The following is a 144,179-nucleotide window of genomic DNA, read 5'->3' on the forward strand; positions in this document are numbered from 1 at the left end:
GATGTAGATGTAGTATACAACCGAGGTTACATTGACAAGTTGGTCCATGATGCTCCCAGGAAAAAGAAAATATGATATATTGTTTCACACTATCATCCATAGTGAAACTTGTATTTAATATTTCTTTGTTTTGCAATGCTGAATATTTTGGGAACACACAGTAAGATGTAATCTACGGATTCACCAAATCAGCTTGAACATTGTTATCATGCTTCGTATGATTTGGTAATGATTTCAGAACATGGAATGGGGCAAATAAAGTTGAAACCATGTACTGTCCCTCACAAAAAAACAGTTACTGTCGAGAGGTTTCATACTGACATTATTTCTTACCAACTAATGGTGCATTACTCCTGCCATGATAACAGCAGCTAACTACTCCATGATTACAGCAGTAAACATTGATAAGAGTACAAGCATTGGAGGAGTACTCACCACGTTCGAGGAAGTCGTCATCATGGTGGTGGTGGTCGAGGAAGTCGTAGGTGCTGGTGTCATCATCACAGAGCAGGCACCATCTTCTCCTCGACTTAAAATGTAGTACTCCATGTACTCCCACTTGTTAACTTTCTGAAATGCAGATCCACTCCAAGAATGTGCTCTGAAATGGAAGTAACATGGAGTATACTCTAAAAATCAGTATGGTTTGAGCCCACTAGATCAATCACTCCAGCATGATAAAAAGAATACTACAGCATGAGTATTACAGCAGAATCAGTTTGGTTTGAGCCAAGCAAGAGTACTAAAATCCTGACAAAAAGAATACTACAGCATGACAAACATGATTTCAGAGATGTTGATTTCAGTACTTACAACCCATTGATAAACATGATTTTCAGAAATGTTGATTTCAGTTAAACTACAACATTTACTCCAAGCAAATACTCTAAGAAACAATACAAGTACTCCTACAGTACTGAAAGTACTCCTGTTACAAATACTCTAGGGGGAATGTACTCCTACAGTACTGAAAGTGTACTCCTGTGAGTACTGAATTTACTAAATTCAGAGGCATCAAAATGCTCACACCCAAGTTCAGTCATCTACACATGGAGTAGTGCAACCGAGTGGTCTTTACCATGCCCGAATCGGCTGGTAGTGGCAGCAGCAGCAGCCTTTCCAATATACTCCCGCGGCAGAGAGCAGTTCTTGACCACAGTACATCTACATCCATATTCCATCCACATCAACAATCACAATCACAATCAGCTCCAGAATCTCCCCTTGCCTTTCCCCAAATCCTAGGCTCCAGAGATTGGAAAGGTGTGGGGAAAATTAAGGATGATAACCTTGCAGGTCAAGCATGGGGAGCTCGACTTCGCGGCTGACCTGGGCGCAGGTGACGGGGCACTCGTAGCGGCGGAGGAGTACCAGCAGCATCGGAGATGGAAGCGTCCAACAAGGCACTCCTCCTTGCAGGTCGATGGCGGCGAGGAGCGCTAGCATCCGTCGCCGCCTTCCTCGAGCAGGACAAGGCCGCCGTGCCCGCGCTTCTCACGCTCCTACTCGACCTCGCTAAAATATCCAACTTTGGCTCGACTGTGGCGCAGAGGATGCGGGCGAGAGGGAGAGGCGACGCAGACGAGAAGGCCCGGCGGCGACGCCTGAGGAGAAGGGCGGCGACGCGGTTGATTCGCCGACGCGAGTGAGGGGGAGGTGCGTCGCCGCCGCGGCCTAGGGATTTGGTGGAGTGGGTGAGCGAGGGGAATGAGCGTGAAGAGGCTAACTGAGTTTTTATTATACTTACTCAAATATCATGGGAATCAAGCTAAAAACAACATTCCTGATATTTTGCAGGAATTATTATTTTTTTGAACCTTGAAAACAACAGGAGTCTCCTACTGTTATATATTACTCAAAATAAAGTACTGGGTAATTACATGGCCAAGAAGCAAATAAAAAGAAAGCAACTATGATTTACAGAGATAGGTTTGGGATGAAGCTATCAAGAAAGGAGACCAATTCAGGATTAACTCTGAATTTGAGATTTTTCAAGTCAGCTTTGAGTGCTCTTTTCCAATCATACAAGGATGCAACAATCTTGTCAAAGTAGCATCTGTTCCTTTGTTTCCAAATGTTCCCGGCGGCCGGGACTTTGATTGCATTGAACAATGGGTGTGGCCATGAAGACTTCACTGCATCAAACATCTCCTGAAGCTCCAAGTAGGTATCCCATTGAATATTGATGGAGTTCCAATAGACTGCACCGAAGGTGCACTCAAAAAATGGGTGTTTGTTCGTTTCCAGTGGTGTGGTGTTGCATAAAAGACAGGAGTGACTCCAATATCAAAATGTCTCTGGTGGAGCATGTCCCTTATGTTGACTCTGTCCATTAACATCAGCCAGGTGAACACTTTAAGTTTCATGATACACTTTGTCTTCCAGATCATTGTGATGTATGCGGGTGGCTGCAGTTCTCTGAAGAAGAAGTTGGTGAATTTCCTGGGCCGAAACTGAACATCTCCCCAACAAGTAATCCATTCATCAGTCATCATTGGTTCCAAGTAGAGATCATTCATATGATTCTGCAGATATGTTAATTCATGTAGCGCCTCGATTGATAGAGTGAGGTAAAAGTTTTTAAAAGCCTGTGGTCTGTCTTGGAATTGCACTATAGAAATATCCTCCTCCCTTGTGAAAGAGAACATGTGTGGCAGCTTGTTGGAAAGGGGTTCGTCATCGATCGGAATATCTTTCCATAGAAGAATTGTGTCGCCAGCTCTAGGAATGCAAGTTGTAACCCCTCTGTATATGTCCATCAACGAGAACACATCGTTCTGTATATCTTTCCATAAAAGAATTGTGTGAAAATTTCTTAAGCGCAACAACTAGATATTAATTTGTAATAGAATTTTAGTTGGATCATCACTCTATATGTATACATCGTTAATTTATCATTTTTTTATCAATTTACATTGCAAGTGAATTGGACTACGATAAACACCCGATTGTGCCCGTGCTATCTTATTTCTATATGTGAAATTTGACATGCATTATGTTTACATAATTCCAGCAAAATATTTTCGTGGCACGTGACAAGGCACCGACATTTCCATGCTATATTATCTCTACATGTGAAATTAAACAGTCATTATGTTTATACAACTCAACAAAAATATTTCAAAAGCCCGTGGCAACGCACGGGCACTCTACTAGTATATATATATATATATATATATATATATATATATATATATATATATATATATACAGTACTCCTGTGGGAAGTTCGGGACCGCCTATGAGTCAGGTGCCTGAATTATTATTTTTGCGTCAGCCGAATTTCTAGAGCGTTAGATCTCTTCATCCAACGGCCGCAACCAACTGTGCACAATTCATCTTCTTCCTCCCCACACCCGCCAATCGACGCCGGGCTAGCCACGTGCTCCTACCTCGCACTACCGCGCTCGTCTCGCCAACCCCGCCCTGCCTTGGACCGCTGTCGGCCCGGTCAACGGGCCGCCTCGTCAGCTCCTGCTCATTCACGGCTCCAAGGACTGCCCGTCTCACGCTTGGGTCAAAGTGGAAATCGACCAACACGATGAACTTTTGTATGAAACAGGCTCTCGCCCGACATTATAGAGCCAAAAATAATTGTACGTATCATGCTCTCGCATCGAAATTTTTCAGGCGCGTGATGTTTAGGAAAAGTGGGAAAGGTAAGATTATTTGAAGTTGTTGGTCGAGAGAGATGGATCGATTGATTAAACGTATAGTGCGCAGTCCAATTATACTTGGACTCCACTTCTTGCTTCCACACTTTTGTGTTCATAGTTACTAATAAATTTTTGGTCCACGCTAAGGCTAAGTGGCCGGGTTGCCGTCGTCACGCTGCCATCAAACGTTCTCTTCCAAGTCTACTCATGTATGACTTGTCGCAGTCGGTCGGGTCCAAAGACGAAAGTAATGGCGCGCCTCCATTGTTGTGGGTCGTTGGCCAACCCCCATTCCACTCTACTCTACGCCATCGCAAGAAAAATACTAGAGCCCTCCCAAGAAAACCAGTATTTTCACACCCCTTTCGGCCGTCCGACCGGGCCTACTTGCCCTCACGCCTCCACTCCGGCGGGCCTATAAAACCGCACCGGCAACTCCATTGCCAACCACCACCGCACCTCCCTTTCAACGTTTCTCCTCTCAACCTGCCTCTCCTCGTACCTGCTGGCTTGATCGGTAGCTGCTAACCTAGCTAGCAATGGCAGCGCAGGGAAGAGGCAGTGCCAACGTGGCCGTGGTCCTCGGGGTGCTTCTTCTCTGCACGCTCGTGGCGGAGGCGGCGGTGTTCAACGTGGGCGACCGCGGCGGCTGGTCCTTCAACACCAACTCCTGGCCCACCGGCAAGCGCTTCAAGGCCGGAGACGTCCTAGGTATTACACCCGTCCCTGCAAGTGCATGCATGCATGATGCACTATCCAGCATGCAAACTGATAGACCTTTCATGCGTGCAGTGTTCAAGTACGACGCAACGGCGCACGACGTGGTGGCGGTGAGCGCGGCGGGGTACAAGGCCTGCGCCAAGCCGGCCAATGGCGCCAAGGTCTACAAGTCCGGCGCCGACCGCGTCACGCTCGCCCGCGGCACAAACTACTTCATCTGCAGCATCCCCGGACACTGCCAGTCCGGCATGAAGATCGCCGTCACGGCCGCCTAGCCTCATCTATCGCGTCGTCCATCGTCGAGCAGGGTCTTTACGTGACACAACGACCGCAGCTTGATTACTAATAACCAAATAAACGGCCGAGCGTACATACTTCGGTACTATCGATATCAGGTGCCCGGTCAATGTAGTCGTATTGATTGTTGTACGGTGTGTACTGTTTGATTTCTCACTCCTCGTAATTGCTATTTTATGGCCCTCTTTGATGATTTTGTACTCATATATACATATGAATAAACCCCGCAAAAAACTATACATGAATAAAAGGCATGCGACAATTGTTCTTCAGGTTTTGCCATTTATAGTTTGTGGATCGCTTGAAATTATAAATGCGTAAGAGTATCTCTAGCAGATCCCGCAACCGCACGTCCCACAAAACGCGTATAAGGGCTCCCGTGAACGAATTTGATGGGACAAAACACACGGAGACTGAACAGATCCCGCATCAGGATCAGAATTCACCACGATTTTGAAAGCTAGCAATTCACACCTTTAATTAAACATAGTCACATAGCCGGAGTTCGCCGGGATTTCCACACTGAGTTCATCATACAACTTAATTTAACATACTACAACTGGAAATTTAACAAAAACACTAACGCCCACACGTGTGGGCGTTAGCCAACTCTCCCACAAGATTTCTGCACGAATCTTGGCACATTTTGGCTGATTTTGTGTGCCACGTAGGACAACTCGCGTGTATGGTGTGTGAGAGAGTTCGCCCACACGCCGGTTTCCTCTCCGCGGTCAATAGTTGCCACTCGGGGGCGTGTGGTGGAACTGCTTGGCGCCCGCATGCCTCGCCTGACTGCGGTTGCCGTCAACCACGTCTCGCACTTCGCCCCCCTCCCCTCACGGTTCCATTTACTCGCCCCATTTCATTACTCACCCAACCCACCCCGCAGTTCATTCGATTGGAAGAGAAGCCGAGAGGAGAAGGCGGCGGCGGAGGCGGAAGAGTCGACGGCATTCGCAGCCGTCGGTGGGACTCGTCGGACCAGAGCGTCTTCGCCGGAGTGCCTGCAGATTGAAGGTAACGCTCCTTCCCACACGCTCACATTCCTTGCCTGCATTCCCCCCTCTCCTCCGTGGACAATGTTCCACTCGAGATTCATCGAGATTCCGGCGGATTCGCGGTGCTCCGGCGTTCCCGTCGGCGATAGAGTCATGTGCTTGCCGTTTTGGGTGGCATTGCGCAGTTTCGTCGCCGCCGCGGCGCCACTCATGCCGGTGTGGCTCGGCCTGTCCGCAGCCACATCCTGGTTCTGCTTTGCGATTGAGCAAGCGTTTTTCTAGTTGTTAGTCATGTATTGCCTCGGAATGCTATTTGCGATCAGTGGGGGAAGTTTTTCGTTGTTGAATTTGAGGTTATGATAGTTACCAATGAACCCTAGATCTAGGTAGTTGAATTTTAAAGTGAAGTATAAAGGCAGCCATGGCAGTTTCAGCAACTATCTGCAATGGATGGCAACTAATTTCTTGATCAACTGTGTCAGTTGCCACAAATATGCTTTTGCATGTGGTAACTATTTTTGTGAACACACTATGGCTATTGCCATGCTGTAAGTAGGATAAAGTGTAGTATAAAGGCAGCCATGGCAGTTTCAGCAACTATCCGCACTGGATGGCAACTAATTTCCTGGTTAACTGTGTCAGTTGCCACAAATATGCTTTTCATGTGGCAACTATTTTTGTGAACACACTATAGCTGTTGCCATGCTGTAGGCAGGATAATGTGGCAACTTCGCTGTACTATAGACTCAATTTGTGTTTTTGCCATGATGATTAGTGATATCTGAACATATTTGGTTGTATTAGATGGCAACTCATTTTTAATATTAGTCCAGTGTGTGAATTGCCACATTACAGGTTGTTCAATGGATGTTTTCAGCACTTTTTGAATTGTCTTCCATTTTAACATGGCAATTTCAACCTAGTACATCTGTCTTTGAACATATGGCAACTCATTTTTATACGAGGACAGCGTGTGAGTTGCCACATTATATGTTTGTGCAGTGGAAGATGTGTGCCTTCCTTTCCACTATCTTGTGCTAACATGGCAACTTCAACATTTGTTTTAAGTGCCTTATGATCTGTACATTTTTCAAATGAAGCCAATGTGTTTAGTTGCCACATTTCTTGTTGGACAATCATAGGGGATGTGGGTGTTCCTATGATATTGCCTAATCTTTTTGCCACTTTCAATTGAGCCCATGTGGCAAGTACATTCTGTTAGGTGGCAACTGCTTACTTCATAATTTCATTTTCACCCTGACATTTTGTTTTGTTCTTACCTCAGCACAATGGCTCGCGGCGATCATCAAGACGATGATGATGATTTCATGGAGTTACCGCAACAGAATCGCGCAACTGGACGGACAAAAGATGGCGATGAGGTAACTGTCCACCCCCCCCATAAGTTTGAATGTCACATTGAGTTTGCAATCGTCTTTTAGGAACTAAATTTTCATGATACTGAAACATGGCAACAAATGATCATTTGTCTGTTTTGCAGAAGAAGAAACATTATCGCAATAGGGCTTCACAGGAACACCTGACTATATTGACCGAGGGGTTTACCGACGAGCAGAAGGGAGCTGATGCTGAGATGGGGATGCAGGCTCTGATGGATGTTCGGTGCAAGAACCTAGTGAACCCTGTATGCGACTGGCTCGGTGAGATTTACGACACCGCCTCCAGGGAATTTGTGATCCCGGGACGTGGAAGACTGCCGTTGGACGAGGAATCCGTGTTCTGCACTTTGGGTGTGCCTCGTGGAGAAATCAAAGTCCCGTATGAGGTCAATAACAAGATTGAGGAAACGTTGTTTGCCCGTTTGATTCCTGGGATGGCATCCATGCCTAACACGACTGTGCTGGCAACTTCGCTCGAGGGCATGACAACCCATGGCGAGGTTTTTAAGATGAAGCTACTCATGTACCTGATCTCAGCTGTTTTCGCGCCGACCACATCTCTTCGCCCAAGCAACAAATGCTTCCCCATCCCGGTGAATGATCTATCTCTACTCCTTTATTCCTTCAATCTTTTGACTCAGATGTCATCTGTAAGCTAGTGACTGCCAGTTATTTGATGTCTTTTCATTTGATTTTCTGATGCGGCAACTTCTTGTCCTAAAATTTGTGTCGTGCAGGCGAAGCTGAAAGATGTGAAGAACATGAATTGGTGTAAGTTCATCGCGGACTTCCTGCATGATGCATTATCAAATAAGATGTATCAGAAGGGTTGTCGACTCCATTTAATGGTATTTTTTCCCTACTCCTTTGCAAACACTCTTACCACGTGGAATGTTTTCCCAAATCAACATGTCAGCTGTTGATACGTGTGAACCGTACAAGATCATGCATGGCAACCCGTTTTGTTTTCATTTGTTTTTATATTTTTTTGTTTACGTGTGAAGGCGACTTCTGTTCGATCCATGCCATCCGTGGTTGTTGCCTACAAGGCAATATCATTTGTCAACAACATACAAAAAAATATCATTTCATACATCCACTCTCTGTTTTACACACTATGCATGGCAACCATGATGTTGACCTTGTGGCAACTATCATCACAACAAGATGGCAACTGCCATCACATCATGATGGCAACTAACACAGACTGAAGGACTCTACATTAGCTTCTTTTTCAACATAGCATGATGGCAAGTGACATTTTTTTCTTTCAAATTGTGTATATCAGCTCATGTACGTTGATCGTCTTGATCTGTCCACCATCGACTTTACTGGGATAGGAGGCCCGCCGCCTCCACATAAGTTTGCTGTCTCTGCGTGGACGTACGATGCTGTCAAGGTTGTGCTTGCCGCAGACAAGATAACCGATAGAAATATGGCAAACTGCAGTTTAGTTCTGCCTCCTTTCTTGCACGGCATTCTTCAATTTTGATGCTGCATAACACAGGAAAAAAATCCCCATACGGCAACCATATGTGGCTAACCAGAGATGAATATCTTGTTAGCCATGGCTGTCTACGCATGGCACCCATGTCTGACGCCACAAGGCAACTCCGCCATCCGTGTTGAAACTTCTACTTTCTCCCTCTCTTTTTTGCAATACATGAATTGATAGTCACTGTTCCTTATTTTCTCTCTTACATCATAGTTGTTTTTAATGTTTTCCAGCTGATGGCCAAGCATTCTACTACAGCGTGTTTGGTGGGCCTCAAAACTTTGGAAAGTGGATGGACGTGCACTCAGCTCCGTCTTGTCCTGCTGAGGTAACCAAGGATATTTATTTTGTTTTTTGAATTTGTTTTTCTCTTCTTTTTTTTTGATATATCTCTATGGTTGTTTTGGTTTATTTGATCTTGTGCACATGACTCTAATACGGTTGGTTATTGTTGCTTCTTGTTTCTGCACAGGCGAGGGCACCTGTTGAGCATCTAATTGGGCAGTTTGCATCCGGAATGACCAGCTTGCTCGGGAAGTTGGTTGAGGGTTGGACGTCCCTTAATGGCTCTGACAGCGATGCAGTTACAAGGCAGTTCACTCCATTTGTTGCAGAACGGACACATCGGCCAACTGGTTGCCGTGGCCGGTATGACTACAACAGCTCCCAGGAGCTTCTTGACACGCAAGATGAACTATATGGAGATGCTGCTCTCGACAAGGACGATGATGATGACATGGAGAACGTGCAACATGACACCGACGATGATGAACATGTTGAAGTTCGTGCAGGTGGTAAGAAGGGCAAGGCTGCACCAGATGCCCCCCCCCACCGGAGAAAGTCAAAGAACAGACAGCTGCGAGAGACAAGGGGGTGTCGCCTTCAAAGAGGGGGAGGGCTCCAAATGATGTTGGGCAGGGCTCTCCTGGCAAGAGGTCTAGGACCGATCCCTTAGCTGCTAGGAGGAGGTTCGACATCTATTTTAGTGTCTTGTTTGTCTCTCCTTTTGAATAGACTGGCCCTTTTTTCCATTTGTTTGCTAAGCGCGGCAATGATTTTCGTGTCTAACACTTGGTACCTTTTTTGCCATTTTTCTTATACGTGCAGTGAGGTGACAGCTGGTGGACGAGCAGTTATGAAGAAACAAGCACCAACGCTAACCCGTGTTTTTGCTCGATTGAACAAGGGTGCCCCCATTGCTGGTGACACCCCTTCCACTAGGTCATCTCCTCGTACGTCGACGTCCAACACCGGGGATCCTGTCGTGTTGGTAGACTTGAGGAAGACAGTCAAGAAGTAGGTTATCCCTGTTCTTTTCATTGTCATAGTGCTATATTTTTGCTTTTCAATGCAGCTGTCCAGCTTGCCACATGGGCTACTGCCATCAGTCCCACATGGCAATTGTTGTTTTCCCATGATCTCTTTTTTTTACTGCATGGCAACTCCTGCTTGTCTTGCATGGCAACTACTAACTAGGCCACATGGCAATTCTTATTCCACCTATATGGCAACTACCAACTTTCCACTGGCTTCCACCCCCTACATTGTCTTGTGTGCTCACCCATACCTAGTTCTGAAATGGCAGCTCTGGCACATCACAAATTTTTTCATTTTTCAAGATGGCTACCATGGCATCTATTTTGTTTAATTTTTAACACTATTCATGTGCTTTTTTGCAGGGTGAAGAATACTACCACACGCGTGACCAAGCAGAACCCCACAGACCTACTTGAACACATACACTCAAAGCTGTCGATAGGTGGCAACTCAGATTCTCATGAGGCGCGAGTCGACAAAGCTGCTGCTGCACCGTCCACTGTTCCCACTAGCTCTGATGCAAGCGGCCGACCATCTCCGCCAGTTGCAGATGTGCAGGCTACAACAACAGGCATCCGTACATCTGGGAGTGATGAGTCGGTATCTGCCAGGACTGCTGAGATATTGCCCACTCTGCTAGCAATGAAGGATGCTGCTGTGAGCTATGCCACCCGATCAGCAAGTGTTGAAGTGGACGCCCCCGAGAACAACCTAAGCAAGGAAGATTCCCGCTCATCTGATACGGATTCCAAGCGCGTGGGTGGTGGCACTTCTGCCTCCACTAAAGAAGGGGCTGAGGCGACAGTTCAGACTGATATGCCATCCACAGGTGAGAGTCTTGGCACAAGAGCTCCAGCTTCTGGTGGTCCAGAGGTTGCTAAGGTGACCATTTCACGAGCTGGTCTTCCACCTAGGCGTCGTAGCCCCCGCAAGCAATCAGCAGACACAGCCAACGCACCAGCTGTAGCTAGGAGCAGCAGAGATGACTCTGGTTACGTGTCTGCGTCCACACTGTTCCCACCACCTGCCAAAAGCAATGTTATGGAGAAAACGGAAGACCGGAGTTCAACTGGCCTAGGTGGCAAGCCGGGAACGACTGACGGAGGTGAACGTCCGGAGCAGACTGCGTCTTTACCCGCCGTGGAGAACCCCCAGCATAAATCTGCGCACTTCTAAGCTCCCAGTCAACATTGGTGTCCCCTATAGCCCAAACAAGAAGATTGGCAAGAAAGCTGCGACTGATAGCGCTGACAACACGCCCCGCCCTACGAATAAGCCCGGTGATTCTGCAGCAGACGAGGCAGAAATGTTTGTTGATCTTTTACCCTTGGATTCTGTCCAGCAAGTTGTTCGCGGTCCGGCTAGTAGGCAATAGAGGCACCCAATGGCCTTCACCCCACTGAGCTTCAGCCTTGGCATCAGTCAAGATCAACAAGTGGTGCAAGATCCTATGCTAGTTGCCTTTGCTTTCCCGGCAGGCATGACCCCAATGATGGCGCAGCCAATGGTCGAGGGCAGGAAGGATGTGAAGTTCGCAGAGCCGATTGTGCAAGGTACATTTCTTCTGCGTTTATCATTTTGTTGTATACATCTTTTAGTCTGACTTTTGTCCCAAGCATTTTTTTGGTTTCTCACTTGTGATGGCAAATGTTATCTGATGGACATGGCAACTGGATTTGCTGCACAATGTCACCTACATTTTTGTTGCCACGCTGCATTTCCATTCGGCAAGCACATAGCAACTGGAGTGGATACAACATGGCAACTGCAGTTCAACCCACGTGGCAACTGTAGTTGTTGCCACGTGGCAACTACAGTGCACTACACATGGCAACTAGAGTTGCCTCCACATGGCAACTCCCTAATTTTTTACACATACATTTCACATTCTACACCATTTCTTTGCGCACTAAACTTGTTTTATTTCCCAGGTATCCTAACCCACTTTTTTTATCATTGCAGCCACCCCTGAGGAGATTACGCCGTCACTTGATGAAGCTTACCGTAGGATTGAGGAGGCAGCATTGCAGAGGAGGTCCTCACGAGGTCAGGGGCAATCAAGTTCTACCATGCCTGCTGAGTCGGTATCCGAGGATACCATTAGAAGTGCCACTCCTGGTTCTGTGAGGTAGCATAGTTTAGTTCACGCACCACCCGCGGATGACTATGAGCCAGAAGTCAAGGCCACAAAGGATCAGAACCAGCTATACGATATTGTCAAGCGCTTTGGAAATGCGAGGTCCAACAACAAGCACATGAAGGAGCTGAAAGCGTAATAACCACACTATATAACCTCTCACTTGCTTTCCTCTTTTTTACTTTTCTTCCTTTTGCTATTCTAGATATGCTCGGTTTATGTTTTATTTCTTTTTTTACTTAGTAGACATGATTCTTTCATGTTATATCATTTTCATACAGCTCATGTTTGGACAGAACCAAGATCATACAACGCGATGCGACGTACGTTGACCTGGGTGATCTTGCCGAGTCTGTGAGGCCACTCGGTAAAATGTCGAAGAATGTAGTTGCATGCGGGATTGACTTCATCAACAGGCACATGGATATGTCTCCCGACAAAACAATCATGCAGTACAGTGTGACTTGCAAAATATGGGATGGTGACTTCCACCACAAAATCCTGAGGGAGCACTTTGCTGTGCATGGTGAATTCAAGCTCACAATGAAGAAATGTGTGAGTATTCCTTCCTTTTTTGCACATTTTTCCTCCCATGGTATGTTTTGCCAGTAGCTATGCTTCACATGTGGCCTACACCCTGTTTTGTGACAGCTGTTTTCATGTGGCAACGGCTGCCATGTAAAATGAGTTTGATTTGCTTCTTAATACAACTTATGTGGAAACTTCAACTAAAATACAGGGCAACTTTGTTCATACATGGATGGCAACTTCTTTTAATTACACATTGCAATTAAACATTCTATGTGGGTTTACTTTTTGGACACTTGCTGATTTATGTCATTCATGTGCCTCTTAGTGTAACCTGTGATATCTTTACACATCATTCTTCCAACTACATTATTTCTGTTCTTGATGTGAACTCTGCTTTTTTCTATCCTTCATTTTACTTGGAGGTCTTGTTCCCCATGTTCCAGGAGCTTGCACCACAGGACCCATATGACAAGTGTGGTCACCACTACGCGATTTGCCTTGACCTGAAGAACCAATGCTTTGAGGTGCTTGATTCAATGCGTTCAGAAGCTGATGCAGACCTTACTACAAATGCTGAATACTTCATCAACAATCTCAAACAGACATGGAACCGTCACTACGAAAACTCAAAGGTCCAGATCAGACATTTTCCAATCGAGTACGTGGCGACTACGAAGCAAGGAAACCGATAATTACTATCTTTTCTTCATGTGTCCTCTATACCAATGCTAACCCTCTTGTCACCTCTGAATTGAAGTTTATGATTTTTCTCTGTTCTCGTGAGTTCACCTGATTCTTTTCTTGTATAGGCACGACTGTGGCTTTCACACGTTGGAATACCTTGCAAAGTGGGAAGGTCGACGGGTCCCTGTCGTCATAGCTGTGTTGGAAATATGCCCCAGAGGCAATAATAAATGGTTATTATTATATTTCTTTGTTCATGATAATTGTCTATTGTTCATGCTATAATTGTGTTATCCGGAAATCGTAATACATGTGTGAATACATAGACCACAATGTGTCCCTAGTAAGCCTCTAGTTGACTAGCTCGTTGATCAACAGATAGTCATGGTTTCCTGACTATGAACATTGGATGTCATTGATAACGGGATCACATCATTAGGAGAATGATGTGATGGACAAGATCCAATCCTAAGCATAGCTCAAAGATCGTGTAGTTCGTTTGCTAGAGCTTTTCCAATTTCAACTATCTTTTCCTTAGACCATGAGATCGTGTAACTCCCGGATACCGTAGGAGTGCTTTGGGTGTGCCAAACGTCACAACGTAACTGGGTGACTATAAAGGTGCACTACGGGTATCTCCGAAAGTGTCTGTTGGGTTGGCACAGATCGAGACTGGGATTTGTCACTCCGTATGACGGAGAGGTATCTCTGGGCCCACTCGGTAATGCATCATCATAATGAGCTCAATGTGACTAAGGAGTTAGTCACGGGATCATGCATTACGGTACGAGTAAAGTGACTTGCCGGTAACGAGATTGAACAAGGTATTGGGATACCGACGATCGAATCTCGGGCAAGTAACGTACCGATTGACAAAGGGAATTGTATACGGGATTGATTGAATCCTCGACATCGTGGTTCATCCGATGAGATCATCGTGGAACATGTAGGAGCCAACATGGGTATCCAGATCCCGCTGTTGGTTATTGACCGGAGAGGCGTCTCGGTCATGTTTGCATGTCTCCCGAACCCGTAGGGTCTACACACTTAAGGTTCGGTGACGCTAGGGTTGTAGAGATATTAGTATGCGGAAATCCGAAAGTTGTTCGGAGTCCCGGATGAGATCCCGGACATCAGGAGGAGTTCCGGAATGGTCCGGAGGTGAAGAATTATATATAGGAAGTCAAGTTTCGGCCACCGGGAAAGTTTCGGGGGTCACCAATATTGTACCGGGACCACCGGAAGGGTCCCGGGGGTCCACCGGGTGGGGCCACCTATCCCGGAGGGCCCCATGGGCTGAAGTGGGAAGGGAACCAGCCCCTAGTGGGCTGGGGCGCCCCCCATGGGCCTTCCCCTGCGCCTAGGGTTGGAAACCCTAGGGGTGGGGGGCGCCCCACCTGACTTGGGGGGTAAGTTTCCCCCCTGGCCGCCGCCCCCCTTTGTAGATGGGATCCAGGGCTGGCCCCCCCCCAGGGGGCCTATAAATAGTGGGGGGGAGGGAGGGCAGCAGCACAACAGCCCCTGGCGCCTCCCTCTCCCCCTGCAACACCTCTCCCTCTCGCAGAAGCTTGGCGAAGCCCTGCCGAGATCCCCGCTACTTCCACCACCACGCCGTCGTGCTGCTGGATCTCCATCAACCTCTCCTTCCCCCTTGCTGGATCAAGAAGGAGGAGACGTCGCTGCTCTGTACGTGTGTTGAACGCGGAGGTGCCGTCCGTTCGGCACTCGGTCATCGGTGATTTGGATCACGGCGAGTACGACTCCATCAACCCCGTTCACTTGAACGCTTCCGCTCGCGATCTACAAGGGTATGTAGATGCACTCCTTTCCCCTTGTTGCTAGTATACTCCATAGATGGATCTTGGTGATGCGTAGAAAATTTTAAAATTCTGCTACGATCCCCATCAGTGGCATCATGAGCCAGGCTTATGCATAGTTACTATGCACGAGTAGAACACAAAGCAGTTGTGGGCGTAGATGTTGTCAATTTTCTTGCCACTACTAGTCTTATCTTGTTTCGGCGGCATTGTGGGATGAAGCGGCCCGGACCGACCTTACACGTACGCTTACGTGAGACAGGTTCCACCGACTGACATGCACTAGTTGCATAAGGTGGCTAGCGGGTGTCTGTCTCTCCCACTTTAGTCGGAACGGATTCGATGAAAAGGGTCCTATGAAGGGTAAATAGAAATTGGCATATCACGTTGTGGTTTTACGTAGGTAAGAAACGTTCTTGCTAGAAACCTATAGAAGCCACGTAAAAACTTGCAACAACAATTAGAGGACGTCTAACTTGTTTTTGCAGCATGTGCCTTGTGATGTGATATGGCCAGAAGATGTGATGAATGATATATGTGATGTATGAGATTGATCATATTCTTGTAATAGGAATCACGACTTGCATGTCGATGAGTATGACAACCGGCAGGAGCCATAGGAGTTATCTTTATTTTTTTGTATGACCTGCGTGTCATTGAATAACGCCATGTAAATTACTTTACTTTATTGCTAAACGCGTTAGCCATAGAAGTAGAAGTAATCATTGGCGTGACAACTTCATGAAGACACAATGATGGAGATCATGATGATGGAGATCATGGTGTCATGCCGGCGACGAAGATGATCATGGCGCCCTGAAGATGGAGATCAAAGGAGCAAAATGATATTGGCCATATCATGTCACTATTTGATTACATGTGATGTTTATCATGTTTTGCATCTTATTTGCTTAGAACGACGGTAGTAAGTAAGATGATCCCTTATAATAATTTCAAGAAAGTGTTCCCCCTAACTGTGCACCGTTGCGAAGGTTCGTTGTTTCGAAGCACCACGTGATGATCGGGTGTGATAGATTCTAACGTTCGCATACAACGGGTGTTGACGAGCCTAGCATGTACAGACATGGCCTCGGAACACACGCAATACACTTAGGTTGACTTGACGAGCCTAGCATGTACAGACATGGCCTCGGAACACGGAGGACCGAAAGGTCGAGCATGAGTCGTATAGAAGATACGATCAACATGGAGATGTTCACCGATCTTGACTAGTCCGTCTCACGTGATGATCGGACACGGCCTAGTTAACTCGGATCATGTTTCACTTAGATGACTAGAGGGGTGTCTATCTGAGTGGGAGTTCATTGAATAATTTGATTAGATGAACTTAATTATCATGAACTTAGTCTAAAAACTTTACAATATGTCTTGTAGATCAAATGGCCCACGTTGTCCTCAACTTCAACGCGTTCCTAGAGAAAACCAAGATGAAAGATGATGGCAGCAACTATACGGACTGGGTCCGGAACCTGAGGATCATCCTCATAGCTGCCAAGAAAGATTATGTCCTAGAAGCTCCGCTAGGTGAAGCACCCATCCCAGAAAACCAAGACGTTATGAACGCTTGGCAATCACGTGCTGATGATTACTCCCTCGTTCAGTGCGGCATGCTTTACAGCTTAGAACCGGGTCTCCAAAAGCATTTTGAGAAACATGGAGCATATGAGATGTTCGAAGAGCTGAAAATGGTTTTCCAAGCTCATGCCCGGGTCGAGAGATATGAAGTCTCCGACAAGTTCTTCAGCTGTAAACTGGAGGAAAATAGTTCTGTCAGTGAGCACATACTCAGAATGTCTGGGTTACACAACCGCTTGTCTCAGCTGGGAGTTAATCTCCCAGATGACGCGGTCATTGACAGAATCCTTCAGTCGCTTCCACCAAGCTACAAGAGCTTTGTGATGAACTTCAATATGCAGGGGATGGAAAAGACCATTCCCGAGGTATATTCAATGCTGAAATCAGCGAAGGTGGAGATCAAAAAGGAACATCAAGTGTTGATGGTGAATAAAACCACTAAGTTCAAGAAAGGCAAGGGTAAGAAGAACTTCAAGAAGGACGGCAAGGGAGTTGCCGCGCCTGGTAAGCCAGTTGCCAGGAAGAAGTCAAAGAATGGACCCAAGCCTGAGACTGAGTGCTTTTATTGCAAGGGAAGTGGTCACTGGAAGCGGAACTGCCCCAAATACTTAGCGGACAAGAAGGCCGGCAACACCAAAGGTATATGTGATATACATGTAATTGATGTGTACCTTACCAGTACTCGTAGTAGCTCCTGGGTATTTGATACCGGTGCGGTTGCTCATATTTGTAACTCAAAATAGGAACTGCGGAATAAGCGGAGACTGGCAAAGGACGAGGTGACGATGCGCGTCGGGAATGGTTCCAAGGTCGATGTGATCGCCGTCGGCACGCTGCCTCTGCATTTACCTACGGGATTAGTTTTAAACCTCAATAATTGTTATTTAGTGCCAGCTTTGAGCATGAACATTGTATCTGGATCTCGTTTAATTCAAGATGGCTACTCATTTAAATCCGAGAATAATGGTTGTTCTATTTATATGAGAGATATGTTTTATGGTCATGCCCCGCTGGTCAATGGTTTATTCTTAATGAATCTCGAACGTGATGTTACACATATTCATAGTGTGAATACCAAAAGATGTAAAGTTGATAACGATAGTCCCACATACTTGTGGCACTGCCGCCTTGGTCATATTGGTGTCAAACGCATGAAGAAGCTCCATGCAGATGGACTTTTGGATTCTCTTGATTACGAATCATTTGACACGTGTGAACCATGCCTCATGGGTAAGATGACCAAGACTCCGTTCTCCGGAACAATGGAGCGAGCAACCAACTTATTGGAAATCATACATACCGATGTGTGCGGTCCAATGAGTGTTGAGGCTCGCGGAGGATATCGTTATGTTCTCACTCTCACTGATGACTTAAGTAGATATGGGTATGTCTACCTAATGAAACACAAGTCTGAAACCTTTGAAAAGTTCAAGGAATTTCAGAGTGAGGTTGAGAATCAACGTGACAGGAAAATAAAGTTCTTACGATCAGATCGTGGTGGAGAATATTTAAGTCACGAATTTGGTACGCACTTAAGGAAATGTGGAATCGTTTCACAACTCATGCCGCCTGGAACACCTCAGCGAAACGGTGTGTCCGAACGTCGTAATCGCACTCTATTGGATATGGTGCGATCTATGATGTCTCTTACCGATCTACCGCTCTCATTTTGGGGCCATGCTTTAGAGACTGCCGCATTCACTTTAAATAGGGCTCCGTCGAAATCCGTTGAGACGACACCGTATGAATTATGGTTTGGGAAGAAACCTAAGCTGTCGTTTCTAAAAGTTTGGGGATGCGATGCTTATGTCAAGAAACTTCAACCTGAAAAGCTCGAACCCAAGTCGGAGAAATGCGTCTTCATAGGATACCCCAAGGAAACTATTGGGTATACCTTCTACCTCAGATCCGAAGGCAAGATCTTTGTTGCCAAGAACGGGTCCTTTCTGGAGAAAGAGTTTCTCTCGAAAGAATTGAGTGGGAGGAAAGTGGAACTTGATGAGGTGATAGTCACCCCTTCCGAACCGGAAAGTAGCACAGCGCGGGAAGATGTTCCTGTGGTGCCTACACCGACTGGGGACGAAGTTAATGATGATGATCATGAAGCTTCGGATCAAGTTACTGCTGAACTTCGTAGGTCCACAGGGACACGTTCCGCACCAGAGTGGTACGGCAACCCTGTCCTGGAAATCATGTTGTTGGACAACGGTGAACCTTCGAACTATGAAGAAGCGATGGCGGGCCCGGATTCTGACAAATGGCTAGAAGCCATGAAATCCGAGATAGGATCCATGTATGAAAACAAAGTATGGACTTTGACTGACTTGCCCGATGATCGGCGAGCCATAGAAAATAAATGAATCTTTAAGAAGAAGACAGACGCGGATGGTAACGTGACCATCTATAAGGCTCGACTTGTCGCTAAGGGTTATCGACAAGTTCAGGGGGTTGACTACGATGAGACTTTCTCACCCGTAGCGAAGCTAAAGTCCGTCCGAATCATGTTAGCAATTGCCGCATTCTATGATTATGAGATATGGCAAATGGACGTCAAAACGGCATTCCTTAACGGTTTTCTTAAGGAAGAATTGTATATGATGCAGCCAGAAGGTTTTGTCGATCCTAAGAATGCTAACAAGGTATGCAAGCTCCAGCGCTCCATCTATGGACTGGTGCAAGCATCTCGGAGTTGGAACATTCGTTTTGATGAGATGATCAAAGCATTTGGGTTTACACAGACTTATGGAGAAGCCTGTGTTTACAAGAAAGTGAGTGGGAGCTCTGTAGCATTTCTCTTATTATATGTGGATGACATACTATTGATGGGAAATGATATAGAATTCTTGGAAAGTATAAAGGCCTATTTGCATAAGTGTTTTTCAATGAAGGACCTTGGAGAAGCTGCTTATATATTAGGCATCAAGATCTATAGAGATAGATCAAGACGCCTCATTGGTCTTTCACAGAGTACGTACCTTGACAAGATATTGAAGAAGTTCAATATGGATCAGTCCAAGAAGGGGTTCTTGCCTGTATTGCAAGGTGTGCAATTGAGCACGGCTCAATGCCCGACCACGGCAGAAGATAGAGAAAAGATGAGTGTCATCCCCTATGCCTCGGCCATAGGGTCTATTATGTATGCCATGCTGTGTACCAGACCTGATGTAAACCTTGCCGTAAGTTTGGTAGGAAGGTACCAAAGTAATCCCGGCATGGAACACTGGACAGCGGTCAAGAATATCCTGAAGTACCTGAAGAGGACTAAGGATATGTTTCTCATTTATGGAGGTGACGAAGAGCTCGTCGTAAGGGGTTACGTCGACGCTAGCTTCGACACAGATCTGGATGACTCGAAGTCACAAACCGGATATGTGTATATTTTGAATGGAGGAGCAGTAAGCTGGTGCAGTTGCAAGCAAAGCGTCGTGGCGGGATCTACATGTGAAGCGGAGTACATGGCAGCCTCAGAGGCAGCGCAAGAAGCAGTCTGGATGAAGGAGTTCATTACCGACCTAGGGGTGATTCCCAATGCGTCGGGCCCGATGACTCTCTTCTGTGACAACCATGGAGCTATTGCCCTTGCCAAGGAGCCCAGGTTTCACAGGAAGACCAGGCATATCAAGCGTCGCTTCAACTCCATTCGTGAAAGTGTTCAAAATGGAGACATAGATATTTGTAAAGTACATACGGACCTGAATGTAGCAGATCCGTTGACTAAACCTCTCCCTAGAGCAAAACATGATCAACACCAGAACGCTATGGGTGTTCGATTCATCACAATGTAACTAGATTATTGACTCTAGTGCAAGTGGGAGGCTGTTGGAAATATGCCCTAGAGGCAATAATAAATGGTTATTATTATATTTCTTTGTTCATGATAATTGTCTATTGTTCATGCTATAATTGTGTTATCCGGAAATCGTAATACATGTGTGAATACATAGACCACAACGTGTCCCTAGTAAGCCTCTAGTTGACTAGCTCGTTGATCAACAGATAGTCATGGTTTCCTGACTATGGACATTGGATGTCATTGATAACGGGATCACATCATTAGGAGAATGATGTGATGGACAAGACCCAATCCTAAGCATAGCTCAAAGATCGTGTAGTTCGTTTGCTAGAGCTTTTCCAATGTCAAGTATCTTTTCCTTAGACCATGAGATCGTGTAACTCCCAGATACCGTAGGAGTGCTTTGGGTGTGCCAAACGTCACAACGTAACTGGGTGACTATAAAGGTGCACTACGGGTATCTCCGAAAGTGTCTGTTGGGTTGGCACGGATCGAGACTAGGATTTGTCACTCCGTATGACGGAGAGGTATCTCTGGGCCCACTCGGTAATGCATCATCATAATGAGCTCAATGTGACTAAGGAGTTAGTCACGGGATCATGCATTACGGTACGAGTAAAGTGACTTGCCGGTAACGAGATTGAACAAGGTATTGGGATACCGACGATCGAATCTCGGGCAAGTAACGTACCGATTGACAAAGGGAATTGTATACGGGATTGATTGAATCCTCGACATCGTGGTTCATCCGATGAGATCATCGTGGGACATGTAGGAGCCAACATGGGTATCCAGATCCCGCTGTTGGTTATTGACCGAAGAGGCGTCTCGGTCATGTCTGCATGTCTCCCGAACCCGTAGGGTCTACACACTTAAGGTTCGGTGACGCTAGGGTTGTAGAGATATTAGTATGCGGAAACCCGAAAGTTGTTCGGAGTCCCGGATGAGATCCCGGATGTCACGAGGAGTTCAGGAATGGTCCGGAGGTGAAGAATTATATATAGGAAGTCAAGTTTCGGGGGTCACCGGTATTGTACCGGGACCACCGGAAGGGTCCCGGGGGTCCACCGGGTGGGGCCACCTATCCCGAAGGGCCCCATGGGCTGAAGTGGGAAGGGAACCAGCCCCTAGTGGGCTGGGGCGCCCCCCATGGGCCTTCCCCTGCGCCTAGGGTTGGAAACCCTAGGGGTGTGGGGCGCCCCACCTGACTTGGGGGGTAAGTTTCCCCCCTGGCCGCCGCCCCCCTTTGTAGATGGGATCCAAGGCCGGCGCCCCCCCCCCAGGGGGCCTATAAATAGTGGGGGGATGGAGGGCAGCAGCACAACAGCCCCTGGCGCCTCCCTCTCCCCCTGCAACACCTCTCCCTCTCGCAGAAGCTTGGCGAAGCCCTGCCGAGATCCCCGCTACTTCCACCACCACGCCGTCGTGCTGCTGGATCTCCATCAACCTCTCCTTCCCCCTTGCTGGATCAAGAAGGAGGAGACGTCGCTGCTCCGTACGTGTGTTTAACGCGGAGGTGCCGTCCGTTCGGCACTCGGTCATCGGTGATTTGGATCACGACGAGTACGACTCCATCAACCCCGTTCACTTGAACGCTTCCGCTCGCGATCTACAAGGGTATGTAGATGCACTCCTTTCCCCTCGTTGCTAGTATACTCCATAGATGGATCTTGGTGATGCGTAGAAAATTTTGAAATTCTGCTACGATCCCCATCAAGCTGCAATGGTCGTCAAGCTCCGCAAAATTTACACATGGAACTGGTTGATGAATGAAGATTCAACACGCGGTCCAACGCACAAGAGTTTATAGAGGAAGCTGTCAAGAAAGCCACCAAGAAGTACAAGTGATCACGTGGTGCTCCACACCGAACGCCTACCTTACATTCTGTTGCCGAGGAATGTAAGGTATTACCTTGTTCTTTCAAAACTATGTCCGTGTAATATGCTATGACTGCATCTCCCCGTAGCCTAGTATATAGTGGTGGCGTGTGAGCGACATTTGAATAGTTTGTAATATATGTGTGGATGTGAACCTACTTAGGTGTGACAGCAGATACATTTATGTGTTTTCAGTATTATTATGCGTTTGTGGGTTGGTAGTACCAGTTTGGTGTTTTAAATGCGTCCTTGATGTCTGAAAACATGGCAAATGTAGTTGATCAGTCATGGTTAGTGAACGTTATCGTTCTTTCTCGTTTGCCTTTTTGAGTTTTTTGCACTGTTAACTGTATCGGCTAGCATGGTAGTTTGTACGCAGCCGTAACCTTACGGTTTTTGCACGTTATCGTTTCAACTTGTTTTCCATAGTTTGCACACAATACAATATATGTGGACTAAAATGTGTTGACTGAACATGGAAATCTACACTATGGCAGACTCAGTAGAACTAACATGGCATATTCAATAGAACTAACATGACAGATTCAGTACAAAAGGCATGGCAGATTCAGTAGAACAGGCATGGCAGATTCAGTTCAAATAACATGGCAGATTCAGTAGAAAAGGCACAGCAGATTCATATGAAATAACATGGCAAATTCAGTACCACACACGTGGCGACTGCATTCATTGATTCATGGCATTTCCTTTTAGATTCTGATTCCCCTCAATAGTCATTCTCCCATTTTAACAAATTTAGACCGTCTAGCTTGCAAAAAATGTCAGCAACAACCAAGTCACAGTGCTCCAATGTTGCTTACAGATAGCCCGTGCCTTTCTTTGTTTTCTTGTGCTTTGCTTGAATCTCCAATCCCAATTTGTATCTTATCTCTTTTGGACGCCCCTTTGTGATGGAACGGGGCAGATTCCTGACCTGGATTTGTGTGCTTGCTGTTCCAGATCCTACCTCCGAGTTTTCAAATGATGGCCCCGTGGACGAAGGCACACTTGAGGTGCGGGGGAACCTGTGTAAGGCTTCCTCAGCTTTCCTCTTCTTGATCTCATCAAGCTCTCTTTTCAGGGCCTTCCTGTGTTTTTCTGCAACCCTCGCTGTCTCATCACTCTTGCACGCTTCATCTATTAGCTTAGCATAGTTCTTTGTCAACACAACGTGCCTCACGGCTTCCATGGTTGACTCTGGTCTCTCGTCATGCACAACCAAAACTGCATTTGATGTTCGCGGCCCCAATGTGTCGTCAGCGTCCCAAGTCCATCGCCGCCGTATGAAATGGCGGGGCGTTCGTGTCACCGTGTTCATGTCCATTACTTTTAGTATGTGACAGCACACAATCCCGTCCCGTTCGAATTTGCAGCATTGGCAATAGTATTCGCCTTCGCTTATCAAGGCCTTCACAAAGTACTTCCTTCCTTTGTCTGGGTCTTCAAGTTCTGAATCCGACATGCCCAAGAGAGAACATGCCTTGAACGTATGTTCGTCCACCTGGTAAGCCGTGTACATGTTGGCACGCTTTATTTCTTCCTGGAATCTGCAAGTTTTTGTGTGGTTTTATTAAACTCTTATATGATGTTTTTGTAGCTCCTTATGTTGATGTAGGCTGTAACGTAGGAAAGGCATCTAAAATGAATGATGGCTATGGCAACTGCATGATATTTTTCACATGGCAAACGCATAACATTTTAATTGGCAAGTGCATTCCATACCATCATGTCAAATGGAACTACAGTTCGTTAAACATGGCAATTATAGTTGATTTCACACGGCAACTACAGTTCATTAAACATGGCAACTACAGTTCATTAAACATGGCAACTACAGTTCATTAAACATGGCAACTGTAGTTCACTAAACAAGGAAACTGTAGTTGACTTCACATGGCAACTGCAGTTCATTAAGCATGGCAACTACACATCATGGTTACCTGTACTCAATGGCCACTTTCAACATACCAGCATTTCCAAAAAAAGCTGGCAACTGCCTTGCATTTCTATATGGCACCTATTACCTTCATGCTTGCGCAAATAAGACTGTAACACACACTGACTTACTTGTTAAAAATCTTGTTGGTATATGTCTTGCTCATCTGCCTCTCCATTGGTAAATATGTTAACAATTTAGGCTGCTTGAGCGCGGTGTTTGCTTCTTGCTGTAGCTCAGATCCCAGTATTTTTTGTTGCAAAGCCGTGTATTGCTTGGGAAACTGCAGCAATGAGTTGCCAGGGCTCATGTACCGCTTCAGAACAGCATTGAATCCCTCGCTGCACTGCGTAGTCTGCAGAAATGGGAAGAAGCAGTGCATGAAGTAGGCCGGCACCCAGTACATTCGCTTATCCCACAGGCTAGCAAGCGGCTCGTTGTCTTGGACTTGATATGTTTCAGTCATAGCCATCCAGCTCCGTTCAAACTCCTCCACCGTCAAGCTGTGGTCCACGCACAGCTCGAATGCCTTGTGCAGCTTTGGACGGTCAGCAAATAACGGTCCTAGCATCTCCTCGGCCTTCTTTATAATGTGCCACCTGCAGTGCCTGTGCACTGCCAACGGAAAGACCTCCTCTATGCCTTCACGCATGCTAAAATCCTGGTTTGTTATTATGTTCATCGGAGCAAGTCCACCCATGCACTCCAAGAAGGTCTTGAACAACCAAGTGTACCCATCCGTGTCTTCGTTCCGAACGAGCCCGCACCCGAACTGCAATGACTGATTGTGGTTATTTATTCCTATGAATGGAGCGCATGGCATCTTGTACATATTAGTGAGATATGTCGCGTCGAATGAAATGCAATCTCGGAAATGTTTGTAGGCTCTTCTTGCAGCACCATCCACCCAATACATGTTCCTGACATGGTCCTCATCGTCCAATCTTATCCTATAGAAGAAATCTGGATCTTCTTTCGCTTTCTCATCGAAGTAGGCTATCGTGTCTTCTATGTCAGCCAACCTGCTCTCTCTACGGTACTTTGCCTTTAGGTTTGTGATGTCTGCTAGTATGTAGGGCATGCTACTCAGAGTCCCATTTTTGCTGTGGATGAGGGACAGTATCTGGACCATTCTTGATGGACCGACGTTACAATCATGTAGCAGCTCTATGAATTTCTTCTCGAGGGGGGTGAATCCTTTGTGGGCGGTCAGAAATTTTACCAGGTCAAACTTCTTTATGAGTTCGTGGTTGTGCTCGTCAAAATATTCAGTGACCACCCACCGTGCTCCATCTACGTTCAGCTTACACCGGACAGGGCATTCCATCTTGACAATGATACCTCTCTTTCGTTCCGAAACGACAGGCGCAACACCTTTTCCCTTCTTGTTCCTTCATGCCTTGTAGCACCTCATCTCACCTCTGTTGTACTCGTTAGTTTTTTAATTTTCCTATGGTATTCGGTGTTGACCGCAAACCCATGGAACTTTGCATATGTCTGGTAGAATTCCTTTGCATCTTCAAAAGAATCAAATCTCTGCCCAACATACGGTGGCTGAGGTACCATGATTTCTGATTGCCCATCTTCTGCATCCTCTTGTGCTTCGTCATCAGTTTCATCATTCACTTCATTATCGGCGGCTGTTTCATCTGCTTGAGTGTTGCTTGTGCTGGTGTGCAAAGGTGTGCTTGTCGGCATTGCTGGAACGATTGCCATTTCTGACACTGACTCGGCATTGTTTGTGGCATGATTGTTCGCTGGCTGGTGGAACGCTTCTTCCGTGTGCTCAGAGCTTCCCGTAGTAGATGTCCCCGCGCCGCTATTCATTGTAGTTGAAGGTCCTGCAATAAAAAAACAGGGACGAGCGTAAGCATTTTCTTGGATGGCATGTTTATCGTAACGAAATACAACTACTGCATGTGATTTGGCATGACATCATTCACACAACAACCCGTGGAATCTACATATGGCCATGCATGGCAACTGTAGTTCTCCAGTCATGGCAGCTACAGTCCAACAAACATGGCAACTACTGTTGCCAAGACATGGCAATCAGCATCTTTTAGCATCAAAACTTGGATTCTATAGCCATGGCAGCTACGGTCCAACATAGATGGCAACTACTGCTGCCAATACATGGCATCCAGTATCTTCTAGCATCAAAACTTGTATTCTAGGTTCGAGCTCACTAGGCAAATGCGATAAATCATGAATGTTGCACACACTCTTATATCAATTGGAAAATCCAGAAGACAATAGCTGACTCTTTTGCACACGACCACTTGGTAGGATTTTTTGTTTGTTTTTTCCACCACCACCGTTACAAATCTACTTTTCCTCACATGCTATTCCCAAAAAAGCAAATGCAGTACTGTTTTCTGGTTCACATTTTTTACCTTGTTGTGCCGCATGTGCTGATCTTATGTGGCCTGTCATTCCAATTTGAGTGCTCTATCTGCAATAGCGCTATCCTGCAACTGTGAAGCTTGCCATGAGATGTTTCCCGATGTGGTTCCACCGTAACAACCTGTGATCATGTTAGCAGTTGGTCAATGCATGGCAACTGTAGTTTGTTCAACATGGCACATGTAGCGGTGCATCCATGCCACACATTGTTTGTTCACACATGGCAATCACATTTTATGACACATGGCAACTGCAGCTGTCCAGGCGTGGCAACTACAGCTGTCCAAGCGTGGCAATTGCAGCTGTCCAGGCATGGCAACTGCAGCTGTCAACTATGTTCCTTCTCCTAATTCACTGTCCACAACTTCACTTCATGGACTCACCTGCGTATGACGTCGATGGCAGGTACATGGTTGCTGCCTGATGCCACGTGCTGCATGAAGGTCCTACATTTTTCCTATATAACTCGTGAGTCTTTTGCCATCCTTGCAAGTTTAATTTTCATGTCCACACCAGTATGTTTCTTTTTCGTACGCGTTACCTTGATTTGGCACATTAGCTACTTGAAGTTGGTTGCCCGTACAGTTTTCAGTGTTAGCGTCCTGTGACTGAACTTGCCATGGTTCCCCCCTGAATGTTTTTTGGTCATGAGAACCTGCGAAAAATGACATTGTAGGACATAAGTACAATGACATCTTCATCGTCGCGAACATGGCAACTGTTCTTTTTTTATCATGCATCGTACCTATGCCCGCGTACTGCTCTAGTAGTGGCAGCAACGGCCCTGCAGAAATGAGTTGATTGTACTCTGCTGCATCCCACGGGGGCGTTTCCGGCCTTTGAGAAAACCAAGGATCAATGCCGTCGTCGTGATTCATTCTTCTGCTTTTTTCTGCCACTGTGTTTTCAGTCACTGCATGAACCAGAACGCATCAACAATTTGCAAAATGCATTCTTGTTGTTTGCACGTAGAAGATGACACGGCAATCCTATCACATTTCCTGCGTAGGCAACCAACACATCATGGAAAGTAGGACATGCACATTCATTCTCTTTTCTAAATTCTGGATTCCAGCTATCATTTTGAAGCGATGGCAACAGCCAATAAAATAGGATGGCAAGCAACAAGATAACATGGTGGCAATTACCGACAACGATAGGTGGCAACTGATGTTAGATACAAGTGGCAATTATTTTTCCTCCCTCCCTATGCCAAATTTCTCCTTTCTCTCCCTATTTTTAGTGATTCCTACGCATCCTTCATTACCAACTACTCGCACCTAGCCAACCTAGAAGCTTAGCTCAACTCTAGCATAGTACATGGCAGATCTGGCGTATGTTGGTGGGCAAATGCGAATACACACAAATCCGTGGGTGTTTGCCCTGATAGCGTGGATCCAGTGGCCATCTTCGTGGGCAAATTTGCAATTTCAAATTTCTTGACATAAGAAGGACGAGAAACAGAAGGAGATCGGAGATCCACCTGTTTCTAGCTCGTCGTCTTGGGAGGGTGGGGTTGGGGGCGGGGGGTGGGTGGTTAGCGATGGGAAGGCGCTAGGGATCTACTATGGTTGCCATGGCAACCAGAGAAGGAAGGCGATGGAGGTAGGGGATCGAGAGGTAGGAGACGACGGCGGCACGTCGGTCTGGGGATCGAAAGGAGGCCGGGACGACTGGCGTGCGGGGTCGTGCGGGCAGCGCGATCGTTTGCTCGGACGTGTGGGCAATTTTGCCACACACCAGACGTGCGGGCTGTGGCGCGCGCCCGGACACGGTCGTGTGGGCGGGTTCGTTTCCGTGCCACACAGGGCGTGCGGCACAACCACCCGATACACCACACGTGTGGCAGAGTAGTTCATACGCGGGGGTCTATGTCTAATTACTAAACTTTACCGAGGATCTACTCGCCGGAGTCGCTATCGTCGCCCTCGTCGTCGAAGTCACTGGAGATGACCTCGGCGGGCAGCGGCTTCCCTCCATGCATCATGTCATGGATGAGCCACCGGGGAGCCGGGTTTGGAGCTGGTACTCCGCCCAGAGCGCCAGCAACTGCACAGCCGCGGCCGCATCTCCGGCGTCGGCGGCGGTCCTTGCCGCCCACCATGCCCGCTCGGCCGCGCGCTGCCGCTGGATGGCCGGGTCGAACAGCCGGCCGCAGCGCCAGAAGGTCTTCCACGCACGAGACTTTGATCCGACGCTGGGGGACTTGGCGTCATGCTTCCGCACCGCCTCTTGTTGCCTGTCAGACACGAGAGGGTGGAGGCCAGAGCTGCCGGCCTCGTCGTCGTTCCAGCGCTTGCGGGCAACGACTTTGATTTAACTTATCTGGACAATGTTAAAGTTGGTTGGCAAAATTTTCTTCATATGGCATTTAACTTAAAAGATTTTCTTTAAACAAAAAAAAAGAAAAAATAAGGAGCCTATTACATTTTTGTAAAAAACATATTTTTTAGAATATTATCGATTTTGAAATTCATGGAAGCTTTGTTAACTTCTCCGGGGTATGCATTTACATTAATTGTTTGTTCACTCTTTTTATTATCCCTTTTCTATCTATAAGAAACCTAATTTAGAAAGCTTAGATGGTGGTGGGGAAAGAGATAATAAATTAGGGGTTCACCATTGTTTTATATTGCGCTGGCTACTGGGCCTCAATGGGTCGTCGGTTTTTGGTGACAACTACACATAGACAGCAGGATCAGAAATTGAAAAAAAAAAACGAATTCAGATCACTAGATATACACAACGGTTGTGGGCAATCCCTATTCGGCGCCTTCTGCGCCATTTAACGTGCATTTCGTTAACCGAAGCTTCAGAACTAGGCCGGACCATCTAGGTTCCAGCCGGAGGGAGCTAATTCCGGTTTTGAGAAGCTTCCAGACTGGTTTTTCTGTTCAGGTTTTTTTCTGGACTGGTTTTTGTTCAGCTGTTCTCTTTTTCTTTTTCTTTTCTTTTTCTATTTCTTTTCTTTACTCTTTTTTTATTGTTACTTTTTACTTATTTTCTATTTATTTATCCTTGTTGAAAATGCTCAACCTGTTTTCAAATTTGATGAACTGTTTTTCAAAAAAAAAGTCAAATCAATGAAGTTTTTTCAATTTTGATGAACCTTTTTCAAATTTTGATTAAAAAATTCAAACTTGAAGAACTTTTTTCGAATTCTATGAACATTTTTTAGAAAATAGATAAAAAAATTCAAAATTGTTGAACTGTTTCAAAATTGGTGAACTTTTTCAAAATCGATGAACTTTTAATTTGTGAGTTTTTTTAAGTTCAATGATCTTTTTTCAAAATCGATGAACCTTTTTTTCAAAAATCATTGATTTTTTTCCGAATACATGAACTTTACTCTGAAATTTTGTGAATTTTTAATTCGTTTTTCTATCGAAATTCATGAACCTTTTGAATTTGTGAACTGTTTTCAAATCTGTGATTTTCTTTATTCGTGAACTTTTTTTAATTTTTAGCATTTTTTTTGGAAGTCAACTGTCAGCTATCAATAGGGGGTCAACTTTTGACCGAGCCAACGAGTCAGGTTTGTGTTTCATCGAACGAGAAGCTGGGTTTTTTTATCGAGCGAAAGCAACATAGATGGGCCGGCCCACGGTAGCGAGCTCATGAGCGCCGGTTTCGTTGGGCGGCGCTTAAAGCGCCAGTTAGGAGCTCCCGCGGTTGTGCCAGTGCCTTGGATGTTCGTACTGCAAGAACAAATACGGCATTGGATATGCCTAATTTTCATACAGCATCACTGAAAATATACATGTTGTACAAATTAGTTTAGTGTTGACTCAAACGGTGGAGAGACGGTAGAGTTTCTCGATGCTCTAACATGATTCCAACATGCTACCAAGGTAATAATGTACATGTCAAACCATATATTTATGCAACTTCACTGCTTGAAACTGTTTATTTAAAATGAAAAAAAAATCGATTTGTTGTTCCTTGACTACTGCTGGAGTTTGACTTTCATCTCTAAACCCTAAAACGTCCAAATTTCACCACTCAAGTGTCAGTCACAAAACAAAAGGTGCCAGGTACATATAACACTGCAGCTAAAGCGATTTTATGATGAAAGGTGAAGAGAACCGAAAAAATAGTTAATGAAATATCATTTTTGAGAGCTCAACTCACACCGGACTAAATGTAATTCCAGATATTTACGAAGAGTATATTTAAAATCAGGTTGACTGAGTGTTGAAGTTTAAGCATTTCAAGCAAAACAACAAAAACTAGGGAACACAAAACTTCAGTTTGGTTTTTAGAAATTACAAATATATATCAGATTTTTTTGAAATTGTTTTTGTAGAATGTTAAGGATTTGAAAATTCATATAAGCCAATTAACATGCCTGAAATATTTATTTTCCCTATTTTTTTCATTTGTTTGAAATTATGGTCGACAAAATCCTCATGTAGAGAAGAAAACTGAGCGACAGCAGGAGCAACCTAATCTCACTGCCACTCTGGCCCCACCTGTCGGATGCTGCCCATGCGTTCCTGGTTGAACCGAACCGAACCGAACCGTCCGCTAAACCTTTTCTCCCCAGGCTCAACCCTTTCCTCTCACCTCTCACGATCCAAATTTCCAAACCCTCGCCCCCAAAGATACCATGCTGCCGCCGCCGACGCCGATGCCACCGCCGGTACCATGGCTGCCAGACGGCCTCCTCGAGGAGGTCTTCCTCCGCCTCCCGCCAGATGAGCCGGCGTGCCTCGTACGCGCCTCCCTCGCCAATAAGCACTGGTTTGGCCTTCTCTCCGGCGCTCGATTCCGCAGCCGCTACCGTGAGTTCCATGGAGATGCCCCCATGCTGGGCTTCCTTTATAACACGCTATCACACTCTGGCTCGGCGCAGGAAGATGACGTCCCACTCTTCTTCTCCACCACGAAATTCGGCGCGCGCATTCCCTTCAACCACTGGAAGGACTACACGGCGTGTGACTGTCGTCATGGCCGTGCCCTCCTTTGTGATGAGTACGCGGGACACGAGGAGCTCGTCGTTTGGGACCCCGTGACGGGCTGCCGGACGGACCTGGACGCGCCCTACGATGTGTTCGACAGCTATGGGGCGGCGGTGCTCTGCGCCGTGAGCGGTTGTGACCATCGAGCATGTCAAGAGGGCCCCTTCCGGGTGGCCTTCGTCGGCACGAAAGATACTGAAGTTGGTTGTGTTATACACTCGTTCGTGAGTAATCCGTCGTGTGTGTGTGGGGGGGTGTGGGGGGGGGGGGGGCATTTAGTGTTTAATCAGATAAAAATATATTTGATGTTTCTAATTTGTTTAGAGAGATAGATATGTGTGCTCAAGCAAACTTTGGGTGATATGTAGCACTCCAATGTTAGACCCAGTTATGTTTATGCCTAGCAATTTTATGTAGTATCATGTCAGCTCCTTTTTGGAATCTCAATAACAAATATATCGTATGCAGAAAAGGTGAGCCCCGGTGATGCGGTTCATTGAAAATGCATGGTCGAGTATGCTTAAGGGCAGGATGACCAACTTGGAGGTGACTGGCGATGAATTATGTCACTGTTCAGTAGATGATTTGGTGCAGTGGTGCTTGTTTTCTCATTATGTTTTTGGGTTTTGTCGGCAAACTTTATTTGAAGATTTTGAGACACCATTGAATGTAATTCCTGAACTTGAAGACATGGCATTTAATTTGTTTGGAAAACATTGAAGTTCATTGGCAGTACTCACTCCATTGGTAAATCCTTACAATGAGTAGCATTGAACTGAAACTATTCTGCCGAAAAAAGAGAGGAGATGTTTTTTTATTTGAATCATGTGCACGTACATCTATTATAACGAGTATTGTAACAGCCCTGGGTTTTCCTCTGATTAAAAAATTGATTGCAGAGGGGGATTCACCCTCCTCTAAAGTTTATCATTTTCAAACTTCCACAGTTTGCTCTCCCAGCTCTGATCCATTCTTTAAATTCATCTCGTATCATTGCTGAGCAGGTGATGAAAGTATATCTAGAGATAGTGGTTTGGTCATCCAAGAATTGATATAATGATGGTTTCTGCATGATGGCCTGCTGATGTATCCTAATTAATCTTGTGGGTTTAATTAGTGCTACCTGTCACCCTAAAAAAGGTTAGTGCTGATGTTACTGTAGTTGTTGTTTTAGCAAGCAATGTTACTGAAGAGCATAGCATGGAAACTGAATCTTTAGCCATAAGTTTAGGGAACTACAGGATATGCAAACTACATGTCTGCTTGATGATCTCATATTCGCATACATGCATGTTTTTATTGCTTCAGCAGGTCCACAAAACTGTCAGGTACTTGTTGAATACTTTTGGCCTACAGTGGACATAATAGTAGATTGCAATGTCCATGTAGTGGGATGGAGATATTCATATGTTACTATGCAGTGATCTGCAATTCAGCGTCGGAGGCAGGTGCCACTGGGCAGCAAGATCAACTGCGAGGAGCAACAATAGATGTTGATGATCAACTGCCATGAACATTGCAGGTTTAAGTTTTTTACAGATGCCTGTCTGAATCAACAACATGATCATGGCAAAAGCTGTCTTGTGCCAGCTCTCCTCTTAATGCACTAGTTCACTTCAGTTGTCCATTGTGATTAGCTGACTTGAACATAATTTTGCTAGAGACTTTGGAAAAGCTGTCTATTAACCCCCTCTGCATGCTGTACTAGTTCACTTCAGCTCAAAGGGCTATGCAGTGCCCAATGTTGCCCAGGCTGAGCAACTTTTTTCACAAGCACTTCAAAGTCTTAGATGTTAAATTTGTTTGAATTTGCAATAAATGGCTCCTTCTATTAAAAAAAATGTTTGGTCAGAGATGGCAAGGGTACACTGAAGTGGATAAGAGTCACTCACATCCACGTAATTGGCTCTCAAGCCTCAAAATCTGTAACTTCAGTATCAATTTTTGAGATTTTTTTGCCAAATGTTTTTCTACAATGTTATGAATTGTAATATCATAGAAGCTTATTAGCATTTTTTGGAATATTTATTTCTCCCTGCTATATTTTTTTCCTTCTTCTCTCAATTCATATGAAGTGTCACCATCCGAAATCCAGATGGTTTTTGATCTTGGATGAACCCAACTAAACCCATAAAAAGTTGGGGACCAAGCTTAGATTTTGACAATTGTCCATGGAAAAAATATACAGTGACCAATAATCAATTATATTGGAGTTTCTTTGTTTTTATTAGTTATATTTTTTGTAGAACTTGTGAGATTATGATATAAATGAATGTTTTGTTGATTTTTGGACAAATTTAAATGAACGTACAAATGTTGTTGTCATACCGCCATGACAAAATTGAAAAAGGGATCGTGATACTGAAGCTATCATGACTCTCTCATTTTTTTGGCAAATCAAAGAGGGTGGCCTTGCCACCTGTAAAACAGCGTGCATTCAGTTGAATCTGTGCAGATTGTTGGATGTAAATCCTAGGGCTCATCTTCTTCCTCTAGCCTCAGAGAACCTCCACCAACCGTGGCCGGCGGCGGTGCCCCACCTCATCATCCCTCCCGCCAAGCCGCCTCCTTTGCCCTATCCCTCTAAACCCAACCTTTCATCGGCGCCGACAACCCTCCATGCCCCCACACTGTCTCGCTCTCAACAACTGTGGTCATCCGCAATGCCCCATCTCCCGCTCATTCCAGACTCGGGCTCGCCGCGGCTAGCCCTGATGTCCCCATCTCACTCTCAGGGTTGCGCCTTGGTCTTACACAGATAACACGGTGAAAATTTTAAATTGCTTGAATAATTGCAAAACAACAATTCAAATCATTTCGAGTTGCGGGCAAGTGGAATAACCGTGTAGTCAATGCATAGACCTTGTATTGTAGCCCCGACGAGAGCAACAAACTCGCCCAGGCCCCACCTGTCGAACTCCCCGCACAGAGCCTACCAAAAGCCGATCGCAAACCACATCAGCTCTAACTTCTCTCCTCTCAGTTGAAACGCTCTCCTCCACCCACCACCAACCATGTCGGTGCAACCGCCACAGGCAACAACATTGCACATGTGTGTGGGTTGTAGTGGCGCTTTTCCCCTAGTTTTCTTGGCATGGTAAGCATGGGATGGAGACTATGAAGCTTGAACGAAATTGGAACATGATGAATTGACTGGGTTGTTGGTGACAATTTTGATTGATGATTGATTTGTTACATTTTTTGATTGATGATTGCTTTGTATTTTATGACAGTGGGTCCGCTGTGAGACACGTGAGTACATCCTAAGAAAGGAAGGAAATGTGATTGAATCGGCACTTGACAAATTCGATGGGGTTGCCGTCGGTAAAAGAAAATGCAAAATCATGGGAAAATCTTTCGATCTGTGGGGCTAGGAGGAAGGGGGCGACGTACAACTCCCTTAGAGATTTTCTTTTTCAAAATGGCAGGATTCCAGCATTCATTAAAGGGAAAGAGTTGCCCTGTTAATTAAAAGAGAATATTTTATTTCTCTTCACCCAAGCTCCCACACCGCCTTAGTCGCACATCATCCCGCACCGGTGCTGACAAGACCACCAACAACCACCGCCATCAAAAGTGCACATCGAAGAAGAAGCGCCGACAACCACCACCACCTTGCGGAGACCACTGACGGCCAACCTCTAACACGAGGCGCCAAATCCATCAATGGTCGTTCGGACATAGCGTGAGCCGCTATGCCGTGACTAGCACCATAATGACACTTTACAAAGGAGGACCGCCCAACGTTAAGAATCACCATTGTTCCGAGCTGCAACTAAGCATCAGATGCGTCGACGCTGCCTACACATGCCACCACGCCCACTGGAGACCAGATCTGTTGTAGCGTAGCCGGAGGCGCCCTTGCTTGAATCTCGGGCGTCCGAGCAGCGTGCCAGCACCACCAGGGGAGCCCTCACCATGCCAGATCACACAAACACGCACCTGTTGCACCCCTCGCGGCCGAAGCGCCGCCCGTGGCATCGCACAGGGCTGCCCGAGCCCCTCCACCACGCGCCATGCCATGCAGCGTGGATACTTCTGGTCAGATCCTCGCCCAGGGCCTCTACCCCGACGCCGCTCGAAGCCACTCCCAGCCATGCCCGCCCATGCATCATGCGTCGTCAGATCTGAGCCGCACGTGCCGCAACCCCTGGCCGCCCCAGGTAAGGATGGCAATGGATAGGGCATGGTGCCGATACAATAATCGCATACCCATACACATGTTGGTTAAATATCCATGCCCATGCTCATACTATATGGTATACATGCCTGATGGGTACCCATCAGGAAGATCAACGTAACATCGAAGGATGGTGGCGTAATTGATAGTTTCATGTGTTGTAGAGGCATCGACCACTAGGAGATTTCTATTGTTGCGGAATTTATTATTGGGAGGATGGGGGTGGGGCACGGAGCTTACATACAAAGACCCGATAGTTTTAGGGCTTATAACACATGTTACCCATCAGTAATATAATTAGGTAGGGTCTGGGTATACTCATGGGCACAAAATCATACCCATCACATACACACGACTAGTTGAGTATGGTTCGGTTACTGCCCATGGGCACGAAAATGTGGACGTACTCTACCCATGTGGGTCGGGTACCCATGCTCATGGGTAAAATTGTCATCATTAGCCCCATGCCCTCTGCCTGATGCCGCGGCACCACTCTCGGCAACGTCCTCCCGCGCTCCATGCGTCGCTGCCCTACGCTACCTCACTGCGCCGCTCCAAGCACCCGCACGCCCGAGCTCCCTTCGATCTGACCGACCCACGCTGCTCGACCCGGAGCGGGAGGAGGAAAGGGCCCTGCCGCCGCCGAGCCACGCGGGCTTTGCCCGGCGATGCCTGCCGGCTGCGGCTAGGGGAGGGGAACGGCGGGGTGTGGAGCTGGCGGCGGCTAGGTTCTGCTCCCTAGTCGTGGTCTAGAAATTGACTTCTGAGTGATGCTTAAAAGTAGAGATTTGTTGTTGATTGTTCGACGGCATAAAATAAAAATACAAATGTTGTTGTCGTGCTGCCACGAAAAAATGAGAAAGAATTTTTTTTGACACTCTCATGCTTTGGCAAATCAAACCATTTCAAGTTGCTGATAGCCTACGTCGTATGTGGCTGAAAAATGTCGTCAAAATCTGAAAATTTTAACACAGCCCACACAGAGCCCATGCCCCACGCCTGTTGGACACCCCACAAGCAGAGCCCACACCAGCTCAAACTTTTCCCCATCCGATTGAAACCCTCGCTCCACCCACCACTAACCATGCCGCCGCCGCCGCCGCCGCCGACGCGGCCTGCACCGGCGCTGCCGGACGAGCTTCTAGAGGAGATCTTCCTCCGCCTCCCTCCGGACGAGCCGGAGCACCTCGTGCGCACCTCCCTCGCCTGCAAGCTCTGGCTCGGCCTCCTCTCCGGCGCTCGCTTCCGCGGCCTCTACGGCGAGTTCCATGGAGCTCCCCCCATGCTGGGATTCCTCTACAACTGGTTCTTTTGCAGCGGCCCCAAGGAGGATGACCCCGTGGCAAACTTCGTCTCCACCACGAAATTCGGTGCGCTCGTTCCCGACGGCGATGGCTGGGACCGTCAGTACACTCCCTGGGACTGCCGCCACGGCCGAGTCCTCCTCGGGGACTACACTGGGCTCATCGTTTGGGACCCCATGACAGGCCGCCGGATGAAGCTGGAACCGCCCGTCGGGTATGTTGGCGCTGCCGTGCTCTGCGCTGCGAGGGGCTGTGACCACCGTGCCTGTCATGAGGGCCCCTTCCGAGTTGTCGTCATCGGCCTGGACATGAATGAGGATGATGGCGATTGTGTTGCGCACGCCTGCGCGTCCTCGCCGGTGACGCCCGAGTGGAGCAGGCTATGCTCGGATTCTCATTTTGATGGGTGGAGCAGGGCGTGCTCTGATTCTCGTTTTGATGGGTGGAGCAAGCAGTGCTCTGGTCTTTATCTTCTTGCAGGCGATCCAAAAATCGATGCACTGCCTCCTGTCCTCGTTGATGACGCACTTCACTTCAGGCTTACAGATGACGATGAGCGTGTAGGAATTCTCAAGTACGACTTGAGCTCTAATTGCTTATCAATGATTGATGTGCCGCTTACGAGGTTGGCCATTGTCTGGCCCGCTATCCTCATGGCATTGGAGGATGGCAGCTTGGGGTTAGCACACTTGGACGGGTTAACCCTCTATCTATGGTCAAGACAGATAGATTCCAACGGAGTTGCGTCATGGACTCAGCATAAAGTCATCGATCTAAAGGAACCTCTCCCCATTCAAAATCCCAAGAAAAGAATTAGTGTTATTGGATCTGTCGAGGGCCATGATATCATTTTCGTGAACATAGATCTTGGCATCTACGAGATTGATTTGAAGACACTACGGTGGAAGAAGCTATGGAAGAGAGAAAAATTCCGTTCTTTGATTCCATACATGAGCTTCTACAATCGACAAGGTATATCTATATGTCCTTTTCTTTTCTGATGATTTGGAATAGTTCTTATAAATAGTTAATATACCAGTTGGTGGAACAATTTAAAACATTGAATGATTAGCCAAACTTTGAGTGCTCTGTACACTCAAATGTTACATCTAATTATGCTCATGCCTACCTATGAGTGCAATTTTATATAGTAGCATATCAACTACTTTTTGGAATCACGCTTATAAATCCATGTTTGCAGAAAGGGTGAGGCCCTGCAAGGCATTGACAACAGATGATTGAATATGCTTAAGGGCAGGAGGCAACATGAGAAATGTTTATTTGAAGGCGACATGGGTCTTGCGACCAGTGTCAGTATTTGGAAGCCGTTTTAATGCAGTGGTGATTATTTTCTCATAGTGTTGTTGGATTTTGTCTGCAAGCTCGAGGTTTTCCGCACGTTAACGGTGTGTGTAAGCAGGCTAATGAGTTATCTCGTAATGAACCTCCAATTTCTTGCAGCATCAGTTATGTTCTTAGTTTTTTAATTGGCTTGAAAATGTACCACGGACACTAGCTTTGTCTTGCCATTGTAAAAGCTCTACAGTCTGCTCTCATAGCTTTGAGCCAAAACAGAGAACATTGATGATGCTTTAGAGCTGGTGATTTCTGTCGCCAAGAGATGATGATGGTTTCCTCATAATGGCTCACTGGTATGCCTTAATTAATTTTGTGAATTTGATTAGTGCTGGAGGTCAAGTGCTGATGTTACTGAAGAGTAAAGAGTATAGCATGCAGTTACTTTTTTATCCAGCAAGCAATGTTACTGAAGAGTATAGCATGTAAACTGAAATATTGAGCTGTAAGTTGAGGTAACTGACAGTATGGCAGGATCTGAGTTGCATGAAGATCTTATAGAGGTTTTACTGCTACAGTGCCTCCACAAATCTGTTAGGTATTAGGTTGCTATTTGTTGCATATTTTTGGTCTGCAGTGGAGATAATAGTAGACTGCAATGTCCTTGTAGTGAGATGAAGATGTATATGTTTTGTCACATACTGCTAGGCTACAGTGTTCATTGTAACTGTTTTGGTTTATTATATTCCAGACTGGTTCACAGATTTTCCTTATTTCTTAGACAAGATCTTTCACTCAAAAGCATCAACACACATTTCTATGTGCATTCTTGACCTATATTTATGGAAGAGCTCTGTTCCAAATGCCTGATGGCTAATTAACTTTGTTCATTTCATGGGCAAAATGAATTCCCTTCTGAGTTGGCTGTATTTTTTTTTTGCATGTCATGTATAGCTCGGATCTATATGACCCTCTCTTCTCTCTTTTCTATTTTCTTCATATGCGGTTGGTAATTTGTTTTCTTTACGGCGGAGTAATATATTTGGATCTGATAATTTTCACATTGCTGGAGAATTGCTTGTTATGTTGGTAGAGTAAATGTTGTAGAGCAATATGCCAAGATGGTGATGATTGATCCCGCCCCACCATGGTGACGCATATTATGTGGCCATTGTTCTTCCGCAGTCTCTTGTTCCCCATATCAAATTGTGTGACTTGATGGGATATGTGTTGTTAGTAATTGTAATGGTTTGTCAAGAATTCAGAGGCTACTTTATAATCGACAGAGGGGAGGGACACCAGCATTTAAAAAATCAAAATCTTTCCCTAATAATAATAATAATAATAATAATAATAATAATAATAATAATAATAATAATAATAATATATTATATATATATAATAATAATAATATAATAATAATTAATAATAAAGCACGGATTGACTTTGTCGGGTTCACCGTCACAATACGCTTTTCTTTTCGTGAATTTACGCTTTCAGTTTTTTCACCTATATTATTTTCTATATCCGAAGTGGTACTGATATTACAGTTCGTTTCCTACGTTTGATCATCAAACGATCGTCTGATTCCACCTATCGATCGCTCGTCATGGGCCTTCATAGGTCGGTGTGCTTGATTTCCACCGATCAATTGCTAGGTATGGCCGGCCCATTTAATTAGGAGCCAGCGCTGATCGTTACGTTTTTTTTCTGCCTGTAAGTATAGGCTAAATGTGTCGTAGGTTGTTCGTAGCTACGTTGCTGAGCCTGGGCCGCAAGTCATGTTTCCAGTTCTCGCGCAAGCCACCAAAAAAAAGGATGCCTGAGGTGAAGATCGAACCTGTAACCTCAGGTGTTGTGTGCTAAGTCAGTAGCCAATGGGGAAAGCATACCGATGCGATGATGCGTGGATATTTTTGTTTGAATAGTCCCACCTCGCCAATTTAAACTAATTCTCACCAATTCATATACGTTCTCAAGTTGTCTGGAACATCACCTATATAGCTGGCGGCTAGCTAGGTGCCGGGATACGAGATTAGCATAATATAAACGTTGCCTTGAGAGAATATGGAAGCAGCCAGTGATGTGATATATACTGCATCGACCATGAATTCATAAATCAAATCTTGGAAAAAGAACAAGTACGTATTGCATTCTCTTTACTAGCTCTTTTTTCTGTAACAAGATTTTCGTCCAACTTAAATCTTCAGTATTTTATCTTTACAGTCTTTCTCGTGGCACCTTTTGTTTCAACTTGACCTACAATATATGGGCATGTGATTTATTTCCTCCCGTTGCAACGCACGGGGCCTTTTGCTAGTCTTTCCCTAATAATAAAGCACGGATTGACTTTGTTGGGTTCACCGTCACAATACGCTTCTTCCCGTGATTTTACGCTTTCAGTTTGAATTTAAAATATATTCGAGGTGGTACTAAATTTTATAATTTCCGTCCGTCTTGACTTGTCCGTACGTCAGCTTTCATCTCGCGTCCTCAAATATTAGATTCAACCTAGGCAGCCCATTATTCTGGTCCACGACCCATTATTCTGGTCCACCTAGCCCAACAAACAAATAGAAATCAGAGAGCTAAGACGAGGGCGGACTCTCGATCAGTTTGGAGTTTTCCCTTGACCCTCCCATAAATATGGGCTCAAGATTCAGGAAAGAGAGAAGGGGAGGAGGTGGATCCCCTGGAGGCGGAAGGAGCCGGTTGACGGCCGATCTGACGGGGCACTTCATCTCGACCATGAGACCGCGGTAGTATACGGTCGCACACATCAGCCATCTCATCAAGCGAGGACGCGGGGGGCGCTGCCATCGCTGCTTTTGAGAACCCACCGGTCCAGCGGACAGCCATGGTCGATTGGAGCTGCTAAGACAGCGGCGGCGCAGGCGCGCAACCCCACTTTGAGGTGTGGTGGCTCGTGTCAAGGAGCCAACCATGATTCAGAAGGAACGATTTGATTATCTTCTCATGTACGTGAATAATACAGTCTGATCAGCACACAATTGAGACTTTGAGATCGATCAAACGCCATTGGCCGAAGTTGCTCGTTCAGCTGGTTCGTCAATTGGTCCTTCTGACCGCCAACAATACGGCCATATGGGAACTAGAAAACCAATGCATACAACCACGAGATCATGATCCAGAAAAACCTGATCCACCACTGATCCGCTGCTCTGGCTACCGTTCGTCGTTGAGCGCCTGGACCGTTCCCGCGCCGCCCTCTGCCCATACTGTACTCACAAATCACCATGTCGTCTTCCTTGACTGGAAACTCCAGGAAAGATGGCTTTATCACATTGAAGCACCGCGGCGGCCGCCGCTATAACCAATGCCACAAGTAATATCTGGGTGATCAGGGCACCGGATGACGATTAGCTGGATGCATGCTTATCAACTGAGGGCAAGCAGCTAGATGCATGTACGGATGATTACTGCAGGCGGACCGAGATAAAAACACTAACAACTTCAAGCACGTCACGTCCTCAGGTGCGTTCCTATGCATATGTCATTATGTGCATGAAGCAAATAGCTAGATGCAGTATTGACATTAACTAAACTGAATTAGACTTCAAGATACTTTTTATTTTCTATTAGTGCCACATCTGTCACAATTTATATCCACAATTACTCACGCTTGTCGTCGTCTCCATAAAAAACTCAAGGTCTATCCGAAGTAAATATATTTGTCGCTGCATTACTTAGCTAGAGCCAATAATATATGTACATGTGTTTTTCAACTATTTAGAGATCTAGATAGAGATACTATGTGATAGTATATCATTATTGCTAAAAGGTTTGCTTCCACTGAGCATGTATGAGTATGCGCAGATAATTTCACACTTTGAAGGAAGTTTGTTCAGTTTTCAGACCTAAGTTAAGTTTATTTCAATCCAAATCCAACAATAAAATTTGGATAATTTCTCAATGTTATCTACAATGAGTGGCATGTATTTATACCATGACTAATCAGCTTGATCAATAATGTATTTTTGTATTTTTGCAGTTCCTTTTTTTTTGCGGAAGAAGGAACTTTCATTAATCAAACGAGATGATTATATTTAGACTTAACTATGCTACTATCTCTTCGGGGAAGTTTCAAAGCCAACACACAGTTCGCTATTGCGCCCGTCCCATACAAGCAAGGGTGTGGCTAGTAGCATTAGCATGTCGAGTGATCTTAAGTAGACTAATGTTCCTCCTGCATATGTATTTTTGTGGTTCATATATGGTGAAAATTTTATATGTCAGCTTTCACATACACATATCTGAGTAATACCACCTCCGATCCATAATAAGTATCGCAGTCTTGAACTAAACCCAGTTTAAAACTGCGACACTTATTTTATTTTAGATAGGAGGGGGTATCATTTTTATTTGTTTTTCAAGGATGAGTGTTGCATCTCAATAGTAGCATGGCTGCCGAATGCCCAGCAATTTTACACCAAACGAAAGATAAGTCGAGGCAGAAGCCGACTGATTGGGTGCTATAGTTCACCATGGGAGGTAAACAGTCAAATACCATATGAATTGTCAAATTCATTTTGTACCCGTTGCAACGCACGGGCTCTTTTGCTATTTTTTTTCTCTCCCTAATAATAATAATAATAATTTAATAATAAAGCACGGATTGACTTTGTCGGGTTCACCGTCACAATACGCTTCTTCTCGTGAATTTACGCTTTCAATTCGAATTTAAAACATATACATGAGGTGGTACTAAATTTCGTCCGTCTGGACCTAGGCGCCGCACGCACAGGGTTGGCCATCGCCCGTGGCATCACCCAGCCTCTTTGGTATGTGATCGATATCGTAAAAGTTTATAATCTTCCAAAAATCAATATCAATAAATAGTCCTGATTAGATGCACTTTCGTCAGAAATTATCCGTGTAGAACATGAGTTGGAGTCAAACTTCACCTTCCTCGCCGCCTTTGCTACCCTCCAATAAATATCGGTTCCCAGAAAGAGGGGAGTAGAGGAGAAGCGGACGAGGATGCGTACACCGAGATCGATCCCAGTGTAAATTTTATCAAACGTCGGTGCCCCTCCTGCCTAGCGGAGCTCTGAGCCGAGCGTGCCGTGCGTGACGGCACCCTTCTTCCCAACTGTCTCGGCACACCACAGGCCGCCGCCGCGTACCTCATGCCTCCTCCTCTCTTGACTGCGCTGCCGCCCCGGCTACTCGCGCACCGGTTGCCTCTTGCTCTTGCGCGCCACCGTCAGAGCTCGATCCGGACGGAGAGGACCAGCCATGGCGAGGTGGCAGTAACCATGGCGTCAGCTGCGGGTCCTAATCAGAGGGGGAAACAAAGGGAAAAGCAACGGGGACTCACGGTGAACCCGACGGCGAGGTCGGTGAGGCCGGGGAAGCAGCAACGGCAAGGTAATCGACGACGAACGACGATACTCGGACTTGGAGTTGGAGGATGATGGCGAGGGCTTCAGGGTGAATTCGGCCGAGTCCTTGCGTGGGGAAGGAGATCTCAAGGTTGCGGACCTCCTGGACAAGGTTGTTCGTGGCGGGGAAGCCGGCGGCCGTGTGTGCTGCGCGCCGGTGGCCATGCATGCTCTGCTTGTGCCTGCCTGCACCCAGCCATGCGTGCGCTGGTCCTCCCGTGGGCTACGATTTGCACCATGACTCGTTGAGCTTGACCCGTCGGTCCTAGCTCCAGCTGCACCGTGGCCCGTGGAGTTCAGCGCCACCGCATCAGCCATCACATGGAGCTGCTACTGCTGCTCTTGTGCTCTAATTTTCTTGGATGCTTAAGCAAAACTAATGAGAAGAGAGAGAGAGAGAGTATCGGTGATTACAGGAGCATAGGAATCAGAGGATAGGATAGGCACGTGTGTGGTGGAAAAAAATCAAAGATTTTTAGTGTAAAATATAATTGCTTTCCTATTGCAGCACGGCGTTGGAGCATGGCAGGAGCGGCGCGGCACGGTGCAATGCTGGAGACGGGCTCGGGTCGGGGAGAGAGATGAGAGAGATACAGATTTTTGTGACAACTAACTGTTCGTGCATCTCCGATGTAGTCAGATGGAGACACAAAGAGAGATGAGATGATATTCTTTTGTACTATGCTATTGTTCGATGAGATGAGATGGAGCAGGTTGTTTGATGCTGCTTATAAGATGGATCAATGGGGTTGAGAGAGATCAGAGTGAGAAGAGAGAGTTGTGGTGATTTTTTTAATTTTATGATGATCTTCGGTGTTAGTGCTGCTACTATTGGAGCTGAACCAGAGGCGCACTATATTGAGTACTTTGCACATGAAAAAGAGAGAGGAAGATCGTGTTGCATAGTACTTTGACGAAGACACTCAATTCAAGTAATTCAAACCTTCTTAGTTCATAACATTTGATGCATGAATTCTTGTTCGTACTTCAATTTTGTTTTACTATTTTTAGGGTAATCGCTACTTTATTTTTTCTTTAGTTCACGACCATTTCGTCCAATATACGTCGTGGATAGAAAATGGGGATACATTAAACCAAGTTTTTCACTACTTATTAACACAACCTTCGCTCACAAGATACCAGTCGCTTTGTTTGCCGGTCGCCTCGACCAGATCACCCGGTGCTCATTCACACCAGCAAGCAACTCCTTGATCTCTTCTATAAGAGGGCTAAACCTCGAACGGTGTTGATCTCTTGATTGGAAAGCAGGTGCCACATCTTGATTGTTTGTCTTGAGACAAACTTTTTCAATACCCAATTCCATCGCCAAGTGAACACCTGTTGTAACATTTGAGTGGTAATAAATTACTTTTTTGTTTTCTAAACATTTGATATTAAAACATATACGTGAGGTGGTACTAAAAAACCGTTTCGTTCGTTGGTGACAATTTAGGGCAATCAACCCGCAATCCATGAATAAGTGAAAAACAATTCGCGATTTGTATCGGGCTCGGGCCTCGGCCTGCTGTAAAAAAATACGCACGGGCGATCCTGTCTCCTCCTCTTCTCGAGACCGACGACCCCTGTTCCTCCTCTCCTGTGCTCGATCTCAATCCCCGCGCATCTTCTTTCGGCATGGGCAACCTCTCCACACATCCGCCCCCGCCCCAGCTGCAGGTCTTCCTCCAGACGACGACGGCGGTGCCAAAGGGCCCCACATCCCAACTGTAAGGCAGATCCCTAGATCCATATCCCCTCCCTTTGCAGTCCAGGATGAGGCCCTGGATTCCGTCGCCCAGGAGGATCCGGCGGTTGAGGTGGAGTAGGAGGTCGCGGTGGTGTGGAGGAGGTCTGGGAATACGTGGAGCCGTCAGAGGAGGCCATGGTGTACGTGTGCGACCTTCCCTACGACATCAGCAGCAAGCGCCTTGCAGCTCTTCGATCTGGTCGGCGTCGTCAAGGTTGCCGAGGTGAGCAGTTGTTCCTCTTAGACTATCTTCAACGTTGGATGCAAGCAAAAGGTGCTGGGATTTGTTGACCATCTTCAACGCTGGATGGTAGCAAAAGGTTCTGGGATTTGTTTCCCAGTCGATCGGCAGTTGAGCCTCATCGGTGGATGCATCAACCGCAGGTAGAATACCGAAGGTATTTGCAGTCTGTAATTAGCGCCCTACTTAGCATCAAGTATTGACAGAGAGGGCAGTTAGATGATTTTTAATTTATGACATTGCATCTATTTTCTTAATCTCTAAGCGTACGTCTACACAGGCGACCTGCATTTGTCAGTATTCAATTTTTTTAAAAGTCATGTGTCCTCACCGCAATGGAATTTAAGAATATCATTGGAACACACAGACCACAACAAGTCGATGTATACTAATGTCAACGAAGAGTCGATGTACTTAGCATGAGAATATTATTTGGTCGATGCATACAGACCACAGCAAGTCGATGTGTTTTTTGACCCTGATGCTATCTTCGAGCAGGCCAGCGTCGTTGAGGTTACTGTGCTGAGCAGCTCTTCCTCTTAGACCATCTTCAGTGCTAGATGATAACATAAGGTGGTATGATTAGTTTCACAGTGAATATGTGGCATTGGCGACAAAAGGTACATCAAGCGCTTGGGTATTTTCCTCCGCACGAGGTAAAATACTGAAATTGTTTTCAATCTGTAATTAGCACCCATACTTAGCATCAAGTGGTGAAAGAGAGGACACTTAGATGGTTTTAAATTTTATGGTATTTATTTTCTCTATCTCTGAGCGTCTACACAGCCGTCCCGCATTATAGATGATGTTAGCCTGCTGCCAATGTCATTCCTCTGTAGACACACGCGCATTTCGCCCGGTGAAGGGAATGCCTCTAATCATCGGACCCTTGATAATGTGTCGTGTTCTTGCAAGACTGAAACTGGCACATACGGTTCTAGATGTAAATGATGTCTGATTTAATGTGGTGGTTGTGTTGTTGAAGCACAACTGAAGTGGCACATTGACTTCTACACACGCATCAACAACCTCCAAAACTTCTGAAAGCAAAGAGCTGGAGAACCATCCTCTAGGCTCTCCTGTACCACCAAAGATTATTTTGCTTCCAAAACTATTGATAAACGCAGCAAGTTTTAAGTGCAATTCTACATCCTGATGTTGTTATTCAGGTTGTGATGATACTATATCAGCTTCAAAATTTATTTTACTCACAAGTAGTCCATAAATATGTGAACCTGAACACTCAAACCATTGCAGGGGGAGGATTTCCACAGTATCCATAGGCTGGTTAACCTGTTTGGAATTGAACTCCCTGAATTGACGTCAAGCTTGGCAACTACAGAATACATTGTCTCGAGGTATAATATCCCTTGATTCTCTAACAATCGCTGATGCATGAATTGCAGAAAGGTGAACCCAAAGTCTCTCTTGTGAATCACATTGCTTCCAATGATTTCATGACTGAGTTCTCGGGATTTGGGATTTTGTATTTTCTTGTTTATTTTCTTTTCTTTTGGAGGAGAACGAGATGCAGCCTGTAAATATGCGACTTTACAAGTTTAGCTGAATAAACAAATATATCCTCTGTAAGTTGATGTATAGAAAAGTGGATCCTTGCATAGGTTTTGTATTATATATATCTAACTCAGTATAGTTAACATTTTTTTCATCTTTCTCCGGGAACTTTTCAGATATCATCTACACCTCAGACAAGTAATATTAACTTGCTAAAAGTAAGAAAGGTAACACAAGGTTTGCAAGTTTGACAAAGTTTTCCCTTGGTTCTTGAATGTAGCTATTTTTCTATTTCTTTTTAGTCAAACTGTTGTAGCCATGGCGACAAAAACATTACTTTCACATTGTTGCTAGCTGTGATGTTTGTCAAAGTTGAATAGAAGAAATAGCGCGCAGTGTCAAAGTTGGATAGAAGAAACAGCGCGCAGTGGCACTCAAAGTGGGTTTGTAAAATAAGTGACAACGCCAATTTATTTCTCCCGGTGTAACACACGGCCATATGTGCTACATAAAAGGGAGGAGGAAGTATGCTCATGCACTGGAAGCTTTACTGAGTCATGATGCACATTGAGAAGTTAGTGGTGTGTTCTTCTTTTCTTTTGAAATAATTGTTGAATAATGGAAAAAGGGCACTACCGTTGGGGTGAAACCCATCATATTTCTAATGGTATACAATCAAAATCAGGATGAGACCAGATGTTATACTGAAAATTTCAGGTTATTGAGCACAATTTTGTTTCCATTGCAATGTACGGGTATGTTTGGCATGCAATGATGATATCTAATTGCATTTCTTTTTGAACTATTTAAACTGAAATCACTTACCGATTTTCTTAGAAATCTTATCCCAATACTTCTGACCACTACTGTACTTCGACCATAGAAATTGTTTAAACTTGACATGTGCCAAATAACCAACGTACAGAGGCCATGCAACTTGGAACGTCAAGTAAGAGCATATACAGCAGATACATTTTTAATTATTCGGTTTCTTGAGAAGGTTATGGGATTTTCAAACTGAAAATATTAATTGTTTGAAAAATCTTTTTGAACCACAATTGTTTCAACAATGTTGTTCTGCTATAGTTGTCTGATTATTTGCAAAGTTTGAGTGGTATTTTTTCAACTGTCTAAGAATATGATTATTTATTTTGTACCCGGTGCAACGCATGGGCCCTTTTGCTAGTAATAATATATATATATATAATATAAAAATAATAAAGCATGGATTGAGTCTGTCGGGTTCACCGTCACGGCAGTTTTGCTAAAAAAACCCTGTGATTTTAGGTAATCAACCCGCAGTACAATTTAAAGTTTGTGAACAGAGATAACGTTTCGTTCCAGCTTGAGCCTTTTCTAATGGGCCTGCAGTAAAACAATACCTATAGGACACAGGAGCACGGGCTCCTCAATGCGTACGGTAGCGCCGCCGCCGCGCGCCTGTTCCTCTCTGGCGCCGCCGCCGCCCTGCTCTTGTTCCCCTCCCTATATCCATCTCAATCTTCTCCGGCGCACCACGATCTTCAACCTCCTGCCGTCGTATGTCTCCGATTTGGATCGGAGTCCGTGTTCCCCCAGGATAAGTGCTGCAACACGAATCCATGGCGTGCCCGACCCAGATTTCATAGGGACTTGGCTGCCATTAGAAGGAGCCCTCGACCGGAATCTCCATTAAATCACATCATATCACAACTTTTGAAGAGTTGTCCAGGATCGTCTCAGCCGAGTTCGCCGGAAGAAAATCCGCCGCCCAAGCGTACTACACCTGAGCCGGAAGAACCCTGCCGAACATGCTACCCCAGAGGTATGTACTAGCTTTTGCCAAATTATTCTGTAAAATTTTCATCTACAATCATTAAAAGTAATGTTCTTCTTGGTCTGGTCAGAAAGTACTGAACCTTTTTTCTGCAATCTTTGTATTTGTTCTGCTTGAATAATTCTAGGACTGATCTTTTGGACCGTTTGGTGTCAATGAGTAAATGTTTCGTACAGAAAATCAGTGCTCCAGATTAGATTACAATTGCTTCATATATGATATCAAATGTATTTTATGTGCTTTCTGCCACAAGTCGTATGTGTGCTTTTCAAAATTATTTATTAGAATTCTAAAAGATTTTGAAAGCCAGTCTTAATCATTAGGCCTCTTTCATGCTTGTTAAGTACCCCATGGTTATGTTAGCTACATGTAGTTTACATGAGCATGCCAATCTAGATGATGTTATAGGCCTTTAGGTGTTGCTATTCTCTATTCTCAGCCATATCTTACAAAAACGTTGATAAGATAAACACCTCTATACCAAATCTTATGTATCCACATCATTTCAAGAAAACTACCTTTTTCCCATGCCTACAGTTATCTGGGAAGATTTCTCAACTCTTTTGAGTGTGTGCTCTCGACACAAACTTATAAAAATACTCAAATTAAATACTCAAAACACAGCAATATGTTTTTTCTGCACCAAATGTGGTAACAAAAAGGTGCAAAGGAGGCAACGTTCAGTTCCTAGGTGCCTAGGTGCAACCCCGGCCACAATAGCCTTGGACAGCCTGAACGGCGCACATGAGCGCTTCTCCCCAGGGAGGGCCATGTCGCCGTAGGTGAGAACTGCCCGGGCGAGCCGGCAGACATAACCCGGTAAGAATGTGACGCAGAGATTGGATTTTGCTTGGTTAAAGATTGGTCCTTTGGTGTGTTTGTCGGCCTTTATGCTTTTGATGGATTACGCCTAACACTCCTGCTCACTCATCACTCATTATTTACTCTGTATTCATCAAACTTTATTTATTTTGCACTATATCGTAGCATGTTCAAGGGACACATGCAGAGATGGCCATGATGCTAGTTGATAGCACCTGTTAACTTAAGAAGTTTACATGCCTTTTCTCTAATTACAAGAGAGTTTCTTACCAACCATTGAGCCTGCAAGTTATAAAGATTTATGACTCTAAAGCCACTACTCAACTTCAGGTCGGTCTGTCGAGTATACCTCCATAATTCTCCATCTACGATACTGAAGTATATTGATGATTCTTTGTTTCAGGATATGTGGAAAAGCTATTTGCACTGCATTTCAAGGCAGATCGTAGATTACATGGCTAAGCAGCCCACCTATATTGCTAATTGTTTACTGTGTTATTTCAATTAAAATGATTTATGTATTTTGTTAGAGCATTCACATGCCATATTAATTTCAGAAAAACAATTTCTAATTTAATGGTTCATGTATTGTTGTGTCTAAAATGAAAATTCCAAACAAAATTAGTTATAATTTGTATTTATAATGATGAATAAAGATGTTTCAATCGCTATATTTAAACTAAGGTTTTTGTAATAAAATTGTGGTCTCTAAGCTTGTGTTAGGTGGTCCATGAACCAACGTATTATATTAGCTAGCATTTCTAATTCGTAAGTGCTACCCACGATCAATTTTATTTGATTTGAATTAACAAGGCATGGGCCCTTTTGTACAATCTATAATCATCATGATAGATATTATGTTCTCGATGGCTTATTTGATGGCCACAATTTTCTTACCCCGTTGCAACGCACAGGCCCTTTTGCTAGAAAAAAGTGTTATGAGATTTTTGAAAAAAATGTAGAAAATAAATCTATTATGTTTTTATAAAAGCCCATTGCTTTTTCTAAAGTGTTGTGCATTTTAATTCTTTTTGTTTTCAATTTCCATTTTTATTTTTCCATTTTGTAAGAAATTATCATTGTCAAATCTGTTTATGTGGCATAAACATAAGAAATCTTTGATGGGCGATGGGGGTGGGGGTGGGTGGGAGGGGGCAGACCGAGAATAAATTAGGGTTTCGCCGCCTAATATATAGTGCGGACTACTAGGGCTCAATAGGTCGGCGGTTTTTTTGAGACGACTCAGCCTAGAGAATATTGTAAAATATTGCCTCAGATTGCTAGATATGCGAAATGTTTGTTGAATTGTCAACATCTCAAACGTCCGGGATCGTTGAAAACCCCTCATCGAGGATATGACTAACTAGAGACAATTTTGAAAAACCATTGGTTGCTAAAGAAATATGGTTTTATAGTAATTATATAAAGTGTGTTCAGGAATACTTCGACTATGAGCTCTACTGACTCCAAGAAGGAGTGGGCCCAAATTCCAAGGAATAAAATTTTAGGATTGGAGGATCCTCGCGTAATAACCGAAATATGCCACCACCAAAGATATCGGTTTACATCGAGGTAGACAAACACAAACAAAACAAAAGCGCATCGCCTACACATATCCCTTGTAGCCGAAACCCTAGCCATGATCCAGCCATCGGTCACTCCTTGGGGCACCGCAACCTCGCATAGCCCTGAAGCCAAGCTCCTCGTCCAACCACCGTGATAAGCTCATCCTCCTTCCTAACTTGTGCAACCCTAATGCCAAGCTCCTCCTCCCACCGTTATGATGAGCTCGTCGTGTCGTTGACCTCAAGCCAACGAAGCCTCTGTCCGACACCTACAACTCTCACTACATCCTCTCCAAGGACCGCCTGCCCACATGCTCGCCATCCATTTTCATGAGATTTTTATGGTCATGGCATGAATATTAACATAACCTTATATTTCTGGAATAGGGACAATGTGATGAAACTTTACTACATGCAAATGTTTCTTCAAAATGGGAAACACTATTTGTGGTCCCTGCCTATTGTTGGAGTCTAACTTTGTCCTCTCAACTTTATAGCGGTTGGATATTCATTGCGCAGGTGTCAAACCCATATAGCACTCCATGAAAAACAACTCTCACACTAAAATGCAATGGAATCTGGAAGAATAAGAAACAATTTTAAATAATTTTTTGGAAAAATTAGCTCAATTCTCAAGAATTTGAGGAAAACAAATTTTATAACTAGGCAGACTAAATTTCCAAGGAGTAAAATTTAAACCAGGGTTTTACATGGAACTAGGGAAACATTTGAAGGAACTAGGGAAACACAAAACATGAATGGATGTTATAAAAATAGAACATTTAAAGAAACAATTGTTTGGACGCGGAGTTTCTGCTCCCGAGCTCATCTGCACCCATGCTCAGAAAAATAAGCAAAACAAATACTAGAAAAATTCAAAAAAAATCCAAATTGTTTTTGTGTGGTAGATAATTTGATGCGTGAGGTCCGTTCAAAATTTCAACTCATTTAGACATCTGAGCAGCTCTCAGCAAAAAAAGACAAATTCAGGGTCTGTAAAGGTTTACTATTCACGCACTGTTCTGAGCCGATTTGTCTTTTTTGCCGAGGGCTGCTCAGATGTCCAAAATGAGTTGAAATTTGAAGCGGACCTCACGCATCAAATTATCTACCACACAATTGTTTTTGGAGTTTTTTGAATTCTTCTAGTATTTGTTTTGAATTTTTTCCTGAGCGGGAGCAGATGAGCCTGGGCACCAAGTTGGATTTCCGCAATTTTGTTTTCCTATTTTTTGGGGGAAATTGTGAGGTTTTCCTTTCTGTATTTCCTTGAGAGAAACCGCGGGGTTTGCCTTTTTCTATTATAATCTTTTTGTTGATCACTGGAAGACATCAAATGAAATCAAAATGCTATCGCCATAGCGGCACATTTTGAAAAGAAATCGTAGTAGTGAATTTACCATGACTCTCTCATGCCTTGGCAAATGATTTTAGGTTGCAAGCAGGGTCTTTTTTAGAATAAGTTTTTGAGGCATAGATTACCAGCCTACCACGACGTATGTGCCTGGAAGCCCAAAGCCCAAATAGAGGCCGATCCGGGGAAGCCCCACTCCACTCCAGCCGCAGCAGCTAAAAAATTTCCCCACCCGAAACCCTCGCCGCCTCCACCCACCCACCATCACCATGCCGCCGCCGACCCCCGTTCCATCTCTGCCGGAAGAGCTCCTCGAGGAGGTCTTCCTCCACCTCCCGCCGGACGAGCCGGATCACCTCGTGCGCGCCTCCATCGCCAGCAAGCTCTGGCTCGGCCTCCTCACCGGCGCTCGCTTCCGCGGCCGCTACCGCGATTTCCATGGAGCTCCCCCCATGCTCGGCTTCCTATATACCCTGCCCTTCTTATGTTCCAGTCCGCTGTCGACAGACCCCCGCCCACACTTCGTCTCCACCACGAAATTCGCCGCACGCATTCCCGACGACCTCCGGGAGTACGATGCGCAGGACTGCCACCATGGCCGCGTTCTCCTCAGGTATAAGATGCTCTTCATTTGGAACCCCATGACGGGCTGCTCCACAGAGCTGCCCCCGTCCACAGAATACATGGAGGCCGAAAGCAGTGGGGCTGCGGTGCTCTGCGCCGTCACCGGCTGTGACCACCGCGCGTGTCATGAGGGCCCCTTCTGGGTCGTCTTTGTCTACCTGGACCAGGATGAGGGCGAGGGTGTTTGTGTTGCATCCGCAGCCGTGCTCTTGTCTGATTCCAGCAAGCGGTCCAATGGCAAATGGTGTGAGCCGTGCTCTCGTCTTGATCTTGTGGATGATGCATTCATTGAGGCAAGACCCCCAGTCCTCATCCAAGACGCACTTCACTTCATGCTTAGGCACTATGAGGATTATCGTCGTGTAGGAATTCTAAAGTATGACCTGAACTCTAACTGCTTATCACTAATTGATGCGCCATTGGAGGGGCCTGTCATTGACGATGCCGCTATACTCATGGCGATGGAGGATGACAGCTTGGGACTTGCACATGTGGAAAGGTTAACCCTCAATCTGTGGTCAAGGCAGATAGGTTCTCACAGAGTTGCCTCATGGACTCAGCGTGCAATCGTCGATCTAGGGAACCTTCTCCCCATTCAAAATCCAAAGGAAGATCTTGAACTGCTTGGAACTGTGGAGGGCAGTGATACTGTGTTTGTGACCACGGACATGGGCATCTATGAGATTAATCTCAACTCACTACGATGGAAGAAGCTGTGGAAGACAGACAAGTTCTGTGCTTTGATTCCCTACATGAGTTTCTACAACCGCTGAGGTATATATATCTATATCTGTATAGTCCTTTTTTTTCTTCTGATTTGGGAATAAAGCTTAAAGTATAAAATATAAGCTAGTGGAACATACAAGTCACTAGATGTCTAATCAGATTGGAAGTTATATCTGAAATGCATCCTAACAAACTTTCAGTGGTATGTAACAATAGAAGGTTACAACTAATTGTGCTTATTTAATTGGCAATTTATATAGTATTATGTCATCTCCCTTTTGGAATCACACTGAAAAGTCTAAGTTTGCAGATTTTTTGCGGCGCATTGACAACATATGGTTGAGTGTGTTTAAGCCAGGAGGCGACTCTCATCATCACAAAAGATGACCAACTTGGAGGCGACAGTGGTCTTTTGATGAATTATGCCATTATTTAGTAGCTGGTTTGGTGCAGTGGTTCTTGTTTTATCATATTGTTGTTGGCTTTTGTCAGTAAGCTTGACAGTTCCCCGTGTCGTCTTATGCCATTATTTAGTAGCTGGTTTGGTGCAGCGTAAGCGAGTGATTGGATTATGTTTGTAATGAACATCTGATTTCTTGCAGCGTCAGCTATGTGGCTTCTTGTAATTTGCTGAAAAATGCATCTGCAGACAATATCTTAGTGTTTCCATTTAAAAACCTGTACAGTTTGCTCGCCCAGCTTTGATCCAATATCTGAATTCTCATCTTCAAAAAGAGGTGATGAGACATGTCTAGAGCTAGTGGTTCTTGTCGCTCAAGAGATGATCATGGGTTTCTGTATGCTGGCTTGCTGATATGTCTTAATTTATCTTTTGAATTTAATTAGTGCTACATGTCAAGTGCTGATTTTATTGCATTTATTTTAGCAATCAATGTTATTATGTTAGTGAAATCTTGAGCTATAAGTTGAGGGAACTGACTGACTGAGAAGATGTGATCTGCATGACTGTATGAAGACCTCAAAGAGGTTTTGCTTCAGTAGCTTCATAAAACTGTCAGCTATTTGTTCATTGTTTCTTGCATATTTTTGCCAAAGGTGCATATAATACTAGACAGCAATATTAGTGAGATGAAGATGTTTATATGTTTGGTCATAGAGTGCAAGGCTATAGTTATCGACTGATCATTGCAATTGCTTTTGTTTATCATACTTTCTAGAATGGCTCGTAGATTCCTATTATTTCTTAGACAAGATCTTTTACTCAAAGGCATCAACACACATTTCTCTATGTTTTTCTGTACCTATATATAAATATGCATGTCTTGGAAAAAACATGGATTTACATGACCCCGTCTCTCTTCAAGTCCGGACTGTTCCTCCGCTTGGCTACTGAGTTGGCTCCCCCCATTATTCTTCATCAGACAACACACACTTAATAGAAAAACAAGGTATCTTCTTGGAAAACTTCTCTACTCATGACTTTGTTTCATATTTTCTTCATATGTGGGTGTTCGTGGTAGGTGGTTTGTATTCTTACAGCAGGATATATATTTGTACTATATTTTTTGGTTTTGTTTTCAATGAAAATGGAACCGGAGGTGGGGCCCCTGATCATCAGTTTTTTGGGGGGATATTGCGGATTGCTGGAGAGTTGCTTGTTATGCTGGTTGAGTATGTTGAAGAGAAGGGTGGCACTCTAGTCAACAGGAGAGATAGTCATGATTGATCACACCTTCATCGTGGCTATCCCCTACCGTGGCACATACTTGCACATACTATGCTGACACATACTATCATTAAGATATTATAATGAAGTAAAGCCTGAATTTCCTTGTTTCTAGGGATTTGATACCCCACCCTTCATGAGATGAACAATTAATAACAATCCCACAAAGGTCAGCAGTCAATTGGTGGAAAGGATGAGACATTTTGCCAGAATTCATTCTTCGCGCCAAAAGTTTAGTAAACCCCTGTGGGGTTTAATCATTCATTTTCTCCTCCAAGTTTGTATGCTATTGGAGAATCCAAAACTGGAGGATTTTAATGGTTTACGGTTTATCATGACTGCTTTGGATTATTGCGCATTAAGATTCTGTCTACATAATTCTGCTGTTAATTGCCCAATGTCTTCTCTGTATACTTTATAGTGGATATATAGTTCAGTTCACTGAGGCAGTCCAAGGTTATCTGTGAGGTAATATCTTAAAGTTTGAGGATCATTACAAATTTTAAGATTCACGATTAGAAATAACTAGAAGATTTTCATGACTTTATAATCTATGCAGGGGACACATTTCAGAACAATATGAAAATGTCATATGTCACGACTTTGTTTCAGGCACAAAATACAGTTAGAACATAGTGTGCCCGTCAGAAAAAGAAAGGCAGAGCTTTCTTTATAACCTTGCCGATAGAATTTCTAACATTATGCATGTGGCATCTTGGCAAGATATGTAATCCTGGAAGCATGGGAGTTTTCTATTTAGTTTGTTTATTTCTGCTGCCACCTATTTTATCAAAATATTTGCATTTTATAAAGATTACTACTTCACTACTAGTACTTGTCATCATAATGCAAACTAAAGATATCTGTTCTGAACTCAATTAGCAGCCTTGGCAGCTGAACAAAGTTCTCCTTTTCGGTGTGAACTAGTTCATGTACCTTAATCCCGGCTGAATGAGAATCTTGATTTCAAAAGAGATGGTTCACCTCTGGTATTATGCAGCTAATGTGAATCTTCGTCTGGCAGGACCACCTTTTCGACAACACTAACTCCCGTCCTGTGTTTCGACCTGGATGTCGCTGTGGCCAGGCACCAGCAGGCCTGTGCACTCACAGTACTCCCTCATTGCTCGTAAAGAGGAGATATACCTACGACCAACAAAGCAATGGCTCTAGTGCATGTGCCATCGACGAGGACATATGGTACGACGTTGTACCTACCAGGCATTTGAAGGCGAGGCTAACTATTGCTCTAGTTGAAACTTTGACCAGAGAAGTTGTAGTAACGGATGAGGAGTTCCTGTTGAAAGTTGAAATGATAGTTCTAGAGAGGGACTTTGAAGGCGGAGAAGGCAATGACCTGACAGCTCAAGAGTTAAATAATACTATTCCGTCCCATAATGTAAGACATTTTTTGACACTCATTATGGGACGGAGGGAGTACGCACTAATATTGTTGCAGAAAGAGAAGATAAATAGCCCTTGCTTTCGGAGACGTGTTTGTTGGCCATAAGGAGGCATTGACACAGTGGGAGATGTATCATCCACGTACTGAACTGTTTGTGGTGAATGATCATCGTGGAGAATGTGAGTTTACTCATTGCTTTTCAATTATTCTTTGTTTCTCGCACTCCTTCCACCTGAATATTTGACAAGTTCTGTCAAATTGGCACAACGGCTTTAAAGTTGACAACTGCACATACAGATATGAGCACATGAATTCCTTGCTGCACTCTAGATTTTTTTAGGGCACTCGCTGGTAAAAGAATGCTTTCTTAATGAAGGATTTTAGCCAACATAGTTTACCGTCAGTCTGTTACTGCTGATGACTGATCTATGCCATCTCATCGTGTCAAATGCTACGAAATGGGGGAAAAGTGAATTCCTCGCTTGTATGACCGATATAGTTTACAGAAAAGGAGAATGTATTCACTTTTGTTCATCTTATAGGTTTCTTAGAACAAATTCATCTGTACTGCCCCTTCTACCATCTGTTCTTACAATGTTTGTTCCTTTTAGGCTGGATTCGAACTTGGGTCTGTCAAGGTTCACAGCCGCACTCTTGTCAGTGTTTTTTTTTGGTTTTGATTTGTGATTCATGGACATACCATCAAAGTTTTTGCTCCCTCCGTGATTTGTGACTTGTGGTAAAGGTGATATTTTGTCCGTTGAACCATCGTATGCTCTAGATCCTTGTGCACCAGGAACTGGGGAGAGCAATGAAAATATATATCTCTCTAGTGTTGCATGCCCACACCAAGGTTCTCGTCTATATGGAAAAATAATTTCTAATATTTGGAATTTTCCAAATATAAATTTCATATTTTCAATAATACGGGGCTCCAAGAAACCCAGGAGCCAAGGCTCTCTTCTATATGGAAAAAGAATTTATAGTATTTGAATTTTCCAAATATAAATTTCATATTTTCAAAATACTAGGCTCCAAGAAACCGAGGAGCCAAAATGGCACAATGTGGATGGTGTTATGATGTTGATGTATTATCCCTTGCCTTAAGATTATGTTTCATATTCTATTTTTATATGTGCAATTTTTTTTTGAAAAATGCTACATACATTGCTAAGGTAATATATATGTCACATCATATATGTTATGTAACTTAAAAGTTAGGTTTTATAGTGTTGTTTTTGCTCCATGCATAGATAAAATAGCTTATAATCATCGGAGTCAAAGTTTGATCCCTTAATTTTATGCTAATCGGATCAACACTCGAGTGCCAAAACCATATTTAGCATTGATCAATTGTTGCACTAAAAGTGATTTTGACGATGACATGGAGTGGACGATTAGAAGAATGAAATAGGTTCAAGACCCACTCGAAAACTTTGGTTTATTTGGCATAAATCATGTTTTGTTTTCCTAAAGATTGCTCATTATTTAGATCCAAATATTTAAGAAAAATAAAATAAAGTATAGGATAAAAACATAGGCCATAAATATGTGTTATGAGCTTTTTTAAAATCTACAAAATAAATCAATTTAATTTATAAAAATCCATTGTTTTTCTAGTGTATTATGCATTTTAATTTCTAGTTTTTCTATTTCTATCATTTCCTTTTCCCATTTTTGTAAGAAACTTTCATTGTCAAACCCATTTTTTGGCATAAACATAAGAAAGTTTTGATGGGCGATGGATGGGGAGCCCGAGAATAAATTTGGGTATATGGCGATGACTACTTGGCCTTAATAGGTTGCCTTTTTTTTAAGACGGCTTGGCCTAAAGAACCCTTGGAATCAGATATTGCTACTCAGACTTTTAGACATGTGCAACGTTTATAAAAATATCAACACCTCAAATGTCCAGGAATACAGAAAACCCTCTTTGAGGATATGACTAACTAGAGACAATTTTCCAAAAACAGCCAGTTGCTAAGGATATCTGGTTATACACTCAATATATAATGTGTGTTGAGGAATACTCCAAGTATTAGCTTCGTTGACTGCATGACGGAGTTGGCCCAAACTCCACGGAGCCAAATCAAGATGGAAGGACCGCCGAAGTAACTATGATTCATGGAGTTCCCTTGTAGCCAAAACCCTAGTCATGACCCTTCCGTCGTTCGCTCCTCGAGGCACCTCAACCTCATGTAGCCCTGACGCGCCAAGCTCTTCATCCAGCCATCATGACAAGCTCGACCTCCTGCCTAACTCGCACTGCCTTGACACAAGCTCCACTTCCCGCCGTCGTGATGAGCTCAACCTCCCGTCGACCTCAAGCCGCCGAAGCCTCCAACCGAGACATACAACTCTCACTGCATCCTCTCCAAGGATGGCTTGCCCACCACCTATCCATGTGATATTTCTGATCACAACATGAATATCTACATGACCTTGAATTTTAGAAAAAGGGACACTGACTGTGATGAAACTTTACCACTCCCTTCGATCCATATTATTTGTGGTCCCTGACTATTGTTGGAGTCCAACTTTGTCCCCTCCACTCTATACCAGTTGGATATTCATCGCTTGGGGTGTCAAACTCATAAAAAACTCCACAAAAAAACAATTTTTACAATGAAAGGCAATGGAATTCGAAAGATTTATATTATGGAAAATTAGCTCACTTGACAAAAATTCGAGGAAAACTCTCATTTTATAACTAGGCTGAATTAAAAAAAATGATTGCTTTCTAGTTCTTTTTGTCAAAATCTTGTGGTTTGCATTTTCCTAAAATAAACAATCGTGTTGTTGGTTTTTGGTCAACATTAATTGAAACTGCAAATGCTACCACAATAAAACTGAAAAAAGTTCGGGATACTGAAATTATGATGACTCTTCTAATTTTTTTTTTGAACTTGCCAGCAGGTTTTTTTTAGGGAAACTTGCCACTATCTTGAAGGCCAAAGTAGAGGCCGATCAGAGTAAACCGAGAGCACCACACTCTCGCCCCGGCCCAGCACACAAGACCAAAAATTTCCCCTTCCACTCCAAAATTTCCCCATCCGAAACCCTCGCCGCATCCACCCACCCACCATGCCGCCGCCGCCGCCTCCGGTACTATCGCTGCCGGACGAGCTCCTTCTTCCGCCTCCCTCCGGACGAGCCCGAGCACCTCCTGCGCGCCTCCCTCGTCAGCAAGGTCTGGCTCGGCCTCCTCTCCGACCCTCGCTTCCGTGCTCGCTACCGCGACTTCCATGGAGCTCTCCCCATGCTGGGCTTCCTTTGTTCCTGGCACCCCAACTCCGTCCGTGAGGTGGAAGATAACATCCCGCACTTCTTCCCCACCACCAAATTGGGGGGGGGGGGGGGGGGGGGGGGGGGGGGACTTCACTGCGTGGGACTGCCGCCACGGCCGCGTTCTCCTCGGCAACCAGTCCGAGCACCGGGACCACGTTTCGCTCGTCGTTTGGGACCCCATAACGGGTCACCGGAGGAAGCTGGACCACCCCGCCCAGGTCGGCAGCAGCTATGCCGCAGCGGTGCTCTGCGCGGTGGCCGCGTTCTCCTCGGCCATATGGCTTACGAACCCGGCCCGCTCGTCGTTTGGGACCCCATGACGGGCCGCCGGAGGGAGCTGGACCAGCCCGGCCAGTTGGGCAGAAGCTATGGGGCAGCGGTGCTCTGCACCGTGGCTGGCTGTGACCACCGTGCGTGCCACGCAGGCCCCTTCCAGGTGCTCTACATCGGTTTGTACACGATTGAAGATGGTGAATGTGTTGTGCGCGCGTGCATGTCCTTGCCGGTGACGGGTGATTGGAGCAAGCCATGCTCTGATTCTCGTTTTAATAAGTGGAACGACCCATGCTCTGCTCTTCATCTTGGGCCCGTTGCAGTTTGGGACGAAATGCACCCTGTCTTCGTTGAAGACGCACTTTACGTCAAGCTCATGTATCTGGATGATGTCACATAGCAACATTACTTCGCTTGTTTTCTCGTATTGTTTTAGGATTTTGCCACTAAGCATTTATAATTTCCCATTGTTGTTGGCATTTGTACGCGGGTGAATATATGTGTTATCTTGTAATGAACCCTTGCAGCATGACATATGCGCTCTGTTATATCTGCAATCACTAGAATTGATATAGTGTATAACCAGATTTAGTGGTTATGCCATCCTAGAATTGATATAATGATGGTTTCTGCATGCTGGCCTGCTGATGCGTCCTAATTATACTTGTGGGTTTAATTAATGCTGCATGTCACCCTGAAAAAGATTAGTGCTACCTGTCAAGAGCTGATGTCACTGTTCTTCTTTGGGTGTGTCTAGGTCTCGGTCGACTGAGACTTAACAAAGTCTCGGTCAAGTGATATAGTATATGGAAAGAAAAAGAAAAAAAAACTGAAAAGAATCTTTTGTATGAATCTCAATGCAAGATCGATGGATGGAATATAACATCGACTGAGACATAATGAAGTCTAAGCCGACTGAGACTTAGCAAAACTGTTCTTCTTTTAGCAAGCAATGTTGCTGAAGAGCATAGCATGCAAACTGAATCTTTAGCCATAAGTTTAGGGTATTACAGGATATGGGGCTGCATGGCTGCTTGAAGATCTGATACAGGTTTTTATTCCTTCAGCACGTCCGCAAAACTTTCAGGTACTTGCTGCATACTTTCGGCCTACAGTGGACATAATAGTAGTAGATTGCAATGTCCATGTAGTGGGATGAAGATATTCACATGTTATTATGCAGTGATCAACATATGAGGCAGGTGCCACTGGGCAGCAACATCAACCACATGTTGATGACTCACCCCCTCGGGGAGTGAAGGTTTTAAGCTTTTTTGCAAGATGCCTCCTGGGAGAACAACTCTCTGCATCCTGCTACAAGCCTTGGAATCCATGTTTGCAAAGAACAGGACGATCATGGCAAGATGTGCTGATTCAGAAGGCCACGCTCCTAGCATATGATCAAACATTAGCTAAGCTGCAGCTTCAGGTGACCTCCTTTCCAATCCAAGACAGTGGGAAATTTGACATGATCTCGCAGATCTTGGAGGCTTATAACGATCTAGTAGGATTGAGGATATGTCACATCGATAGGGATTTTGAATGTGGCGTGGCACATAATTGTGCTACAGTAAATGCTCTTTGAAAAGCTGTGCGTTGTACTTGTATCCCCCTCTGCTTACTGTACTAGTTCACTTCAGCTCAAAGGGCTATGCAGTGCCCAATGTTGCTCGGGCTGAGCAACTTTGTTCCCTGGGACTTCAAAGTCCTAGATGTACTATGTGTTTGAATTCCAAAGAAATGGCGCCCTAGGGGCTAGGGCGCCTCCTTCTGTTCAAGTGAATAAGTAAATTATTTTTTGTCAGAGATTGCAAGGGTACATTGATCATCGCTACTACTAACCTCTGTCCACTGATGCTTGTTGTAGAGCTAATGCAGCAACAGGGCTGGGCATACAGAAGATCGCCACGTCCCAATGCTTTTCCCCTAATCATGCATTATTAGCTGGTCAAACAATTTCACTTCCTGTTGGACAACAAAAAAGACTGTCAGGTTCAGGGGTGCAGACCAAACAATTTCACTTCCTGCTGTTAAGCCTCAAGATCTGTAACTTTACTACTCCCATTATTAGTTATGAGATCTTTATAAATCTCGGGCAGGACAAATAATTCCACTTCCTGGTGCACATTACTAGTCTCTTGCAGGTCAAACAGTACCATTTCCTACCGGACAACAGAGAACTGTTTGAACCTGTACCTGTAACCGTCTGAAGAACGACATGCTACTCTAGACTGGAGCCTTCTTTGTCTATCAATTCATAGGCATGAAAACCAAATAGCAGAGCACCGCACGTAACCTGCTCAAACTCTTCTCATACTCACCCTTGCACCATTCTATAGAGTCAATCAGATATGCCTCCGCCTCCGTGTAGTACCTTGTTCTCACGCCTCAAAATCTGTAACTTTTATCAGTATGAGAATTTCTGCCAAATGTTTTTTGTCTAGAATATTGTCAATTTTAATACCAGAAGAGCTTACTAGCAAGCTTGGAGTATTTATTTCCCCTCCCCCCCATGTTGTATGACTTTTTCTTGTTTCAGTCATTAAGCCCGTCCCAGCAAAAGGGCAGCGAAAGGGAAGGCAAATCGTCCCATTTCGCGCATGATCGCGCGTTTAGCGTCAGATTGCGTTTTTTGAAGGATTGCGTTGCGGGGAGAAGCTTCCAGCCAGCGATTGCGCCGCGATCGCGCAACTTTCGCCCGCGATTTAAAATTTGGTGATTCCTGACGTCATCGATGGTTGCACAAAGGTTCTAGATGTTGATAAGCATGATGCAAAATGAGAGACCTCTAGTGTGAGGCAATATGCAGGCATGAAGAGGCGGCAAACCAAATACGGCAACTTGATATTGAAAGATATTAAGACATCAATTACAGAAAGATAAGACATTTCAATTATGAGGAAGAAGATTAAAGTCGGTTAGCTCTGTCCATCCGTAAATCCTGTGACAACTAGTAGGTTCATTACAAAGATAATCCCTTCACCCGCTTACGCATGCCACTTAACACCTGGAATTATTAAGCTGGCCGACTAAGTTACCAACAAAATGACAAAACAAACACCATTGCACCAAACCAGCTATTAATAATGCATAATTCATCACGAGACCACGTTGCCCCTTCAAGTGGTCATTTTTCCAATTGATGATATTGGCCTTCTGCTCTTAAGCACATCCAACACTAAGCCATCAATGAGCTTCATCGTAGGGGTTGATCCTCTCTGCAAATGTAGATTTATTTGTGTGATTCCATACCCCTTCATAAGAATAACTAGGTGTAACATTCAAGTATAGTACATAGCGCTCAAAGTTTTCTTGAGCCTACATACATTATCACAAATTAAAAACATCAAATATAAATTTTCATCTGGTTAAACATCAAATATAACTAGGTGTAAAATATTTCAGAGCGACACTTACTTTGGGACAGAGGGCTTATTATTTAAGGGTGGTTGTTACCAAATCAGAAAGAAATGGACATATAAATATACCTTGTGGATTGTAGAAACTCATGTACGGAATCAAAGCACTGAACTTCTCGCTCTTCCATAGCTTCTTCCATATGAGGGACTTGAGACTAATCTGGTAGATGCCAAGGTCTGTAGTCACGAAAATGATATCACTGCCTTCCACGGATCCAATCAGCCTAAGACTTTCCTTGGGATTCTGAATAGGGAGAAGGTTCTGAAGATCGACAACTCTATGCTGAGTCCATGACGCAAGGCCCTCGGCACCCGTCTGGATTGAGCCTGACCATAGGTTGAGGGTTAACCCGTCCACTTGTGCAAACCCCAAATTGCCATCCCCCATGGCCATGGGGATAAAGGAATGGTCTTTGAGTGGTAAGCCATTAGAGCGCACGTCCGGTAGATCAATCAATGACAAGCCATCAGAGGCCATGTCGTACTTGAGAATAGCCATGTCACGAACACCATCAACAATGGAAAGCATGAAGTGGAGTGCGTCTTTGATGAGGACAGGGGGCATTATTTCAGGAATGAATGCATGCCTAGCTTCAAGTTCAAGACCAGGGCTCAGGGTCCACTCAAGCTCAAGATCAAGATCAGAGCTCTCGCTCCATGCATCATCCATCTCCAGCAACGCGACGGACACGTGTGCAACACAACCATCACCGTCACCGGTCGTGAAAAAGACCACACGGACGGGCCCTCCGTCACACAAGCGGTGGTCACAGCCGCTCACAGCACAGACCACCGTGGCCCCATCGCCCCAGCATCCATCGGGCTTCTCCAGGTATCTCGTGCAGCCTGTCATGGGGTCCCAAACGAACAGCGGGGCGGGGCAACCAAAGGGGTTTTCAAAGAGAACGCGGCCATGGCGGCAGTCCAACGCTTCATAGTCGTCCCATTCCTGGACCTCGGGAATGCGCGCGCCGAATTTTGTGGTGAAGGCAAAGCGCTGGACGGGGCGTTCTCCTTCGTCGTGGGGGCGGTCGGCGTGGAGCCAAGAATAAAAGAAGCCAAGCATGGGGGGAGTATCATGGAACTCTCGGTAGCGAACGGAGAAGCTAGTGCCGGTGAGGAGGCCGAGCCAAAAATTGCTGGCCAGGGAGGCACGCATGAGGCTCGAGGGCTCGTCCGGCGGGAGGCGGAGGAAGACCTCCTCGATAAGCTCGTCCGGCAGCGTCGGTGCAGGCCTCGTCGCCGGAGTCGGAGGCGTCGGCATGGTTGTTGGTGGAGGGTAGGAAGGATTGAGATGGATGTGGCGGGTTACTTGTCACGGAATTACCCTCAGTCTGTTCGAACTGAAGCAGAAAGACAAATCAGAGAAATGAAGGAGGAAGAGGAGGGGAGTAATCAGTGGAGAAGACTCGCCTTGAGAGTTGAGACGTCGGGAAGCGTCCCTGCCGCCGTCGTTGATTGCTGCCGGGGACGCCTCTTGGTGGTGGTCACGGGCGGAGAGAGGGCCTACAGGAGAGCTAGCTACCGGGGAGGGGAGGACATGACGGAGGGCATATCATTTCTCATTTGATGATGCAGTCGATGACATGCTGGCTCGTTGACCAAGTTTAGATTTAACAAATTGGGATCGTGATCGCTGGCGAACAGCCAGAGAGAGACATGTGACGCATCATGAGCCCACCGACACCGATTGATCCAACGTGCATGTACGTGGCTCCGTCCACGCTAGTAGAAAACAGGGCTTTAGTCTTCACATTAGTCCCGGTTGCATTACGAGCGGCTAAAGCCATTAGTCCCGGTTTGAGACACGAACCGGGACGTGCCCTTTAGTCCTGGTTCGTGTCTCAAACCGGGACTAAAAATTAGACCTTTAGTCCCGGTTTGAGATATATCAAAATGTTCAGCACGAAAATCCACATCCGATTTTGACCGCCTATAGCCTGTTTGCAATTTTTTAGAATCCTCAAATTCTAAAAGGAAAAAAAGAGATATGCTTAAATTTCAGTTTTTCTTGAATTTTGGTTAAATCTGGTCAAACTACTTATTCAAGAAGTATTAGTGTTACTACATAATTATTCAAGAATATTAGTGTTACTAAATAATTATTTCAATCTTTTTGAATTTTGGTCAAATCTGGTCAAACTACTTACTCAAGAAATATTAGTGTTACTAAATATTTTTTTTAGAATAATAGTTTCAAACTCAAACAGTGAAACGTGTGACTTCATGCTCAAGCTAAACTCCTGAGGATTAATAGGATTGACATATTACAATTGTCAGGAAAACAACAAGTGCAGACTTGGAAACGAGGGGGAATAGAACCCAGAAGTTAAGCGTGCTCAGGCTGGGGTAGTGAGAGGATGGGTGACCGGCCGGGAAGTTAGATGATTTGGAATGATGAGGGGTGATTAGAGATTAGAGGTTAAATTGAGCAGTGATGATGGGTGATTAGAGATTAAGAGGTAAAATAATTCAGAAATTTGAAAATCATAAAAAACTAAAAAAAAATCGTAAAATTTCCTGTACTAGAGGTGGAGCTCCAGACAGCAGCCACATGGAGGGCCTTTAGTACCGACCCTTTAGTCCCGGTTCCAGAACCGGGACTAAAGGCTCTCTAGAACCAGGATAAATGACCCTTTTTTTATTAGTCCAGCGTACGCTGGATCAGACGGACGACAGGCGCTCGCTGGAGGTTACGTCCCATCTGCCGTCGGTCTCATTTGTGTGAATCTTGATACAGAATCGGAGCCAAAGTAGTCTGCTGTGTGACAAATACCAGCAAACGTATTATTAGAGAATCAAAACACCACATCACAGCGCAGTGGCTGGCGACTCGCTCTCGCACCCAGGAGACCTCGACCCTAGGCCCCCCATTGTTCGGCGGATGACATTTTTTTATTGCTATTTCATACCTAGTTGTAAAGTAGTTATCTCACATCTAAGTTCATCAGCATAGGATAAAACTTTACTATAAGATTCGTGCAACGGTCCCTCGCACTCGTATGTCCCATGCATAATTTTTTTTGTAACACACCCCATGCAGCTATGTTTGTTGCTCAGTTGTGTCAGGTTGTTTCTGTTGGGCCTGGCCCAATGACGAAAATAACCATTTTCTTTTGTGCATTTTTTGTGGGTTAGGCTGTCCATGTGTTTGATGGATATAATTTTTTAAGGCAATGTAATTGAGAGCAAGGAGAAGTAAGGAAACGTATAGCTACGCTCCGTGAGAAGGGCGCTAGGGCGCCAATTTGTACTTCAGTTTTGCTAAAGCACATCTAGATGTGCCATAAATATTGCACATCTAAGTCATGTATCATTGATCTTACACAAAGATTCGTGTGGGTATTTTCTTTCCTTCTTTTCTTTTTTCTATGCTTGATTAAGTTACTTAGATGTGCAATAACTATGGCACATCTGTAGTTTTAGTTCGGTCTTTTGGAACAAGACTCTTTAATAAAATTTCCTTGTTATCCTGAGTAGTACTCTTTTTTTCGCTCCTGGCTTCTGCAACATCCGAGTTAGGGTTTCCCTGTCTCTCGCTGGCGCCGTCGCCGGTCCGCCTCGTCTCCTATGGTCCTTGGATCATGGAGGCGTGGTGGATCCTGGCCCTTGCCGACGGGAGGGCTTCGTTTTTAGATGTTTTTTGGAGTTTTTGTTAGGGTTCGTGTCATGCTCAGAAAGACGAGGCGAAGGCGACTTCTTAAAGATGGAATAAGGTCCTCCCCGCCTAGCCCCCGTCTCGGGGATGTTTCTAGCATTGTCGGAGGGCGTGTGGAGGCGTGTCTCTGGCGGATCTCGTGGGATCCGTTCAGCGTTTGTCTTCGGTGGATCCGTTTGGATCCGGTCTTCGTTAGTCTATGTGTCTGCAGGTTGCATCCTGCCAATCTAGATGTCTCTTTATCGGCGGCGGTTGCTGTTCTGGTGCACTGGTCTTATGGGGCCTTAGCACGATGAATTCCTGATTGTCTACTACAACAATGTTTGCCCGGCTCCGTTGAGGGAGGGGCGATGACGGCGGCCCGCCTTTGGCTCGCTCCAGTGCTTGTAGTCGCCGTAGACCTGGATGTAATTCTTACTTCTGGGGTTCTTTGTACTACCTTGACAGTTGATGAATAGATTGGAAGTTTTGTCGCAATTTTTTTCCTTGTTTGTTCTTTCTAATTTTTTTTCTTTTTGGCTTTAAATTTTTTGTTTTTTTGTTATCTCTTGTTTTGGTCTTTTTAAAATTCATGATTTTTAAAATTTTATAAGTCTATTTTAAATTCATCATTTGATTTCGTTCCCGTAATTTTCATGCAAGCTCTCTATCTCCCGCCTCGCTTATTGATGTTTGTTTACTGCGTATCCTGTTGTTGGCCTAGACCTTTTTGGCTTCGCTTTTGTCGGCCGTTGACTCGCAACTGGATCCTGACCTTGTTTTGTCCCAGTTGCAAGTCCACCCTCGACTCGCAACTGGGACCCATCCTTTTTTGTTCCAGTTGCAAGTCCACCCTTAAATCGCAACTGCGGCATGACCTTTTTTTCCTCCTAGTTGCAAGTCCGCACTCGAATCACATCTAGGACCCGGTCTTTTTTGTCCCCGATGCAAGGCCACCCTCGAGTCGCAACTAGGGCCCGACCTCTTTTGTCCGAGTTGTAAGTTCGCCATCGACTCGTAAATGGAATCCGACCTACTTTTTTCCAGTTGCAAGTCCACTGTTGACTCGCAACTGGGGCCCGACCTTTTTTTCTAGTTGCGAGTCCACTATTGACTCGTAACTGGAGCTCGGCCTTTTTCCCCAATTGCAATCCCCCCTCGACAGATAACTGTGACCTCACCTTTTTTTGTCCCAGTTGCAAGTCCGACCTTTTTTGCCAGCTGCATTCCACCCTTGAGTCGCAACTGGGCCTTACCTTTGTTCCTTGTTGCAATTCCACTCTTGACTCGCAACCAGGCCCCTTTGTTCTAGTTACAAGTCCATCCTCGACTCGTAACTGGGTCTAACCTTTTTTTTGCCTCAATTAGAAGTCCACCCTCGATTCGTAATTGGGGCCCAGGCTTTTTTGTCCTATTTGCATGTCCACTCTCAACTCGTAAATGGGGCCAAACCATTTTTTTGTCTAAATTGCAAGTCCACCCTCGACTTGCAACTAGGGCCCAACCTTTTTTGTCCGAGTTGCAACTCCAACCTCGACTCGCAACTGGGCCCGGGTTTTTAAGTCCAATTGCATGTCCACCCTCGATTTGCAACTGGGCCGACCTTTTTTTGTCCAAGTTATAAGTTCATCGTCGAATTACAACTAGGCTCGACCTTTTCTTGTCCCAGTTACAAGTTCACCCTCGACTCGCAACTAGGGCCCAACAATTTTTGTCCCAGTTGTAAGTCCAAATTCAACTCGCAACTGCGGCTTGATCGTTTTTAGTCCCAATTGCGAGTCTACTCTCGACACGCCTTTGGGGGTCCGACCTTTTTTATCCCAGTTGCAAGTCCACCCTCGACAACGAACAAACCGTAGATGAGCCGACCCAAGTAGTTAGGATACTTTTTTTTTTGTTTTCTTCATGTTTATTCTGCTTTTTATTTTATCATTTTTCCATCATTTAGTTTTCCCCTCCTTTTAATTTTTCTATTTTTAAAAAGTTGATCTCATTTTTTTGTTTTTTCTGATTCTTTTTCCATTTTTCATAAATTCACAAGTTTCAATAAATGTTCCAAAATTCATAAAAAAAATATTTTCCTAAAATTTTCTGTGCTTACCAAATTAAAAAAAAAATTCAAAATGTGTTCATTTTTGTTCTCTTGTTATTTATCTATTTTCTTTATTTGATTTTCTAGTTTTTTTCCTGTTTACTTTTCATTCATTTTTTCTACATATCCTTTCCTTGCTATTTTCTAAAATTGCTGAACCTTTTTTAAACTTATTTTCATTTTTTAAATCATGAACATTTCGGAATTATGAACATATTTTTTTAATCTGCGAATAAATTTTGAATCGTAAATATTTTTTTGTAATCCATGAACTTTTTTGAATGCACAATCAATTATTTAGTATGTGTTTTAAATTAATTTAATGTATTTATAGAAATCTTCATTTACTATAAATAAAAAGGTCAATGTATATAATTTTTTGACTATTTAATAAAAAATGTTCAATATATATTGCAAGACAATTAGTGTGTATTCAGAAAAATGATCATTTATTAAAGGATTGTTTACTGTATATTAGAACTTTTTTGGTATTTGTTAAGATTTTTATAATTTGAAATTTTTTATGTAAATTCATGAACATGTGTCTTTATAATATGTTTTGATCAAACTTTGTTCCTCACTGAAAATTAATTATAAAATATAAGGGTGAAAAACACAAAAACTAAAAGGCAAACAAAATCATTGGTAGCGTAGAAGCTAGCTGAGAGACATACTTGTAAATGTATAACGACCAGACGCAAAAGCTAACAAATCCATGTTAGCACTAGAGATCAGATTTTTTCCAGAAAAAGCTAGCGATCAGATTTTTTTGTACTCGTATCTAGCGTCTAGATTTTTTTTCTTTTGATGGGAGCTAGCGACCAAATTTACGTATAGGCCGGCCACCCAGGCGTACCCGGGGCGTGCTGGTTTTTAGTTTTGGGCTTTGACATATTGAAATCAAACAAATAGGAAAAAATAATGAAAAAAATGAGGTGGGTGCTGACATCATACTTAGATGTGAGGTATTATCTCATATCTGGATGTGACACAGGCGGACCCTTTTTTTTGTTGAAATTTTTTACATGGTAGTTTATAATTTTTTTCCAGCAGGTGTCATTGTTCAGCAGATGCCATTGTTTAGCAGATGACATGACCTGGGTTGTAGCAAATTTCCCCGTTGGTCGTAGAAAAAGCCAACGGTTGTAGCAAATCGCCGTCACTGCCATCATGGTCGCAGCTTCGCTATGAATGATTGTAGCAGTTACTGTTGCGTGTGGTACCAAAAGTCAATGACGATTGCATCCTCCGTTTTCTGTGGGTCAAGCAAAAAACATCGCCGGACGTAGCAATTGGTGCTACTAGGTGCAGCTTCACAACGTGCCAATGGCAGCACCATCTTAGCCGGTTGCAACATCCCCCATGCAGTACTTTGGTGTAAGGAAGCATGGAAGGTGTGCTGCGAATGGCGGAAGGTGTGTTGCGAATGGCAGAATGTGTGAAGGTGTGCTGTGCGAAATGGTGAAAAGTGTGTTGCCATGAATGGCGGAAGGTGTGTTGCGCGAATGGCGGAAGGGGAACAAAATGACAGAATGGGAGAGAAGAATGGCGGAATGGCAGAAGGTGAGGTGAAGGTGAAACGTCGTGGCATCGCTGAAGCTCGGCCTCCCGATGCCCAGGTTTGGGCAGCCCACAGTCACTTTGCTGTTTCTTCTTTTTTCGGTTTCTTTTTCTTTTCATTTTTACTATTTCTATTTCTTCTTCTTATTTTTCCTTTTCTTTCTTTTTTTGTGTATTATACAAAATTCACTGTGTGTTACAAATATGTGTATCGCATATAAGAAAATGTCACAATATATTACAAAAAGTTCATGATGCATTATAAAAATGTTCATAATATATTAGAAACAGTTCAATAATGCAAATATTCACTGTCGTTTTGCAATTTGTTGAGCATATGTTACACCAATGCTCAATCTATATTAAAAAAATCAACTTATATTACCAAATGTTCAATGCATATTCGAAAATTGTTCAACATATATATTCATGTTTTTTTAGAACTTTCATGTTTGACACAAAAAAGGTCATCGTGTTTGATAAAAAATGTTCAGTGTGTATTGAAATAATGAGCACCATATATATAAACTTGTTTACTGTACAGAAAATTATAAAAAAGTAAAATTGCGAAAAATAAAAACTAGAAAGATAAAATGACCAAAAACGAGCAGCTCTTTTTATAGGGATCCAAAAACCGAACAGCTACAGTAGACGTACATGTTGCTACAGTACGCGTCCTCAGCAGTCCAGTATAGTAATGCATGTTGGGCTGGGCCAATGTGCGTTGCCTCCGCTGTTTTGACGCCTGCGGGCGTCGAACAGGAGGTAACCGATTCTATAAAAAAAAAGAGAAGGAGGTCTCCTAAAAACTTCCGGGAAAGTATAGGAGCAGACCTGTTCCCGTGACGGATTCTACTCAAACTTGGCAGCTACGTACGTGAGCCCCGGCTAAAAATAAGGACATCAACAACAAACTTATTGACAGATCCCATCCAAGAAGAAAGAGAATCACGGCGGGCGGGCCATGGAACGCTACTTCTCCACCGACGTGTTGGCAGACATCCTGCGGCGGCTGCCGCCGAGCTCCCGGCGCCGGGCACGTCTCGTCTGCCGTCACTGGCGTGACGTCGTCAACAGCCGCACCACCGAGATGCAGAGCCGCGCCAGCCCCCTCATCTGGGACCCCAGCAGCGGCGTCGCGTACATAATCGACGATCTGTCTTCGGCGGGGGCGGCGGCGGGGAGCTGCAGGCCGCTTTGGAGGAACGCCGCGAAACGCCTCCACTACGGCGATAGTGCTGTGCAGCTGGTCGGCACGTGCAACGGCCTGCTCTGCCTCTGCGACAACGAGGAGCGCGCCGGCGGCGCCGTCACGGTCGTCAACCCGGCCACCGGCGAGGCCCTCGCTGTCCCGGCGCTGCCGTGCGCGGCACAGCTCGTCGGGCGCCACATCACGCAGACCAAGTGGAGCGAGGCCAAGGCATGGCACGAGGCATACGGCTTCGCGTACCACCCGACGACGGGGAAGTACAAGGTGGTGCATGTCCCGTGCAGCTACGAGCGGGTCTGCGAGTTCGACGCCGTCCATGTGCTCACGCTCGGGGAGGCCACGTGGCGGGAGGTGCCTGTGCATGCCGGTCCGGGCTGCCCCTCGTCAGCGTCGACGGCATGACTTACTGGCTCTGGGTCACGCTCAGCGGCACCCGCAAGGTCGCGGCGTTCGACCTGGACGACGAGCAAGTTGTCGCTCCCGCCGCCCCGGCGCTGCCCTCACTGCCGCCCGGACACATGCGCTACCACCTGACGGAGGTGCGCGGGAGGCTGGGCGTGGTCACCGGTGGCTCCATGTCGGCCGACGCGTGGGTTCTGGAGAAGGGACAGGGGTGGATCCACCGGTACGTCGTCGGGCAGCATGTTCCAGGGCCGCACTTTGCGTTCGCTGGCGGGCATTAGAGAAGGGTTTTAGGGTTTGTGGCACACCTCCAACGTGGGTGACCTTTCTATTATATAGAGAGGTACATAATAATGTACAACACAATTACAAAGTGGGGCCCAGTATATACAGAGTCTAACACCCTTCCTTAATCTTAACCGTGCTCAGAAGAATTCACCAGGTTGAGATTGCGCCTACACCCTTCAAACTGAGGAAGAGGCAGTGGCTTCGTGAAGATGTCAGCAAGTTGATCTTTCGAGGAGATGAACTTGATAAGAAGCAGTTTCTGGGCAACACGTTCCCTGACAAAATGATAATCAACTTCGATGTGTTTGGTGCGAGCATGAAAGACTGGATTTGAAGACAAATACGTCGCACCAATGTTATCACACCAAAGTACCGGCGGCTGCTTCTGAGGGATCTTCAACTCTCTGAGCAAAAACTGTATCCAAATAAGCTCTGCTGTGGCATTTGCAACTGCTTTGTACTCTGCTTCAGTGCTACTGCGGGACACCGTTGCTTGTTTACGAGCATTCCAGGCGATCAAGTTCGAACCAAGGAACACTGCATATCCCCCCGTTGATCGTCTGTCATCTGGGCTCCCAGCCCAGTCTGCATCAGAGAACGCAGAGAGAACTCCAGAGGGGGCCGGTTGCAGATGCAAGCCATAAGAAGAAGTGAACCGGATGTAGCGCAAGATGCGCTTAACCGCAGTCCAGTGAGAGTCTCGAGGAGCATGAAGAAACTGGCAGACACGGTTGACAGCATAGGAGATATCAGGACAAGTGATAGTCAAGTACTGCAAGCCGCCAACAATACTGCGATACTCAGTAGCCTCATCAGCAGAGAGGAGAGAACCATCGAGAGCAGATAGTCGGTCAGTGGAGGACATAGGTGTAGTAGCCGTCTTGCACTGGAGCATACCAGACCGTCGAAGAATATCGAGAGAATACTTCTGCTGAGTGAGAGTCAAGCCGGAACCAGAGGACAGAACTTCGAGCCCAAGGAAATAGTGAAGCTGCCCAAGATCCTTAACCGCAAAATCAGCACTCAAAGTAGAAACCAAGCGATCCACAACATAGTCCGAGGAGCTGACCAGGATGATATCGTCAACATAGACCAGTAGGTACATAGTAACTGTAGGTCGCTGAAGAAGAAATAATGAGGTATCGGCCAGAGAGGGAACAAATCCATGAGCTCGAAGAGTGGTGCCAAGACGCGCATGCCAAGCACGCGGAGCCTGCTTCAGACCATAGAGTGCCTTAACAAGACGACACAGATGCCGCGGACGAGCTAGATCAACAAAACCGGGAGGCTGACGCATGTAAACCTCCTCCTCAAGGACACCATGAAGGAAAGCATTCTGAACATCAAGCTGACGAAGAGACAATCCACGGGTAATAGCCAGTGAGAGCAGAAGCCGGATCGTGGTAGGTTTGACCACTGGACTGAAGGTGTCCTCATAATCAAGGCTATGGCGCTGTTTGAATCCTTTAGCAACCAGTCGATCCTTGTATCTCTCGATAGAACCATCAGCATGTTTCTTTACCTTGAAAACCCACTTCGAATCAATGATGTTGACACCAGCCTTGGGAGGAACCAGTCGCCACGTTTCATTCTTAAGAAGAGCGTGGTATTCTTGTTCCATCGCAGTACGCCAGTGAGGGATACTCAGGGCAGCCTGAAAATGCCGAGGCTCAGCAGTAGGGTCGGACTGGGCCTGCGCCATGCAAGTCGCAAGCCAGGCCACCGTGCCATCCGTGCGTTCCTTAGGACGAAACACCCCACTTTTGCTGCGTGTATGAGGACGCAACACAGGGGGCGGAGCAGGTGGCGAAACCGACGGTGAGGATGACGAAGGAGACGCAGCATCCGTCATGGCAGATGCCGATGCAGTCGGTGGCGGTGACGAGGAAGACGCAGCAGGAGACGTCGACCCACTGGAGGGCGACGCCGATCCAGGCGAGTGGGACAAGTGCCGCACAGGCGACGAGGACGGCAGGGGGCTCCCAGGCGGGGACGGCCCATGCATCGGCGCAGGTGACGGCCCAGGCGTCGGTCCAGAGGATGGCCCAGGCGTCGGTGTCGGGGACGCCGATGCAGACGAGACGGCCCGCTGGGCCGACGCGCCAGTCAGCAGAAGCGACGGCTGGGCCGGAGTGTTGACGCGCGGCGCAGCAGCCGCGATCGCGGGCGCAGGCGGGCTCGTTGCATGGGACATGCACGAAGCCAGCCGATCGACGTGAGCGGGCGAGGATGACGTAGCAGTCGGGGACGAGGGAGCTGGAGGGTCAACCTCGTCCAGGAGCTCCAGCCGTGCACATCTCCCAATACCTGCACCATGGTTAGACAACAAAGAGGGCGAATGTGCATCATCTACAAATTGATCAGGCAATATAGTGGATGGGTGCACTGGCGGTGTGAAGCTTGTGTCAGGTGGGGGGAGAGCAGCAAAGGGAAAAACGTGCTCATCAAAAACGACATCTCGGGAGATATACACACGATTAGACGGGACATGAAGGCACTTATACCCTTTGTGAACAGAACTGTACCCCAGAAAGACACACTTCTTTGAACGGAACTCAAACTTGCGATTATTATACGGATGGAGATGCGGCCAACACGCACAACCGAACACTTTAAGAAACGTGTAATCAGGAGTCTGACCAAGCAAGAGTTCAAGTGGAGTTTTCATATGAATGAGCCGCGAAGGAAGCCTATTTATAGGAAAATAGGCTGTAGTAAAAGCATCACTCCAAAAATGAAACGGGACAGATGCATGAGCAAGCAGGGTTAACCCAGTTTCAACAATATGACGGTGCTTACGTTCAGCTGAACCATTCTGCTGATGTGTATGTGGGCAAGAGACACGATGAGCAATTTCAAGTTTTTCAAAGAAAGTACTGAGATTGCGGTACTCACCCCCCAGTCTGACTGTACATGAATGATTTTATGATTAAGGAGTCACTCAACATGTGCTTGAAATTGTAAAAACACATTAAACACATCAGACTTATGCTTAAGAAGATAAATCCAGGTAAAGCGACTATAAGCATCAATGAAACTGACATAATATTCGTGCCCACTAACGGACAGCTGGGCAGGACCCCATACATCTGAAAACACAAGCTCAAGAGGAGTTTTGACTATATGTGTAGAAACAGAAAAAGGTAACTGATGACTCTTGCCTTGCTGACAGGCATCACAGACGGCAGCATCTTTATTACTAGACTCGGACGGTAGCTCATGACGATGGAGGACATGGCGAACAATGGGTGATGCTGGGTGACCAAGGCGAGAGTGCCATAGTGAAGGAGACACACGAATGCAACTGAAGACTTGGAACGCAGCAGCAGGAGCGGGAACGTCGGTGGGGGCATCAAGAGCATATAAACCACGGCGGTAGCGACCTCTAAGAAGTATGTTCCTCGTAGCACGATCCTTAACAAAGAGATGAAACGGGTGAAACTCACAGAAATCATTATTATCCTGTGTAAGTTTAGGAACAGAGAGTAAGTTACGTGCAACTGTGGGAACACGAAGAACATTTCTAAGATGCAATGTCCTAGAGGTGTTTGTTAGAAGTGATGCCTGTCCAACATGCGAAATGTGCATACCTGCCCCGTTAGCTGTGTGAACCTTGTCATGCCCGCGGTAAGGCTGCTGAACAGTTAGCTTGCCCAGCTCGTTCATGACATGCATTGTTGCTCCAATATCCATGTACCAAGAAGGATCAACAGGATAATAAGGAGTGTGACCCTGTTGCGCCATGTTAACTTGACGCTCGTTACCCTTGCCATTATTGCCGAGGCCAAGGAAGTCCGTCTTGAACCGGCGATGATAGCGGGAGGCGACATGGCGAGGTAGGCCACAGAGCTGACATGGCTGAGCCGCACCACAGGCGGTACAGCAGGCGCAGGCGCGGCCGTCAACGACAACTACCGGGGCGCCAGGACGCGGGGCCTGCTGCTGCTGTGCCGAGGGCGCACCACCACCGGACTTGCCCCCCCTCCCGAGGACGAAGCTGCAGAGGGGCCACGGCCGCCGCCTTTGCCGCGGTACACGGCATTGACGGAGGAGTCGATGAAGACGTCGGGGCGGCGTGCATTGAGCCGTTGTTCCGTAGACAGGAGACGACTGTAGAGTTCCTGAGGACGAAGAGGCTCCTTGCGTTCATTAATCACCTCGGCAAGCGAGTCGTAGTCCCTGTCGAGGCCGGCTAGGATGAAGGATGTGAACTCGCTATCACGAAGGGTCTCTCCAATGGAAGCAAGAGTGTCGGCCAACTTCTTGATCTTGTTGTAGAAGGCGGTCACCGTACCATTGTCCTTGCGAGTTTCACCAAGCTTGGCACGGATGGCCATGGATTGAGCAGTAGACTGAGACGAAAAACTCGGCTCCAGGATGTCCCACACCTCATGAGAGGACACAGCAAAGAGGACGAGCCCGGCCACACCCTCACCCAGAGAAGACTGGATGGCTGAGAGGATGGCTTGGTCCTAAGCGATCCACGCACGGAACATCGGATGATGTGGCGGTGGACACGGCAGGGTACCGTTGACGAACCCCTCCAAATAATGGCTGCGAAGGAGAGGTAGCACCTGAGCACGCCAGTACAGACAATTGTCCGGTTTAAGCTTCACCGGAAGGAGGTGCGAGAACAAAAACGGCGGCGAGGAGATCGCGGCCAGAGCAGCTTCAGCATCCACATATGGCGTAGGAGAGGGCATCGATGCAGACGGAGCCGCAGCCGGTGCGTACATGTGCCAGGCGCACCATAGGGCGGCGGAGCCAGATACGCGCCCTGGCCAGGGTACGCGCCATAGGAGGGACGCGCAGGTGGCGATGGGCCGTACGAGGCCGCATACAGCGGGTAGCCGCCAGGGCCGCCGTGATTGACATGGGCGACGTCGGCAACAGTAGGGCCGGCTGCAGTGTAGATGGAGGCAGCCGGAGCAGGTGCGATCGCACGCATCTGGTGCGACGCAGTAGGTGGCGGCGGCGCGGGCACAAGGGAGTGCATGGCAGCCGGAGGCGGCGACGGTTGCTGGGACCGGGCCGAAGCAGCGGGCGATGAGGATGACACGCCGGCGTACAGCGAAGACACCGGGCCGGCGAAGAGAGACCCCGTCGATTGGGTCTGCAGGGGGCCGAGCGATCCATCCGCCGTGTAGGGCGCAGTCCCGACGTTGAGGAGACGCGCGAGGGACGGCGGGAGGAACGAGTGGTCCATGTGGACGGGGGCCGGCGGCAGAAGGGCGGGGAAGGAGACCGCGGTACCGGCGGCGCTTGAGGCGACGGCGGCGGCGGAGGCGGAGCGGAAGACATTAGATCGTTAGGTCGGATACCATATTAGACAAGGGTTTTAGGGTTTGTGGCACACCTCCAACATGAGGTGACTTTTCCATTATATAAAGAGGTACATAATAATGTACAACACAATTATAAAATGGGGCCCAATATATACAGAGTCTAACAGCGGGTGCGTCCTCACGGTGCGCAAGAGGTCGTCCTTCTACGCCCACTGGCCGAAAGATGCGCCGCCGTCGGAATGGAGGCTGCGGCGCGACGACGGCCGCGGTGCGGTGCGCGTCGGCCACGGGCACCAGGGGATGTCGCTCGTTGATATGGGAGGCTACTCTTTTGATAACTACCGGACGTTTGCCTACGTGAGGACGATGGAGCCACTTTGATTAATTTGATCATGTCTAATGAGGGTTTTCTTTCTTGTTTGGCCGCTGCTTAATTTGCTACTGATTATTTTTCATTAAAAGCTGCAAGTGCATCACTATTCACTAGCCCACCTTGATGACATAGCCCAATTCCTTTTATTAAAGGCCAGTGGTAGGCGCCGGTGCGCCCGTCTAAATTGGGCCGGTCTCCGCGTGGCCGCACAATTTGCCTGTTAATAGCTGTTCGATTAGAGCGTCATCTTTGTCACCGTCCACCTCTCGCACGCAAAGAAACGAAAAAAGAAAAAGAAAAATTCAACAAAAGCTCCATGCGTCGCTTGACACATCTCGCCCGAGGAAAAAAAGTCCACCTCGTTCACCGCCAGTAACATCCCCCACTACTCGAAACAGGGAATTTGCCATCAGTCAACTCTTTGCCGTCTGCCAGCGGATGGCAAAAAACGTCTTTGCCATCTGCTACAAAAAACAGACGGCAAAGAACTGACAGACGGCAAAGAACCTGGTTGCCATCGGCCAGTTCTTTGCCATCTGCCAGCCGATGGCAAAGAATCTTTGCCGTCCGCTGGCGGACGGCAAAGAGGTGGGTGGGGTCCAGTGCTGCAACGGCCTATCAACCCACCTCTTTGCCGTCTGCCAGCAGATGGCAAAGAATCTTTTCCGTCTGCTGGCAGACCCACTTCTTTGCCATCTGCCAGCAGACGGAAAAGATTCTTTGCCATCTGCTGACTGATGGCAAAGAGGTAGGGCTTTGCCATCCGCTGGCTGATGGCAAAGATGTGGGCCTTTACCATCCGCTGGCTGATGGCAAAGAGGTGGGACTATCTCCTCTCCCAGCCCGGCCCCACCCCCTCTCTCCCAGCCCGGCCCCACCCCTCTTTCTCCCCCACCTCACCCACCCACCACCGCACCCGCGTGCCCCAACCCCGCGTTTCCGCCGCCGCCCAGCACCGCCGCCGGCCCGCCCCTCCCCGCCACCACTACTAGGAAAAGGCCTACTAGTGGCGCACGAGTTTTGCCTACTAATGGCGACTACTACCGCGCCACTAGTATTAAATACTAATGGCGCACCACTGGTGCGCCATTACTATTTGACTTAGTAATGGCGCACCACATAGAAGTGCGCCATTAGTAACAATTTTTTTTCAAATATTTTTTCAGAATTTTTTTTCAAATATTTTTTTCGTAATTTCGGGTCACTATGGCTTAATCTCGGGTCAATATGCTTAATCTCAAGTCAAATCACACTAAGTGGTCAAACTTCCTGGAAGGTCACCCATCCTCACACTACTCCAGCCCGAGCACGCTTAACTTCACAGTTCTATCCAACCCCAGCACCACCTCACTTAACAGGCACTTGTTGATATATCTACCATATCAATCCTATTAAACCTTGTTGATGTCTAGGACTTTGTTCATGTTCATGAGTATGATGAAATTTTGAAAAATATTTCAAACTTCCTGGTCATATTACGTATCATTTTTTGAAAAAAAATTCCAAAAAAAAATTCAACACCAATTTTTTTTCTGTTACTAGTGGCGCACCTAGCAAACGGTGCGCCACTAGTAAGTTTGAAATTTTTTGAATTTTTTGCCTCTAGATCTTGAAAGCCCCGTAACTTTTTTCTGTTAGGTTTTTGAGGATTTTGAAAATGTTTAACGGGGTTCCCCCGGTTAAATTCGGATGTAACTTTTTGAGTAGATGATTTTTCATATAATTTTTTTTAATCCGCGTTCGTATGCAAAAGTTATGCCCATTTTACAAATTCCAGAGAGATTTTGCAAATAAAGTCGAAATTCATATTTGTAAATTTTCCCAACAACTAGACCACATATCACATGGGAAACTTATTTTCTTTTATTTTTTTTTGACATTTCCATCATTTTCTTTTATTTTTTTAAAACTGAAAAGGCGGTCCAGGGGGTGGTGGTGTGCATTCGGTGGAATTTTTGGGTCAAGTTAGTAATGGCGCACCGTGGGAGTGGTGCGCCATTACTAGTTCAACTAGTAATGGCGCACCACTCCCACGGTGCGGCATTACTAGTTTTGAAAAAAATAAAAAAATTTGAAGAAAAATTGCAAAAATTTACTAGTGGCGCACCGTGGATGTGGTGCGCCATTACTAGTTTAACTAGTAATGGCGCACTATCCCCTGGTGCGCCATTACTAGTTTTGGAAAAAAAATTAAAAAAAATTTGAAAAAAATTACTAGTGGCGCACCGTGGATGTGGTGCGCCATTACTAGTTTAACTAGTAATGGTGCACTATCCCCTGGTGCGCCATTACTAGTTTTGAAAAAAATAAAAAAAAATTGTTACTAGTGGCGCACCGTGGATGTGGTGCGCCATTAGTATTTGGACACTAATGGCGCACCAACACATGGTGCGCCATTAGTATATAGTAGTGGCGCACCATATGTCTGGTGCGCCATCAGTGTCCATATCATCTATAGCCCTTTTCCTAGTAGTGCACCGCCCAGCACCGCCGCCGGCCCGCCCCTCCCCGCCACCGCCGGCCCGCCCCTCCCCGCCACCGCAGCCTTCCCCTCCCCTGCCCCTCCCCGCCACCGCAGCCCGCCCCTGCGCCTGCCCCTCCACCGTTCCAGGCCGCGGCGCCGCCCCCTCCCCGCGGCCCTCCCGGCCACCGCGGCGTGCCCCGCGGTCCTCCCCGCCACCGCAGCCCGCCCCTCCATCGAGCCAGGCCGCGGCGCCGCCCCCTCCCCGCGGCCCTCCCCGCCACCGCGGCGTGCCCCACGGCCCTCCCCGCCACCGCAGCGCGCCCCTGCGCCATCCACGACCCGCCCCGCGCCGACCTTCCTCCCTGCGCCGGCCTTCCTCAAGACCGCCGGAGCCAGGAAGTTACAGTGTAAATATAGGGGCACTTTACACTATAATTCCTGGGTTAGTTCACTGTAAACCCTGGATCATCAACATTCTTGCAGTGTAGATGTTTCATTTTTAGAGTGTAATTTACACGGTATATTCTAGGCGATTTCCACTGTATTTTTTGTGCGGTTACACTGTAATTCGTAGGTATTTTACAGTGTAAGCTGACAAGTTTTGGCAAGTTTAAATCTCTGGTACTTTTCAGTGTCAATTCTTGTGTTAATGTGGACTATAATTTCTAGGGGATTTACACTGTAAGTCTTGGACTATTGCAATGTAATTGTTAGGCAGTTGCAGTGTAAGTTGGCAAGTTCTGCTAGTGTAAATCTTGGACTGTAATTTGTAGGTGTTCTTGGACTCTTTTGCACTATAATTCTTGATAATTTTCAGTGTCATTTACTTTGTCAACACAGTGTGTAGGCTCTGATTTTTTTCTCTTTCTACTCTTTGCAGCCTTGTTTTTGTATTATACTTCAGAAATGAGTTCCTGTCATTTTTCTGAATGTTTCTATGCTATTAGGTGCACACATTCTTTTGTATTTTTCTGCATGCTTTCACTAATATTGAGTCTGCAGTGTAATTTTCAGCTACCTCAGGATTATAGTGTAGGTTCTATGATTTTTTGCCACTGTATTTGTTCATTCTAGACTTCAAAGTTTCTGTAATTTGCAGAGTATCCTGTTTGTTTCTAATTTAATATACTAACATTTCCCCAGATTTTATTACTATATAGTAAGTAGAAGTGTTTCTGACCTGGTGATCTTCCTGGGATTTCCCCCAATGTTTGGCTGTTTGGTGGGTCGCAAGCTGATGGGCAGTTGTTCGCCATGGTCCAGGGTATTTGTGGTTCAGGTTTAGTTGAAACCAGGTGACAGTCTAGCCTGACCCATTTTTTAGAAATAGAAAGCATATAGTCGCCGGGGTGTGGTTTTTTGGACATACAAGTGTCCTCTGTTTATTTGTCAGGAAATGTGAATGTTACCGAATTGAAAAACAATCAAGTGCTAAATAGACACTCCCTAATTTTAAGAGGATTTTTAACCTAGCTTTTTCTGTTTAGTGCTGGTTTGGCTTGCCTTAGCTTTTATATTTGAACATCAGGTTCACAAATAGATACCAACCTAGACACGAGCTGGATAAACCCTATCTGATTTTGTTTTCTCCACTTGAGATTTGCAAGGGAGGTTGCATTGCCCGGAGGAAAGGCAGAGGAGGGTGATGCTGATGATGCAGCAACAACACTAAGGGAGGCAAAGGAGGAGATTGGGCTTGATCCAGCCTTGGTCACTGTCGTTTCCTCGCTTGAGCACTTCTTGCCCAAGGTAAGATGTCTATGAGTTCTCGCTTATACCCCTACTGAAAAAATCACATTGTACAGCGGACAGACTATTTAAGGGCACACTGAAAGGCATGTTAGTTTTTTTTCTTCTTAGACTTCGAAAAAACACATGCATGCAGCCAAGAATTAGGATATGCTTATAGATGTTTTGAGGATCATGTAGCAGGCTTTCTTTACAGTCCACTTTTGCCGGATAGAATTTATCTTTGCCCCTTTGACACCACGACACTCAGACACGACACCCCCGACCCCCGACACCTCTTCGCCTTCCTGTTGACTGAAAAGGTGCTTTTCGGCCTTCCAGAGGCCGACGGGGTCATATATTTATGAATTATGAGTTAGGTCATATATTTTCCGATTTTGTTATGAAAAACATCATATATATTTGTGTTGATCGGGTGGATTTAAATGTGCAGTTGTTTCGTCGCTGCGAGGGTCTGGTGTTCGACGACCTCCCCGTGCGTTCAACGAGCTCCGCCCCGGCGTTCGTGGGTGATCACAAATGACATCTCCTCCTCCCCCAATCATTTGCTATGTTCTGGTCTTCGTGCCGATGAAACATGCTAGCTGTAGGTAGATTGAATCATCAGTATGCGTGACCACTATGCGTCTCCCGTTCGAAAGGTTTACATCTATAAATATGCATGCATTTGCATATTTATAACCGTGATTCTTTCGAATTGTCCAACGTTATCCATGGACAGCCCGAGTATGTGTAGATTGGGTTCGTTTTCCCATATGCTCTGCTCCGGATCCGATGCAGAATTTCGTCAGTGCCTCCCTGTTGTTCTCCGGGTACACATCCTCTCTGCTTATTGCCGAGACGTGTATCAGGAGAACAGTGGGGAGGTGCTGCCGAAATTTTGCATCGGATCCGGAGTAGAGCATGGGAAAACGAACCCAATCTACACATACTCGGGTGGGATTAGGACCTATCTTTACCTATTAGCGTCTAGGTTGCACGGACATAATAAAACTGACAAACTCTATTAACTGATGAATATGGTTTGCTGAATTATGTATATATTTCTTGTGTGTCCAGTAGCTAGGCAAGATGAGTGATCGTGCGTGGATGTACACCGGTCACATAGTCAGAAAGACATGACCCATGAATGGATAACAAAAACCAAGGGGTTTGTGAGAGTCGCATTTGCAAATGGACAGAGAAAATTCTGGTGCCCTGTGTCTGAGTGCGACAACTATCATAAGAGGTCAGAGTTTGAAATGATCAAACACCTGCAGAAGTGGGGTTTTGCGCCTAATTATACGGTCTGGACATTTCATGGTGAGTCTGCCCAACGTGCCAGAGCTGAGGAGGGTCGTCGTCGCACCGATGAGCATGGTACCGGGATGGAGGACATGGTGGAAGACTTTGATGATGCTCGGGATTCGGATGATGAGATGGAGGAATCTGCAAAGGCCTTCAATGGTATGTTGGAGTCTTCAAAACGTCCTCTCCACGAGCACACTGAGCTTTGTCAGCTGGATGCCATCGCACAAGTAATGGCTCTAAAGGCTCAATTCAACTTGGGCAGAGAATGCTATGACGCGATGATGACACTATTTGGACGCTTTCTACCCAAAGGCCATGTAATGCCTGCAAACCTGTACCAGTCGGACAAAATCCTCCGTGTACTTAAGATGCCCTATGAGAAGATAGATGCCTGTGAGAAAGGATATGCCTTATTTAGGCTTGAGTATGCGGACTTGAAGTATTGTCCCGTTTGCCAGTCTTCCAGGTACGTTGTGGTAGACAACAATATGGGTGAGAAGAGTCAGACAAAAATCCCAGTTAATGTTCTTCGGTATATGCCAATCATATCAAGACTTCAACGTCTTTTCATGGTCGAAGAGACGACCAGACAGATGACATGGCACAAATTGGGCAAAAGAACCGAACTAGATGCAGATGGGGAGACGATGTTGGTACACACATCAGACGGTTTTGCGTGGAAGCGTTTCGATGCAATACATCATGCTAAAGCGGCAGATCCAAGGCATCCTCGAATCGCCATAAGCACGGATGGGTTCAACGTGTTTGTTATGATGGCAGCCCAATACAGTTGTTGGCCTGTATTTGTCATTCCACTCAATCTCCCTCCCGGACAGATTATGGAAAGAAAGACATTTTCCTGGCGTTGATAATTCCGGGGCCCAACTATCTGGGGAAGAGTATGAATGTGTACATGTAGCCGCTTAAGGATGAATTGCAAGAAGCTTGGGATAATGGGATCAAGACATACGATGCCGCTACAAAAAAAACTTCCTAATGCGCGTGTGGTACATGTACTCGATGCATGACTTGCTGGCGTATGCGCTATTTGTTGGCTGGTGTGTGCATGGTAGGTTCCCGTGCCCCACACGCAAGGCAGCTCTTGAGTTTCGTCGGCTGCAGGCGGGTGGCAAGTTTTCTTGCTTCGACATGCATAAACAGTTCCTGGATCCTCGCCATAAGTCCAGAAAAGACAAGAAGAACTTCATCAAAGGTAGAGTTGTCAAAAACTCTGCACCACCTGCGTTGACAGGCCAACATACCCTGGATCAGTTAAACGCTCTCGAGCCGGATCCAGAGCGTCCAGGGTATTTCAAGGGGTATAATTCGGAACACGCTTGGACTCACAAGACATGCTTGTGGGATCTGCCTTACTTCAAAAACCTCCTTTGCCCACACAATATCGACGTGATGCACACTGAAAAGAATGTCAGCGAGGCCCTCTTTGGTACATTGTTCGGCATAGAGGGGAAAACAAAGGATAATCCTAAGGCTAGAGTCGATCAGGAGGCTCTATGTGATAGACCGCTACAAAACATGCGACAACCGAAAGGAAAGAAGAAATGGGCGAAGCCAAAGGCATGGTTCAATCTTGGAAGGCCAGATATGAGGGAAATTATCCTGTGGGTGAAAAAGGAGTTGATGTTCCCTGATGGGTATGCAGCGAATCTAAAGAGGGGAGCGAGCCTTGAAAAATTGAAAATATTTGGTCTCAAGAGTCATGATTGGCACATATGGCTTGAGCGGGTAATGCCGGTGATGTTGCGTGGCTTTATCCCTGAGGATGAATGGCTAGTACTGGCTGAGCTGAGCTATTTCTTCCGTGTTCTTTGTGCGAAAGAACTATCGCCTGGATTGCTAGAAGAACTGGAAGAGTTGGCGCCGGAGTTGATCTGCAAGTTAGAGAAGATCTTTCCATAGGGCTTCTTTAATCCAATGCAACATTTGATTTTGCATCTCCCGACCGAGGCACGATTGGGGGGGGGGGGGCGTGCAGAATCGTTGGTGCTACGCAACTGAGAGGATGCAGAAGACACTTCGAGCAAAATGTAAAAATAAACGTCGAATTGAAGGATCGATAGCCGAGGCATTCATTACTGAGGAGGCGGCAAACTTCGTGACAGCACACTACGAAGCCAAAATTCGTCATTTGCATAATCCGAAGCCTCGGTACAATGCTGGCGACCCTAAAAAGGGTGGATCCAACCTCAGCCTATTCAAAGGGAAGCTCTCACCAGCCGGTGCTTATACTCCCTTATTGTTGGATGTCGACGAATGGCGGACCATTACGTTGTATATCTTGAACAATCTAACAGAAGTGTGGCCGTACATCGAGTAAGTTCTCGGTACATTGTTTCGCAATCTCTAATTCCTTTGAACTGCTCTTATTCCCGGATATTTGATACAGTCGATACGTCGCCAAATTCTCGTATGGAGCGGTGATCCAAAAGGATTCCGTCGAAGAGTATGAGCTTCTGGCAATGCATGGACGCGGCTATCCCGGTTTCATCTCTTGGTTCAAACAAACGGTAATTTCCATTAGACCATTTCATTTCTTCGTTTATTTTCCGGCTAATGCAACAATCATTTTGTATTAAACTTGTAGGCTAGTTCAGAGTCTATGGACGCCGAATTGAGACAAGTCGCTAAGGGTTTTGACTATAAGGTCCGTTCATTTGACAAATACGACATCAACGGGTATCACTTTCGTACCTATGGTAAAGAGCTATCTATGGCCGACCGAAAGTCCACAAATTGTTGTGTCTCTGCTATCGGCGAAGGAGATACCGAGTATTATGGAAGAGTTGAAGCAATTTATGAACTTCTATTCTATGGTGCAAACCCACCGAACGTCGTAGTCTTCAAATGTTATTGGTTCCAGCCGAAGGAGACTAGTAGGACTCATGAACATCTAGGGCTAGTCGAAATCAAACAAAGCACCCATTTGGATGTTCCCGATGTCTATATTACGGCTCAAGAGGCAACCCAAGTTTTCTATCTACTGTGGGCCTGCCAAAGTGATCCAAATCTCAATGGTTGGGATGTCGTTTATGAAGTGCCGCCACATGTTAGACCACCTCCCCCCAATGAAGAGGATTATGAACCTCACATTAACCCAGACACATATGAAGGAGAGTTTTTCCGAGAAACACGTCTTTCCAAAAAACATTTCAAGAACCGCTCTACTTCACCCCAGAACATTGAAGTAGACAGCGACAGTGAATCCGAGCATGAGCCGGAACAAGAAGAGCCGGAACAAGAAGAGGTTACTGCTGTGGATGACCTGTCAATGCTTGACTGATTACGTAAAGGAGGCCTTCCACATGTTGATGCATTTATTGATGATGATGTTGATGAGCACGTCATTACTGATAGTGATGATGATGATGCATTTATTGACCCCAAAGCATATATAGACGATGAAGATTAATATTATAGTTCATGTTATGTATTCCATTTTTTTATGTTCATGATGATGATACACTTAAATTATATACATATTATTATTCATGTCAGGTATTCTTTTTTTATGTTGTACTAATTTCGTTTACTCTTTGTCATTGCAGGTGTTGACAGATGGTGGGCGTGGTCGAGAGCGCTCCGAGGCTCCTTCCTCGGCGCGTGGTGGGAGGGGTAGTTCCATTCCACCCCAGACCCTCCGGAGAGCGCTAGATCTCAGTATGCAGACACCACCGGCGGTCGCTTCTTCTTCGGGCGGGAGAGGTCGGGGGGGGGGGGAGAAGAAGGAGAAGGCTAGTAGAGGTGGACGTGGCGGCGGGAGAGGTAGGAAGGCTGCTACTACGCCTTCCTCGCCGCCACTCCCAGCTGATTCACCTGACCACAGGACTGCTCCGTCTGAGATGGAGTCGCCTGATGTGGACCCGTCTCGGACCCCGGTCCACGAGCCTCAGGCCGACGAGCCTTCGCCCCACGAGACTCTGGTCCCAGAGGCTCCGTCCCACGAGACTCTGGATCAGGCTACGTCACAGCCGAACCGATTGGGGGACTGGCCGGAGGCGAGTGGCCATGCTGATGGTGGCGAGGGTGGCTATAGTTCTGATAGCTATCGTGAGAGCGAGCGGGTTGAGGGGGGGCAATGTCTACCAGCGTGGTGGTACAAAGCTCCCGCCCACCCCGGCGACCCCTGACCAGAGGTGGTTGATTACGCCTGATGGGGAGAAGTAAGTGCATTTACTCTTTTTTAACCTTTTGCCTTCACGTTTCTTCGAATATCTAATGCGTTAGCCTTGTCATAATGCAGGTCTTGGAATCACGGTCGTGGTGTCCGCAGGCCCAACACAGTCCTTGGTGTCATTTGTCGCCAGAGCTTCCCGGGGTGGGTCACATTGCCCGGTGAGGGCCAGGTTCCAGAGCTAGGAATGACCTAGGAGCACTACTTGGCTGCCCCAGCCCCGCCGGGGGAGAGGATCGGCGGTGTCGAGTGCCACATGGTGGCCGGCGTTGTGATCTAGACGTTTTGGGTAATTTTTCCTCTCTCGTCCACGTTGTGTTTTCTTGTTTGATTGGCAACCCTAGTGATTGTACTAATCCGTGTTTTCTTGTTTGATTGTAGACCTTCTACAAGTGTGCTGAGGGACAGGAGGAGGCCGCGGCTGGGTTATCGACGCCGAGTGCAGGCTCCTACTTCAAAACTGGCGGAACGGGGCTCGGATGTAGGCTATTCGAGACTACTTCCCCTCGACTGGTATTAGGATGTCCAAGTCGAAGTGCCGCACAAAGTATCTGAGTAAGGAGAAGTACATGAAGGTAATTACCTATTCTTAAGGCCTTATACTTAGTTTCCTTGATTTGATTCGTAGGCGTAGCGCTCAAATTTCTCTTACTTAACTTAGGTGCCCCCGAGATGGTGTGCGGATAGGCTGGATTGTTGGGAGGCGTTGGTGGATGAGTGGTGCTCTCCCCAATGGCTATCCACCCACAACAATGCAAAGGATCGGCGTGGCAAAATGAGCGGTGTGCCACACCATCAAGGCAGCGTCAACCTATATCAGTACCGGGATAACTGGGTATGTGGTTTGCTTCATGATTCATGCAAATTCATTCTTCATGCTAGCTTGAGCCCTTAACTAATACTTTGTTCCTCTCTTTTAGGCGCGACACAACAAGACGGATGTGCCAGAGCTGTTCGACCTCTATGCCATGGCCCATAGTGCGCCGTATAAGAAGGCCAAGGCATTCTCTGAGTCTGATCTCGATGATCCAAAGAACTTCACCAACCGCGCCTCCCACAACAAGCTCGTGAGGTACAAAGACGAGGGGAAGGCGAGGAAAGGGCCAAACTTTAACCCGAGCCAGCCTATTGATCCAGAGCTGGTGATGATATTTTGTGGCGGGAGGCACCATGGCTTGTTAGCCATTGGGGATGGACTGATACGTTGTACTAGCACTCTCCCGCAGATCAAGAGGCGCCAGACGAGCTCCGATCCTGAGATAAGGCCTCGTCCACGGCCAATGGATCTAGAAATCAAGGTTAGTTATACAGAATCAGATACCTTTCCTTTCCTCCATTACATTATGTGTGCGACCGTCGATGATTACAATTCTAAAGAGGAGTGGTGTTGCAGGCTGCTATTGAGGAAGAGAGAGCGAAGACCCAGGAGCTTCTAGAGGAGGAAAGGAGGCAGGCGGCGGAGAGGGAGAGGGAGATTGAGGAAAGGACGGCTAGGCTTTTGGAGGAGGAGAGGAACCGGAACGACTTGGCTAACCGGGCAATATACGAGCTCTTCGCGGTAAGTTTCTTCTGCATATTAGCTAAATCATGCACGTAATGTTCCTTTCATTAGTAACTAATATGACTGACTCGTCAAAACCAAAGGTGCAGTCCATGTGTGAGAAGAACGGTCAGACCCCTCCGCCGATGCCAGTCATTGCTCCGGCGGGCACGGTTAGTTTCATTTGAATGGACATTACTTATTAGTCTTCACATTTGAGTTGCATCATGCTAACGAGACATTGCAAATGATCTTTAATTTGGTGCATCATAACCCCCGACAAGCATCGATGTCTGCCACTAGCGCGAGCAAGAACCCCGGTCCTCCTCCGTCTGCCACTACCGCGAGCAAGAACCCCGATCCTTCACCTACGGGTTGACGGTAAGTTTTCCCTAGTGCTTTGCTTAACAAATGCATAATTAGCTTAAGAAATGACCTATTTAGCTCCAAAATGACCTATACTTGGCACTTTTTCCTCCAAAATGACATAATAACCTTAATTAGCTCCAAAATGACCTATTTAACCTAGGATAGCTCTAAAATGACCTATACTTAGCACTTTTTCCTCCAAAATGACATAATAACCTTAATTAGCTCCAAAATGACCTATTTAACCCAGGATAGCTCTAAAATGACCTATACTTAGCAATTTGTTTCCTCCAAAATGACTTAATATGCTTAGCTAGCTCAAAAATGACATAATAAGCTTAATTAGCTCCAAAATGACCTATTTAACCTAGGATAGCTCTAAAATGACCTATACTTAGCATTTTTCCTCCAAAATGACTTAATATGCTTAGCTAGCTCAAAAATGGCCTATTTAACCTAGGATAGCTCTAAAATGACCTATACTTAGCATTTTTTCTCCAAAATGACTTAATATGCTTAGCTAGCTCTAAAATGACATAATATGCTTACGAAATGACATATTTTAGCTCCGAAATGACTTCATATGCTTAGCTACCTCCAAAATGACATAATAAACTTATGAGCTCCAAAATGACCTTACTTAGCATTTTTACACCAAAATGACTTAGTATGCTTAGCTAGCTCAAAAATGACATAATAACCATACTTAGCTCCAAAATGACCTATTTTACAGATATAAGTTGCATCATAATAATCTTCACATTTTAGTTGCATCATAATAATCTTCTTCTTCTAACTTTCTTCTTTCCCATTTTGCAGATTTGCTTCAGATCACGGAAGCTTGGGTTGATGGAGTGCTTGTCTTTAGTTTTTGTTTTGACTTTGTGAAACTTGCTACCTATGATGAAACTGTGTAATATTGATGAAACTATGTATATGTATGGATGAAACTTGCTACTATTGGTAACAAGTGTTGGATATGTGTTGGATATATATGTGTTCATGACTATTGGTAATATGTGTTGAATATGCTATATTGGTCATATATATATATATGTTTGATTTTTTGTGAAAATGAATTGATATAAGAAAAAACAAAATTAAATGGAGCAATATAGGCACTTTGCCATCTGCTGGCCGATGGCAAAGAGCTTTGCCATCAGCTGGCAGATGGCAAAGAGGCCAACCTGGGAAGCGCTCGTCTGGCCTATTTGGTCTCTTTGCCGTCTGCCAGCAGATGGCAAAGAGCTTGCATCCTTTGCCATCGGCTGGCAGATGCCAAAGAGACTGCAGCCTTTGCCATCAGCTGGCGGATGGCAAAGAGCCTACAGTCTTTGCCATCAGCTCGCGGATGGCAAAGAGCCTGTAGGATGGCAAAGAGCCTGTAGCCTTTGCCGTCTGCTGGCAGATGGCAACAAGCCTGCAGCCTTTGCCATCTGCTGGCAGATGGCAAAGCACGCCGTTAGCCTCCTAACATGGCTAACCCCGTTCCTTTGCCGTCCAGAGGCTTTGCCATCCGCCAGCTGATGGCAAAGGCTACAGGCTCTTTGCCATCTGCCAGCAGATGGCAAAGAAGCCTTTACCGTAGTTTATTCAGCCGGCCCTTTGCCATCCGCCGACCGTGCCTTTGCCATCTGCCATGGCAAATGGCAATGTGCCCCGTCAACGCACCCCCTTGGTCTTGGGGTTCCTTCATACCTGTTAGGGATTCCTTAAGGAATGCGACCACATCCCGCACTTCACCTCCACCGCAAAGTTTGGCGCGCGCATTCCCGACGATGACTGGGTTTTTTTGAGTACGCTGCGTGGGATTGACGCCATGGTCGCATTCTCCTTGTTGATAATGAGACTTTTGCCATGGCGGAAGCGCTCGTCGTTTGGGACCCCATGATGGGCCGCTAGAGGAAGCTGCCCGGGCCCGACCTGTCGGACCACAGCTATGGGGTCGTAGTGCTCTGCGCTCTGAGCGGCTGTGACCATGGTGCGTGTCATGCCGGCCCCTTCCAGGTGGTCTTTGTCTCCGTGGACACCAGGGAAGATGATGGTGATAGTTGAGTTGCACAAGCGTGCATTTGCTTGCCTGAGGTGGGTGGCTGGAGCAAGCCGTTCCCTCAATCTGATTTGTGGGGCGAGCCATGCTCTGGTCTTGACATTGCAGCCGATGCGTTAATCACGCGAATGCCCCTGTCCTTGTTGAAGAATCACTTCACTTCATGGTTGAGTATGACCATGATGATGGTCACGTAGAAATTCTCAAGTACAACTTGAGATCTAATTTCTTATCATTGGTTGATGCGCCGCTTGTGGGGCCTGACATTGCTGTTACCGTTATCCTCATGGCCATGGAAGATGGCAGTTTGGGATTTGCATATGTGGGCATGTTTACCCTCTACCAGTGGTCAAGACAGATGAATTCCAACACAGCTGTGTCATGGAGTCAACATACAGTTATCCGTCTCAAGAATCTTATCTCTAATCGAAATTCCGAGGAAAGACTTAGACTGATTGGATCCACTGAGGTCAGTGATTCTGTTTTCATGACCACAGACCTGGGAATCTACGATATTAATGTCAAGTTGCAGCGATGGAAGAAGATATGGAAGAGAGGGAAATTCCATGCTTTGATTCCATACATGAGTTTCTACAATCCACAAGGTATAGTTGTATTTATACCCTTTGTTGGGATTTGGGGACAACTGTTAAGTAATACTCCATATAAGTTAGTGGAAGAAACAAACGAATGAATCTCTAATCAGATATAAAGTTACATTTCAAATGTTCCCATCTGAACTTTGGCTGCTATGCAATTACAACTATATTACTTAATTGGCAATTTATATAGTATGATGTCACCCCCCTTTTTGGAATCGCACCGACAAATCTATGTTTGCAGAAAGGGTGATGCGGTGCCTAGTGACGCGCACATTCATAAGGTATGGCTGAGTATGCTTAAGGGCGGGAGCCCACTCTCATCAAGAAAGATGACAAGCTTGGAGGTGACAGGGGTCTTGTGATGAATTATGTCACTATTTAGTAGCCCTTTTGGTGCAGTAGTGCTTGCTTGATTTCTCATATTGTTCTTGGCTTTTGTCAGTAAGCTTGTTGTTTCCCCATGTCGTTGGTGTGCGTAAGTGGGTGAATGGATTATGATATAATGAATCTTCAGTTCTTGGAGCTGCATTAGAAACCGTGTGCGTCATTGTTTAATTTTCTTGACAATGCATCTGCAGACAGTAGCTTAGCCTTGCCATTTGACAGTTTGCTCTCCCAAATCTAAATTCATTCCTCAAGAGTGAATAACGATGACATGTCTAGAGCTAGTGGTTTGTCTCGCCCTAAAGAAATAGAGATGGTGATGGTTGCATGCTGTCTCACTGATATGCCTTAATTAATTTAGTGAATTTAGTTAGTGTTTTTTTAGCAAAGCAATGATACCGGTGAGTACAACATGTAAACTGTATCTTGAGCTACATGTTTAGGTAACTACAGATATGGTGTTGTATTGCTGCCTGAAGATCTTGTTAGCTTTTATTTCTCTTCAATAGCTCCACAAAAGTGCACAAATATCTTGAGTAGTTCGTTATCTATTGCATGTAAATTTTTGGCCTGCAGTGCACATAACAAGTAGTGCACTGCAATGTCCATGTGAGACGAAGATGTTCATATGTTTGGTCAGAGTAATCACTGCAACTGCTTTGTTGTTCGTGGATTTTCCTTAGATAGGATCCTTTACTCAAAATCATGAACACACGTTTCTCTACATTTTTCTTTACCTATATATGAGAAAGAGGTATGGCTCTGTTCCAAATATCTGGTGGATAGTTAATCTTGTTCTTCCTTCATGGAACAAATAAATTGCCTTTCAAGTTGCCTCTTTATTTGCATTCACCTATCTCCCATATTTGGATCTATATTAGTGCATTCAACCGGCTTTAGTAAGATATATGATGTTAATTATGGCATAGAGCTGCTACACACCATAGTCACTTCCATCTTTTTTTGCATGTTTATGAACCTGGATAACCAAAGAAACATTATGTCACCAGCTCAAGAAATGGGTGGATAAATATACAGAAATAGAATGTCAAACGACAAAAAATCAAGATTGGTTCACGTTGAAACTGTACGAGGGTGAAATTTTTTCATTCAACGTCAACCATGGATCTTGCAAAAGAAAAAAAAAATCAACTATGAAGCTATGTGTTTTTATGTATGAGAAATCAAAAGGTAGAAGCTAAAAAAGGAATACTTCATGATATCCATGAAAAAAAATAACACATTTGTGTAGACATGATTTCAAATTCTACTGCTTAATGATTTGCATCTAGTTCTTTATGGAATGCATGAACTCCATAATGTTTATTTTAGTGAATATTCTGTTTTAGTAATGGAACAACAGTGCTACAAGTCGGAATCCCTGCTCCGGACTGGACTTGGTTGATTCATTGTGGAGACTAATTGTTCTATTGTGCATGCATATTTGTGTGGGCAATAGGTTTTCACTGGTTCATTTGAAGCGAGAAACACTCCCGAGTTATTAACTTGTTCCTTAGTTTTAAACTTCTAAAGAAAAGGAGAGGGGCGAACAAAGTGCACATGAGATTGCTAAGTTTTGCTCTGGTGTTCAATCTGATGCTATGTTAGTGGGTTCTGTTCCTCAATGTGTGGTGTCTTGTGTAACAGATGATTGCAATTCTCTTTCTAGTTAATATATGGGCTGTTTTACTAAAAGTACATACTAAAAAAGAAATACTTCCATGCTCTCCATGAAAAACGAATGACATATATTTAAAATTCTCCAAATTCTATGGCGCTTCAAGATTGGTGACATATATTTCTATATGGAATTATATAAACACCATTTTTTTGAAAGAACAATATTTTGTTTTAGCAATACCCCTGCCCCTTCCCCTATGGCCATGTTCCCATGCCCGCACGATATTAACTTGGCCCCTAGGCGGTTGTCTTTTCTACAAGAGAAAAGAACATGATTAATGAATCTAGATGCACCTAGAGACAAAATTGACCTTGGGGTTGCATATACCATTTTTTGGTGGAGAGCTATCAAGTTGAGGCTCCCCTGGATGTGTGACGGACCTTTCATCTGTAGCCGCTTCTTTTCCGTTTCAGAATGGGCCTTGCGTGCCGGCACTAATAGAAAAAACGGGCATTATCAGCGGCCCCGGAGATGGTTGTGTCCCCATGTTCCAAATCCGTCTGTAATATTCCATCGAAGGTGGTTATTTATGTGGTCGAGGAGGTTGAAATTTGAAATCGCCTATAGTAAACATCAGAGGCGGTTGTGATTTTGAAACTGTCTATATTTTAGGAAAAAATGGAGGCAGTTTTTGAAATGAAACCGCCTGTAGCACTTCCACCACTTATAACATAAGCCCCCCACAGCTCACATTCTCCACTCCTACTCGAAGAAACGAATCTTCCGTCCCAACATCTTCCGCATCCACATCCAGATAGGGTAATGGGGGTAAGTGTGCCAGTGCCACCACTAGCTTCGCCAGCAAGCCACATGGACAACCACTTGGAGGAGTCATTCCTGCCAATGCTGCCTGACCTGTCGCCGCATTAGCTGTGTCAACATCTGGGCAAGGCAGGGGGTAACTGTGTCGGCTCCACCGGTGCCCCAGCCGGCAAGCCTTGAGGATGACCACTGGAAGGAGTCCTTACCGAGGCCGTTGGGAGTAAGTGTGCTGGAACCACTGCCTCTGCTGGTTTTGATGTTTCACGTCTTGCATTTCCGCAGCTTCGGCAGGAGATTTTTGTTGTAAAAATGAATATCATTAGCTGTTCATCTATTGTTTCGATGAAAAAAATCCTGATCAAGTCCTCCTGATATGTTTGGATGTTAGATGGACACATATCTCTGTCTACTTTTAGTGTTAGTGTACTACGGAGATCTCAAAATAAATTACGCACTAGCCCGATTCAACAAACCTTTTTGTAATCTCTTTCACATTCAGCGACACATTACAAAAAGACTCCTTCGACATTGCAAAAAGAGGCATAGCTCTGCTCAGGCTTCCTGACTTCCTGACGGGCGTGACGTGCCACCACGCTTCCGCCTATTAGTTAGGATACTAAACTCCCTAGATTTGGAACCTCCCGATGCGTCAGGGGTTGTGGGGTACTGGGTCGCTTGGGCCCATCTGTAAGGGTGTTAAATTCGATAATATATTTAAAGTCCATGGACATTAAGTTTTTGACCTTTATTTGAAATCTAAGAACAATTGAAAGAAATCATGGTTTTCAAAATTTGCAAAAAAAAGTTAAAATCAAATATTTTTTTAACATTCAACATTATATATTTAATGCCCTACTTGCCTCCGGTGATCACCGCACATGCCCACGTGCACCCCGCAGCCCCTGCCTACCTCCCGCCACACTTCGATTCATTCGCCAGCCACTACCATCGCTGGAATTGACGCATCAAGCTGAGACCAGTTCATCGACGTGAAGCCGGAACGGGTCTGTGCATCCACCCCGAGTGCTCGCTACGCCTTCGACCTCTAATTCGGGCCGCCACCGCTTCCTTGAGCTCCATGTAGCAGCGACTTACCGCCAAAGGCCCGAGGCATGCTAGCTGCCATGGGCACTTGGGCAACGAAAATCCCAAATTCAGATAGGGCGGAGAAGAGGTGGCTCGACATGTTCGCCGCCGCGGAGGAGGCGGCACACGCGTACGACATGCTTGAGCTCTGCTACTTCGAGAGCCCGACAAAGCATATTTCCTTGCCGACACCCCCATAGAAGCTCGAGACTGAGCGCGCCGATTCGGCCTACATGGCCAAGCTCATCGCAAAGAACCCACAGTTCATCGCCGTGAACTAAACGTGGTTCGAATCAAAGGAGAATGATCAGATGTTTGACGAGCTCTTGGCCGAGCCCTCCGAGGAGGCCGGGCCCTCACCGAGGTTATGGTGGCAGAGGTTGGATCATCACTATCAGTCTATCACCCAGCCAGCATATATTTAGAAAATATCCTTAATTGCAAAAACTCCAGCAGCTTATAGACTAGCATATAGTTCGATCAGCCAAACCCCACGGCCCACGCACAACTCAACTGAACTGAAGCGGACCGTGAAATTGAAACCCTCGCCGCCAGACCACACACCCTTCATCGATCCCCTCCCAATTGAAACCCTCCCACAGACCACACTCCTCATCGATCCCCTCCCAATTGAAACCCTCGCCGCCGTCACCCACCATGCCGCCGCCGCCCCCGCCACCAGCATCACTGCCGGGCGAGCTCCTCGAGGAGATCTTCCTCCGCCTCCCGCCGGACGAGCCCGCGTGCCTCGTGCGCGCCTCCCTCTCCAGCAAGTTCTGGCTCGGCCTCCTCTCCGGCCCTCGCTTCCGCGGTCGCTACCACGACCACCATGGAGCTCCCCCCATGCTCGGCTTCCTTCGTGGTTTCTGGCTGGAGGGCTGCCACTGGGGCGAAAAAGGTCCCGTCCCACGCTTCACGTCGACCGCGAAATTCGGCGCGCGCATTCCCGACGACGAATGGGACGACTACGACTACTCTGCGTGGGACTGCCGCCATGGCCGCGTCCTTCTTGGGGATGCGCGTTACTCCGCGCTCCTCGTCTGGGACCCCATGACGGGCTGCCGGAGGGGGCTGGACTGGCCCAACCTGGCAGACAACAGCCGCGGGGTTGCCGTGCTCTGCGCCGTTAGCGGCTGTGACCACCACACTTGTCACGCGGCTCCGTTCCAGGTGGTTTTTGTCGGCGTGGAAATGGGAGAAGATGGGGATGATGATGATTGTGCTGCATTCGCTTGTGTGTCCTTGCCAGAGCCCGGCGACTGGAGCAAGCCATGCCCTCCATGTGATCGGTGGAGCGAGCCATGCCCTCTTCTTCATCTTCCAGCCGATGCATTCATCAGGCCAATCCCCCCTGTCCTCATCCAAGAAGCACTTCACTTCATGATTCAGTCTCTTAAAGACGATAGTGAAGAAATTCTCAAGTATGACTTGAGCTCTAATAGCTTATCACTGATTGGTGCACCGATTGAGGATTCCGAAACTGTCACTTCCTCTATCCTCATGGCGATGGAGGATGACAGTTTGGGGTATGCACATGTCAATGGATCAACCTTCTACCTATGGTCCAGACTGATGGATTCCAACGGAGTTGCCTCATGGAGTCAACGTACAATTATCAATCTCATGAGCATTCTCCCCATCCAAAATCCTGTGGAAACAATTAGAGTAGTTGGATCCGTGGAAGGCGGTGATGTCATTTTCCTCACCACGGTGCTGGGCATCTATGAGATTAACGTCGATTCGCAGCGATGGAAGAAGATAGGGAAGAGAGAAAATTTAGATGCTGTGATTCCATACATGAGTTTCTACAATCGACAAGGTATAGTTGTATTTATATGTCATTTAATTCATTGTGATTTGGGAACACCTGTTAAGTTATACAGCAAATAAGTTAGTGGAACAAACAAAACGATCGATGTCTAATCAGATATAAAGTTCCATTTTTAAATGTTCCCCAGCAAAGTTAGGGTGATATGTAATTATAACTAACTATGCTAATTTAATTGGCTATTTATATCGTATCATGTCATCCCCTTTTTGGAATCAGACTGGCAAATTTATGTTTGCAGAAAGGGTGATGCCCAATGACGTGGCGCATTGACAAGGTATGGTTAAATATGCTTAAGGGCAGGCGGGCACTCTCATCAACAAGAAAGATGACAAGCTTAGGCGGCAGGGGTCTTCTGATGAATTATATCACTACATAGTGGCCCTTTTGGTGCAGTGGTGCTTGCTTGATTTCTCATATTGCTTTTAGCTTTTTCCAGTAAGCTTGACAGTCTCCCCATGTTGTTCGCGTGCGTAATTGGATGATGGATTATGTTGTAAACTTGTAATGAACCTTCAATTCTTGCAGCAGCAGTAGTAACCATTTGCTCTGTTGTCTAATTTGATTAAAAATACAGTTTGATGTCTTGCAATGAACCTTCAGTCTTACAGCTTCATTAAGAACCATGTGCTTTGTTGTTTAATTTTCTTGACAATGCATCTGTAGAGAGGAGCTTAGTCTTACCATTTTGAAAACTTTACAGTTTGCTCTCCCAAATCTGAATTCATCTCTCATGAGTTAATAATGTTGACGTGTCTAGAGCCAGTGGTTGGTCTCACTCTAAAGAAGTAGAGATGGTGATGGTATGTGCATGCTGTCTCACTGATATGCCTTTATTAATTTAGTGAATTTGGTTAGCGTTCATTTTTTTAGGAAAGCAATGTTACCGACGAAGTGACGAGTATAACTTGTAAACTGGATTTTGAGATACATGTTCAGGTAAGTACGGAAATGGTGTTGTATTGCTGCCTAATGATCTTGGAAGTTTTTATTTCGTTATCTGTTGCATACTTTTGGCCTCCAGTGCACAAAATGTATTTGCATGATTTTTGTCGAGAATTTTGACATTTCTGAGTAAGATTGGTAATTCTTTTCATGTCATCCGTAAGGACTATCCTATATGTATCTGCATGCAGTACCATTTAAAGAACTATATATTTTGTTCTCCCGGCTTCGGTCCAATCTAAAGACCTCTTCCAGAGTAGGTTCGGATGATCCGCACAGCATGAGGGCTTGTCCTGAGCTAGGATTTTCCGCTGATCAATAGATGATCAGGGATTGTGCATGGCTTGATTATAAATCTTAATTACCTTCTGAACTGAAGTACTGAACTAATACTACATGTCAGGTGTTGTTATTACCGCAGAATTTTTTTTATTTTTCTAGCAAATTAATGTTACTGCAGTTATCTTGAGATTGTTTTTTGTTGCCATATTTTTCCTATATAAGTAATGGTACTTGTTGCCTAGATTATAAATGCAAATTCATGTTCTTGCAGTAATATAATCTCTACTACTATTAGAAAAGCAAACGTTTTCTTTCTTACGGACACCCGTTCAATGTACACTGGTTAATTATGGTCGTTGGATTATCTAAGTCAATGAAATCTAACAGATTAGATTAATCTAACAAGATATCCGGGGTGCAATTAGCAATTATAATAGGCAGACGAATCATCTGCGGACGAAAAGAAATTTCCACGCGCCACTGCGGCAACTTCGTTGTACGCAAACCCTGCGACCCCCAAATCACGGTAACTCCCCGTCCGCATGCCCCGCTTAGGCTGAAGACGCCACCCCGCATCCTTCCTCCTACCCAAGGAGAAACCCTAACCCTCGCCTGGAAGGGGCAAGAGCGAGAGCGCGAGGGAGAGCAATGGATCGTTCCAAGCTGGGCGAGCTACATTCGTACGTGGAGGCTTGCAAGAAGGTCCTGTCCGTCCTCGCCGCCCCCTCACTCACCTTCTTCTGCGACTACCTCCAATCCATTGCCGCCGCCGCCGCTTGCACCAAGCTCGTTCCCAAGGGCCGATCCGCTGCCCCTTCCCTTTCTTCGGCCCCGATCCCCTCCTTCCCCCTTCTTGATTGTGTCCGACTGCATATTTAACTCTCTTGCATCAACAGGCTCCCGTCGCCCATGTCGCCGCCATTGCCCGGTCGCAGATTGGAGCACGGAACCGCCTCGCACCTCCTGCCACCCGCCGCCACTTTGCCAGGCAGGACACCCTTCTTCCATGCTTAAGGTGAGGAATATTGATTCCTCCTCTTCCAAATTCATTTTTTAATGTTGTTGAATTGCCCATTTTAATTGTTTGGTTACGGTACTCTTTCACTGCTTGTGATGGATTTGATCGTGATTTTGGCATGGATATGAGATCTCTCCTTCTGCTCCTTCCAATATGTCAAATTGATTTTCTGTAGCTGAGTTGATCTTCTCATCTGGCGGGCTCAAGCTCCTCGTGGTCATCCGAGCTGACCTCCTCGCCTTGATAGGTGAGATTCATACTGAAATTGCCACGCTTATTTTTGTTTTTACCTCACTGAAGACATAAGGAGGTTTAACCAAGAAGTCTCCGAGTTGGTTCTCGGGAGTAGTTAGCACTTACAAATATGTATCTCTAATTGAGTGCCACCGAATATTTTTCCAGGTACGTACTAACCTAATGATCATATACGGTCTTGTTTTAGGATCCCCCAGCAGATGAACCAGAGGTACTTCCAGGAATTCCTCTCATATTCGGACTGTGCTAAGCTATTCGAATTTGACTTTCAGGATTACATTCATCATTTTGGACGTACTGCACCTGGTGATAAAGGAAAAGGAACTGTATTGTTATTCTTCATGCCCAAACAATTAGAGTTTCTCATCTCCTTGAGGGTAATCAATTCTACGCCGAGATAATATGGCCTTTCTTTCCCTCTAAAGTTAGCGAAAATCACATATTTAGTGTGTCTGCAGGCAGCCAACATTCATCTCACAGAGCACGAGTTTAATAACAAGAATGTGCCAAAATGCAAGCACATTTTGTAAGTGCATCTTTTACAATATAGTGAAGTGCTCCAATCCAGTATTTTTTTCTTTCCTTTTAAGTTGGTAATCCACCTTTTACATCCTTTACAATATGTTGACAAGTTACAACTGAATTTATTGAGCAGGATAAAATTGCTGGCGATAGCTACTTCCTACATCAGTCGGCTCAGCCAGCCTATAGATCCTACATTCTACCATACGACTCACACGCCATGAAAGACATCTTTAGTGTTCATGGTCTCAGTTTGAAGGTAAAATGCTTCTTGAAGGTTTTTGTGGGATCTCTGTATTTTGATGTTTCGCTGGTTTACAGGTCGCTGTTATTTTGGATAGCATGTAGAAGCAACCTTGTCTTTTTGTTAATATTTCGGTGAGCATCTCCCAGAAGTACTTGGCTGATAGTATTTTCATCACCGCTAATATTTTTGTTTCATGAAAAGGTTCTCCTGTTTATCTTGTGTAAACTGACTTCACATACCAAATTTGTTTTTAATGTCCAATTCACTACGATTTGCCAGGACGTAGGTGCATCATTTTTTTTGAGGAACAGTAGGTGCATCATTTTACTTTAGCAACCCTCCAAAAGTGGAAATTGGCCTGGAGTGCAGAGTTATGAGGAAAATATGTTATAACAGAATTGTTGGTTCTAGACAGAGGCGAAAGAGGCATTGCATCACTGCTGCAAATCCTTAATTATAACAGGTAGTTTGCAAGATTAGAGAGGGCCAGATTCTTTCGGTTGTTTGTTATGACACAAATACAAAAGCTGAAATGATTTAATATATGGACCAAATCAAGGACATAGTTCAGCGGATGGGATAAAGCCATACAAAGTTACATATACAAGTAATTGTTTCCAATCTTTCTATGAGCATGAACCTGAGTTAATATCGAAAGTGCTCGCCTATGTGATTACCATCTTTTTTCCTCATCTCCTTTCTTTAACAGGTTACAATTGTAAATTTGGAAAGGAAATTGATATTTTTAACTCTTGTTCCAAAACAGGTGGCCTTGAATTTGGTAAAACTTGCATGCCTGTCCCTATTTATTTTGAAATTTTGGGCAAACTCTGTATGGTTTTCTGTTGGACAACATCGGCGAGAAGGCAAGATGCTAAAGTATTTAAGGTTTGCGCCTTGCCTCCTTTTGATTTAGGTGGAAATTAGTTCATGGACCAATTCTTTCTTTTGATGTTTTATTATTGTTTTTCTTTTATAGCCGAGGAACTAGCATAATTTTTTACAGGATTGATCGATTTGTTGATTTGTTTGTTTTATTTTGTTCCTGTAGTTGTAGTCTCACTAGTAGAAAAAGGGCCTATTGTCCCGGTTCGTGAGGGCCTTCTGTCCCGGTTTGTGAACCGGGACTAAAAGGTCGTTACTAATGCCCTTGGCCTTTAGTTCCGGTTCTTACATGAACCGGGACAGAAGGTCCTCCACGTGGCTGCTGCGGCCAGCCCAGGCAGGGGGGCCTTTGGTCCCGGTTGGTGACACCAACCGGGACCAATAGGCATCCACGCGTTAGCATCTGGCTGGAGCTGAGATTTTTTTTTTGAAAGGGGCTGATTTAGGGGTTTTGGGGGTTAATTTAGGTTGTTATTAGGTAGCTATTAGAGAGAAGTGTCCTCTCTTATATCTTCGTGCTTGGTTTACCAACGCTACGTACTGCTATGCCTAAATATGGCTTAGATTGAAGTGAAGGCAACATGTGATGCATGTCGAAAGTAATATTAATCCTAACTTGATCAAGTTTGGATTGTACTACTTTCGACATGCATCACATGCATGTTGCCTTCACTTCAATCCTATCCATGTTCATTTCACCCGCTGATATATAATAACTCTTCATGCGCGCATCATGCATCATTTTTATTACTTGTTCTGTTCTCAGAATATGGAATCTATTTGTGCAATCTGACCTAACTCTCCTTGCTTTCGAGGATTTTACTAGAACTGACATAAATGTTCAGTATCTGGATTTGGATGTTCAGTATCTGCCATAGTTTATTTGGATGTTCATGTTCTGTTTATTCTGGCAGAGCATGGCCAAGCTGGCATGTAAATAAGATTTTTACCTCCAAGAGGTACCTAAATCTGGATTTTGACTTGACAGTTTGTGCACTATAATGTACAACTGACTTGTACTTCAGATTGGACTTCTAGTTGTCTATAGTTCTTGTATGTGTATATACATATCATTTAACCGTGGCCACTGATGTGCATGCAGTTCAGAACGCAAGAAAATGAACTATGGTCTGAAGTTCTTTTGAAATCCACCATGATGATGTTTATTGTGCTGTGTTTGCGTATCATTGTACTAATCTGCTTTTTCTCAACCAAGGGGCTGTAAGCAATAGATGGTCTGGTTTGCCTGTTAACAAGTTATAACTAGGTATGAATTGTGCTTCTGTACCATGATGTGAAATGGGTAAAGTGATTTTAGTGTCTCTTCCTATTGGATTAAGAACCTTTTACTCCATCAAGTGTATATGTATACATCATGGATGCCTCAGATTTTGCGTTTGAGCTAAGTTCCTGGGCAGTGGCGGAGCCACCTCCCGGGGACCCTGGGAAGCTGCCCGGGCTCTGCCCAGAAATTCCCACTTGATTATAAAAGGAGATGGAGAATTAATCATCAGTTTTAGTGGGCAAATGCCCATAAACCACATCTCTTTGTATTTTGCCCCGGCTCCATGTACTGGCTAGCTCTGCCACTGTTCCTGGCTACCGTTGTGTACGGTGTACCTATGAACCGTCTGTATCGTCGGCCCTTTTGGTGAGATAAGGTAAATTACCAAAACCGATAGGCTACGAATCAGGAGGCTTCAGTGATGTCTCAAGTCTGTTATGCCATAGAGCTGCTACCTGCTAGTGTATTTCTTCATGTTTCATATCACGCTCGTCGACAATGGTTGAGTTTGCTGGAGAGCAGGATGGTCGGCGTGGATTTTTTGAACCCAAGCTCGCTTACACAGTTTAGAAATTTTGTTTGATAACATATGCTACTTTGAGATTTTGCATCATGTATATGCATGATTTTGCTAAGAATTTTAAGAACTGTAATCTTTTTCTCTCCCTTTGGTCGACTCCCTGAATACTCCTCTCATAGATGGCGATGAGGGTCCAGATTTGCTGTTTTCTTCGGCCCACGTGGTGACGATGCCTTCTGCATGCTGGCTGACATATAAATCTGAAATTAACCCCGTGAATGGAAATACTACTGCATGGCAAGTGCTGCTGTTACTGTACTAAATCACTAAACCATTTTAGTAAGCAACGTGAATGCAACTATTCATTTGTCGACGAGGTATTGCTCCGTTTGATGCCTGATAGCTAATTCACCTTGTTCATCCTTCATGGTCAAAACAAATTGTGTTTCAAGGTGGCTGATTTTCTGCATGACATGTAACTAGCTTGGATTTACATGACTTGCATGTCTATCTTTCATATTTTCTTGATGTGTGGGTAATTTTTGTGTACATATGGATCTTATTAGTCCATATTGCTGGAGATTTATTTTGTTATGCTGGCTAAGCATGAGTCTTGTGATTGACCATGTCACCAGCTGGTAGGTGTTTTGGCTGTGCTTAGTTTGTGAGTCTGTTCTTGGCTTTCACCGTCAATAATTCTTGAGTATTGCTTGGGAACATATTCATGTCAGAACATAGAATTAATTTTCCTCTCGGTTATTTTTCTATTTGGGGTTCTGAGTGATGTTGAATTCAGATTTAACGCCATACCAAATTTCCTTACTGAACTAGCACATAATGTCATTTTAATTTCCTTCCATATGCAACTATGTACATAATGTCATTTAAATTTGCTCCCATATGCACCTTCATAGTAGAAAAATAAAGATTCCAACAACACCCCCCTCGCCGGCTCGCCTCCAACCCGCAGGGTGCCGTAGCAAGCTGTGAGGCCGGCGAATGCGGATCGCCTCTAGGAGGCGCCTGACTGTGGCGCCGTGCAGGTCGCCGGCGATGACGGAGTCCGGATCTAGGTTCTCGTGCCTAGAGACGGCTGATGCAGGCGATGCGGTACATGCGAGCGAGGTCTCCGCATTCGACGCCACTTCTTCGCTGCCGTGTGCGACTCGCCGGAGGAAGACGAACGAGGAGTTGGCTGAAGAGTTTTGGACGGACATTGGCTACCCTACTCCGGCATCAAGGGTGTGGGGGAGACCGTCGTGTCGACAGACAGGTGAGGTATCTCGTGTGTGTGGGTCGGAGGTGCATGGGGAATCGGCGCCATCGGACTTGGCGGTGGTCGCCGCGATTCCCAACATGATCACTCCGGAGGATTCACCAAGGACACCTGCCACGGCCACTCGCGGCCTCTTCGGGGTGCCTGCTCGGTCTAGGGCTCTGATCGGGCCTTGGATCAGCCCGATCCCGCCACCTTGGATCTCGCCTTCACGGACACTCGGCGATCTTCTGCCGCATGCGTGTCTAGGCGAAAAGGAGGCCTCGCCGCAGTCCAGTTCGCCGGCGCGGACTTCAGGCCGGTCAGGGCGGACCACCTCGACGCATGCAATTGAAATTTTTGATCCGACGTTCGTGGCAGGGCCAGGTCAGACTCGGGACCGGTTGAATCCTGCACGTGCACTCTGTATGGTCAATCTCAGTCGTTGGCTTGGCCACTTGTGGAATTGGGTGGGGCAAGCACCGAACGCTAACTTTACTCGATCCTTCGTGGCCGTCGTCCGCTCTCCTACCATGACGCGAGGCGATCCGGCCGTGTCGCCCGGCATCACCACCGGTCACCAGCCCCACCCAGCTCCAAGCACCGCCCAGCCACCTGATCCTTCTCCGTCAGGAGGTGCCCCAGGCTTCGCTCCGGGGGTCTACCAGCCGGTGCAGCCATCGCAAACTCATGTGCCGCAGGGCCACTTCGTGCCAGCACATCAGCCGCTAGTGTATCAGACGCCGGTGCAGCAGTCACAGGTATACCAGGTGTCGTTCCAGCAGCAGTTCATCGGTACATCGGGTCAATTTTTGCAGCAGCAGCCATATCTTCTTCAACCTTCGGGTGGGTTCGTGCAGCAACAACAACAGCCGGCAGTGCTCTCCTATCAACCTACAGGGAACACTCAGTTGCAGCAGCATGGTCCTCCCGCCGGCGTGCAGTCGGCTCCCACCTTCAACGCCAGACCGGCGTATAATTCTGCTGCCACCGGGGCCGCTGCCACTGCACATCCTCGCAAGCCGAGGGGTGGCAAGGGTGGCCGCCCTAAACATCAACAGGGAGCGGTTTCTCCAACTACTGCTCCTCCGCTTGCTGTTCCAATGCTGACACCACCAACTCAGGTGCCCGCCTTTGCCTCTACGTCGACCATGCCAGCGGGACAAGGGAATTATACCCCAATGCAGTTGGGCCTTATGCAGAATCAGTCACCACACACGACTCAATCTTCTGGGGCAGCCGAAGTTGCAGCACTGCCAAAAAGGTTGTGGTGTTCTAAGTGCCAATCTGCAGGACCCATTTCTGATGACTGCGACACTCAACAATATTGTTTCATTTGCAACAAGTATAATCACCCGATGACCATGCGTCGGTGTCTTGCTCTCAAAATGCAGAAGCAGGTGGCTATGCTTTGCGGATATGGAACTTAAAATATGGCCTTCTTTCAGATGCCCAACAATATCTGTAGGGAGGATCTCTCCCCAAAGGATTCACCAACAGCGTTGGTATCGATCTTTGGCGGCTCTAACAATCCCAGTATTGTGGAAGTAGAGATTGCTAAGATTGCTCAGTTTCAGCAGCAGTGGACTTGGGAGGCTATACCGCATGGCCAAGACGTTTTTCTCATGTCCTTCCTAAGCGAGGAAGTTCTACAGAGGGTGACTGGGTTTGCAGTTTTCATCAAGTCTCACAATGTTACTATCGAGTTCAAGCCTTGGAAATCGGAGGACATACCACATCGATTTGAGCTACTACCTATTTGGCTGCATGTGCATGGGATGCCTCACGCACTTCGTCACTTCTTGGGTCTTTGGGTGGTAGGCTCGGTGATTGGCGCGACTCTAGATGTTGACCTTCTCTGTTTGCGTCGAAGAGGAATTGTTCGTATTCAGGTAGCGGTGCTGAACCTCGATGCTTTCAAGAGGAGCACAATTGATTCTCTCTCTTCTGGCGTGGTTGTTCAAAGGAAGGGTTATGAGCTATGGTATAGCGTCGAAAAATCAGATTTCCGTGTTGATGCTGATTTCGTGCCTCGTGTGTGGGAGCACGGAGATGATCCAGGGGGCGACAAAGGACATGACACGGAGGATACAGTGAGGGCCAATGATTCAAGTAAGAGGCCCAAACCCACTTCATCGTCGAGCGACTCTTCGGTTCCCTCTACCTCGGGTGGATCGAGTGGTGCCCATGCAGATGAACTCGTCCACGCCTCTCTCGGGGGGGGGGGGGGGGGGTTCCTCGACGCCGGATAAGTTCTTCATCGCTGTCACACCACCTAACCCTAATCGACGTTTGCATTCCAAGGCTGCTTCTACGTCTCCACCGTCGGCCATGACACCTTCGGCACCTTCGTCTATGGTGACCCCGGCGAACACTACGCCGACTCTTTTGACGACTTTGGCGCCATAGACTTTGATGCCGCCGACTCCGACTCAGCTAGGGGCACCACCTCGCCTCGAAGAGGGGAGCCAGGACCGGACTCACCTTGAGGGGTTGGTACATGCGGAGGCTCTTATGTGCGTGGCTTCGCCGCCACCATCTCCCACACCTATGTCACCTACTTGACGAGGAGTGATTTTCTCCCCGTCTGTTAGGGTTGACCATGAGTCGGCGATGGCGGAGTTGCGAGCTTTGTCCTCTACGCTTCCGACGCCGGGAGGGGCGCCCGCATCTAGGGCTCTCGTGGAGCCGGAGGCTGACATGCAGCCCTCATGGTCTTCTTCATCATCGCCGCCCCCGTCTACTCCACCACTCGGGGCCACCGGGACTGCCACTGCTGCCGACCTCGCTCCACCATCGCTGAGGCGCAGCGGTCGTCACTCCATCAGTGCTGATGGTACAACAGCCACCGACGAGGACTCTCTGGTGAGGGCCATGCGCAGGACGGCTGCCCGCAACCTCAACTTTTAATGTACCTCCTCTCGTCAATCATTTTTGTCTTTTGATAAATCCAAAGCATATTCAAATATTACTAGCCTTGGAGTTTCATTAGGACGTAACGAGAAAGAGGTAGGTTTTTCTGTTAGGGCTCTTAAACAAGTGGAGTTCGACCGGCTTACGGTTGCTCCTAAGTTGTCGACATTTGCGGACCCTCTCGTGCCAGATGAGGAGGATGAGGATGCTGATGCTAATCAGGAAGGCAAGCTTCTCTCCCATCTAGTTAAAGACACAAGTGAGGTAGACTTGGATGATACCGTACTTCACACTATGCTATGTGAGCTTGTCGCGTCGGTACGAAAGAACAAGTCTAATTCAGCAAAGAAAAGAGGCCGCCCATCTAAGAGGACAAAGGTCTCTAAACAACAACAAAAATGGTTCATCATGAGAGGCATGTTTTGGAATAGTAGAGGTCTTCGTGACTTGGATAAACCCAAACATATTGCCGATTGTGTAAAGGATCATGCGTTGGACTTTGTGGCTATCACTGAGTCGGGCAAACGTGACTTCCCAATATGTGATCTTGACCACTTTTCATGTGGTTACGATTATGAATGGCACGTCTTACCCCCATCCGGGAGGTCCGGTGGAATCTTGCTAGGCATCCATTCCATGTACTTGGAACTTTTGTCCACGTCAAAGGGGGAATATCATATCAAATTTCACCTTCAAAATAAGTTCGACAACTTCCTCTGGAGCATGGTGGTTGTATATGGCACCGCTCAGGAGGAGTTTAAGTCTCCTTTTCTAAAGGAACTTGTTAATACCTGCCGAGACAATCCCCATCCTATGTTAATCGGGGGGGGGGGGGGGGGGGGGGGGGGGGGCGATTTCAATATCCTTCGATATCAGCAGGAAAAAAATGACCGGTTTGATACTAGGTGGCCATTCCTCTTCAATGCTGTTATTGACAGCCTAGACCCGCGGGAGCTCACTATGTCTGGCTGTCAGTATACCTGGGCCAATAACCAATCAGTTCCAACCCTTTGAAAAACTTGACCGGGTGCTGGTTAACACCGACTGGGAATATAAATATCCCCTAGCCTCGGTACGGTCACTAGAAAGAATTGAGGCCTTATCGATCACGCTCCATGCGCATTGCTAACCGATTTTGGACAAACAACTCCATGTTCTAACCATCATCAGTTTAAATTTGAACTGGGATGGCTAACTAGAGAGGGATTTCTCGACCTGGTCAAGAAAGTGTGGGCGCGTCAACCTCGCGGTAACACACCCATTCAATGATGGAACAATTGAACTCGCGCCTTGCATCGATTCCTTCGTGGATGGGCTAAGCACGCTACTGGCATTTACAAAAAAGAAAAGTTGCGACTATCTACATTAATTGATACCCTTGATAAAATTGCGGAGGTGAGGCCTCTTTCTGCTGCTGAGATAGAGCAAAACAGCCATCTAAACGAGCAGATTGCCCGCCTGCTCCGTGAGGAAGAGATTAAATGGTACCAACATTCCAAGGCCGGACTACAAAAAATATACACTTCCGTGATGATACGTGTTTGTCACAGTAGGTCAAGTTTTCTGTCATGCATGTACATCCATGACTATTTTATAACAGAACCAAGATAGTCATACCTGTAGTGTCGTAGAAGTGTTCCATGACATTGATACGTCTCCAACGTATCTATAATTTTGGATTGTTCCATGCTATTATATTATCTGTTTGGATGTTTAATGGGCTTTATTATACACTTTTATATTATTTTTGGGACTAACCTACTAACCGAAGGCCAGTGCAAATTGCTGTTTTTTGCCTATTTCAGTGTTTCGCAGAAAGGGAATATCAAACGGAATCCAAATGTAATGAAACCTTTGGGAGAGTGACTTTTGGAACAAACGTGATCCAGAGGACTTGGAGTGGACGTCAAGAAAGAAATGAGGAGGCCACGAGGCAGGGAGGCGCGCCTGCCCCCCTGGGCGCGCCCCCACCCTCGTGGGCCCCTCGCAGCTCCACCGACCTACTTCTTCCTCCTATATATACCCATATACCCCGAAAACATCCAGGAGCACCACGAAACCCTATTTCCACCGCCGCAACCTTATGTACCCGTGAGATCCCATCTTGGGGCCTTTTCCTGCGCTCTGCCGGAGGGGGAATCGATCACGGAGGGCTTCTACATCAACACCATAGCCTCTCCGATGATGTGTGAGTAGTTTACCACAGACCTTCGGGTCCATAGTTATTAGCTAGATGGCTTCTTCTCTCTCTTTGGATCTCAATACAAAGTTCTCCTCGATCTTCTTGGAGATCTATTCGATGTAACTCTTTTTGTGGTGTGTTTGTCGAGATCCGATGAATTGTGGGTTTATGATCAAGTTTATCAATGAACAATATTTGAATCTCCTCTGAATTCTTTTATGTATGATTTGTTATATTTGCAAGTCTCTTCGAATTATCAGTTTGGTTTGGCCTACTAGATTGATCTTTCTTGCAATGGGAGAAGTGCTTAGCTTTGGGTTCAATCTTGCGGTGTCCTTTCCAAGTGACAGCAGGGGCAGCAAGGCACGTATTGTATTGTTGCCATCGAGGATAAAAAGATGGGGTTTATATCATATTGCTTGAGTTTATCCCTCTACATCATGTCATCTTACCTAATTGCGTTACTCTGTTCTTATGAACTTAATACTCTAGATGCATGCTGGATAGCGGTTGATGTGTGGAGTAATAGTAGTAGATGCAGAATCGTTTCGGTCTACTTGTCGCGGACGTGATGCCTATATACATGATCATGCCTAGATATTCTCATAACTATGCACTTTTCTATCAATTGCTCGACAGTAATTTGTTCACCCACCGTAATACTTATGCTATCTTGAGAGAAGCCACTAGTGAAACCTATGGCCCCCGGGTCTATTTTCCATCATATAAGTTTCCAATCTATTTTTACTTTGCATTCTTTACTTTCAGTTTATATCATAAAAATACCAAAAATATTTATCTTATTTATCTCTATCAGATCTCACTTTTGCAAGTGGCCGTGAAGGGATTGACAACCCCTTTATCGCGTTGGTTGCAAGGTTCTTATTTGTTTGTATAGGTACGAGGCGACTTGTGTGTAGTCTCCTACTGCATTGATACCTTGGTTCTCAAAAACTGAGGGAAATACTTACGCTACTTTGCTGCATCACCCTTTCCTCTTCAAGGGAAAAACCAACGCAAGCTCAAGAGGTAGCAGACATTACCAAAATTATCATCACGGAAGTGTCCACTTCCATGACGATAAATCGCGCGTCATAGAAGTGTTTTCGGCAAGGGTAACCGACACGTGGCATTTACCGTAACAGGTCGCCGTTAAGCTATCGGGTCCGGTTTTGGATCCGATAGCCCGTTAACAGCCCGGACCAATGGGGATTTTCCACGTGTAAAATTCTCATTGGCCAGAGGAAACACGTGTTGGCTAACCGTTGGGACAGATGTCATCCACTCATTGGACAGGAGGCGCCTATGATACGTCGACACGTGGCACAGCCCAACAGAGGCCCATTCCGGTGAAAAGGGCGGCCCGTTTGGCTTGGTCAAAAGGTAACGGGTTGGCCCACGGAAAGCCTGTTAACGGCATGTTCGTACATTGCCCATTTACGGCCCGCTAACACCCGGCCCGTTACGGCCAATCGGAATTAAGCCTAGTAGCTTCATCTGGGCCGTCCAATATGATTCCAGCTGTTGGAAATATGCCCTAGAGGCAATAATAAATTGGTTATTATTATATTTCCTTATTCATGATAATCGTTTATTATCCATGCTAGAATTGTATTGATAGGAAACTCAGATACATGTGTGGATACATAGACAACACCATGTCCCTAGTAAGCCTCTAGTTGACTAGCTCGTTGATCAATAGATGGTTACGGTTTCCTGACCATGGACATTGGATGTCGTTGATAACGGGATCACATCATTAGGAGAATGATGTGATGGACAAGACCCAATCCTAAGCATAGCATAAAAGATCGTGTAGTTTCGTTTGCTAGAGCTTTTCCAATGTCAAGTATCTTTTCCTTAGACCATGAGATCGTGCAACTCCCGGATACCGTAGGAGTGCTTTGGGTGTGCCAAACGTCACAACGTAACTGGGTGACTATAAAGGTGCACTACGGGTATCTCCGAAAGTGTCTGTTGGGTTGGCACGGATCGAGACTGGGATTTGTCACTCCGTGTGACGGAGAGGTATCTCTGGGCCCACTCGGTAATGCATCATCATAATGAGCTCAATGTGACTAAGGAGTTAGTCACGGGATCATGCATTGCGGTACGAGTAAAGAGACTTGCCGGTAACGAGATTGAACAAGGTATTGGGATACCGACGATCGAATCTCGGGCAAGTAACATACCGTTTGACAAAGGGAATTGCGTACAGATTGATTGAATCCTTGACACCGTGGTTCATCCGATGAGATCATCGTGGAACATGTGGGAGCCAACATGGGTATCCAGATCCCGCTGTTGGTTATTGACCGGAGAGGCGTCTCGGTCATGTCTGCATGTCTCCCGAACCCGTAGGGTCTACACACTTAAGGTCCGGTGACGCTAGGGTTGTAGAGATAGATGTATGCGGAAACCCGAAAGTTGTTCGGAGTCCCGGATGAGATCCCGGACGTCACGAGAGGTTCCGGAATGGTCCGGACGTGAAGAATTATATATATGAAGTCAAGTTTCGGCCACCGGGAAAGTTTCGGGGGTTACCGGTATTGTACCGGGACCACCGGAAGGGTCCCGGGGGTCCACCGGGTGGGGCCACCTATCCCGGAGGGCCCCGTGGGCTGAAAGTGGAAGGGAACCATCCCATAGTGGGCTGGGGAACCCCCCTTGGGCCGCCCCCCATGCGCCTAGGGTTGGGAACCCTGGGGGGGGGGGGGAGCTTCCCCCTTGCCTTGGAGATCTGATCTCCCAAGGGCTGGCGCCCCCCAAGGGTCCTATAAATAGTGGGGGGGAGGGAGGGCAGCATACTACAGCCTTGGGTGCCTCCCTCCTCCCCTGCAACACCTCTCTCTCTCTCTCGCAGAAGCTTGGCGAAGCCCTGCCGGAGACCCGCTACATCCACCACCACGCCGTCGTGCTGCTGGATCTCCATCAACCTCTCCTTCCCCCTTTCTGGATCAAGAAGGAGGAGACGTCGCTGCACCGTACGTGTGTTGAACGCGGAGGTGCCGTCCGTTCGGCACTCGGTCATCGGTGATTTGGATCACGGCGAGTACGACTCCGTCATCCACGTTCATTGGAACGCTTCCGCTCGCGATCTACAAGGGTATGTAGATGCACTCCCTTCCCCTCGTTGCTAGTACACTCCATAGATGCATCTTGGTGAGCGTAGGAAAATTTTAAATTATGCTACGATACCCAACAGTGGCATCATGAGCCAGGTCTATGCGTAGTTACTATGCACGAGTAGAACACAAAGCAGTTGTGGGCGTTGAGTTTGCCAATTCTTCTTGCCGCTACTAGTCTTTTCTTGTTTCGGCGGCATTGTAGGATGAAGCGGCCCGGACCGACCTTACACGTACTCTTACATGAGACAGGTTCCACCGACTGACATGCACTAGATGCATAAGGTGGCTAGCGGGTGTCTGTCTCTCCTACTTTAGTCGGAACGGATTCGATGAAAAGGGTCCTTATGAAGGGTAAATAGAAATTGGCAAATCACGTTGTGGTCATACGTAGGTAAGAAACGTTCTTGCTAGAAACCTACAAACCACGTAAAAAAAAACTTGCGACAACAATTAGAGGACGTCTAACTTGTTTTTGCAGCAAGTGCTATGTGATGTGATATGGCCAGAAGATGTGATGAATGATATATGTGATGTATGAGATTGATCATATTCTTGTAATAGGAATCACGACTTGCATGTCGATGAGTATGACAACCGGCAGGAGCCATAGGAGTTGTCTTTATTATTTTGCATGACCTGCGTGTCATTGAATAACGCCATGTAAATTACTTTACTTTGTTGCTAAACACGTTAGCCATAGAAGTAGAAGTAATCGTTGGCGTGACGACTTCATGAAGACACAATGATGGAGATCATGATGATGGAGATCATGGTGTCATGCCGGTGACAAAGATGATCATGGTGCCCCGAAGATGGAGATCAAAGGAGCATGATGATATTGGCCATATCATGTCACTATTTGATTGCATGTGATGTTTATCATGTTTTTGCATCTTATTTGCTTAGAACGACGGTAGTAAGTAAGATGATCCCTTATAATAATTTCAAGAAAGTGTTCACCCTAACTGTGCACCGTTGCGAAGGTTCGTTGTTTCGAAGCACCACGTGATGATCGGGTGTGATAGATTCTAACGTTCGAATACAACGGGTGTTGACGAGCCTAGCATGTACAGACATGGCCTCGGAACACACGCAATACACTTAGGTTGACTTGACGAGCCTAGCATGTACAGACATGGCCTCGGAACACGGAGGACCGAAAGGTCGAGCATGAGTCGTATAGAAGATACGATCAACATGGAGATGTTCACCGATCTTGACTAGTCCGTCTCACGTGATGATCGGACACGGCCTAGTTAAACTCGGATCATGTTTCACTTAGATGACTAGAGGGATGTCTATCTGAGTGGGAGTTCATAATCAGATGAACTTCATTATCATGAACATAGTCAAAAAGGTATTTGCAAATCATGTCATAGCTTGCGCTTTAGTTCTACTGGTTAAGATATGTTCCTAGAGAAAATTTAGTTGAAAGTTGGTAGTAGCAATTATGCGGACTGGGTCCGTAAACTGAGGATTGACCTCATTGCTGCACAGAAGGCTTATGTCCTTAATGCACCGCTTGGTGTGCTGAACCTCAGCGTCGTCTGTAGATGTTACGAAACATCTGACATACACGTTTTGATGACTACGTGATAGTTCGGTGCGGTTTAGAATTGTGGCACCAAAGACGTTTTTGAAACGTCGCAGAACATGTGAGATGTTCCGAAGACTGAAATTGGGATTTCAGACTAGTGCCCACGTCAAGAGGTATGAGACCTCTGACAAGTTTCTTAAGCCTGCAAACTAAGGGAGAAAAGCTCAACCGTTGAGCGTGTGCTCAGATTGTCTGAGTGCCACAATCGCTTGAATCGAGTCGGAGTTAATCTCCCAGATGAGATAGTGATAGTTCTCCATAGTCACTGCCACCAAGCTAGTAGAGCTTCGTGATGAACTATAACATATCAAGGATAATTATGATGATCCTTGAGCTATTCGCGATGTTTGACACCGCGAGAGTAGAAATCAAGAAGGAGCATCAATTGTTGATGGTTAGTAAAACCACTAGTTTAAGAAGGGCAAGGGCAAAAGGGATACTTCATGAAACAGCAAGTCGTTTGCTGCTCTAGTGAAGAATCCCAAGGTTGAACCCAAACCCGAGACTAAGTGCTTCTGTAATGAGAGGAACGGTCACTGAAGCAGTACTACCCTAGATACTTGGTAGATGAGAAGGCAGGCAAGGTCGACAGAAGTATATTGGATATACGTTATATGAATGTGTACTTTACTAGTACTCCTAGCAGCACCAGGGTATTAGATACTGGTTCGGTTGCTAAGTGTTAGTAACTCGAAATAAAAGCTGCGGAATAAATGGAGAGTAGCTAAAGGTGAGATGACGATATGTGTTGGAAGTGTTTCCAAGGTTGATGTGATCAAGCATCGCATGCTCCCTCTGCCATCGAGATTTGGTGATTGCGTTGAACATGATTGGATTATGTTTACCACAAAACGGTTATTCATTTAAGGAGAATAATGGTTACTCTGTTTATTTGAATAATACCTTCAATGGTCTTGCACCTAAAATGAATCTCGATCGTAGTGATACACATGTTCATGCCAAAAGATATAAAATAGTAATGATAGTACCACATACTTGTGGCACTGCAACTTCAGTCATATTGGTGTAGAACGCATGAAGAAGCTCCATGTAGATGGATCTTTGGACTCACTCGTTTTTGAAAAGATTGAGACATGCGAACCATGTCTATTGGTATATATGCATGAAGAAACTCCATGCAGATGGATCGTTTGTACTCACTTGATTTTGAATCACTTGAGACATGCAAATCATACCACATGGGCAAGATGACTGAAAGGCCTCGTTTTCAGTGAGATGGAACAAGAGAGCAACTTATTGGAAGTAATACATTTTGATGTACGCAGTCCAATGAGTGCTGAGGCATGCAGTGGACATTGTTATGTTCTTACTTCACAGATGATTCGAGTAGATGCTGAGTGTATTTACTTGATGAAACACTAGTCTGAATTATTGAAAGGTTCAAGTAATTTCAGAGTGAAGTTGAAGATCGTCGTGACAAGAGGATAAAATGTCTGTGATATGATCATAGAGATGAGTATCTGAGATACGAGTTTGGCACACAATTAAGACATTGTGGAAAGTGTTTCACAATTAATACCGCCTGGAACACCATAGTGTGATGGTGTGTCCGAACATCATAACTGCACCCTATTGGATATGGTGCATACCATGATGTTTCTAATCGAATTACCACTATCGTTTATGGGTTAGGCATTAGAGACAACCGCATTCACTTTAAAAGGGGCACCACGCAATTCCGTTGAGACGACACCGTTTAGAGAAACCTAAGTTGTCGTTTCTTAAAAGTTTGGGGCTGCGATGCTTATGTGAAAAAGTTTCAGGCTGATAAGCTCGAACCCAAAGCGGATAAATGCATCTTCATAGAATACCCAAAAACAGTTGGGTATACCTCCTATTTCAGATCTGGAAGCAAAAGTAATTGCTTCTAGAAACGAGTCCTTTCTCGAGGAAAAGTTTCTCTCGAAAGAATTGAGTGGGAGGATGGTGGAGACTTGATAAGGTTATTGAACCGTCGCTTCAACTAGTATGTAGCAGGGCACAGGAAGTTGTTCCTGTGGCACCTACACCAATTGAAGTGGAAGCTTATGATGGTGATCATGAAACTTCGGATCAAGTCACTACCAAACCTCGTAGGACGACGAGGATGCGCACTACTTCAGAGTAATGCGTGATCCTGCCTTGGAAGTCATGTTGCTAGACAACTATGAACCTACGAGCTATGGAGAAGCGATGGTGGGCCCATATTCCGACGAATGGCTCGAGGCCATGAAATCCGAGATAGAATCCATGTATCAGAACAAAGCATGGACTTTGGTGAACTTGCCCGATGATCGGCAAGCCATTGAGATAAATGGATCTTTAAGAAGAAGACGGACATGGACGGTAATGTTACCGTCTATGAAGCTCGACTTGTGGCAAAGAGTATTTTCACAAGTTCAAGGAGTTGACTACGATGAGTTTTTCTCATCCGTAGCGATGCTTAGGTCCGTCGGAATCATGTTAGCATTAGCTACATTTATGAAATCTGGCAGATGGATGTCAAAACAAGTTTCCTTACCAGTTTTCGTAAGGAAAGGTTGTATGTGATACAATCAGAAAGGTTTTGTCGATCCTAAGGATGCTAAAAGGTATGCTAGCTCCAGCGATCCTTCCATGGATTAGAGCAAGCATCTCGGAGTCAGAATATACGCTTTGATGGGGTGATCAAAGTTTTTGGGTTTATACAAAGTTTGTTAGAAACTTGTATTTACAATAAAGTGAGTGGGAGCGCTACAACATTTCTGATAAGTATATGTGAATGACATATTGTTGATCCGAAATGATGTAAAATTTCTGGAAAGCATAAAGGGTTGTTTGAAAGGAGTTTTTCAAAGGAAGACCTGGATAAAGCTACTTACATATTGGGCATCAAGATCCATAGAGATAGATCAAGACGCCTGATGATACTTTCAAAAGATAGCACACCTTGACATGATTTTGAAAGAGTTCAAAATAGATCAGCAAAGAAGGAGTTCTTGGCTGTGTTACAAGGTGTGAGTATTGAGTGAGACTCAAGACCTGACCACAGCAGAAGATAGAGAAAGGACGAAGGTCGTCCCCTATGCTTTAGACATAGGCTCTATAGTATGCTATGCTGTGTACCGCACATGTAGTGTGCCTTGCCATGAGTTGGTCAAGAGGGTACAATGGTGATTCGGGAAAGGATCACATGACAGCGGTCGAACTTATCCTTAGTACCTAGTGGATTAAGGAATTTTCTCGATTATGGAGGTGGAAAGGAGTTCGTCGTAAAGGGTTACGTCGATGCGAACTATGACACTAATCCGGATGACTCTGAGTAGTAAACCAGATTCGTACAGTAGAGCAATTATTTGAAATGGCTCCAAATAGCGCGTGGTAGCATCCACAAGATGACATAGATATTCGTAAAGCACACGGTTCTGAAAGGTTCAGACCCGTTGACTAATAACCTCTCTCACAAGGATAACATGACCAAACCAGAACACATTGAGTGATAATCACATAGTCATGTGAACTAGATTGTTGACTCTAGTAAACTCTTTAGATGTTGGTCACATGGTGATGTGACCAGTTAGTGTTAATCACATGGTGATGTGAACTAGATTATTGACTCTAGTGCAAGTGGGAGACTGTTGGAAATATGCCCTAGAGGCAATAATAAATGGTTATTATTATATTTCCTTGTTCATGATAATCGTTTATTATCCATGCTAGAATTGTATTGATAGGAAACTCAGATACATGTGTGGATACATAGACAACACCATGTCCCTAGTAAGCCTCTAGTTGACTAGCTCGTTGATCAATAGATGGTTACGGTTTCCTGACCATGGACATTGGATGTCGTTGATAACGGGATCACATCATTAGGAGAATGATGTGATGGACAAGACCCAATCCTAAGCATAGCATAAAAGATCGTGTAGTTTCGTTTGCTAGAGCTTTTCCAATGTCAAGTATCTTTTCCTTAGACCATGAGATCGTGCAACTCCCGGATACCGTAGGAGTGCTTTGGGTGTGCCAAACGTCACAACGTAACTGGGTGACTATAAAGGTGCACTACGGGTATCTCCGAAAGTGTCTGTTGGGTTGGCACGGATCGAGACTGGGATTTGTCACTCCGTGTGACGGAGAGGTATCTCTGGGCCCACTCGGTAATGCATCATCATAATGAGCTAATGTGACTAAGGCGTTAGTCACGGGATCATGCATTGCGGTACGAGTAAAGAGACTTGCCGGTAACGAGATTGAACAAGGTATTGGGATACCGACGATCGAATCTCGGGCAAGTAACATACCGTTTGACAAAGGGAATTGCATACGGATTGATTGAATCCTCGACACCGTGGTTCATCCGATGAGATCATCGTGGAACATGTGGGAGCCAACATGGGTATCCAGATCCCGCTGTTGGTTATTGACCGGAGAGGCGTCTCGGTCATGTCTGCATGTCTCCCGAACCCGTAGGGTCTACACACTTAAGGTCCGGTGACGCTAGGGTTGTAGAGATATATGTATGCGGAAACCCGAAAGTTGTTCGGAGTCCCGGATGAGATCCCGGACGTCACGAGAGGTTCCAGAATGGTCCGGAGGTGAAGAATTATATATAGGAAGTCAAGTTTCGGCCACCGGGAAAGTTTCGGGGGTTACCGGTATTGTACCGGGACCACCGGAAGGGTCCCGGGGGTCCATCGGGTGGGGCCACCTATCCCGGAGGGCCCCGTGGGCTGAAAGTGGAAGGGAACCAGCCCATAGTGGGCTGGGGCGCCCCCCTTGGGCCTCCCCCCATGCGCCTAGGGTTGGGAACCCTAGGGGGGGGGGGAGCTTCCCCCTTGCCGTGGGGGGCAAGGCACCCCTTTCCCCCCACTTGGCCGCCGCCCCCTTGGAGATCTGATCTCCCAAGGGCTGGCCCCCCCAAGGGTCCTATAAATAGTGGGGGGGAGGGAGGGCAGCATACTACAGCCTTGGGCGCCTCCCTCCTCCCCTGCAACACCTCTCTCTCTCTCTCTCGCAGAAGCTTGGCGAAGCCCTGCCGGAGACCCGCTACATCCACCACCACGCCGTCGTGCTGCTGGATCTCCATCAACCTCTCCTTCCCCCTTGCTGGATCAAGAAGGAGGAGACGTCGCTGCACCGTACGTGTGTTGAACGCGGAGGTGCCGTCCGTTCGGCACTCGGTCATCGGTGATTTGGATCACGGCGAGTACGACTCCGTCATCCACGTTCATTGGAACGCTTCCGCTCGCGATCTACAAGGGTATGTAGATGCACTCCCTTCCCCTCGTTGCTAGTACACTCCATAGATGCATCTTGGTGAGCGTAGGAAAATTTTAAATTATGCTACGATACCCAACACCAGCCCGTTGTAACTTCCGGCACATGTATGGCCCATGATGTCTTTCGGCCCATATGAGGCCCTTCGTAACTCTGGGCCCAATAATGGCCCGAGATGAAACTGGCCCATAATGAACAGTGTATCGCTTTATACCCATTAACGGCCCATTATTCCGTCGGCCGTTTCCAGCCCATGTTAACTTTCGGCCTTCTAAGGGCCCATTTATTCTTGGGCTCATTTCTAGAATTCGGTTAGTTATGGTCTGTTACTGGCCTGTACCGTTTGTGGGCCAAATTCAGCCCGTGGTTACATTCGGCCCGTTTGTGGCCCATTAACCCGTTGGGTTGTTTTCATAGCGTTACCTAATATGGCTATTAACGGCCCATTATGGTCCACAAATAGTATGGCCCATGTTTGGCGAAATGATTATACGCCCCATAGAAGGCCCATGGGTCCTACGCCCCGTAGAAGGCCCATGGATCATAAGGCCCGTAGAAAGTCCATGGATCCTACGGCCCGTAGAAGGCCATGGATCCTACGGCCCACAGAAGGCCCACGGATCCTACGGCCCGCAGGGGGCCATGGTTACAACAGTCTGTGTGTTGCCTCAATTATTGTGGCCTAGTTACCAAAAATAGGTTATTGTGGCCACTAGAAAAACTCGGAAAAAGAACTGCAGTGACTACAAGCAAACAACTAAACAAGACAATAAGGAAATAAATAAGCAAGAAACTAACGCTAGCCTATTATAGCTATTACACATATTACATCCACTGGGCATCAAAGTTCGCCACCAGTGCAAATATAGGGAACAAAGCAGCATATTACATACACTGGCCGTCAAAATTGGCCACCAGTGCAAATAAACACGGCAGCAAAACAAGAGCATAACTGAAACAACTTCAGAACAGCTCAAGAAATGTTATCCTGGGTATCCACCATGCTGGCAATAAGCTAGCAAGCTTATTAGCTTTGTCCTGTTTGGCGCTAAAATCCTCCAATGCTTGCTGTTGCACCAGAAAGTATGCATCTGAATGCTCCAGGGACTTCCGCAGTCCTTCCGCTTCTTGTGGCAGCACAACTGATTGATGTCTTTCAGCTTTTAGTTGAGACTCAAGAAACCGAACTGATTCAGACAGTGAGTTTGAATAGCTTGTGCAAGCGGTAGTGTCCAGTAACTCGAACACTAAACGAAGACAGGACTTTGGGGTTGTTTCACTGTCTTCAAGATAGTCTTCCTTAGCTGTTTTATCAGCTTTGTTGGAGACCAACAAGGATATCTCACTATCTTGAACCTTATCTGCATTACTTCCTTTACCATTGCTTAATAAGGCACTCTTCCCCAATATTCTGTCAGCATTCTAAAAGACGAAACAAGCAGACACATAACAGGTTTAGCATGTACTAGTATATGAAACTCATTTCGGTGAACCAGTTCATTAGTAAGGTGGACAGGATTAAATTACCAAGTCTTCTATTGCCAAGTACTAGTACATAATAAAAGCATCAAACAAACATATATCTATGTCCTATGGTCACTGCATTGTCTTGCCAAATCAAAATAGAGACATGGTTCAAATCATATCAGTTCAAGACAAAGCAGCAGTGAAAGAATAAAAAGCGTGGGAAACTAAACGGCACAACAAGATTTCAGATGGGTACCATGGGTCTACATGTACAACAACACTATTGGCTCTGTTGTGATAATAGTAATGTGCATGATATGAGAAGTCAATTGTATACACAATTGAAATTGAAATCAACAGAGCTATTGATAAGAGCAAACCTGTTAAAGAAACATGCGTGAACATACCTGTTGTCCCATTGGAGTTTCGATTGGATACTTCAATTTAAAAATAAGTTTGTAAGAGTAAATACAGTGATACAAGAGCAAAGAAGTATGCACGATAGCAATGGAATCTTAAATTAGAACATTTGTTCTTCAGGTTTATGCACTTGTTCTACATGAACAGAGTACAATAAGACACAAGAATACATCACTTAAAAAAATGAGCTCATAGACCTTACCACATTCTTTGTTCGGGACCAGTACAGAACAAGGCGTTACCAGTGATCGTCCAGTAAATGTGTCTCAGGAGAACGTAAGGGAATTTGATGAGTTTCTTTGCCAGTGAAGTACGTTTTCTTCAGGTAATTCCGATACTGCCACCAAGCATTCATGAAGATAGCAGAGGTATTAGCACAGGTTACCTCATCTTGAGTTTACAAATCGGTCCTTCTCTATAGAGAAAAATGGGAAAATTTGTTGTATTATAACCATCATGGAGGTAGAATGTATGGGACAAAGCAAAGTAATTGCCATGAATAACACTACCTACACATAACTCCTGGACAAACACCTGCAACTAGCATTTTTCTTCATCTTCAATATAATATTTCCAAGATGGGAAGATACACACATAGGATTTAACAACATCAAATGCGATAGATGCTAAACTACGACTGGCTGGTTGTGCTTCCTCCACATGAATAGGCGTACTAACTGGTGGAGTTGGGGTTCGCCGTGGTAGTACTGGCCCTTTGGGCACTGGAGCTGCCTTAGTAACTGCTCTTTTTTGGGAGCTCTGTGGTGGAGATGGTGCTGTCTCAATAGGAACTGGGTTACTATCTGCTGGGGTTGGGGTTAGATTAGGTGAAGCTGGTTCTCTGACCATCGTAGTAGGGGTACAATCTGCGAGAGTCTGGGTTATGTGTGGTAGGGCTGGTTCTCGTTCATGTACAACCGGGGTGCTATCTCCACCAAGAGGTAGCACTGTTTTATTTGAAGACCGTGTTTTTACTCCGCTAGATACTGGCATCACCCACTCCAATTCAAATGGCTGATAAACAGGAAACATAGTTGAATATACAGACATTGTACGAGAGACAGATGCAATAGATAGTGTGGAAAAAAGAGGGCATGGAATAGTTGACATGTATATTGTTTAACTAAAATGGATAGCATGACATAATTTCACACATATGATGTCTATCTAAACTGGATAGCATAGCATAACATAATTCAAAGATACGATGAATAACTAAACAAGATCACATGACATAATTCACATACATGTTATCTAAGTAATCAGGATCACATGATTTAATTCACATATGTGATTTATATGCTAAACAAAGGGCATTCGATATGATGTCTGAACTAAGAACATGGTGTTGAATATTGTGTATATGCCGTCTAAACTATGCAATGCAAGACACCATATGCATGATATGAGCAGTATAACCATGCCAAGTTAGAGCATACACCTCAGTGGGGGAATAGGACTGATCATCTGTCTCTGAATCCATATCCGAGGAGCTATCGGGACCCAACAAGAGGTCTGCTTTGACAGGTAGCACTGTCTGCTCTGAAGGCCTTGTTTTCACTCCAGATTTTTCCATCTCCCACCCAAATGGCTGATTCACGGGAAGAGTAGTTTAATGTACAAACATTGTCGACAAATGGAAATGTAATGAAGAAAAAGATGGGCAAGATAAAATTCAAATATATGATGCCTAGTTAAATAGGATGGCATTACACATTTCACATATATTATGCCTGGCTAATAGACATGAGACTGCATGATTCCCATATATGATATAGAAACTAAACAGGTGGCATTACAGAACATGTCTAAACTAAGCAGATGATATATATGATGTCAAAAGTAGGCACTTCAAGGCAACATATGCATGATATGACTAACATCATCATGCCAAGGTAGAGCAAACACCTTGGGGGGTAAATAGGAGTGGTCAACTGCGTCTGAATCCACCTCAGAATAGATATATTCCTCTGGATTACAATATGGAGAGGGGGGTGGGAGGGTTTGCCATTCAACCAACCATGGAGCGATGTCTGCATGACATTGTATTGCCGCGCAAAACTCTTCTCTTTTTCTCTACATGTTCAGCATGACTGTGTACAATATCTGACATGCATACGAAAAAAATATGGTGAGATTATGTAAGGAGAGCATGCATAAATCTAGAGTGATGGTAACAACCAGTGGATGGATCCAAAAATAATGATAGTAGGCTGATGATTGCTTTAATTTAATAAAAAGACAGATGATGATTGCTTTACTATTTGTTTCCCACCCAAAATAGCCCTAATGGATCAACATGAATGTAGAGTAATAAGTGATGCAACAAGTGTACAACCTCTTTGCCGTAGCCGCGTCGACCTCAACATCATTGGGTCGGTCGCTGAAGAAATTGAGGCAGAGGTGGCTGTCGAGGTGTGGAGGAAGATCTGAGGAATCTGTAGACGGCGTCCAGGGCACTGCTTTGTTGTGATGGATCGTTCTGTCGCTGGAGCAACCCCGGTAAGCCGTAAGACGTCAAGGCTGAAGCAGCACAAGACATACATTGTTAATCTCAAGTGGGATTCCAATAGCATCTCGAATAGATGATGTAAAATAGATGTAAAATTTACATCACCAAAAACCACCTGACTACAACAGATGAGGTAAAAACTGTTGACTCTGAACTTAACTGTTGAAACTGAAATTTACTGTGGAATCTGAATGTTACTGTCGAAACTGGACGCAATGGTAGCAGAGAGGCACTTGACATGTAGTTTAGGGAGGGTTTGCAGTTCATCTTCAACCTGCACCCCCCTGAGCCGCCAGCCACCACCGGCCGAACCGCTGGCCCCCGCGTTGCCTCGCCGCCCCGAAACAACTCCCCACCGCGGGTCTGCCACCGCCCCGCCGCCCCGAAACAACTCCCCACCGCCGGTCCGCCGCCGCCCCGGCCAGCCCTCTAGCACCCCCCCGCGCCGAGCTTTTTCTCCGGCGATCCCCACGCCACCGCCCCACCACCGCCCCACCCCACCGCGGGCGACCACCGCCCCCACCCTGAACCCTAAGATAGATAGTGGGGTACCTCTCCGGCGAGCCCCCCTCCCCGCTGCGGGTGGTTCTTCCTTAACTCCGGCGAGCCCCCCCCCGCACCCCCTGAAAATTGACTGACCCAAAAGTCGATTCAGTCAACTGAAGTGTAGCTAAATCGGAGCAGAGCAGCAGCACGAGCGAGGGGGAGAGCAGCAGCAGCGCGAGCGAGCGAGCGAGAGCCAGAGCAGCAGCAGCAGCAGATCCGGCAGGTATGGACGCCGCCGCCGAAGGGGCCTCGCACTGGGGGAGAGACGCCGTGGAGATGTCGCTCGCAGCGCCAGCTTCGAGGTAGCCGCTCCATGGGGGTGCGGGATGGAGCATCGTTGGCGCCGGGAGGTCGAGTTAAGGAGAAGGTGCGATGCGATGAGTGTACAACCTCTTTGGTGGCGCGGAGTAGGCCTCGGCTTCGTCCGAGGAGTCGGTGAGGATGCTGCGTTTCCGGTGGAGCAGGTTAAGGCAGCGTTGTGGGGATGGAGCAGCCGCGATAGACGAGGAGATCGTCGGAGCAGCTCCTTGGAGGTAGAGGACGGGGCGGCTGAACCGGTGGGACGACAAGATGGACGACAGATCCTCATTCGGGGAGGTGGACGAGGGACGTCGAGATGTTGCGGTGGACGACGCATCGGGGAAGAGGCTCTGGCTGGGGAGCGGTGAGGTGGCGGACGGAGGAGGGTGGGGTTTCGCAGCTGGAGCGGAGAGGTTATGGCGGCCTGGGATTCATAATGGCGAAAAGGAGGCGATGGGAAGGGGGGAACCATGACTTAGGGACGCGCTTGTCCAAAATGTAGGGTGTGTTACAAAAGTACCCCCACCGATTTGAACTAGCAGCCCTTTCAGCTCAGTGTTAGAAGGGGATTTCGCGTGTCGGGATTTGGCAACTGGAGGGAGTTTTCGCGCACGTTGTAATTTCGGGATAGCAAGGCGCGGGTTGTGAAGGCGCCAGTTTTGGGAGCACGATATCTGAATTTTCGGGATATAACAAGGCGCGGGTTGAATTTTAGGGACAAGCCTAACATGTAATATTGTACTTGTACGTACCAAATCAATTCGCACTTCCATCAACGAAAAAAATGAAAAAAATAAAACTATTCACACCACACAAAGAGAGAGTCTTGTCCCGTTTTACTATACACATGCTATTCAAAGCTACTCATACCAACATGTTATGTCCAATTAAATTTTTTCGTTGGGTGTATAATGCATGTAACCTACTCATACCAACATTTTAATGCATTCTAAATGTCTATACTACCGCTGTAATTCGAACTAAATTTGAATTCGTTTCTCTATTTCAATAAGAATCTACAATCATGATTGTTGCCAACTTCAACCATCATTCGTGTATTACCTTAACAACACACCACCTGATTACTATAGAGATAGATACGAACTATGTGTACTATATGAAATCGAATTCAATTTTTTGAATACACTTGATGTTGATTCGAAATAATAGTACATTTGATGTACTAACTATATATTCATAATCTAAACCATGTTCCGTACATACACCGTGTTTATCACACAAAGTATAGTGCCCCCCCTACATTATGAAAGTATTTAGCCCTGAGCTGCAAAAGTCATACATTAGCCCAAATTATAACCAATGTTCTACATTATGATATCTTTTTCAAGTATCTGTATCCACTTTTTTATAATGAATTATGATATTTGTTCGTCTTTTACACCTTCATGATCCTCTTCTCTTTGTAGCTAGCTAGCGCTAACTTTCTACCGTGCATGCACACGCCCGCCCCCTCTCACCCTCCCTTAGCGTCCCCTCCATCGCACACGTTTGTTATTTCTCTTTAGGTCGTTCACCTGCGGTGTGTGTAGGCCCCCCGGCTCCTTCTTTCCAGCACACACCGGACGATATACCTCTCTAACCAAGTGTGCCTACCACAAACACATACTTCTCCTCCTCTCTTCTCACCGTCCATGCCCCCCTATGTCCAATACGGTTCCACGCAGGTGCACACTCCCGCCCCTCTTTTCATCGATCTCATACTTGCACACTCCTCCCCCCTCGACATGGTAGGCCTCTCGCACCACCTCTTAGCTGCACCCCTCTCCCCGTGTCTGTCTCTCCGGAGCTTATTTGCTTCTAACACATGCATGCATGTATACGTACCGATCTCCCTACATATAGCCAGGTCGACTATAATTCGTTTTCCCCAAGCACCGATAGACTTACCTCACTAGTTATGTCTTTCCCTTTCTCAGACACACGACGGTTGATCTTCCTATGTAGTTACGTATGCTTACCACAACCATATCGCCTCCCCTCTTCATCCTTGCATGCCTCCCGACCCGTCTCTCACACGCACGTGCATAGACAGACAGACATCCCCCGCCGTCTCTTATTGATATTGCACTCGTACCCTCCGTTTGTCTAGCAGGCCTCTCCCACCATTTGTGAGACGCCACTCCACCACCAACCCTCCGACGCTCTATCTTTGTCTTTCTCCCAACCTTATTCCTCTACTACACATATCCATGGATGCCGATCGATCTCCCTCAATACATAGCTAGGTCCCTCTCCTCCCCCACACATATACTAGTCGATCGGTCTCTGCCCCCCCACACACACTGATAGTTGAACGTTGTAGGTAGGTATCCATGCCACAGAGAAAAACTGCACCTCTTCCCTCTCAAATTCCAGTAGGCCAGGCGCCCTATATCTTTGACGTGGGCAAACACAAATTCGATGGCACTCTTTATTGATCGTGCGTCCACACCCTTCATCCCTGTTTTCAATTCTATCGATATCTCACGTCCATGACTCCGTTTCACACACATTGCATATGTTACGTTTTTTTGTTTGAGATATCATCGACACATTGCCTCTGTTTCGCACAAACCATCTCTCTCACACCCACCCACGTATGTACCTGCACCTAAAGAAGAGGTGCACGCAGGACACACGTACTCACGTCTCGTTCCCGGCCACACCCACACTGGTACACGGTGGAGTTAGTTTCTATAGAAAAGGAAGCCCACGTGATAGTTTGACGCGTGTAGCGGTTGTTTACTCGAAGGGGGGTCGGGTACCATGCCAAGACGGAACAAAGTTCGACTTGACGCGTTAGTATTAAATAAAGTTATATATTCCTCAATGGCACGTACAGAATATAAAACGATTGCCGTGGGGAAAATGGAAAAATCCGCTCCACTATATAGAAGGGAGCCTGCCTGCCGGGGTTTGTCTCTCGTCACACCATCTCACACAAGGCGGTGGTGGCCTCTCTCTCTCACCGTTGGTCAGTGATCCGGCCGCATCCCATCCGCCGGCGGAAAGGGAGGATGTGCATCGTTTCTCCGTTCGACGGCGTTGAGGCAGCACGTCCCGATCTGTGGTACCTGTCGTTCTCTCTGACCAAGCTCCGACATGGTAGGGCCTTCGCCACTTGCTCGCCGCTGCAGTATGGGCAGATCGCGGCCGCCGGCGCCCTCCTAGTAACATCCCGACGACCCTCATGTACAGCTTCCTCCGGCCTTGCTCCACTGCCCATCTTCCTGCGTTGCTGCATGTGGATCTTCTTTAGTTGTTTGCTTAAAACGTATCTCGGCTGGCGTACTTTCCATCTTGCAATCTCGTCCTCAAACCATTTTTGTTAAACCACCATGCTGCTATCTTTCCCTTATTACATGGAATATGCTTCTTTTTTGTCGGCGTATGTGTCTTCAACTCGTGTTATTGGGCAGTAATTGTTTCCTTTCTACCTACTTTTGCAAACAGGGCTATCCATTTTCACCTCGTTGCTATTGCGACCTTTTGATGAACTGCACAAATCACTTTTTTATTAAGAGTGTTTTGTGCAGTCCCGCCAAAATGTCACACGGGCAACGTTTTTACATTTCTGTTGGACTGCAGAAAGGGATATTGGGTTTGCTATCCTCCTCATCCAACCCCGTGCCTAATCTTCTCCAACAAGTAGTTAGTCCTAAAGAGAGATCGCAGAGGTGATCTGCTTCTATTTGTGTGTGTTATGTTTCATCATCTAGTTCCACTATTATTGTAATCACACTGGCTGTATATCTTTGCAAACAGGGATGGTCCGCTCGATTTTAGTGGAGCTGCACAAAATGATCGGATTGTGGTTTCCTCCATACACCTCTTTTTTGGCTACAGAGCTGGGTGAAACTAGCTACCAAGCAATGAACTCTGTGCCCAAGAAATGAAGCCATGCCTATGAACATCATCGATCAATTATATATTTTTCTTTATTTGTACACCTTCTCACAACTTTGTCTTCAGTTGTGATGTGAATATTGGCGCTGCTCTGCGAACCATTGAGATGCATTAGCAGCCATGGTAGTTTCATTTGTATTTGATGGAATGTTGTAACGAGATAATCTTGAGGCAAGAGGACACATGAATCCTAAGTTGAAACCTTTTTTTCCTGCGGGAACCAAAGTTGAAACCTTCATAGCATCACAGTACAATTTCATTAAAATTATGCATACATATAAACAAATCCTGAAGGATTGATAGCAATACCAGAAACAATTCAAATTCGTTTCGCCGACATGTGGGACATCCTTCATCCGGCTCCACCTGCCATGCAGCACTATCGAGTGGACAACTGCAGGTAAGGATTCACCCCGTCGTTGCGCCGCAGTAGTAATGACTAGTGAGCAGTCAAATCACAAAGCCCCACCTTCGCCACAATAAGTTGCTCGGATGAAGCAACCATCATTTCTTTGTTCCTTGAATCCGCTGGTACTCCCATATTCCCAGAGTAATAAGTTGCTCGGGCGAAGCAACCATCACTTCACCTTTCCCACAGTAAGTACTAGTACCTCCTTTTTTTACTCTAGAAACAACCACACGCGAATATTGGCGGTAGCAGCACAGCAACTGAATCAAAAATCAAAACCAACCAATGAACTACTACTAATGGTGAGCGTTTGCTAGTATCATGTACTCCGTCTGTCCATGTATATAGGGCTTAATGCGTTTTCCGAGACTAACTTTGGCCCTGTTTGGTCCATGGGTTAGAGTTAGTTTGAGCTAGTTGGGGCTCAAATAGCCCTAAAGTATCCAAGCATGAGGGTTAAATTGGAGCAAGTTGCACCGAACCCACCAAAAAAAACTATCCCACCCAAGAGGTGCTAATTGGAGATAGTTCTCATTGGGCCCACTGAAAAATCACTTTTCTCTCTCCATCAAGTGCATTTATTGTCAATCTAACCCTGTCACCCAAACACCTCTTTGGCTACAGTTAGTTCAGGGTTAGTCATGAGTTAGTCTAACCTCTAGCTAAGTAAGAGTATCCAAATAGGAGCAGTATAGGACATGCAAGTTGCTCAAAGCATACAGTCAAATTCGTACGTGAAAGGATCTTTCTTTTAAGCGGAACGTGAAAGGATCTTCGAATGATATAATTTTTAAATTATATAAAATCATATCAATAGTCAAAGGCATCCTCGAAGAATACATTAGGCCCTATATAAAATCTTATCAATAGTCAAAACCAAGTGTTCAAAACGAGTTCAAAACGAGAAACTGGACCCACTCACGGCACGGCACGCCTGTCTCGTTTGGTCCGTCGGTCAAAGCGCTTCCTCTGCTTGGCATAACAATAGAGTACAATATATTTTAAGAATGCTCTTGGCATGTCGCTAACATGTGATGAGTTAACCGACCTCAATAGACGGCAAAAACGCCAGCCCGCCGCACTTTGAGAGAGACGAGGAGCGAGCAGCGATACAGGCTGCTGGATTACTAGAGCTAGGTGTCGCACGAAGGCCAAGAAATATGGTGATAGTGTGGGTTAGCCATGTAGTATGATGTAACTACACTGGGCTGCCGTGTTTCGTACTCTTCCAGTCCACTGTGGAGATGAATAGTTATATCGCTGAATAATATAAAATATTATGAGTGTAGACGCTCCACCAGGAGGTTCCTTGCTCCTTCTCGGTCGTCGGGAATCTATGTTCTTCCACTCTTTTTTATTGACATGAGCTTTGTTCATCCTTTTGCCAACACGCGGCAACTCACAGAACGACGAGAAGCTTGTTTATTACTCCTTCTCCCTCGCCAATGCGTGCGCGGTGGCTCACATCACGAGGAGATTTTTTTGCTGCGGTGGACGTGCAGCAGTTCATAGTGGGAGTAACATACTCCTAGGTAGTAACATAGCGCAGTCCAAGACAAGTTTGCTTATGTGGCATGTATTTAACGAGGAGAGATGTGTTTAGAGTAACATAATATGTTATTGTAACATAACGCTTTGCAAGAGAGGATGAGTCTACAAGGTAATAAATGAAGCCAACTAGTATGACACTACTACTATGTTACTTTGCATTATGTAGGTAGTAACTTGGACTAGTGTCATATGCATGACAATAGTCTAAGTTACTCTGCACTATGACCAGCCTAAGAGCATGGTTAATAGTATAGCCAGCTTATGGCTATAAGAAACAGCCATGTCATGTATAGCCATCATTTATAGTCACTCATATAGTAGTGTGGGCTACAAGGTTGGTTATAAAATCACTTAGTACTTTTTTCAACCTTCTCTCTTTTTCTTTCTTCACATTTATTGGATTTGTCTAGGAATCCGCATATAGCTAGGCTCTTGCATGAGAGCCCACTCCCCATAATTTTCCTCGTCATCATCTGAGTCCTAGAAGATCTCAGCCACATCATCATTAGGCATGCAGCCGCCTTGACAGACAACGCACTACTAGAAAAAGGCTTACTAGTGGCGCACCAGTTTTGCCTACTAATGGCGCACTACTGGTGCGCCACTAGCACCACGCCACTAGTATTTTTTACTAATGGTGCACCGTTGGTGCGCCATTAGTATCTGGTATACTAATGGCGCACCAGGCAGTGCGCCATTAGTATAGGCCATGGTGCGCCATTAGTATGCCTCCCAGGGGGCCATATATACCCATGTGCTTTGGCATACTAATGGCGCACTGCGGGGTGATGCGCCATTAGTATCCTTTGGCATACTAATGGCGCACTGCTGGGTGATGCGCCATTAGTATCCTCTGGCATACTAATGGCGCACTGCGGTGTGATGCGCCATTAGTATCCTTTGGCATACTAATGGCGCACGTTGGTGTGATGCGCCATTAGTATGTATATTAGGGATTTTTTTTCTTTTCTGATTTTTGCACAGATTACAAAATATATTATTGGGGAGCTACTGTCAAACAAGTGAAGTTTCACCCATATAAGAACAACTTTATAAAATCAGAGAAGTTGCTAAATTTTTTGTATCCTTCATACACACTGGAGTACAATGCTTTATAATGTTCCATCATCATTACAGAAATCCAAGAAACACATGGTCTTGAGGATATTCTTTATGACTGATTATTTCAGTTTTACATGCAGATTTTGACCAAAAAACACATGGTCTTTTTAACAGTTTTCAGTTTGGACAGAATACTGAAAACTACAGTTTGGACAGAATTCCTAACACTTTGGTCTTCTAGTGACAAAACAAAACTGACATAATTCTAGATGCCATAATTGAATTTTTTTACAGTAGCTCAAGTTTTTGACAGTAGCTCCTCACTGTCTGTCGCCTGCAACACTTTTTATGCTAGCAGCTCAAGTTTGTGCCATTGGAGCAAATAATCAGGAACCAACATATGTAAGGTTTCAACAAGACTCATCATCAGTATATATAAGCAGGATCTTTGTAAACAAACGAACACTAAGAGCAGAATGTTCTTGCAACAAACATTATTGTGTGACATCGAAAGGCATCACTCTGCTTAAAGGGAAGGATGACTTAAGTGGCCAGATGTATATGATTGCACCACTTGATCTACACTTCTCTATATTATATGATGTACTGAAGAACTTGAGCAAAAAAAGATAAATAGGAACATATTTCTCACCTTGGAGGTGTTGCTGCTGCTGCACTGTCTGGACTTCACTTCCTTTACCTCCTCGGAAACCTGAAATATGCAGATGTTAGAAAGGTTCTAATTTGTATATGATGATTCTAAGAAAAGGGAAAAGGAGTATCAAGAACAGATTCACATGTCTGGCTGTTAGCCATTACAAACTTAAATTTATCTATTTCTGTATCTCACATGACACTTGTTACTGTAGCACATGATACTGCTACTGTATCTACAACTACAACTACTACAACAACATAAAACTACTATGCATCATCTTCCTACTATACTTGCTACTCATCTTCAGAACCAAACAACAGCAAAAACAGAACCAAACTACTATCCATCCATCTAGCAAGCAACTAGCACAACTCATCCATCCATCCATCAAGCATCATATACCTAACTAACATCAACATACATACATCTATCTAACATCCATTGATTCGTGTAACTAGCAGCATGAACAAGAGAGGAACAGGGAACAATGACATGGACAAGAAGCATAGAGGCAAGGAAGAGAGGCTCACCCCAGGCCGTGGTCGAAGGAGAGCAGCCGCTGGCCACGCGCAGGAAGAGACGGCGGGAGGTGGCGGCGAGGGTCACGGCACCGTCCTTGGCTCACCGGCTGCTGCGGAGGTGACCGGTGGCGGAGGACGGCAGGGGCAGGCGGGGTGTGGGCACGTCGGGGCTGCGCTCGCCGGCTGCTGCAGGGGACGGAGGAGGCCCTCGCTCGTCGGAGGGAGGAGGAGAGGAGAGGAGTGCTCGACCGATCTCGTTCGGGGGGCGCGGGGGCGGCGGGGGTGGAGTCCCGCGGGGGTCGGGGCGGCGGCGTCGGGGCAGCGCAAGACCACAGCGGCGGCGGCGTCGCCGACGGCGTGCAGGCGTGGCGGACGGAGGGGGCGGAGCAAGGGGGCGGCGGCGTACGGTTGGGGTCGAGTGGAGGATCTGGCGAGGGAGGGTGGGAGGCCACAGTGCGAGGGGAATAGGTGGAGTGGGGGGAGGGTTAGCAATGGCGCACCTCCCCCAAGTGCACCATAAGTACGACGATAGCAATGGCGCACCTCACCCTGGTGCGCCATTAGAAATTACTAGCCCGATTGGTCAGGTTATATTCCACCTAACCCTATCTGCATCAGAACACGCCCACTAGCCTGACTGGTCAGCACGCAGCACACACACTAGGAGGTCCTGGGTTCGATTCCCAGGCTCCCCAATTTTTGTTTTTATGCATTTAAAATGCTGTTTGATATTTATTTGTGTTTAAATATGTTCAAACTTGTTTAACTCATAACAGTAATATTTTTTATAAAAACAACAATAATTTTTTAAAAAATATCATCAAATTTATTATTTGAAAATACCATCAAATTTATTATTTGAAAATATCATCAAATTTGTTATTTGAAAATACAATCAAGTTTGTTTGTTTTGCAATTTTAGTTGCATTCATTTGTGACGGTGGAGCGGGCCGGGGAGGGTGCGGGGGAGAGGGTGCGGGGGGTGCTCGGCGGCGGTGGAGCGGGGGAGGGTGCGGTGGGTCGTCGGCGGCGGTGGAGTGGGGGAGGATGCGGGGGGTCGGCGGCGGCGGCCGGTGGAGCGGGGGAGATGGTGCGGGGGGTGCTCGGCGGCGAGGGGGACCGGATCTGGCGAGGGGGATCGAGATCGAGTGTCCATGAAATTTAAAAACATTCATGAGTTCAAAAAGTGCACATGAAATACAATCGAGAAATGAAGACATTTAAAAACATTCATGAAGTCGACATGCATTTCGCGGCGACCCTCACGGTGACCCCATCCAGCGAGCCTGCCGAGGTGCCTGTTGACGGGCAGACCAACGGGGTTCTCGATGCCTAGATAATTCGTGCAGTAGGAGATGCACTCTTCGGTCAGAAAGCCCCTGGCTATGCTTCCCTCTGGACGTGACATGTTGCGAACGTATCCTTTGATGACACCATTCATCCTTTCGAACGGCATCATGCTGTGCAGGAACGTCGGCCCGAGTTGGATGATATCCTCCACGATATGGACCAGCAGATGCACCATAACGTCGAAGAATGCGGGCGGGAAGTACATCTCAAGCTCGCATAGTATCACCACGATCTCTTCCTGTAGCCTTCTGAGTTGCCTCACGCCAACCGACTTCCGAGAGATGACGTCGAAAAAGTTGCATAGGCCAAATAGCATTTCACGGACGTGCGCGTCCATGATCCCACGGATTGCAACTGGAAGTATCTGCGTCATCAGCACGTGACAGTCGTGAGACTTCATCCCGCTGAACTTCTGCTTCGCTGAGTCTAGGTATCTGCTTATCTTCCCCCCGTAACCGTAAGGAAGTTTTACTCCTACGAGGCAGGTGAAAAACTGATCGATCTCCTCCCGACTTAGAGTGAAGCACGCGGGAGGGAAGTCATTTTCGGTCTTCTTCGCCTTTTTGCCTTTGCAACGACTTTCCGTGTCCTGCTTTGCGTCATCATCATCATTAGCGTGAAGCTCCTCCCTGATGCCCATTGATTTCAAGTATGCCCTTGCTTTCGGCCCATCTTTGGTCCTCTCTGGCATGTTGAGCAGGGTACCAAGCAGACTCTCGCACACGTTCTTCGTGATATGCATGACATCAAGGCTGTGAGGCACACGGTGGATCTTCCAGTACGGCAAGTCCCAGAAAACAGACCTCGTTTTCCATACCTTCAGCAGTGGCTCTGGCGCCTTAAGCTTTCGCTTCTTTCCCGGCTCTGGCGCCTTTTGCTTCTTTCCCGGCAGTGGACAATCTTTCCAATTTTTCAACAACTCGTCTATTTCCTCGCCGCTCCTCGTACGCGGGCGTCTTCGGGGTTCGGTTTCACCATCGAACAGATCCTTGCGTTTCCTCCACGGGTCATCGTCGCGAAGCCACCTTCGATGTCCCATGAACACGGTTTTCGAAGACCCAGGATCTCTATCTAGCTGGCGATATGTTGTGTCATCCATGCACCTGACGCATCCAGAAAATCCGTGGACCACCTGCCCCGCGAGATATCCGTAACCGAGATAGTCGTGCACCGTCGTGAGCAGTGCGACTCTCATAGGGAAATATTCTTTCTCTGCGGCGTCCCACGTATTGGCTGGCATTTTCCACAGCGTGTCTAGCTCCTCTTTCAGCAGCCCAGATACAGATTGATGTTGTTCCCTGGTTGTTTCGGCCCTTCAATTAGCATACTCATGTGAATGTACTTCCTCTTCATGCACAACCAGGGGCGAAGGTTGTACATCCACACAAACACAGGCCAGGTGCTATGTGTGCTTCTCTAGCTGCCAAACGGATTGACTCCATCGGTGCTCGCGCCCAGCACGATGTTCCTTGGATCATTCCCAAATTCTGGGTGTTCGAAGTTCAACGCTTGCCACTGGCTCCCATCCTTAGGGTGACTCAGCATCTTGTCTTTTTTATTTATCTCCGGATCATTTGCGTCATCTTCTCGCTTCTCCTCCCTATCCGCGTGCCAACGCAGGAGCTTTGCTACCTTAGGGTCCGCGAAATACCACTGCAGACGAGGAGTGATCGGAAAGTTCCACACCACTTTTCGAGGAGCTTTCTTCCTCTTCTTGTATCGAGTGATGCCGCACACCGGACATATGGTAGACTCCGCGTGCTCGTCCCGATAAATGATGCAATTGTTCATGCACACATGGTATTTCACGTGCGGTAAATCCAGAGGACACATGATTTTCTTCTCCTCCTCGAAACTGGTCGGGCACTTGTTCCCCTTGGGAAGACGTTCGTGCCAGAATGACATGTTCTCGTCGAAGCAGGCGTCGGTCATTTTGTGTTTTACCTTCATCTCCAGAGCCATGAGCGTTACTTTCAGGCGGGTATCCTCGGGCCTGCATCCTTCATACAATGGAGTAACCGCGTCTATCTCCAGTTGATCCAGCTTGGCTTTCTCTCGGGCGGCAGCTCTTGCATTATCCGTCTGCTTGAGAAGCAGCTCTTGAATATGAGGGTCCGGCACCCAGCCCATCGATGGTCCATCGTTGTCTGCTCCGCCGGCATCTTCATCTTCATGATCATGCCCTTCGTCTGCTCCCGCATCTTCCTCATCATCATGTCCGGCATCTTCTACATGATGACTGTGTACAGCATCACCGTCGTGATCATGTCCTGGAGATTCTTCGTCTTCTCGCCCGCCCGAGCCGCGGTGGTTGTCTTGCTGCCCATCCTCATTTCTTGCCCGACCCCCATGGACGACTTCATAGTCATCTTCATCACCTTGCCACCGATAGCCATCCATGAAACCACGCAAGAGCAGGTGGTCCCGCACCTGCCCGGAATCCGGGTCCGCAATAAGGCTCTTCAGCTTGCATCTTCGACACGGACATCTTATCTCCGTCTCGTTCTTTTCAAGCATCTCGGCCTTCGCGGAGCTCAAAAACCTATTCACGATGCCTTCGGTCATCGTGCGGACCATGGTCGCCTGCGGGGTAGAGCAAAACGATATTTTAGAACCAAGAAAAATTTGGCATGACTTTCCGTAAAAATAGGACCAAAAAGAATGCATAGTGCCAAAATTCTCGCCGAAACGGAAATGAATCAACATTCCGGCAAAATATTGGCAACTATCGCATTTCAAATACCGGTACCTGCAAACACAAACATATATGCAACACCACAAACATATGCAACACCACAAACATACATAGATCTAGCTAGGACATAAAAAGTGCATGTGCACGTTGTTGGAGGGAGAACAACATAAAGATAGCTTCCCCCTTACTTACCTATCAAAAAAGGGGGTTTAACCACTTAATTTGGATGAATTTATGGTGCAAATGAGGTGAGGAGGAGGAGGCAGCCGAGACAAGCTTGGAGGAGGAGGAGGAGAGAATGAAGTGTGAAAGTGAGTGGGTAGGTGTGGCTGTCCAAAATATCTAGCTCGTCCCAGGTTACTAATGGCGCACCACCAACAAATGCGCCCTTAGTAACCCTGGTTACTAATTGCGCACCAGCTGGCGGTGCGCCATTAGTAGTTTTGCAAAAAAAATAGTAGTGGCACGCGGGGTGACTGGTGCGCCATTACTAGTTAAAACTAGTAATGGCGCACTGTCCCCAGGTGCGCCATTAGTAGTTTTGCAAAAAAGTAAAAAATAAAAAAATATTGTAGTGGCGCACTATGTGGCTGGTGCGCCATTACTAGTTCTAGTAATGGCGCACTGTGCCCTGGTGCGCCATTAGTATGTCTGGAAAAAAAATTTGTTACTAATGGCGCACCGTGTGTCTGGTGCGCCATTAGTGTATTTCACACTAATGGCGCACCAGCACATGGTGCGCCACTTCTACATAGCAATGGCGCACCACATGTCCGGTGTGCCATTAGTGGCCATTCCATCTATAGCCCTTTTCCTAGTAGTGACGTGCGCAGAAGGAGTAGAGGCGACTAGGGACGCACCACATCGTGGGCACTCTGTACGTGCTCGTGTGCGTGCAGCGTGCGTGCTTTTCCATCGGTGCTAGCTCTAAGGCCGAGGCTGAGGTCGTCTTCGTCTTCGACTACTCGTTGAGCAACGACGGCAAAGAGGTGCTACAAGAGATGCGTAGGCGCCGTTGTGTGCGAGCTTCGCCGTAGCACGACGAATCGGACGTTGCCGCAGATGGCGCACGCCTCCATGCAGCCGAGTGTGTGCGCATGCATGTGTTATTCACGTGCATTCTGCGGCCGAGTGTGTGTGCATGCATGTGTTATGTACGTGCGTTGTGTGCTCCATGTTGTGCGCGTATGTGCATGAGTTGGATCAGCATGAGTTAGTGCGTTGGCGTGTGTATATGCGTGGTTGCATGCGTCCTGTACATGTGTGGCTTCTTGCGAGGTTATCAATATAAACTATAAAACATCTTCAACTTAGCATCCTGATGTATCATATCTAGTGGTTAGCGAAGAGTTCATGTTCTTTTATTTGTTCATAGGTGGGCAGGCGGCAAAAAATAGGGGAAAACATGCAAGGTTCCTTGCAGATGCTCCACCGCGAGGTTCCTTGCTCCTTCTCGGTCGTCGGGAATCTATGTTCTTCAACTCTTTTTTACGTGAGCTTTGTTCATCCTTTTGCCAACACGCGAGACATCTAGCATCAAGGTGCACGTGTCATGCAAGAAAATGGAGATAATCAGATAAGCAGTCCGTAAGTGAGTCATGCACTTCGATGGCACCTACTACGCAATATTTTTTCTCCTCGATGGCACGTGAATAGTGCATGTACTCAACATGGGAGCACGGATGGGGGTAGCCATGACATGGTCAGCCCTTTTTTTGGAGTGAGTACGTACTAAATAACTTTGATGTGTACCGTCAACTCGTAGAACGACGAGAAGCTTGCTTACTACGCCTTCTCCCTCGCCAATGCGTGCGTGGTGGCTCGCAGCACGAGGAGATACTTTTGCTTACAAGCAGTGGACGTGCAGCAGTTCATTTGGTGTCAGATTGCTAGAAGTACTACTGTAGTACCATCATTATTGTTCGACTTCCGGAAGAGGCGAAGAGCTAAGCACAAGGTCACCTACTAATCTTAGGCTAGGCTTAGTGGGAGTAACATAAGTAGGGGTACCTCCTTTTTTTATTCTAGAAACAACCACACGCGAATATTGGACGGTAGCAGCACAGCAACTGAATCAAAAATCGAAACCAACCAATGAACTACTACTACTGGTGAGCATTTGCTAGTACTCCCTGTGACACCCAAAATTTTTTATTTGGCTTTTTCAAACTTTTATTTGATTTGAGGGAGGTTATTTAAAATTCTTTCTTCTAAAGAACTCTCCCTCTCAAAGATTTTATTTTATGACAAGTATTTTGTTTGGATTCACCCAAGACTTGATTTTGGTCTTGGAGGTTTTTCCACCTTATGTTGGCTCAACACCAAATGTTTTTCATTTGGGAAAAATATTTGAAAATCTTTTAAATAGCCCTATGGCATTTGGAGTGATCTTTTCCCCTTTTCAAAATCTCCTCTTGCCATGACCTAAGTGGAAATCCCCTCCCAAAAGCCATCTCCCATCTTTGTGTCAAGATATACTTCAAATCCAGCAAGTTGAACCTCCCCATGATTCTTTTTCCATTTATTTCTTATCAAAAATAATTTCTGCCCTCTACTTTGGCTCTTGGAGATTTACAAAGGAACTACCTTTTCTCCTTTGAGTTTTGCCTCCAAACCATTTTCCCTGGCTAGTCCTTAGAACCCTCAACCAAGATCCATGATGATCCACTGGTCTCCAGTTCAAATATTTCAAATTGTGCTTGCTGCAAGTTTGGACCATATTTGCCAAATTTGATGAAATTCAATTGTTTTCTCCTCCTAAAAATCTGAGAAAATTCAGGCAGCCTCTGGATGCATTGAGAGGTCACCTCACCAAGTCCCAGCTCCAGAATTTTTTTTCTTCATGCCAAATCATTTCGTCGAACACCTGAAAGGCACTGTCACTGTCAAGTTCAGAAATTCAGAGTTACAGTTTCATGAGCACTGTCGTTTTCTTCACAACCTTTCCTCGATCTCGCCAGTAGCCACGGTGGTGCCTTGCTCCCTGTTCCCTCCTTCTTATCCCTGCGCCGCACGATCGCCTGGAGGCTTGCGGGCGTCGGCGACGAGCAGGAGGAGGTGCGCCACCCCGTGAGCGACGGCAGCAGCGGCCTTTGCAGCTGCCTGAGAGAGGCGCAGCGTTGGACGGCGCCGTCCAGCGCCGCCCAAGCCACCAGAGGCCACCGCGTGGCCATCCACTCACCCGTGAACGCTGCAGTCCGTCGTCGTGAACTGGTAGGCGTGGAGCGTGCTCTCTGCCGCCGCCGTGCCCGTACGGCCGTCCCGTCGAGGATCGGTGCATTACGCCAAGCCCGACCGAGGTTTAGCGGGGGAACCGCACCAGTGATACTCCCTGATGGTGCCTAGCCGCTTAAACCCACTGCCCAACCTCTGCCTCGCCGTAATCGCTCGCCGGAGCTATCCCGTTCACGGCCACCCCCTCGGATCGCCTATAAAAGGAGGCCCCGAGCTCGAACTCGAACCCGCACCACCTCTACACACCACCAATACCACGCCAAGCCACTGGAAGAGCCCCGAGGGAGTCTTCTTCCCCAACTCCGGCCGCCTCGACCCGCCACGGGATCCAGCTCGATTCACCCCCGTGCATGGACCACTACCCCTCAACTCTTGCCAGTAACCTCCTAGTACATCCACTCTTCTGACCCGCGCGTCAATTTGGAGTTTGCAGCACCCACCGGAGTACTCCACCATCGCCCGAACCACCGTCCGCCGGAGAAAGTGTCGCCGTCGACGTGGTGCTCTCCGACGGCCAAGTCCACCACCCACCGACGCGGAAGGACACCCTGAACCTCTTGGTACCCTCCGATCTCTCTGCCTCGCCGTGGGTCAACGCCGGCGACCACCGCAGCCTTCGGGCGCCGGCGAACTCCGTTGGGAGTTTTAAACCTGACGGGTGGGACCCCCCCGTCAGCCTCTCTCTTTTCCCCCCTTCGAAACGTTTTGTGAAAGCGCCTTCGGGCAAAATGCGTTTTCTCTTTGGGCTGGCGCATTTCATTCCGAACCGTTTTTTGTTTTCTCAAACAAGCCCCTGGATCTTTTCTGTTTCATCACAGATTGGTCCTTGGACTAAAACCCTTATATCTTTTTAATAAAAGATGATTTTTGATTGATTCTTTTTCTGTCAGTCTTGTATTTTTGCCTAGTTTTTTATAGCATTTATTTGGAAAAAATTTGGAACAATTTTTATGCACGCGATGATTTTCACGTTAGTGTACGGTTTCGTTATACCGTAGGTTCCGGAGGAGGTGACGGAGCCGCGAACTTCGCCGATCTATACTCCGACTTCTCCGAAGCAGGCAAGCATGTTTGAAGCTTTGATATGACAGGTGTTTTGCATGTTTGCTTGAATGGTTTGTGCATGGCATATGAGCATCGGTGAGTATTACGTTGCATGCAAGGCAACTAACCGTGTGTTTCGATGTTACTGTGATCTCTGATGAAAGATGACCTGATCATGTGGTGACATGAAAGGTAGTAAGATGGTAGTGTTGTAGCATGCCAGTCTTACGTCATCCGATAAATTCCGACGTTAACGTGGACTGAGCCACGTTACCGTTCTTCCCCTTTCGTGCTGCCACATGTTTTCTGCAAAGAATACGGTTTAGTAAGTTGTTAACCTCTTTCCTTGTACACACCAAATAGAGGGGCCGGGATGAGGGTTCCATGGCCCTGGATTAAAGCCAGTCATCCGGTCAGGGGGCATGGGTGTTTCCGGTTGGGACCGAGAGGGGGGCACCCCTTAGAGTGCGCGGTATAAATTTGATCCCATGCCACGCGAGGTTTTAGCCTCCCCGTCTCAAAGTTTTTCTTGAACGTTGCCGAGGGTGATTCCTGGCATCGGAATGTTGAATGGGTGTGTACTGGTTAGATGTGTTTCTCCTAAAACACCGTAAACGGAACTAGTCCCTTGTGACTACTGAAATCCGTTGGCTGTGGTTAAATAGTACAAACTCTGCAGAGTCAAATCCTTCCGAGTCATCGTGTCTATGGTTAAGGATCATGGTCAGTATATCCATATCTATGTCAGTCCTCGTGGTAAATCCCCGGTGAATAAGCTTGAGTGGTAAACCCGGTTGAATTGTTATTCCTGTGGATGGACTAACCTTTTATTTATCTCGTACCTGAATATTCCCTTGCAATGTTTTAAATTCATGAGCTACTGAAATATTAAGTTATGAAATATAAGCCCTTTATGTGATGTCGCTTAGACATCCGACTGTGGCACTCTTGTCATTTACTTTCAATATAAGCCCTTTATGTGATGTCGCTCAGACGTCCGACTGTGGCACGCCCGTTATTTACTTTTAATATAAGCCCTTTATGTGATGTCGCTTAGACGTCCGACTGTGGCACTCTT

At 46.0% G+C, this 144,179-nt stretch overlaps 4 protein-coding genes, 3 long non-coding RNA genes and 1 pseudogene across 16 annotated transcripts in view; 6 read left to right on the forward strand and 2 right to left on the reverse strand.

Moving 5' to 3' along the window:
* Positions 1-561, forward strand: part of LOC123123821 (uncharacterized) — a 5,645-nt gene extending 5,084 nt beyond the window's left edge. For 8 of the 9 annotated variants that reach the window (XR_006460827.1, XR_006460830.1, XR_006460832.1 and 5 more), the window contains one exon: positions 393-561. This is a non-coding gene — a long non-coding RNA (uncharacterized lncRNA). The remainder of the gene's footprint in view (positions 1-392) is intronic. The other variant, XR_006460826.1, reaches the window with a different exon arrangement.
* LOC123123823 (uncharacterized) overlaps positions 1-2,128 on the reverse strand; it is a 7,011-nt gene extending 4,883 nt beyond the window's left edge. Inside the window, exons 1-3 of the long non-coding RNA XR_006460834.1 lie at positions 1,330-2,128; positions 1,079-1,164; positions 1-601 (exon numbers count right to left, since the gene is read on the reverse strand). The exon at positions 1-601 is cut by the window's left edge and continues 4,392 nt beyond it. This is a non-coding gene — a long non-coding RNA (uncharacterized lncRNA). The remainder of the gene's footprint in view (positions 602-1,078; positions 1,165-1,329) is intronic.
* Positions 2,129-4,095: 1,967 nt separating this feature from the next.
* On the forward strand, positions 4,096-4,945 carry LOC123126187 (chemocyanin). The gene is made up of 2 exons (XM_044546567.1): positions 4,096-4,367; positions 4,449-4,945. Exons 1-2 carry the CDS (start codon positions 4,196-4,198, stop codon positions 4,649-4,651), a joined length of 375 nt encoding a protein of 124 aa, XP_044402502.1. The 5' UTR covers positions 4,096-4,195; the 3' UTR covers positions 4,652-4,945.
* Positions 4,946-36,806: 31,861 nt separating this feature from the next.
* LOC123123824 (uncharacterized) lies at positions 36,807-39,175 on the forward strand. The gene is made up of 2 exons (XM_044544452.1): positions 36,807-38,078; positions 38,308-39,175. Exons 1-2 carry the CDS (start codon positions 36,887-36,889, stop codon positions 38,346-38,348), a joined length of 1,233 nt encoding a protein of 410 aa, XP_044400387.1. The 5' UTR covers positions 36,807-36,886; the 3' UTR covers positions 38,349-39,175.
* A 13,878-nt stretch (positions 39,176-53,053) lies between these two features.
* LOC123123825 (uncharacterized) lies at positions 53,054-54,843 on the forward strand. Its single transcript, XM_044544453.1, has 2 exons — positions 53,054-54,265; positions 54,528-54,843. Exon 1 carries the CDS (start codon positions 53,137-53,139, stop codon positions 54,262-54,264), a length of 1,128 nt encoding a protein of 375 aa, XP_044400388.1. The 5' UTR covers positions 53,054-53,136; the 3' UTR covers position 54,265; positions 54,528-54,843.
* Positions 54,844-60,687: 5,844 nt separating this feature from the next.
* LOC123121208 (uncharacterized) lies at positions 60,688-97,505 on the forward strand (annotated as a pseudogene).
* On the reverse strand, positions 63,689-65,804 carry LOC123126188 (uncharacterized). Its single transcript, XM_044546568.1, has 2 exons — positions 64,359-65,804; positions 63,689-64,088 (listed from the first exon to the last, which is right to left on the reverse strand). Exons 1-2 carry the CDS (start codon positions 65,551-65,553, stop codon positions 64,057-64,059), a joined length of 1,227 nt encoding a protein of 408 aa, XP_044402503.1. The 5' UTR covers positions 65,554-65,804; the 3' UTR covers positions 63,689-64,056.
* A 3,377-nt stretch (positions 97,506-100,882) lies between the features above and the next one.
* On the forward strand, positions 100,883-103,488 carry LOC123126189 (uncharacterized). Of its 2 annotated transcripts, XR_006461596.1 has the most exons (8): positions 100,883-101,062; positions 101,257-101,375; positions 101,554-101,625; positions 101,906-102,010; positions 102,092-102,159; positions 102,289-102,414; positions 102,477-102,533; positions 102,682-103,488. It is a non-coding gene; the product is annotated as an uncharacterized lncRNA (long non-coding RNA). The 2 variants fall into 2 exon arrangements; XR_006461595.1 differs by having other exon boundaries at positions 102,289-103,488.
* The last annotated feature ends 40,691 nt before the right edge of the window (positions 103,489-144,179 follow it).

The sequence above is a fragment of the Triticum aestivum genome, chromosome 5D (assembly GCF_018294505.1).
Source record: "Triticum aestivum cultivar Chinese Spring chromosome 5D, IWGSC CS RefSeq v2.1, whole genome shotgun sequence".
Classification (NCBI taxonomy): Eukaryota; Viridiplantae; Streptophyta; class Magnoliopsida; order Poales; family Poaceae; genus Triticum; species Triticum aestivum.

What these genes read in the sequence shown, in the direction of transcription:
- LOC123123824 (XM_044544452.1), top strand. Translation starts at nt 36,887, where the DNA reads ATGCCGCCGCCGCCGCCGCCGCCGACGCGGCCTGCACCGGCGCTGCCG. An exon ending in GAGCTTCTACAATCGACAAG is followed by an intron (nt 38,079 to 38,307) that starts GTATATCTATAT and finishes CCATGTTTGCAG; the next exon opens with AAAGGGTGAGGCCCTGCAAG.
- LOC123126188 (XM_044546568.1), bottom strand. Translation starts at nt 65,553, where the DNA reads ATGCCGACGCCTCCGACTCCGGCGACGAGGCCTGCACCGACGCTGCCG. An exon ending in GAGTTTCTACAATCCACAAG is followed by an intron (nt 64,089 to 64,358) that starts GTATATTTATAT and finishes CTACATTTGCAG; the next exon opens with AGAGGATCAACCCCTACGAT.
- LOC123123825 (XM_044544453.1), top strand. Translation starts at nt 53,137, where the DNA reads ATGCCGCCGCCGACCCCCGTTCCATCTCTGCCGGAAGAGCTCCTCGAG.
- LOC123126187 (XM_044546567.1), top strand. Translation starts at nt 4,196, where the DNA reads ATGGCAGCGCAGGGAAGAGGCAGTGCCAACGTGGCCGTGGTCCTCGGG. An exon ending in CAAGGCCGGAGACGTCCTAG is followed by an intron (nt 4,368 to 4,448) that starts GTATTACACCCG and finishes TCATGCGTGCAG; the next exon opens with TGTTCAAGTACGACGCAACG.